This window comes from Larimichthys crocea, chromosome XII, assembly GCF_000972845.2.
Source record: "Larimichthys crocea isolate SSNF chromosome XII, L_crocea_2.0, whole genome shotgun sequence".
Taxonomy (NCBI): Eukaryota; Metazoa; Chordata; class Actinopteri; family Sciaenidae; genus Larimichthys; species Larimichthys crocea.
The window spans coordinates 1,776,343-1,901,831 of NC_040022.1; the positions used below are offsets into that span (position 1 = coordinate 1,776,343).

At 41.5% G+C, this 125,489-nt stretch overlaps 1 protein-coding gene across 3 annotated transcripts; it reads right to left on the minus strand.

Moving 5' to 3' along the window:
* Nucleotides 1-842: 842 nt before the first annotated feature.
* On the minus strand, nucleotides 843-88,639 carry LOC104922922 (protein shisa-8). Of its 3 annotated transcripts, XM_010735884.3 has the most exons (6): nucleotides 87,815-88,639; nucleotides 85,490-86,095; nucleotides 53,651-53,766; nucleotides 16,111-16,227; nucleotides 6,424-6,969; nucleotides 843-6,268 (listed from the first exon to the last, which is right to left on the minus strand). In XM_010735884.3, the coding sequence occupies exons 1-5, from the start codon at nucleotides 87,823-87,825 to the stop codon at nucleotides 6,473-6,475; spliced, it is 1,347 nt and encodes a 448-aa protein (XP_010734186.2). In that variant the 5' UTR covers nucleotides 87,826-88,639; the 3' UTR covers nucleotides 843-6,268; nucleotides 6,424-6,472. The 3 variants fall into 3 exon arrangements, with proteins under 3 accessions (XP_010734186.2, XP_019121560.1, XP_019121561.1); XM_019266015.2 differs by having other exon boundaries at nucleotides 843-6,969; XM_019266016.2 differs by lacking the exon at nucleotides 87,815-88,639 and adding an exon at nucleotides 86,494-87,775 and having other exon boundaries at nucleotides 843-6,969.
* Between the last annotated feature and the right edge of the window lie 36,850 nt (nucleotides 88,640-125,489).

The window sequence follows — 125,489 nt, forward strand, 5'->3', positions numbered from 1 at the left end:
ATTACTAGCACTGCCATGAGTGTGGGGGAAACTTTCATTCTTGGAATTATCCTGTGGTTAATAGTTACTTGTAGTTCTTCTATCTATGGCATCCAAGTCTATCTAGGACTTTGAGGGTACAACAACATATTTAATATATTGTATATATTTGAAAGAAATCTCAGAATTGCCTTTACATGGACTTTAACTGTTTTTTTCAGTTTGTTTCCTTAGTGAATAATCAATATTAAGCATAAATAAGCATAAAGACTGGAAACAGCTAGCCCGGCTCTGTCATAAGGTAGAAAAATCTGCCTCCCAGCAGTTAACACATTATACTGTATCTGTTTAACCCACACACACACAAAAAAAACAAAGAGTGACAACAACAGATTATGTTTTTACAGGAGGTTTGGGACTGTTTCTTGATTGAGCACAATGACTTCCTGGAGTATGAGCTACTTGTCTGGTAACCTCACAATGAGTTTTGGGGCTTCATAATGGGTAATCCCCAGGGCAAGTCTCCAGGAATTTACTGCACTCAAGCACACAACCTCTGTAAAACCACAAAATGTTCTTTTTAGACTTTAAGACTTGTTTGTGTTTAAACAAATCACATATAACATCAAATTAGAGTGCTTGTTGGTATAACTGGTTACCTTTAGTTACCTCTTTGTGCTAACTCTCTTCATTAAAGTGAAAAAGTGTATTTGTCAAAAAATTTCAAACTATTCCTTTAATTTTCTGAGTTAGATATTTGATATTTCTTGAACAGAAATAACCACTACACACATGTGCAATTAACAAATGAATGTTACATTTCTTGAAAGATTTATTCAAACAGGACACATGGGCCAACGTCATATGAGTGCCTATAGACATTTCAGTTAGTCAAAACTTTATTTATATAGTATTTTGTATGCATGAAAATTCTGTTCATAACCCTTCATCCCTAAAAAAAAAAAACCTCTAGAGAAATTTGTCTTAAGTTACAGAGAATGACGTCAGATTGCCCTGTCTGCTTTTATATCTATAAAAAGCCCTTATATAAGCTGAGTAGTCAACAAATTTCACAGCAGACAAGTGGTACAGCATACATATATACACAAGTAGTACATAGCAATCCAAGGCAGCCTATTGCTGCCTATTACAAATTATCATGAAACAACGCATGATTTTTTTTTGTGTGTTTTCATTTTTTTGCAGATGCAAAAGCTGTACAAGTAATCATGGATCTTCCTTTCTTCTTTCAGCTAATGTGTTGGCAAAGCACTTGGATACAATGCAATATCTTTTAACATTAAATACATGAGTGCATGTATACCATACAATGTAACTGAAAAGATCACAAGCTTCAAACATTTGACATCCTGTGGTGGTAAAGAAGGGAGGTGAGTTGGGGGTGTGGGAGGGCGGGGCAGCCATGAGTCTAAAATCTGGAAGCACTTTCCATCGGTCAAATCAACTTTTTTTTTTTTTTTTTTTGACAGGAGTTTAATTCTTTGAAAAAACACAGTACAAAAACAAACTGACAGAAAACAAAGAAACAGTTGAACCATACACCACATTCTATATATTGCTAGGGATCATGGAGCTCAAGTATGTCTACCAGGTTGCATTCAGATAACCTGCGGTAGAATACTTGCATTGTTTCTTCTATAGTGAGGAAGTTTTACAAACAACAGTCAGTTAGCTCGGAGATGAGCAAGTGACGCCATAGTCTGTCATCAATCAGGAGAGATTGAGTAAATTCACTCTAAGCTGATGATCCAAAACAGACTCAGCATTTTCACTGTTTTGGATGTTTAAATCATCAGTTAGGTGTACTCAGTTTCTCCTGATTCGAGGCTTTTGGTCCTGTTTCGTACCACAAACTTGTGGACATTGTATGGAAGATATAATTAGTGTTACTTCTCTGTGGCTCTCGTGTCTATGTGAGTGTATGTTTGTGCATGTGTTCAAGTATTTACATTGTCCACAAAACTGTGGTTCACCAGAGTCTAATTTATCCAGCTTAACTACCTCTTGTTCAGACAGTCCTTTGCCTAAGGGGAGTCACAGAAGTCCATCCATTATCGAAGAAAAAAATCCTGATGCCTGACCACAGGGAAATTAACATTAAAAGGTATTTTCCAGCACATCACCATGATTGTATCTTGTGGCACATTTGATGCAGATCTCCCAAAGAGCAAGAGGATATTCAACAATCATTCGCAGTGCGTGCTTCAGCTCTGTGAGCTAATCATTGGGAATCAGGCCAGCCAACCGAATTTGGGGAAAGTTGACAAGTTGTTGTTGCTGTTCTCTGTAAGTTTGCTGGTAGCCTGTCTTCAGGCTCTGTTTGTCCTGAATGACTTCCTGTATACTCCACTCTTTAACTGTAAATCCTGGAGCCAGTGTTGCTGTTCTGTTAAATGTCCAGCGTTTGTTAAATCAGCCGGTGTTGTAAGAGTGTGAATGAGTCCTGTTCCTTCAAGACCCAACCACAACAATGTTGAAATTGTGAGATCCAGAGTAAAGACCATCTTCGCCTTTCAGCTACAGTCATATAATGCATTTAAAAGCTGGTTGTTTGAGTAGAACAGAAAGATAAAACCCAGAATTTATGTTTTTAGACAAATCTGAATGAAAAATAACCATCATCATATCAGCCATGCAACCCCATTTCTCTTTTCTGTCGCATCTCCTTCATCTGCTCCCAAGCCCTCTGCAGTGCCAATTCTTTAGCTCGGCTCTCCTTTTGGTTTCAACACCCTCAACCTCATTAGCACCCACCCCTAAACTCCGAGAAGGGCTCCAGATAGACGGGCAGACAGAAAGATAAGGATAGGGGGTGGACGGTTGGGCGCTTATTGCTTTACTGACGCATATTGCTTGTTTACTGGCTGTCATTCCTCATTTGTTCTCAACCTCTAATGCATTCCGAGTGATTAAGGACAGACCCCACAGAATATTTTGGTAGGGCTTTTAGAGGCCAGAAAACTTTTCATATGAAGTGACCCACTTAAAGTGTGGCACCTCGTGGGAATAAAAGTCAAAGAGACAGTGAAGCCAAGAAGAAGAACCCTGCTCTAACATGGTACATTACACACTGTGCAGAGTTGGCGAGAGCCTAGGCGCAGATGTGTTTGATGCATATTCACACCATGCATATCCCATTGATGCTTTTGTATTCATGATCCCCATTCTCTGCTGATCCCTTATTATAAAAGCATGCCAGCAGCTCCGAGCGTCGCTCCAACAGCTTGCCTTACAGGTTTTTCACATCTTGGAGAGGTAAAGTAGAGAAACCATCGCAGCGTTACAAACAAGCATTATATTGCTAATTTATTCTCTCTTGTTAAAGTTTTATTCCGTCGCTCATTTTATTTGCTTGTGTACACTCACAGCTCCATAAAATTGAGATGCAAATTGGGGAATTTAGCTGACTGACATTTCTGCACAGAAAAAAAATCAATGGATTTAAAAATTTGAATGGCGTTTACGTAAAAAATCCACTTGGTTTAAGTTTTAAGGTAGCAGGTTATCACCAGCAAATCTCAAGATGTGAATTATATATTGCAAAGCATCTGGTCACTCATGTCCCAGCCTCTGTTTATGGATGGGGGGGGCATAATCACGCTTAAATTTGCTTGCATGATGGTGTATTATGGAGTAAGTCTGGAGTCTGCCATGCTGCAACTAACTCTGTCATTAACTCCGCACACTCACACACAAACATGCTAAGAGGACCAAGTGAGAATATCATGGTTTACAACAGCTTGGAGCAATGGGTACCAAACACCAGACAAGTGCTCGGTACCCATCGCTCAATCCCCCATGGAAATGGATGCACAGAAGGAGGTCGGGGGAGGTAGGAGACAGTCTGCTAGGGAGCACAAAAAGGGAGAGAGAGACACAGGAAGAGAGAGGGAGTGAGAGAAAGTGCTAAATAGTGTGTGACTCTGGTAAGCGCCGCTGTTTGATTAGGTTCCACCACCTGCCTGATTTGCTATAGCATGTGCCAGGCATATGTGCCAGGCATATGCACTACGGCTTAGCTGGTGTCCTCATGATAACAAATGAAGGTGAATTCAATCAGTGACTCAGACTGGCTGTGGGACTGTTCCTTACGGTGGAGGAGGAGGTGAAAATACGTGGTGTGGGGATTTTGAAGACTGAAAGCAATACTGAATTCGTATACTAAATCCATAAATAAGCAGTGTTGGACAAGTTACTTACTTACTTACTTGAAAAATTTAATGAAAATTATTTTGCTAATGTTTTTGTGGAGAGTTCTGGGGACATTGGGGCAAACTGTGTGAGCCTCCAACAGCCAACGTGCCACATGGAACAGCCATTAGTCTGTAGTGAGACCAAATCAGGTGTTGGGGCTCTCACTCTCATTCACTGTCTATGTCTCTTGACCAATGCTCGGATGTCAGATTTGGTCTGAATCGGGCCTCGTGCCTAACTGCATAAGGACCTACATCCAGTGCTTTCCATCTAATCATGCTGGATATTTATTTATGTGCCAGGTTGAACCACACTTTATTAATATGGTCTGAAACTCAAAATGCTAAATTCAGTGGCAAATTATCCTGTGGACTATTAGTTAATTTGATGGTTGAGCTAAATAAAAATAGGAGAGGGGAGACAAAAAAATGAAGGCAGAGCCACTGCTCCCCTGAGAAATATGGTTAAATAAAACTGTTGGCTTACATTAGCAAGCCACAAAATTTAAATATGACAATTTAGAGTTGAAGTTATCGGGAGGTGCGTTTCTTCTTTTGGTAGAGGCCTCACAGCTAACACTGCTTCATGAGTCTGTGAAGTCACTGAATGCTATAAACCCTCCATCAAACTCGCGAGTCTCTAAATTGCCAAAGTAATGACGCTTTACTGGGATTAGTAACTGTTATGTACTTACTTAATTGACCATTTGCGTGCCAAATAAAGTAGATGTGTTTAACTGCATTCAAAGATTACGTGGCCCACGTGGTTTTTTGTTTAGGTGCATTCATTTGTGGATGTAAAGTACTGCATTTACAGGGAGCGAAGTAAATTGCAAAGCACTGGCAAAGCAGGTGGTTTCATCCTGTTAGATTATGTTAGCATTGCAGCAGTAAACACATGCATCAAACCGCTGCGTTTAGCAATAGCCATGCTGGAGAAAAGCTGCTCCTTCGAAAGCATAAATACTTTTTCTTCCGTTGTCCAGACTATACCCAACACTTCATAATGTTAATCATTAGTTTTAGTTTATGAAATCATGTATTTGCAAATGTATGGATCTGTCGCCTGAATACAGTAAAGTGGACCTTGCAGGATGTACATATATATATTCATATATTCAGACACCATTATTTCACTTCCTAGTACAGCCAAGTGCCTGTAAGAATATGCATTGGCCGATACTTCTCTGACATAAACCCAGTCTCATTTGTAAAAACCAGTGTGGAGAAGAGAGTAGGAGAGAATACAATGACTTTGTAATGACCTTTCTGAGTACATGGACTCTTTTTTCTCAGCATTGTGACAAATTCTGGGTTTTCGTTAGAGGTAAACATCCACAGCAACACAAGAGACGGTGACTGAAATGAGCAGCTCAACAAACTGTTACAAATAACAAACAAGAGAGCTCGCTTATTCGCTTCGTCCCGGCTTCTGTGAATCAGTGTGTGGAGAGAAAAGTGTGTATCTGTTTGTGTGTCAGTAGGGGGGTGCCTGTGGTCTCTGACACTGCTGGGAACCTTCTGTAGTTTTTGACAAGCGTGCAGTGTGTGGGTATGTGGGTGTGTACGTGGTTCAGATCCTTCTCATCTCATTTGCCCCTGGAATGAGATGAATAACCAACCCCCCTCTCCCCCCACCCCTGCCCTCCTCTCTGGTATGAATTGCGAGGCTGATATCTCACTCTGCGGAGGGGCTGGAGGGCAACGGGAGCTGACAACACAATGGCATTGTCTCTGCTGACGGGGAGCCAAAGTCTTAGGGGAAACACTCCCCGTACCAGCCTCTCTGGCAGTCTCCGAAATAGTCGGCTGAGTGCGTCTGGGCTAGTTTGTGGTGTGAATAGTGTCTGCGTGTGGGATTTGAACATTTGTGCCTGGTGGAGTGGTGCTACAGAGCAGTGCATAGTGTCATTGAGGTGTGAGGGGGCTGAGAGGAGAAAGAGAACAGAGCTGTGCCAACACACTGAGAGACCACTCAATTATTTAGAAGAGCCGCCGGGTTCAAAGAGTCACAGCCAACACCTGCCAATCCACCACCGTCACAGCTTATCTGCTGCTGTTTTGATCCAGTGGCCCTAAAAATACACAAATATCACCTCACATTATTCATATTTTTGTCAACAATGATGAGGAGAATGCAGAGTTAATACACGATATTTGCTTGTTTCCGTCTCGCCATTACGGCTGTGGATATAAAAGATATCAGAGCATTTCTTTTAAAGTTGCTTACAACTCCACTTGGTTTCCTCTTCTGTCTATTCACCCACTCATCCCCATGTTCAGACAGTGACCTCTGTCTTGCTGTTGGTGGGCAGTCCCTTGTGCTTAGGGTGCATGTGAGGCGAGTGGCCGTAGCCCAGTGGCTGCGAGAAGAGCTCGGGCAGCGTCTCGATGCTGAACTGCCTCTTGTTGGAGTAGATCTGGCGCCGGCTGTTCTGCTGGTGCAGCGTGTGGTGGTGCTGCTGCTGGATGGTGTGGTGCTGCTGCCCCTGGAGGCTTAAGTGGGTGGCCACCGGATGCTGGATGTGGCTCTTACTGGGGTCCCATGCTTTGAAGGCTGAGCTGGAGGTGAGCGGATGGGTGTTGGTTTTGGAGATCTTAGGTTTGGGGATCTGGGAAGCGTTGATGGTGATGGCCAATGGCGCATGGATGTCGGGTGGCGGGAGGAAAGGCTTGTCCTTGGGGTGAAAGTTAATTGGCTGGAAAGTTGGAGGGGACTGGCGGTGGGTGTAATCTATCATTGGGTAGCTCTTGTAGTAGTCCCTTGCAGTTGTGTCTGGATGATGGAGGAGACAAAAGGAAGGGGAGTCAAGGCAGACACATTAAATGATTACATTGGTGATGAAAAGTTAAGACAGTGATAAAAGCATAATTATTCAGTACAATACAGCAGGTTTACATTTGCGAATCACACTGTTGTTGAGGTTCCCCTCACACTTATAATTCAATTCTGACCATTAGGCCCTACACAGACCAAATCAGATATTGTGGCAAATCGTGTGTAACTGCTACTAAACAATCAGAAAATAACTTTTTATTTTGCTGATTCGCAGCTTTCCTCAATACCAGTGCTCCCTCACTCTCATTTACTGCCTATGTTGCTCAACCACTGCTCTCTGTCTTTCTCTCTCTCAAACTGTCGGATGCAAACCAAAGGAAACTTCTTTATGTCACTATTTTGCAGACACAGACATGGTGCATAAACTAAATCAAGCCAGAAAACATAGAGTATCATAATTTAGTTCATAAATCCACCTGGATAGCCGCCCAGTTTCAGGCTGACTGTGGAGGGTTTGACCGATCTGATCGTAGATTGGCCACCACAGCATGACATCTGGTTGCATTTCTCCAAAAGTTGAATCTGGCCCAACTTCTCCACCACAAGTCACTGCGTTTTTTTTTCTGGCACTCCTTGTGGCCTGTACCACCACAACCAAAATGCAGTAGCTCCAATAAAATGAAATGTTGAATGAATGTTTTTGCTACAGTATCAGATTTGGTCTAGACACTTCTTCTATATAATATATATATATATATATATAGACATTCCATTCCATGGCAAATTTGCACATAAAACAAAAGCCAAGGCTAAATCCTGCAGTGTGTGTGTGTGTGTCCATGAAGATGTGAATGTGTGTACCATATTTATGTATTTGAGCTTTGAACTGTCTACACTCTGACCATGGAGTTAAAAATACCAACGCCACCAGAGAGAAACAAGCAGACGGAGACAGACTGAGAGTAAAGAAAATAACCCACAGAATATGGGGAAAAGCAGCGTGAGTTAGTGTCGGGCAAACCGGGAGATTTGTATGATATAAAAATAGAGCGGCTTCAGTGTGTCGAGTCAGATTAGCGCAAGCTCCCTGAGTGGAACTCGACTCTGCTGTTCGGTCATCATCACTACCCCCGACCTCCCCTTTCCCCATCACACACACTCTGCCCTGAAGACACTAACAACCTTGTTTGCTTAGCCCCATTTTATTAGTCCTTTTTTTTCCCCCTGGAGAGAAATAAGAAGCTTTATTGTCTTTTTCCTTCATGCTGGTGCAATCATTGCTTTAAATTAATCTTCCTCTTAGATTTCTCTTAATATCTTAACATCTGTCTTCCTCATAACATAACAAGACACAGCTGCTATCAGCTTGTTGTACACGTTTGTGACAATACACATTTGTCTTGTCATATTTGTTTTTTTTTTATCTGTTTGTGCACCTACATGTCTGATCTCATTATTATTACACTCCAAACAGGACCATAATAATAACAACAATGTCAATATTATGGTTGGATGATGTATGACCAGTTGAGTTTAATTTGTCGTAATGAATGTCAATGAATGTTTCTGGCCATTAGTGGGTGTTAATGCATGTATGTGTGACAGAGAGAATTGTACGCTGTGCTCGCAGGGATTTCAAGGTCCTCTGAAACATTAATGAAGCTCAAAAATGAATCATCTGAAAGCAATGTTTGGGGAGCTGTAAATTTGTAATATTGGACTGCCGAGGCTTTGTGCTTGCTGTTCGGGGAGCCTTGTGTCTTTGGACAATATTCAGATAAACACTGCAAACAGAAGTCCTCCATTGGCTGTCTGAAAACAGACTGCAGATTTATGGCTTTATCTACTGTGTTTGTTAGTAATACAGAGTTTAGCAGAGGCCTGTTTTTCCACTCTGGATACAGCTGAAGATTAATTTTTAATTATTATTCTAGCCAAGACGAGAAAATGTTCTTACATTCGCTTCATATTTGTATTTTTGGGGAAGACACCTTGAGGAGTAGCCTCACGTTCACACATGTCAGGAAACTGTCCGGTGCCATCAGAGTGTGGTAATTACTTATTGAACACTTCAAATGTGGGGCCACTGTGTAACTCCCAGGCACTTCAACAGCAGCTGCTGCTGAGGACGGAGAAAGAGTCACTGGCAATCATTCGGTCCCTCAGTAAAATTCTCTGAGCATCTCCAAAGATTTGAATACTACTCTGCCTTTTTAGACACCCAGTGTCACTACAAGCATTTCAATTGTTGCTTATCTTAAAAGTCAGCTGGATATTTTCTCTCGTAACATGACAAAGCAGCCTAAATTTAAATAACAATGTTTTAAACAATTTTCACTAGCAAGACCAACAAATCCATTTTTCTAGACAAAGAGTATGTCATCCTTTTTTGCATGTCATTCCTTCTCTCTCTCTCCCCACTTTCCTTTCTGCCTTCAGCTGCACTACCCAAATATATATATATACATAAAAGAAATAGTAATTCAGTACAAGAGAGCAGTTGAAAAAATATATTTGAGATTATAATCTTTAAGGTGGACGGATAAAATCAAACCCTACTACGACTGGTGATGTCATGTTTGATACACTTTGGTTAGTGTATTTATATTTGGTAGTTATATGTCTATACAATAATTGTTATGGTGGTGGTGGCATGTGCCATCCCTGTGCTTGATTCAAATGCTGGAGGCGAAAAGCAAACCTCAAAGCAATTTAACCAACTGGACTTGGAAATTAAGGGTTACAAAGAGAGCTGAAAAAATTCTTCCTGTGGTTTAACTTCTCACCTTGTTGCTGTGATGTTGTTAGCTGATACAAACTTTCCACCAGAGAGGGCAGTACGCTGCTTTACAGCCTGGTGATCAGTTTCTCTTTCAACTCTTTAAACACTAACAAGTAATTAACCAGGCAGACAGTTTGTTCTGCATACTTGTGGGGAGAAAGAACAATACATCAGTTTAATTGTTGAAATAACAAAGATTTGTTCCTTTTTCATATTGTGTCACAATATTGATGACTAAGAATAAGGAGAATGACGAGAAAAACTGCTTTGCTTTCATTTAAATCCTGATGATAGGGACGAACGTGTGCATCCGCACTTGTGCCAACAAAGAACACATTTACATACATTTTTCGCCTGTTGAAAAGGGAATACGCTGCTTGATTTGTATGCATCTGTGCAGTAAAGTGCCTCACATGGTTTTGGCAGCTTTTAGCAGTTTGTCACAATGAGATGAAGACACTCGTTGGACGTCAGCAGTATTGCTACAGACCGGTTTAATATGCATGAGTGCTGTGCAAGCCTTGGATTGTAAGAGCATGTCAGCTTTCTGAAAAATGTGTACCTAGATATGTTTTGTGCACTTCATATACTGTGTCTTTCTTTTTGGTGTAACATGCTGCACTTGAGGGTACGGAGGTAGAATATGAAAAAAAAATGATTCAAATCTCTGGACAGGGTGGGAAAATCTGGGACGACACAGAAACAATGAATTAAACACACTCGTCCTTCCCACAAACAACTGCTGTTGCTGTCCGTTCGAGTGTTTCCACACATGTTGCCAGCAGGGGCACCTGACAGCGGGGTCCTCTGTGACAGTATTATGTGCTTTCCTCTCCATTTCACAGACTCTCCATCTGCTCATACTCTTTCTCTCTCTTGTTTTTTCATTTTTTCCGTCTGTATTTCATTTATTTCAACAGCCTCAGCTTCTGCTCTCTATCCAACAGCAGCCTAAAGCAAGGCCTGTGGGCCCAATCTGGGCTACTGCATTATAACTGTATAATTTGGACTCTCCAAAGGGTAACAGAGTTTGACAACATACTGTATTCTATTTGCAGTTATTCTAAGACAACCTGCTCAGTACAATGTCGAATTACACACATTGTAATGACATACTTAAACACAATTATTTAGATGTCAGGTGATTAATACTCGATGCAGCACATACCTGTAGCACTCTGGTGTACACATTGTTTATATTTTCTCATCCCTAGCTTATATTTCTCTTCTTTAGGTGCAGTTTTCACCAGTTATAATTGCATAAGCATTTTCAAGGGGCTTTCAAGGACAGGTGTGGACAACATACAGGCATCATCAAACACTAGATTTTACCCTTATATTTCCTCTTTTTCCAAGTTTTCCAAGTGTGTTCTGTAGCTGCTCCATCGACACTTCTTTGCAGCTATATGATGTCTTACACTGAATTAAATATTTAAACCCCAGATGTCATGTCCTCAGGGCTACACCATTACCTTAAACACATTCAGAAGTAATGCATACTGACATTATTGATACTAAACTTTGAGATCTCCATCGGTCTGTGGGTTCTGAGCAATGCTTGGCCGCACATTAGACATCTTTTAAGTATGAACTAAAGGAAGGTCCTGCAGAGTTTAGAAGGTTAAAATTTCCTGCTAGCAGAACATCACATCCTGCAAGACAACCAAGAAACACGATGAGTTACTTTCCCTCTTTCCCCAAAGCAGAAGATTTCCGCCTTGTCAAAAGACTAGTGAAGAAAATTTCAAGAACAACTTCCTCATTAGTCTTCACAGGTACTCCACTGATCATTGCTTGGAAAGGAACTCCATCCTGAAGTGCCAAACATAAAAAAAACTTTGATCCTGATCTTCAAAGCCATCTTTGGGGAATTTGAGATCACTCCAAATAATGTAGCCATAAAGAAAATAGTAAAACTTACTTCACCAATTATGTGACGTGAAGCACTATTTCAAAAATGCAGCAACCGCACTAATGATTTAATCTTGTACTGAGTCGTACAGTGCTTTTTTCCACATCACCCCCAACAAACAGCAGTCATTTCAATGTGCTTGTTGATATGTTGTTCACTTTAACTTCACAGGTTGCCTTGCATTGTAGAATATCAAAATATGTACTTAAATTGCCATTTTTTTCTACAGTATCTTTAAATATTGCTCAGGCTCTTGAATCATTAGATTTTAATTAAAGACCTCAGGCAGTCTTGGCCCCGAATATGGAGTCCTAACGTCCTGGCAAACAGTCTTTCATGCTCTCTTCAAGAACATCCTCCCACCTTCTGTCTCATGTCTTTTCTCTTTCCTGAAGACCTGACACTCACTGGAGACTAACCTGGACTGAGCTCTATGCATCACACATGAAGTAGTGGTTAATATTTATCATCACTGCTTCCTCAGGCCCAACCAAAGCCATTGAAATTCTGCTTTTCAAGTGCATCTCCTCCTCCTCTCGACATTCTGCTTGTCCGTTCTATCTCTGTCCTCTTAACTTCTCACTCTCTAACCTTTTGCATCTTTATCCCCCATTTTCTCCCCGCCTATCCACCTGTCCTCCTTTAATTAAGATAGATCTATCAGAGCTGCTCGTGCCAGAGTCCCGCTGCTACACCTGGCACAGGTTGGCTGTCACAAAGTCCTAACCTCTTTGACCTGTTATGCCCTTCTTCCGTTCTATCCTTTTCTCCTTTGTGCTCACCGCTTCATTTACCCCGTTTCACCTCCCGTGTGTTGCTTTGTTTGAGATAATTCAGAAAACAAATGTGAGTCGTTAACAGCTGCATTTAGTCTCATTGTGTCTAGAAAGATTTCAAAGCAGCTTGGTCCAGATACCTGCTGTTTCACCTGGCAAATGGTCAGCCGTCCGGTCCAAACTGTTGTGAGTCCTAGCCATGACTTTGTCCACACAGCCAGGATCTCTGGACCCGGTGGCTTGTTTATTGCCCAGCAAGAGAACTGATAAGCATGTGTGAAAAGATGATTGGATTCTATGTTTTTCTCTCCTTGTGAGTGCATATTAGGTACACAATATGTACAAATAATAAAAAAAACAGACAAAAAATGACTTAGTGCTTTAGATTATATCATGTTTAGTGTTCTTGGTACTTCATAATAGTTAATGCTGCATTTGGACTGTGCTAGCACTGTGTTTTACTGATTTGCTGCCGTCTTTTAGGAGATAGAGGACGGCTGGAGCTGATATCAGCTGACATTGGGTGAAAGGATGCAAGTTCTTCACAGAGCCGACACAAAGAGACAAACAACCATTCATGCTCACATTCACAGACTATTTATAGTCACCTATTAACCTGCATGTCTTTGGATTGTAGGAGTACCTGGAGAGGACCCACGCAGACATGAGGAGAACATGCAAACTCCAACCCAGAAAGGCCCCAGTCAGGGTTAGAACTAGAAACCAAATTATTATTATTTTTATTTGAAGTAATGCAAATGAAGAAGCAGCGCTTATTTGAGTCCTAAGTAGTGAGTATGTAAGCCTGTGAGGTAACATTCAGGGCCAAGTAGCCCTGTTTCTTGTTGTAGGTGCTTGCTTGTTGCTGTGAGCACACAGTGACTCAGATGATGAGTGTATCAACATGTCAATCTGCTATTTTTTTTTCCCACTTAGAGGCTGTTAGAGGCCTGTATTTGTTTCCCTGTCATTATTTTGAATCTAATACGGTGCCAACATCTACGTCGTATGTGCATGTGGGTGTGCGACAAAGAGAATAAAGGCACAAGAGGCATGCTGATCAGTGTGTGGAAATGCTGGATTTAGGTGTGTTGTACGTGTGCTGTGTTAGCTTTTAGGTGCATCATTAGGAGCATGTGGAGCCACAGTGTCAGAACTGTACTGGAAGAGACGAGTAAATACAGCAGAGTGCATATATATGTATATATGGGTGAGACAAAAACAGTAGATACCTAACAGTAGGGCACAAAGAGGAGCAGTTCATTGTCTGTGTGTCATCACACAGAGACAGAAGTGAACACCTAGACGTCGAGAGAGGGGATCTGGAGGTGTTATTTTGAGCTGGGTTTCAGTGAAATGTGGATGACGTCTGAGGCTCATCATTGAGTGGTTGGGGGGGCCTTTGTTTCTCACTCAGTGAGCAGAATAATGAGATGAGATTTTCTGTTTCCTGCGCTTCTTCTATTCAGTTACTTTCCACACTCATTTTGCTGGCCTTTCCCTTATTACTGTTGCAGCATATCTGTTCTATTATACTCTCTTCTATGACGCCATTTGCTTCCAACTTTTTCATACATTTCCAAAAACTTTTAAAAGCACTGAAAAAGCCTCTATTGTGAGTTAAAAATACATTTCTTTCTCGTCATTTTTAAAAGGTAACTACACCCTCAGATTGTGCTGGAAGCCTCTCTCCGGGCGTATTTAAAAAATGAGTAGGGAGAGCAACGACTGTACGACTATACTTAGACCTGCTATTTTGGGTACATGAGTGCGTTATCACTGTCAATGATGTCAAAATGCAGCGTACTGGGAGTACCCGGATGGTGCATGGTCAAAAAGTTGAGTGTGGAATGCTAAACCCTCGTCGCCCTCAGTGGTCACCATGTTGGCACCATTTGACTACCTCCATTGTGAAAATGGTGGCTGAGGAAGTTGACGGAGATGCTGTGGGTAATACCGCAACATACAAATATAAGTTGTGCATGTGTTTATTCATATTTATTCTCTCACAGTCAAGCGTTGGCGTTAATGCTCTTTGCAGTTGCAATTTGGCGAAGAAGGAGGTGTGAAATGTTTCCGGTAAGTGCACAACGGCCATACTCGAATTGACACGACCCTGCTGAAATTAGCACACTACTCCACCAGCAGAAAACGTTTTCCAACGTTTCATTCAGCTTGATTATTATTACTAGTGAACTAACTGATTAAATCGATGGAAATTAAAGCAAGATCGATGGCTGGTAATCTTTTGTCTCTCTGAATTTCTCCCAGTAAATCTTCCACCATTATCACTGTACGCTGCATTATGTGCCATGTGAGAAGCCTGACAGATGTAACAAAAGTAGCTCAAGCTGGCCGGGCTTAGCGAGCACTCATTACAGCTTTGTCCTGAAAAACTTACTCTTCGGTTTCTGTCTGAAATCGTGCAGCTCTGATGGGTGGTCGTGTCTCTCTTTGCATACTGTGTCAATGAACGGTACATGTACATGTGTCAAACTGTCGCTCCTCATCATCGTCACTGTGTCCTTGTCTGTCTGCCGTGATCAGATGATAGATGGGGTGTGTGTGTCTTTGTACATGTTTACGCCCGTGCTCCTTGTGTGTGTCTATGCAGAAGGAACAAGTATAATGTGTGTGTGTGTGTGTTGGATATGTTTATGTGAGTATTTTTTACTGTGTGAGAGTGAAAGAGAGAGAGCGGCCAGAGGACAAGCTTGAGGCCTGAACCAGCGGCTTCAAACTGCTGTTATCCAGACTACTGTCACTCACAACACACAAACGCCTAACTACTATGTGCGTGTGCGTGTGTGTGTGTGTGTTTTATCCTTTCGTTTTAATTGTAACCCAGTTGAGTTACCAGTCTGTTATGAGTTATGTCATCATCAGCGGTGAATTCATGCCATCATTGTACCTTTCTTTCCGACAGCTGATGGATGGTTACTATTAACAGAGAGGCAAGCTGTCAATAACTGTCTGCATCATATTGTGACAGAGCTTTGGGCAGATGACTAACCCGGCCCATAACAAAGAGTACACTGTGTTTTTTCATGGTGGTGAGGCAACCATGATCCTAATATCGGCTTTGTTCAACACGGGTCTTCCCCGGTTTTATAAAGCTAACACACTTATTATGTAACAGCATTTTTTATATCATAAGAGGAAGTTATTTATGATTCTAAGGTTAAAAAAACAACAACACGATATCAAGTCCTTCTCCAGTTTCCTTCTCACCTACCTGATTTCTTCCCCACCTGCCACCATCCCATCAACCTATGCTGCATAAAACCCTGAGTCGCCACCAGATTGTTCAATCTCCCTTGTGCTACAGCTAACTCTGCGTTTTTGACTTCATGACTAATCGTGATCTCCCTGTGCTTCAGGAAAATCCCCCCTTTTCCATCCTGTCTATGTCCAGCTCTGTTTATCTCCACGTCTGCACTCTGGGATTCCTGTCACCGCCATAACCTCACCACCCCGGACACCCCGCCACATGCACATTCCCTCTGTGTTAACGAGATTCGGTCTCTGGTTTGTTTTTGCAATTTAGTCTGCTAGCGTTCTCCTTAACACACAAAGTTGGTCTCTAGTTACTGTGTTTTGACCTCTGTATATTAAGCCTGTGTTGTGCATCTAGTTAGTATGTGTGAGTGTGCGTGTGTAATACTCACCCACGGCCTTGAGCGAGGTGTATTTGTTGAAGCCAATTCCCAGGTTGTTGTGAGGGTGAGACAAAGCCATGGCCGGACCAAGGGGAGACAAGGCTGCGTTGTTCAAATGGTTATGATCTGAGGGAGAAACGGATACCATCAGTTTCCATGTTTCCATTTGAATGAGGTGTCAGACAAAGAAAATGCAAAGCACTGTGTGTTTTCATGAACTGGTATTATGAGAATATTCTCAAGAGGGAGTAAAAATATCACAAAATCAAAAGTCCTCTGTAACTCATGACACTTTAGGACTGACTCCAACTTTTTCCCCTTTAAACACAATGTTTGTTCACAGTATCCAGAATGTGACGTAAAATGCTAGTTAAGCTCTTTTTTGGAAGTAATGATTAACTGACGTTCATTAACCATCTGCACATTTCTGTCAGGCGTCGGTACATAATGTTTCTGCTTAAAATAGAAAATATATTCAGAGAGCTTTTAGATATGCAGGTTGCCCAGCACACTTAATGTAGGCCTAATATAGGAGGTGACAAGCAAAGTCTATTACGTAAACATATTATCAAGGTATTTGTTCTTCCAGCAGGTTCCTCGTGGCTCAGATCCTTTGAGAGCTTCTTCTGTCAAAGGGATGAAACCATATGCTATAAGTGCTCCGTTTCTTCATATAAGCGCCTCTGACTGAATTAATCAATACAGCAATTATAATAGTTTGTTCCAGTGATTGAAGCTAATATCTGTATGCTTTGGTGCACGATGTGTCTGCAGTTGGTAATCTGTCAATATCCTGGTAAATTCTAGTAATTGTCCTATTGATCATGTGCTCCCATGTGTGTTTGTGGATGGCGCTTATGATGTATTGGCAATTTAATGATAAAAATCTGAGGAAGTTGACAGCACAAAGTCATTTGCTTTCAACGTTGATGTGACCTGCGCTGTGGAAACACCCTACGGGAAAGACACTCGGCTTTAGCAGGTGAGCTCTTCATGCTAAGAAGTGGGTGGTGTTTGTTCTTCATAAAGGAGCTTAAAGCTGCACTAATCAATATTATCAATATTCTTCTGTATACACAGATAAATATCTCTTGACTTCAGTTGCCCTCAGTTGTATTAAAGCTTTTTTTAGTTGGTTTTACAACTTCATCTGCTGAGATACTGATGCAGACATTGCATGACACGGTAGCCTCACATCCCCACAGTTAGAGCACGTCCATGATAACAAACTGAAGCTGCTACATGGACCATGGAGGCCATGCACATCCATGTGGGACTCGCACAGTGTAATGAAATGTTCAGTCAGTGTATTGTAGTAGTTTAGTCACTCGCCTGAGAACAGGGATCAGCCAATCAGCGGTACACAGCCAATCAGTAATCAGTTTGCTACACACGAGCCATCCATGCACGTATGCGTTCAGAAACATGTACGCAGTGATAATGTGTGACCTTTATATTCTCCATGCCTCGAGTTTTATATTGGTGCAGTCTAAATATGATCAGTTGTGAAATAGCTCTATTAGTATGAAGCCTGTTCACAAAACCTGCCTGCTAACACATAAAACAGTAACGTGTTTATATTTGTGCTCTGAACATCATTCTGTACATGTTAGGCTATAATATCATAGCTATTACTGAAGATGCCATCACAGTCACATACTTCCATCTACATCTACAGTTTTTACACACTGCTTATCTCTTACCTCCAACAGGTACAATCTGTTTACAAATGAGTAAAAATCAATACCTCATTTAACCAGAGGCAATGTGATACACCAGAGCAACCTGGCTGTTTTTACAATTTCACATCAAAATAAATCAATGTGTATCTATGGTCCTGCATTAAAACAATCCAGTTAATTCATCCAGTACTAGTTAATATAGTCTATGCTTCCAAACCCTGCATAACCAACTGCATTATCACATAGCAAAGTTAATGAAGATGGCACGCCACCCCATATGACCTTACAAAGATGCAGTACTGTATATCAGGTATAAACCCCGCTCCACTTTGCCTAGATGACATGTTCCTGTCCTTTCTCACCAAGCTTGTTTCTAACAATAATTCGTGCACAGCACCATATAACAGACCGGCCAGATAGCCAGGAATACACTTAGGAAATAGCACAGACCAAAACAAAGCTAAAAGTTGAGTAAAAGTTACATTTGCAGGGCAAAGAAGAGACAGTTTCACATGAGAAACAAAAAGAAAATGAAGTTATGGTTTTAGGAAACGCAAATAACGGTTATAAACAAGTCTAATTTTGTTAAAGAAACAAGCGAGAAAATGACACAATGTGTAAAAATATTCCACAAAGCATCTTTATCTGTAAAACCCTCCTGAAGAAACAAAAATGTCACCACAAGTCAGAACCAGAAGTCTTAAACTTAAATTATTCCCACAGGGTTAGAACCACACACACACACACACACACACACACACACTTTCTCTCTTGCAGACACATACACACACACACACTCTCACGCGCACACACACACACATGCATAAACAAACACACAAACCTGACACCCGCGTCCACCAGCCACATGATGACTGAGACGCATGGGTGAGAATGAAGTGAGGGGGAAAGAGGAGAGAGAGCGGGAGAGGCAGGGAGAAAGTCAGAGAGCGAGGGATGTGACACCAGCGCTGACTGATTGAATTAGAAATAGATCTTCACTTCCCCGTGTAATTGATATGCAGTGATGACACGCTGTGTGCGCCGCGGAGTGCGTTCAGGCACAACTGTGTGTTGCGATTTTATCCGTGTGCGGCCGCGTCTGTGTGTAAAATTGTGGGTTGTTATTGTCTTATGTGAAGTGCTGGTACCACCTGCTCTCTTCAGTCACTCATTCATCCAAGGTTTCAAAAGCGAGGTGCACAACCTTCAATCAAACAAACAAATCAACAAAAACATTAAAAGTTGTGCACAAGTGCTTCATAAAGTTTTTAGGATCTTTTGAGTAATTACTTAGCTTTTGCTGCTTGAGTGTGAGCCAACAACAGTGGAAATAATTAGACAGACACACAGAGAGAGAGAGATGGAGTGAAGAGTCGAAGGCAGAAATAGACGAGGGGTGGGGGAGGTTCAACTAATTGATGGAAAGATCCTTGGCTGGTCTCCAGTTTGACCACAGGGCTGTTCCTGGCCACCAGAAAGCACACACACACACACACACACACACACACACACACACACACACACACACAAAATACTTGTATGTTCACATTTGTTGTTATTTTTTCTCCTGTCTTTTATTAGAAATACGTATGTACAACCTGCTTTGGCAACACTGTACTTCAGAACAGTCTTGCTAATGAGGCATGGGATGAACGATGCAAGACACGGTTTCGGTTATTTCTTTCCTCCATCTCAAACACTTCTTCTATTTTTATCGAAAGTGAATAACTCCTAAAAAGTTTTATGAACATGACTTTCAGTGAAAAGTAAAAAGGTAATTTCTCTATTAAAGAGTTCAGAAAAAAAATAGCAGTGTGGCAATTAGGTCTGAAATGAAGAGAATTCTGCAGATTTTTCTGACACGGTATGATACAACAAGGATTTTTCTTTAAGGCACAACAATAAAGTCACAGTAGAAGTGTACATAATCTCTTTTATGGTTAATATATCAAATTTACTATAGGAAACAAATTAATATATTAAGGTAAAGCTGCATTAATAGATCTTTGGTACTTGATACCTTGAAGGTATCGACAAAAATAACCCAGTACCAATTAGTATTGAAACTTGAAACTCCAGTCAAAGGATACCTACATACATTCCATCGGTTTTGCACCCACATCTAGTAGAAAATTGCAATTTGGTTGCAGCCGCAAGCATTCTTATCCCATACACAGTCTGTAATGATGAAGTCAGACATGTGTATTTGATGGAGTTGGCAGCCCAGGGATTTGAAAGGTTATTTGAGGAAAAACTGTAAATGCAGGTAACATGATAAAAACGTGGAGCATGGAGAAAACTTGGTGGATAGCTGCTCCACGTTTGCAGGGCCGATAGTTTCCTCGACACAAGGTATCAACTGAAGTGATCTATCGGTATCACTGTAAAGGTACTGCTATTGTCATTTTTTAAACAATCCCCGTCTTTAACATACAGATAGAAGTGTTGTAACTTTATACTATAAAAAACTTGACATGGCTAATGTATTAGTAAGCAGTGGCTTATTTGCACATTGAGCAGATACGGAACAATATCATCTATTTAAAGTCATCTTTCGTTTGATATTTGTCCTCTTTTAGCTTTGTTTTGGTCTCCACCCACCCCTTAGCGACTCTTTAGCTGCTACACTAAAGTGTTAGCTGTCTGGTGCTAAGCAAGTAGTGAACAGTGGGGTTTTTAGAGCTTTCTCTCCGGAAACAGCTGACTGCTGCTGCCAAATGTGACTTTAACAGCCGATACTGAGCGATAGTAAACCAAAGAGTAAAGTTGTGGGCCAAAAAATGTAAACAATGAGCTAAAAGAAGCTAAAAAGCTGATGGGATCTTTAGAATTAGGTGATGATTACATAATAATAAATTACACATTATTTATTGTTACACAGTATTTCAATATTTCATTCATTCTGTTCATGAAAATATTGACTACTGCAGCTTTAATGTTTTTTTTTTCTATGAATATGATACTCACTCACTCAGGGCCATAAAATGTTTTTCTGATATTGATGGGAGCTGAACTCTGGATATCCGAGTTAAAACTTTTTTTATTTTGCAGTGTATATTTCCATTTTAAGACATCATGTTCATTTTATGAAATGTCATTTTGCAGCCTGTTTTTATGGCTAATTCAGTAGGCTTCCTGCCTAAGTCACTTTAGTCTCTATTCACACGGCCATATTGTATGAGCGAAAGAGAGCACATTGAAAGGGAATAAATTCTTCCCTCTGTTCTGTATTCTTGAATAAATTCTCTCTGAATGTCCTACATTTTCCCTGCGTGCGTGTGTGTTATGAATGTGTGCGTGCTCTTTGATGTACTATAGTATAGAGGCCTCCGAGGAGAAGCACTCATAAGAATTCAAATTTTATGTTTATTAAAGAGAAGCGGAGAAAGAAATGAGGACTTTCAGTATATGAGTGTAATTCACAATGTGTGTGTGAGATGGAAACTGTGAGAGTAGGAAATGTTTGGGCATTTAAGGTACTGTGGGAATTGTGTTTGTGCACCCAGGTTGTATACTTGTTGTGTATGCTTTGCATGCTTTCCAACCAGCATGCATTTGTTTTTGTTTGTATGTGTGTGCTCGCAAACGTACTGTGCATATGTGTGACTAGTGTAGGCAGGCAGCAGAGCACCACTGGGTGATGGCCTAATTCAGCAGGGCTCAACATCAAAGAGGCAGACTGCTGCAAGTGCTTCAGCCAGCCTTACTCTGACATGACTACTGTCACACACAGAAAAAAGTAAAAAAAGTAAAAAAGAAAAATAGATGCAAGGAGGAAGAGGAGGAGGAGGAGGAGGAGGAGGAGGAGGCGTGGGCAGCGAGGAGGAAGAAAGACAGGATAGTCCTGTGTTGTTTAATGCATTAAACTAGCAGGGATGAGAGTTTGAGTCCTGCTAGCCTCACAGGCTAAAATGAGTGCACATGGAACTGTAGGGCACATTGGATGAACAGCCAAGTGGCATATATGTCACATCATTTCATGTGAGTGTATGGGAGAAGGGGAGGGAAAGAGGAAACAAGGGCCAAGAGGAGAGGACAGGCCAGAGGAGGATATGAAGGAGAAGTTTACTTCATGACACAATGCTCGAAAACTGTCTTTTCATTGTGCTGGGGAAAACATATTTTTATATATGTATGTAACAAAGAAGCTTAATAAGCTTTCTTGCTGTCAGTACGTCGGCATGTCGGTGCACTAAAAACAAAGAGGCTACAGCGAGCAGTGGGTTGAATTGTGAACTTCAGAGCAGAAATAAAACACGTTTACACCCTGGTACAAAAAAACGTCTTGTCTCTATAGTTAATTTCCCCGTCTATGAGTCTGAATTTCTATATAACTCACATGTTCAAATGATATTAGAGCTTAAATTTATGCATAATAAACAGCATGCTCACTTTGACTGACAGGTGGATACCGTTACAGATGGCTTGTTTATGCAACCAGGCCTCATTCAACAAATACAGACAACAACGGGGTGAAGGGATCTTTCAGTTCCTTGAAAAGTAGTTCCTGGTTTTGGATGGAAAAGCACAAAACTGATGAAGGCACTGGCATTTATAATATGTATACATTTTATGTATACTATAATATTGAATATATTACTTGTTTTTTAGCTGTTGTCACTACAAAATGTAAACAGATTGCAGCTTGAACCAGGAATGTGTTAGATAACTGCACACTTGCATGTTAACGCTTCAAGTGGCTGACATGTGCGTAACATATGGGTCTCCTTCATTAATATCTGTGCTGGATAAAATACACGACAACTTTCGTTTGAGGTGTTGTGTCATGTTCCGGTCCCGTGAAATCACGCAAACACATCCGTAGAAAATGAGCAGATGCTGCTTTGCCGAGCTCTCTTCCTGTCCTCTCACCATGGGTCTTCTTATCTTCATCTCAGTCTCCTGCTCTCTGTATCATCTAGTTTCTCACCGTTACATTTCTTGTCATGTGCTTCTTCCTGCTCATGTTAACTCTCTTTCCCTCTCTCTGTCCTCTTTCCTGTCTCAGTCACCTGCTTCTTTCCTGTGACTCTTCTTGTCTAACTCTTTTGTTCTCTCTCAGTGAGAGTGAGGCAAGCCATCTGTTGTCTTTCGATGAAAGAAGCCATGTACGACAACTTACTTTTTAAATTTCCCACATCTTTCTCTCTACCTTAAAGTCTGTATGAAGGTAATTCTGAGATTTCTTTCATAATACATTAAATGTGTTGGAAAATAGTTGCTGAAAACATGTGAAAAGACTTTGAACGATATATTACTGAAATGTGGAGCCAATCTGGGCATACCCCTGCCCATTTCATAAACTTGTTGATATTTTTAATCATTTAAATTTGACTGAGTGCTGAAAAACTCTTTGGTCTGACAAACTCAGAACACATTCATTCTTACTTTACACAGATTTTAACTCATATTGTAGTGCATGAGCATGAAAGGTGTCACAGCTACAGTATCTTTTTGCTGTGGTGTGTTTTCACTGTAGAAGAAACGAGAGAGTTTTGACGTCTGGATTGTCATGTCATATTTTTTTGCCTTGTTGGTTGTCTTAGTGGAAAAAATGGTAATGTTAACCAGCACTTAAAGAGGCTGATGAAATGACTAGAAAGAGTAGCTGCTCTCCACAGCTTGCCAACTCATTCAATGCTTGTCTCTTACTTTCTTTCTTCAGCCTCGCTCTTGTTTGTGTGTGTTAAATGGAGTAGATGGAGTCATTTCAGTACACTGATTCCAACGAGGAAGTCTCTCTGCCCCCTCCTCTTCCCTTTTCCCCTCTAACACACTCTATTTGCAGGGTAAACGAGGGCTTATCCCAGGATAACACCACTATTCTCTGCCTTTAGCCCACACATTGGATGCATTGAACTTTGACTGCCTGTCTGCTCAGCACTTTACATAACGCAGTGGACTGCTATACATCCACACACACACACACACATACACATACACATACACATACACACACACACACACGTATGCACTGGACTGGAAATAAACATAGGGGATGCAAGATGACACACTGCACTGGTAATACACATGGGATGGACATTGCCTTTTACTTTTAAGACTCTCACACTGTAGAGATAGTTGGGGGAAGGCCTAAAAACACACTAGTACAGGGAGGTAGCAAAGTAAAAATAAAGGAAGGACAAAAGAAATAAAAGAATAAAGGTGGTGGCATCTGCATTATTCTATGCAGTCGTCTGCTGGGGAGGAGGAAGCATGGAAAGAGAACCGGAAAAGACTCAACAAACAGTTCAAGAGGTCCAGCTCTGTCCTGTTTTGTCCCCGAGACTCCACAGAGGAAGTGAGGGAGAGGAGGATGTTAGCAAAGCTGACATCCATCATGAACAACTCCTCTCACCTCCTGCATGAGACTGTGGAGGCCTTAAACAGCTCCTCCAGCAACAGACTGCGACTCCCACCATGTAAAGAGGAGCACTACCAGACTCTCAGACTCTTTAACACCACTTAACGAGTTTATTCTATATATTTCTTATTTATGAATAATTTCTTTTAAACTCTGTCTTGTCTTAAAAATTCAATATAGCTTCAACACATGTTGATTTGAGTTGATTAAACTGTATGTTGTATGCATTATTTAAATTTATAATAAAAAAAGTTTTCAAACTCAACAGTTAATAGTATTACAATTCATCCCACTTTAACACAACACTCTCTCTTATAAACAACATTTATCGATGACCTCAACACTAACACACACAGTATTAATGTATTCACAGCCACACTTGCAGACACAGAGCAATATTAGTATTTATTTGGAATCATATTACCTGGACGCCTGATGAATGTATGTACAATATTCAGTCTCTCTACCAAGTCCTGAGGGAAATATGCACCTATTGAGCTGCTAAACTCTGTGCCATGTTCACCAGCTAGTCATTAATGTTGTCTGTCTGCTGTTTGGTGCTGGAGAGGTACTGTAAAGTGGATTTATCTGAGTGTTTTGCTGAAAGCACCTAGAAATTAGTATAATAAGAGAGAGAGAGAGAGACGAGACTGAGCCAGAGCAGTAAAACTGCAGGCCCTAAAACAATGAGTTGAAAAATGCTAATATGCTCCGCAGAGCTGAGACGAGTTTGTTGATAATTTTCTGTGGGCTTTCACAGAGTCATTTGATCCATTTTTAATATAAAAATATTGATTAGCGCAGCTTGAAGTGCATTCATCTCTGTCCGAAGAAGAATAAAGTCAGACAAACACGGACGACTGTATTCAGTGTAAATGTTCTTAATGAAATGTCACAAAAAAAAAATGGGAATGGAAGATGCGAGGAGTAAAAGGCCGATGAAGACGAATGACAGTGGAGAGGCGGTGACAGAAGAACAGATGGGAGACAGATAAACGAGAGCGAAAGAGGAGGGAAACGAGCTGAGAGTGTCTCTCTTGGTTTTCATCTTTCATCTTCAACAGAATATAGATCAGCTGTTTTCAGCACCACGGACAGAGACACTGACATTGCGTGTATATTTTCAGCACCACGGACAGAGACACTGACATTGCGTGTATATTTTCAGCACCACAGACAGAGACACTGACATTGCGTGTATATTTTCAGCACCACGGACAGAGACACTGACATTGCATGTATATTTTCAGCATCACGGACAGAGACACTGACATTATGTGTATATTTTCAGCACCACGGACAGAGACACTGACATTGCGTGTATATTTTCAGCACCACGGACAGAGATACTGACATAGTGTGTATATTTTCAGCACCATGGATAGTGGCATGAGCCATACAATATGTTACCCATCATCCCTTTGACTTACATACATGCATGTAAAGAGACTCTAATTTCATTGTAATCTGGAATCTTTATTATCCTAATTTGATTCCTCCTCCTCCCTCTCTCTCTCACTCCTTTGTTAATCTTCCACCTTTTTAAAAAAAACTTTCCTTCAGTCCCTCACCTCTTTCCTGTTTCTCTACATAATAAACAGTCCTATAACGGCACATTAGATCATTGTTCATCACTGTAGTGATGGGAGAATGTAGGAAGATATTATGTTTGTTTATGCACACAGGCACAAATATTTAGAGACATTGTGCAGTTTATAGTCTGCCTGCTTGGGATAATTAGTGCTTCCATGTGTGTGTTATGTAACATCGAAGCAAACAGTTTGAGGGAATCTCTTTATTCTATTATTTCTTTTTTTATTATCTACAAAGAGCGTCTTTTACTCTGACAGGCTTCTGAAGTCCCACCGGTCGCCCCTCAAAGTCACCATGACTCATTCACACCCCCCTCTCTCTCTCTGTAATTGCTCTTCGAGGAACAACAAAGCAAACCCCTGGCCACCGCTTCTTAACTTCTGAGAATTCAATTATTCAAACGAGGCAATCGTACAGCACAGTCATCTAAAACTCACTTGCTAACTTAGATTTACTGATGTTTTTGCGTATTTGGCCCTTTTCGTAAGTCTATGTTTGTGAGCCATCTTGCAGCTTTGTGTATGTATTGATACATGTGCAATTTGTGTGTGAATTCGAGTGTGTATGTGCGTTACATAATCATCATCTCCTGCTCCCTCTAACAGCTGCAGAAATTTGGAGAGGTGAAGAAACAGTTGTTACGCAACAAGACTCAATCTGGGTCTCATACATTAAAGCTAATTTGCTGGAATTAATCTTTCATGAAAGATTTTCACAACAGTTATTCAGGTCGCTTCAGGCTCCAGATCAGGTTTTGGTGCAGGACAGAGGTCAAGTGAGGGTTATTTGTATCTCATGGCTAATTGATGATTGATATAAAACAATCAGTAACCTGTTTATGCCAGCCCCAGTATGGATACATTTACAAATTTCACAACAGTTTGCACTAATTTAACTGACATTAGGTATTGACAAATTGCATTAAGGTATAAAGGATCCTTAACAATTCTCAGTAGAGGAGTGTATTCCTTCTACATATGCACAACATGCAGTTATACTCTATCTCTAAACTACTACTACTTTATGCTGTAAATAAAAGGTAAAACCCATCGGGGTCATTTTGAGCCCAGAGGACAAAAGATGTATGGCATCTGGTATTTGCAGTACCTTTTTTTTAATCTCTGTGAAAGGTAAAGATATTCAGTCATGCATGCTTCCTATTTGCTCTACCTGCAAGACTACTGAATTAATAATAACCAATCTGGTAGATCTGTGTTTGTGTGCTTTAGTTTAGTCTGTGTGAGTAACAGTAGGAGCGTACAGGTATACACCTCTGCCCCCTGTACTTAGAGAACTAGTGAATTATTGACCTATTCTAAGTGTTGAACATGCCCTTTCATCACAGAGGCCAAGCAGCCCCTGAGGCTTCACTTTACACTCGCAAATCTCTGAAACTCCGCTCAAAGGCTCGCCACTACAGGGGCCAGATCATTTTAAATCACACATGCTGTTCCTTATTTAAATCGAAGTGGATTTACATTTCACAGAAGTTGCCGTCTTCACGTGACTGCTGCACTGCCCACAGCATGAGCAGGTGTTGATTTGCATAAATATAAACAAATATGTCATAATATCATCTGATGGCATGTCATCGCTGCAAAAGCACCATTAGAATATTTTTGTTTTTCATCACGTTTACTAATGATCTACATTTTCACTTACAATTGTTCACTTACACTCATGTTCTGCTTAAATCTTTTGTATTTCAGTTTTTCTGCTTGCTTTTCTGTTTGAGATTCCCTGTTCAGTTCTCTTTGGGGAGGAGCTCACTTGGGTTTCTCTCCTGTCCTGCAGAGATGAATTATTTTCTATCTTTGTTTTGGAACTGTTTTGTTCATATTCAGCCCAACTCCAAGCAGTAATCTCCATGGCTGTGAAGGGAAGCCAATACAGAAGTGCCAAAAACTGCAGTTCCTCAAATGTCCATTTGAGGCTGTCAGTCTCCATAAGTCCCCATATTAAAAACCCAACTTCACAGCAGAAATTAACATGTTAACAGCCTTTTACAAATTATATTAAGGCTCTTTATTATGCAGATCGTGATTACCAAGACTTTTTTCAGCCTACCTCAGGTCACCGATGATCCACATCTTTTAGATTAGCTAAGAGGAGGCAGAGGCAAGACAGCCAAGATGGCGTGGCTAGAGCCGCCACACTCTGAGTTTCACAACGGCTCTTACCTATGGAAGATGTCACAGATACGATGTCCCTGCTATATACTATGTATGGTTATGTCAGGTGATATACCTGGATATGTCAGGTGTATACCTGCTCTAAGGTTGAGTGTATTCTTTTAATAACTTTTAATATGTGTTTATCAGTCATTAAATCGATCAGTCGAAAGATGAATTTGGTTTTAGTTGATTTAATTCTGTTACATCGGAGTGACATGTATCTTTAATTCCCATAAAACACACTCATTTTTCTCTTGTACCATACAACACAATCTGTTCTATTTATTGCTCTGTGATTTTTTGTCCAAGTGTATAAATCACCACCAATGTTAAGTCTGGCACGAGAGATTTACAGCCTATTCTTCCTCATCCATAAACCCATTTAAGTTGTAGCCAAAGGCCGATGTTGTACCCATAAAAGAGGTGAGGAAAAAATTAATTGATACATATTGTCCATTAAATCTAATTTCTTACACCTTTCTGTCACCGTGGGGGTCATGTCTTTTTTTCATTGATTTAAGGGCCGTAAAAATAGTTGGACCCATTTCATTAGCCGCCGGTAGCGAATCAACATGAGATATGACCAGTTTGCTTAAAAATGAAATATCCAGTAGGTGAGAAGAATAAAAACTGACTATAATTAGTGTCTATATTAGTGTCATTATGAATACTGCACTTTATTTCATGGTTGTCTCTTATTGTTTAAGAAATAATGAATTATAAATGTCAGCAGGAAGATGCTGCTGTGTGTGTTCGAAACCAGCATGCAGCTTTTAATTGTAAATGAAGGTTGACACAGACAGTCAAGGTCATAATATGAAACACGGACACACACTCTCACCTTCAAGTCATTGCCAGGTCGTGTGAAAGAAGAGTATCATGCATTGACTTAATTATTTATGTATGCATCCAGACAGGAAGAAAGGGCATGAGGTATGCATATTAGTTTCTCTATGAAATATTACTGAATAGACCTTTGATGTAGCCAAAGGAATGCAATAAAGGATAAAAGAAAGAAGAGAAGAGATATAGAAGAAGTGTGTGTGTGAGAGAGAGAGAGAGAGAGAGAAAGAGAGAGAGAAAGAGAGAGAGCGAGAACGGAGGAGGGATGAGGCGGGAGGGAGACGAGAGTGACGACAGGATGAGAGAGAGAGAGAGGACTGTAAGAAAAGAGACGGAGAGAAAAGGATTTGATAAAGTGTCCTAATAAATTTGCTGTTCACTCAGAGAAGGAAATAATTAAGATACAGAGCAGTGAGGGAGGCAAAGACTAAGTGAAAAAGAAAGAAATAGAGAGGTTAAAATAATTGGTGACTTCAACAGTTGGTTGTAAGAAATCAGAGCTGGAGAGAAAGTGATGTATGCGTGTGGATATGGATGTAGTATGTGCTAAGTCCACTCTACCTCATTGTTACTGAAGTGGGTCCGATCTCTAGTGATGTAATTTGATGTATAATAGTTGCTGACAGTGATACACACAGTTGTGTGTGGCATTCCTCTACTTGTAAGCGGGATACTCCTCATGTACTGGACGGCCATCAAGTAGGTTACAAATACACACACACACACACACACACCTCAGCTCAATCAGTGTAGCATCAAAATGATTTCAGTGTTGCTTTAATCAGTTTGTTGATGAGTTAAAACATCTGCTTAAACACTTGAAGACGTCCATTTTGGCTCTCTAAGTGCATTAACCTTTGTATCTCATGCACCTGGCTGGTGCAGTTGTGTGTACATATATATATATATATACATATGCCTCCCCCCAGCTCTGCACTGTGCTGGTGCTCCCTGACTAATTGTGGCCAGCCTATAATGTGATTGTAGAGACGATATGCCTTACTACTCCCTCTAACCACAGAGGCGCATACTTCATCATGTTAATTCCCCTGTGTGCTGTCTGTGTGTGTGTGTGTGTGCATGTGGATGTGATACACACATTTATATACAGGTGTATCTCAGCTCTTTTGTTCTGTGTGTGCATGTACAGGAATGATCTCATCCATATTCTCCAGGCAGCAGCAGCAGCGGTGGAATCGCTCAGCTCGCTGCCTTCACGCAGCACCATAAAAACCCAGCAGTGAGCCGGTGCTGCCCATCACTCGGCAGCTTCCTACACTTGGCAAGGGACGACTGATCGAGAATATTAACTGCGAACCTATAAAGAAGAAAGAAGCTTGTACAGCCTCTTAGAATTATACCCATGTAGGGAACAAAAGAAAAAAAGAAAGGCCTGTTTTTCATCTCTTCACGTAGACCTTTCAGTGCTAAATTATGTGAATAGCTTTTTAAATTGTCCACAGAGGAAACCATCAGAGTCGATCCACGATCCCAGCATTTATCCTGCATCTGTTCTGCATGTTTCTCCAGCATTTCCACTTGGACGTGCAGGGAAAATGAAACAGGAAGCATGTTACCTTGATATATTTAAGCTATGTTGGACCACACATTGATTGAGGGATTGATTTTGACTTATAATATTTGCTGCTGTGAGTGGTTGTGCAGACATTTGCTGAGGTAAAAGCAGTTTTTCAAAGATGTTTTCTTTGACAGTTTGTATCAGTAGATGGTGACGTGGATTGATTGAAGTGAGGGTGAGTAATTACAGCCGCTCAGACACAAAAACCCAAATCACAAAAGCAGTTTTTGCTCTATTCATTTTAACTCTCGGGGCGGCACAACTATCCAAGGTTATTTTTAACACATAACAGAGAAACAAACTTTAGATTGAAGATGTTTAACATTACAAGTGCAAGCTGAATGAGCAGACCAATATTAATAATAAATCAATGAGTACTGTGCACTTTAATCTCGATATTTCCAATTATTCTCTGGGTCGCTTCTCCAAAAGATGTTTGTATCAAAGATTTCTGCCTCCACTTCAGTAAAAGATTGTGAAAATCTGATGAGAAGAGGCTCAAATGTAGTTTGCAGAAGTTCTCAGCATACCTGGATGACACAGCATTATTTATTGAAGCTCGATCAAGGAGAATGAAGATCGGCAGTACAAAAGGAGTCCAATCCCAATTCTGAAGGTTTCTTCCTGTCATGGAGTATTTATCTTCAGGTTCAATACGTGTTCACATAAGGTCATTCTTCACCTCTCTATATAGGTGTGAGGATTCTATTGGGTATTTGATCAAAACAAGGACATGAGCTAAATCACACTGTATGTTACTTGAGGTCACACCTTTTACAGAGAGCCAGTCAGTCTTTATGTCTGAAAGAAAAGTAATCTTGACCTTGGCTTTTGCCTTTGAGAAAGACTATAGAGTTCAAGGAGGCTGTGTCAGTCTAGTCACCTGTAGACCTGTGGCCCCCTTTAGATTTGCCACAAAGTAGCACGGGCAGCACTGCACCATTTCAAGTCAACTGTGAAGGAGGCGAGTTCCTTCACAGTGCTGTTCAGCTCATTTATACTGAGTTCGGAGGCGTAACTTTAAGGTTCTATTGCAAACTGTTTCCACTCTTTACGCTCAGCTAACAGTCTACTGGTTCCAGCTTCATATTTCATTTCCTGCCGTACAGGCTTCAGGGTGGTATTGATGGTCTGATTTAAATCAACTACTGTAACTAATCATTTCAATAATTGATCACGGTTTGACAACACTACATGATGTTTAACTGCTTGTAATTACTTGTAATGACACGGGACAGGGGAACAGACGCAGACCACCTGACATGAATGATGGAAAACACACAGACTAAGTACAAGAGAACTAATTAAGTAATTAAACATGTGACACAGTTTTTTATACTCGCATCAACACCTCAAATGTTAAAGTCTCATGTGTCATTTGTAAAAACAAATCAAACACATTGTATTTACTACGTGCAAAGCCACGTCATCTTTATGAGAATAAAAACAAACTATGGGTTTCTATGGGTCACATATAGTCCACAAATATATGAGTGTATAATAACTGAGTTGTCAAAGAATCTGTGTGTGACAGGAATTATATGTAAGGAAGTGAAGGGTTTGTATGTGTTATGAGTAAAACAGAACTGAAACCTTCTCACTGTTGTGAGAAATGCTTTGCGCTTCAATGAGCTCCTTCTCATGCGGTGGGTTTTACTCCTCATCCTTTTAAAAGCAACACACAAAAACACCTCCGTCACGTGTACCGCATACAAACACACACTAGTTGTACTCGACCACACAAACACACACACACACACACACACACACACACAGCAACTGCTTTGTCGTGTCGGATCAGGAGCCAGCTCTTCTCCGTGTTTCCTAAAGCGTGAATCTCTTGCTGGTGTGCCCACCCACCATGTCTAACAGTGATTGATGCTCCTCAGACACACTCTCTGACAGACTCTGTGGGTGTGTGCATGTGTACGTGCATGCCTATGTTTGACCTTCAAATCACCTTCAATGCCAACAACCCCCCACGCCACCACCACCACCTCTAAACCTCCCTATCCGTGCTCTCATCTTGGTATGTTCTGACTGATACCTGATTAACCGGAGGACTGGGTTAGTGCCGCAAAGGCCACCTGAAAGGGAGGGAGGGAGTTAGGAGTGGGGTGGGCGGGTGAGGGGGTGTTAGCATGTCCTGTGCAGACTGCTAATTGGCTGCTATATACCCTGCGGAGGGGGGAGGAACAAAGGGAGGAAAGGATGGAGGAAGAAGTGGGAGGAAATTGATGGAGAGGATAGCAAAGAGAAGACGAAAGGGGAAGACGGTGTTGCAGAGGTGCGATGGCATGAGTGAGGCAGAAAGATGAGGAGAGAGAGAAGAAAAGCCTGGAGAACCAGAGGGAGCAGATGGCTTTGAAAGAGAATGACATGAGGGTGACAAAGGAGGAGAAAAATTACATCACCGCATCCAGCAGCCGTCTCGTCTCGCAGAGAAACAATCTGCCCTTTTTTTTATGTTGTCTGCATGTTTTCAGAATCTACTCCTCCTCTTATCACTTTAGAAAGTTCACAATCACTCCGGCCTAACTTTTATTAACTGCTCTGATGTCCAGTTATATTCCATTTTCATATATATATGTAAAAGGAACACTCTGCCTTATTACTCAGTCAAATGCCCATACAGCTCTACGTAGCCCATCACTTTCTCTTCCTCCTCCCCCCCTGCTGCCTCTACCCCACTTTTTGCTCCCCCTAGGCAGTGATTTGTGGATTCTGTCACACTGTGGCAGCTGGATCCTCTCTCTGTACCCCTTAGAGAGAGAGAGGGAGAGAGGAAAAGGAGACAGAGACAGAGAGAAGGGGAAAGAGGGAGAGAGAGCAAAGAGGGGGAAGAGGATGAGAGGACTTGAGGGTCTAGCCACCTCCGAATAATTACACGTCCCTTCTCTCCATGCGCCGTCATCCTTTAGGTAGTGTGAAATGTAGGCCACCAGCCTAAATATAATCCAGACTGCTGAGATGGGTCGCTCTCATTTTTATGAATGACTCCCCCATTCTTAAAAAGAGCAGGTTCCTCTGCACTTATGACTCAATTCATTATTTACAGGCTCTGAAGGCAAACACAGGTGTTTTCAATCACTCTTGCTGATTAGACCTCTCGCTGACGGTCGACGGGGTTTCGTACAGTGTTGTCGTGTTGGGGGTTTGGGATCCAGAAGCTGATAGATTGATTAGGCTGATGTAGGATAGATGGAAATCTGGACTAACATGCCACTTTCCAGATGTTCGACTGCAGCTCCAAACAGGGGTGTCACAAAATACTGGTATTCATGTTAACCGTGATATTTTCAAAATTGAATATGGAATAAAGCTCCTATATACAGTATATATATTAACTCCACATTTCAGTAATATATCGTTCAGGGTCTTTTCACGTGTTTTCAGGAACTATTTTCCAACATATTTAATGTATTTTGAAAGAAATCTCAGAATCGCTTTTACACAATCTTTCCGTTGTCTGTTTGTGGTTCACACTCAATATAATTGTTTGTTTTGTTTTCTTTTGTACAGTTTCAGATTCTCAGATTCTCTCTCGCCTCCTCCTTCTCCAAAACACACAATAAATGCTTTAAAAGATTACAAGAGAGAGACCACAAGACAGCCCTAGTTCCAAATTTACAAACTGTATAAAAATGAGTCATAGTTCCTGTTTTTAATATAATGATCATTGCGGCTACAGTCTAAACTAGAAATAAAACTCATGTAGGTTCACAATGCCAAACTCATATGTACACAGGTCTTTCCAAGAGAAGATAAAAGGGAAAGCACTGGTGTAAATAAATCATTTCATGATGGATGAATTCCATTTAGTGGCTTCAGTATCAGGTTCTTGTTATTGTGCATGCTTGCTCACTGTCACACTGTCATGGTTTAAGGTTTCTCTACACTGCGTGATTTCTGGCTGTCTGAGACAAAAGTTGACAGTTGTGATAGAAACTGCTGGTCTGAGATCGCACCGTGAAACACGTCCACCAACGGCTGATTTGGAGCTTTGGCGAGACAAAGACAGCTCAATACAAAATACTGAGTGTCAGAAATTTTCACAATGTGACTGCCGCTATGACGCATGTCTACAACCCAACCTATATGAACTAACGCAGAATACATTGGCTGACATTTCGAAGGCGCTATTTCTGAATTTGAAGTTCCAGGGATAAAAAAAAAAATGCAAAAACGGATGACATACCTGTGCTCTCATTTACTTATTTCCTCACTCTATGATTCACTGCCCAGTCATTGCATAACCTGAAATACCTTAAAATTGATATCGCACAGTTTGAAACCAAGATTTTTATTAGACCCATCTCCCACAGTGTGACATTTAAGAAACTTACATGACTGCAAGCACAGTCTAAAGGTGCCTTTACTGGGACAACTGAAGAGAGCTGTCATGAATGCATTAGTACTATATGTACGACCATATGACCATAAACAATATGAAGAAAGGATGTTGTACTTGTGATGTTACCCACAGGTTTCTGAAGCGTTGTTGTGAAGCTCAGATTGTGGTGGCTCTCGTTGTCGCCATCTTGGTAGTCCTGCACCTGCCACCTCTCGGACTGATCTAAAAATGGGTACCAGGCTCTAAACATGTTTATTTCAGCTGTAAAGCTGGACGTTTTAACATAGGGACTTATGGAGATTGAGTTGTTCTGTAGCCAGCCCAAGTGACCGTTTGAGGAACTGCAGTTTTTGCCACTTTGGCGCATAGGCTCCACAAAGCAACCTCCATGGCTGTGATGAGTCAAAAATGACTGCCGTGAAGACATGGCTAATTGTTTATATACCTTTTTGAACAAACAAGAGACAAAGAAAAGCACAGGTGCATCTAATTACAATAACAATGAGACTTTTTCAATGAAACAATTCACCCATCGTAAAGTTATTAATTACACCTGCGTCAAAATGCCCATCATCCTGCCAGCTAAAATTGGACTTGTCAGTGCTCTTTGTTAAAAAAATAATTAACCTTCGTAATTAATTTTCTCTGGTCTTCATACCAAAAGGCATCAGTTCAGTTTGCTCTTTGTTTCATTTTGTCAAGCCCCATTTTTCAGACAACTTTAAATTACTGCATGGCTGTCAGATGCCAACACTTATCTTTGTCATTCTTGCTTTAATGGTTTGCCATTGTAGTTGTTGACGTTCTCACTTCTGCTGAACCGCAACACATTTTGTTTGAAATGCGGTTAATAAGTTTGTCCACAAAAAAACATTATCTTAATGGCCATGTTTTTATTGTCTACCACAACATATTTGTTGTATTGACTACATTTTATTTAAGCTAAGTCGTACTTATTTGAGGTATTAATAGACCTTCTTAGACTGCAGTCCTAAAAACACAGGTGTAATTAACAACATGAACTTTGTTCCACTCCATTGATGCAGCATATACACAAGAGAAGAAAAAGGTCTAGGTAAACAAATGTATTGTGTTAGCTTAATTGTCAAACACAATCCGACCAGCAGTTGACACAAACTGAGCTCAGTGACCTGTGCTTGACAGCGTTGACCTTTCTGTAACCTTTATTGTCCCGGGGAGGGATGTAACCATGTTGTCCAGCATTCAGCTCATTTTAATTCAAAACCTTTCATTACAGACGCTCCTGAGAGAGCTGCCCGGCACAAAACAGTGTGGTCAGCTCCGCTGGAACAAGTGGAGGTTAAGTGACTTGAGTTTCTCCACTATGACTACCCCTCCCCTTTATTGTGTTTTTCGAGTTTTACCACAAGGAGTTGTGACTTCATATGGCAATGTCACAACTTTGACATTTGTAACATGACTCATCATGTTATTGATGGAGACGTGCTGGGTGACGTGTACCACCTCGGGGTATGTTGCGCTGGGCCACACGGCTGCGATATTCTCAAGAATTTATATACAAACACTGGAATTTTTTATCCTTAGGTAACACAAGGTCACGTGTGGGCCTTGAGGTGCTCAGCAGTATCAGTTGTTTGGCTTTGGTTGAGAACAGTAGGTGCCAGTCTATCTTATCGCTGTGCTGGCCAGGGTCGAAGAGACCTGTTGCTGCCTTCTTAGACATAATAGATAGCTTGCTGTTGACTATCCAATCTGCGTAAACAGACATCTGTGTCTCCAGACTAGAATATACTGACAATAACACCTGCATGGGTAAAGATATTCTCTTTGACTAATTCTGGGCGTATAGCATTTGTGGTGTTATCTTGGGGTTTAAAGTTTATCCACCAGGATGAGTTGGGGCAGAATGTGAGACCGACTCAGGCACTTCTGATGAACTTTGAGAGTGTCTCTAATTCTCCTTGATCAAGCATCAATAAATAATACAGCATAAGACATCAGAGGCTCCTGAACACTTTCTTCCCTCCTGACCTCACCATTGACCTTTGACTTTAGTCATTTCTCCACAACAAACACAAAAATTATGCATTTAAACGATGAATCTACAGACTGCACACATTCCAACCCCAAGCCCTAATGCTAACCCTAAATGCTAACACAATATTCTGGAGCAACCTTCATCAGCATGAGAGACAGACAGCACAAATTAAAAAGCACAATTAAAGATAACATGAAGGCCGTATGTCACTGTTATGATACTACTTGTTCACACGCATGCCGCATGTTAATGCGCCTCGAGTCGTGCTGCAGCATGACTTATATACTGACTAATATAGCACACTTACACACTCACACGTAGTGAGATACGTCAGCGCTTTTGCCATGCTTGACATTTCTCTCACTCTGCAGCAGGCGCATGTAAGCCGTCCACTGACATTTCACACATTGTGAGGACGGGTAGACAGAGACAGAGGACAAAATAAAGGCAGAGAGCGGGAAATAAACGAGAGCAGCGAGAGGAAGAGGTGTGTTTTGTAGAGGTTTAAACAGATTTTACTGCCACACACACACACACACACACACACACACACACACACACATGCTATTTTCATCTAATCGGATCCACCTGCAGTCTTTCCAGCGTCTCTGCATCCTTCTCACTTTCTCTTTCAAGTCCCACCATGTTTCTCACCTCATCGTCACCCTATTACCTCCATCTGTCACGCACACATAAGAACACATTCGCCACGCGCACACTTCTGCCACATTGCACTCTCTCTCTTCAATGTCTCTTTATTTTTAAAGATATAAGTGATGACTCTTTAGTTTACTTTACTTTCTCGTGCTCCGATTGTCTTTCCCTGCTCACGTTTTTCACCCTCGCCTTTCTCCTCTCCACCTCTAATCCTCCTTCGTCTCTCCTGTGCGATGGTCAGCGTTTGAGATGCCACAGCCAATGACAGGCCGTGATTGAAAATCCTGTTTCCCTTCCTCCTCTGTTTCCTCCTCTATCCCTTTCTCTCCATTCGTCTCTCCTCCCTTCTTTTCCACTCTCTCCTTGCTCCCAAAGGCATCAGCTCCTGCACGGTGGCTAACACTGGCCTCTCTTTGATCCCCCATAATGCATTGTGATGGCTGTGTCAGCGTTCAGCCTGATCTCAGAGAAACTATCTCTAAGCAACAAGCTAAGATCAATAGCGCAGTGTCACCGGGGAACTGTTTTCCCCTGTTGGTCTTTCTCCTCTCTCTCTGTCTGTCTGATTATCTCATTCTTTCACGATTCCTCACCATCCCTTTTCTTTTTTCTCAACCTCTGCGTTATCTCGCTGTCACTTTTTGCAACCTTGTCCACCCCGCGCTGTGCCTTCTCTCGCTATCTTGTCATCTGTCTTTTTGTGATTTATTTATCGTCTTTTTCTTTCCTGCTTCCCACCCCTTCCTGCCATGCACGTACAAGAGGGAGCGCCTCAATGAACATTAAAAATGGTTGTGTTATAAAAAGTTAACAAATTCGCTCTCAGGGTTCCCGCAGCAACAACTGTTTTCTTTTGTGTGACGGTAGTAGGTCAGTGCAGCAATTACTGAATTTAATTTGTTTCTCGGCGCCTTTCTTTCCCCCTAAACGTCACCATCTTTGTTTAATACAAAAATAAACAGCATCTCACCACAAAGGTGCATCAGAATATGAACACTGCACATGGTAATTTCTTGGCAATGGAGCACTTCCAAAAATTGATTTTGTGACCACAATAAAAAGGGTCAGACTGACAAGAACCATTTTCTGCAACCAGCCAATTGACACTGGGCTTCCCATTTCCAAGCAAACACAGAGAAAGTGCAACTAAAGAATTGCCCATTGTAGTGGCAGCAGCAATGTGTAATCAACTATTGTATTGCCTCTTCTCTTCAAAACAAGACTAAGAGTCTGGAGCAAGTGGCAACCTCTGTGGTTGTGAAGTAAAGCCAATGCTGAAGTGCTCAAAATTAGTCAATCTTCATAAGCCTCCATGTTAAAATGACTCTGAGCTGCACAACGGCTGTGGGTGACGTCATGGATACAACACTGATGTCTATATTGCCTATGTTAACATGCTAACATTTACTAATGTACACTACACACAAAGTACAGCAGTGGCTGTGGGGAATGTTATGAGATTAACTCATAACTCTGAACATGTGAATCAAATTTCATGCCAAACCATAATGGATGTTAAAATATTTTACCTGGATAAGTGAAAAATCTGAGCTGGTGATGGTGTTAGAGGAGATGTCAGTGGTTACCAAAGTCACCTGGCTTTATCAACTTGGGGCAATAACATACAACATTTTATGGTAATCAATTCAGTGGTTGTTGAGATTTTCCGGGCCAAGCCAAAGAGGCGCCCGAACCTCTTGGGAGTTAAAGATAGATATTGCCATCCATTACAGCATGCTGGTAGCATACAAATAAAAACTGAAACAACAAGCACTGGTATCCGGTTTGGATAAAACTATTTAAACAGTTAAAGTATTGTAACACTGACTACGAAGAGATTTAGTCATATTTAAATCTTGTAACTGAATCTTAGTCAGTCAGTCATATAGCTAAAGTTGGCCTACAGTACATCCAGATACTGTGCATGAAGGATGCACACACAGCACATATGCACACTATGAAAGACAATGTGACAATGTCCATTTAATCTGTCCAACATACACTTTCACAAATCACCTTGACAAGGACAGAAAACATTAAAAATGAATTTTTATTGGCCTTTCAATACGTGATGTGATTAATGCCCATCTATTCTAAGAGTTTTATGAAACATTACCACAGGTAGAAGCATTACTCTGCTCAGCATTCCTGTCCCTGGAGGTAACAAGAAACCAGATGATTGATGACAGTGTGCGGGATAAGAGTGACAGTCAGACAGTTTTACAGAAAAAAAAAACATTACGCTGTGTTTCTGAGCAGATGGTGGAGCAGCAATAGGCGAGAAGATAAAGCAATGACATCACCTCTACCACGTTGGCTTGTATTAAAGGACCTGCCACTTCCCCATCGAGTCATCTGGTTCAAGAGTAATTATAAAGAATGACAATCAGTCACAACATGGACTAAATGGACTGGCAATGATACAATACATATGCCCACAGTTTCCAGGTGTGAACACAAGGACACTGTTAAACTGATAACTATCCAGATAGCATCCAGATGCAGATCACAGTTTAATGCGAGGTATAAATGATGTGTTGATTCGTCCTTGTGTCATAGATTGTAATTGGCAGCAGAAATTGCGGCAGTGTGTTTCGACATATGGCGAGGGTGTTGGGATGAGGATGAGCGGTGTGAAAAAGTGGCAGTCTGTGAGTAAAAAGGGGGAGTTTGAACAAAATCCAATGTGGGATTACGTTAATGTGAGAGGATTAATGATTCAATTAAAAGAGATATTTGTTTTTAATGATAAGAATATGGACTCTGTGTGTGTGTGTGTGTGTGTGTGTGTGTGTGTGTGTGTGTGTGTGTGTGTGTGTGTGTGAGCACTTCTCTCATACTGCTGCTGTTAGATAAATGATGTCTGTCACTTGCACAGCAGCATACTGGCAGTGGTATATGGCTTCACTTTGTTATATGACAATTTCACCTTGTCATACACATAAACGCACACACACACTGTGAAGGTCTGTTTCTGTAAGTTCCCGTGATTGATGTAACTATTGTAGTATCTATGACACTAATGAACCCAACTGGTCAATACTGCTTTATAAAGGTAGAGAGCAGTAAGTACAGACACAGTGAAGATGAGGAAAAAGGCTTTGGAGCTCGGAGGCTTTTAACCAAACTGATATTGTAAAACTTTAATTTCATGACTTTTTTATGCTGGTCATTAATAATTGTCCTTGAATACCTTGAATAAGATCTAGAAACACTGCAGCCTGTGAAGGGAAAATGCAGTATCTACAAATAAAACGTGTTAAGCTTCTTAGATAAACTAATCTTTAAGATATAATATAATATTTGTTATGTTACGGTAAGATGTCAAGTCAGATTCTGGTTTCACTTCAATCACTCATTTTAATCAAATATGCAATAACAGCATTGTTTTGTACAGCAGAATAAATCAGCCTTAATGTTACTGTCAGAATCTGTTTTCAGGTAGTTACACAGATAACAATATTCATTCTCAACATGGCAAATATGACTCTCCTGCTCATGCATTAGGTTCCCATCTCACTGTTATCTCCCTACAGGTAAACGCTGAATCACAGGAACCACTGAAACTACAAACCAAACATTTCCCTGTGAGGTTTCAGTGGACATATCCGATCGGACGTAGGCTCGCAGGTTGGAGATATGAAAATGAACCACACAATTAGTCACTCATTCTGCCTTGCAGTCTTGTCTCGTTGGCTTCCTTTCTTGTCTGTCCAAATGTCTGCCTCTCCTGTCGTCCTGCACAGGTCTTTGTCATGTGTATTTCGAGCCAATGTGTGTGTGTGTGTGTGTGTGTGTGTGTGTGTGTGTGTGTGTGTATTAAAAGCAGGCTGCTGGTCGGTGCTCTCTAAAGCCTGTGGCCGTCACACAGCACATCGACTGTCATAACAGACCTGACTCCCCCTCTGAGAATCACGCATGGTTGAGTGTGATTAGGTTAAACACGCTCCCTGAAATGATGTGATATGATGTGGCATTGTGTGTGTGTGCGTGTGTGTGTATGTGTGTGTGTCTGCCATTTACGTGTGTTGTCATTTTTATGTGCGGTGCTCACATGTGCATGCAGGGGGTTTGTGTGTTTTTATATTCTGAAAGTGTGTGTTGCCTGTTGTGGTTACTTGTTCCTCTGTGTGTGTGTCTTTGTCTGTGTGTGTCTGTGTGTGTGTGTGTGTGTGCCAAAGACTCCTGTGCTGCTTTCCAAGAGCTCTGGCTTTCTGATGTGAGACTGATTTCAATCAGATAAGTTACAGCATCGTACGGCTTGGCTTAGCGACACTGACACAAACACACGTACACAAACACACACCTACACGTACACACACACACACTCCCAGCTAAGCCACTGTTTCTTCAGCGATAACTACATCAATTTAAGCTCACAGCAGGAGAAACCTTCACGGACAGAAGGAGACATCGTTATTAAAGGCACATCCTCCTCCTCCTCCTCCTCCTCCTCTGTTACTTATTATCGGTTTCACTTGTAAAGGTGTTCTTATTAATCAGTCATGTCCCGTAAAAACCTTTAATCTTCAGTTTATTGTCCAGCCGCTGACAAAAGTCGCTTCATGGCTGCGGGATTGAGCCAAATGACATACGGTTTCCTGCAGACGCTTTCCTTTCATCTGATATCATCTCTAAGCTTGTAATTGTAGGATTGAGCTCGTACAAGATTACTGGTTTGATTATGGAAAATGAACATGGCAGAACACATGTACAGATCCTCAGAGGGTGTCGAGTTAGGAAAATTAACCAGCTGGATGGCACACGGGTAGATCATAGTAAAGAAACCTGCATCACCGTCCTATGATTATCACAATAAAGCATGCTTTATTAATTCTTGCCCTCAAGCCTGACCAGCAAAGGATAAACACCCTGAGTTCAGTAGCATGTAAGATTACTCTCACATATTTAGTTCACCCAAAAATGCATGAGTAGTATTTACGAATTGTTGCTTAACTTCTGCTGTGTGACTTTAAGGAGTAAGGATCATTATGAAATCAACGTTAGCCACAGAAGAGATGCAGATTTTCTTACAGGTACTGACCCACACACGGGTGAGACAACTACATCCTAGGAAAGAAAATTAAATTTTCAGGACAATAACCATTTTAGATTGGGAAAATGACATTCTTCTAATCCAGAATAGTCTGTTTTTATCCTGTAAATGTTCTTTCTTAGTGGCCCTCCATGCTCTCTTTCAAACACTCCCCCCTTTCCATCATCCCCCTCCCTGGTAGTCAGCACAAGTGCTACCGTTGGCCTGATGTATTAACCAGGAAACCGTTGAGTCCTCTATGAAAGGGGTTATGCCTCATTATGACAGAATAACAGAGCCAAAATGGAGCCCGATCCCTCCCAGTCGCTCCATAACAGTAATACTATCAGTGAGCCCCCAGCAGTCGAGGCTAATCCCGGCTATTTAATGTATAGCCATGCACTGCACCTCACTCAGGGGCTCAGCAGCAGCTCATATCAGCATCCAACAGACACATGCAGGATTGCTCACATACACACATTTACACGCTCTTCACATCCATGGAAATCCTCATTCTCCCTTTGAACTGCCTCTCTGCTCATTGCTCCTTACATATGAAAATGCCACCCTCTGCACATACAGGAGTGCTAAGAGCTTTGGCATGCACGCAAAGTAAAAAAAACCTTTTGCCTTTTCTCATCACCTCTTTAATCTCATATTAAAAAAAAAAAAAAACATCCAAACAATCATAATAAAAAAGATTTTAAAATAACAGTGCTTTTCTGCAAAACTTTAATTACAATTTTCAGTAATTTTTATAGTTTTTGACATTTATTTGAATTGTGATAATTTTACAGTTTACAATCATTCGACCGTTTTTCGATTTATTCATTTATTTTTACAGTGAAGTCAATTCATTGTATAACATACAAAGAGGAATTACAGACTGGTGACTCACTGGAAAAAAAACAAAAAAAAAAACTAAATGTGATCACATGCTTTCACACACACACACACACACACACACACACACACACACACACACACACACACACACACACACACACACACACACAGAAACACACACAAGCAACTATTTATTTTTAAGGTCAAATGGGTAAAAATGTGTCAATCCATAATGGTTGACCCTCAGGATTAGCTGGAGGCAGATGAGGTGACAGACACAACAAAGCCTCCCTCAGCCTCTCTTGACATCTCCAATACACACATATAAACACACACACACACACACACACAGCGTAAGTCACAACCCCCGCGCATTAAGACTGTTCCCAATGACAAGGTCTTGCCAGTGTGTGCCGTCATTTGTCTCTATTGAGCTGTAATTCATGAATCGTCTGTCCACACTATCCTCAATAGCTGTCATTTCTCCTTTTTGTGTGTGTGTGGCTGTCATGATGGCTTGGCGCGTGGGGCTTCAGAGCGAGGTCTAGTGTCCTTCAAATGACTTAGAGAAAATACCCCCCCCGACACCACACCACTGGATCAATGCATGCACACACACAAGCATGCAAACACACTCACATAAAAGCCTCTTCACTCTTCATGCATGCGTGTAAACAACAGCACGGCTAAGCCTGAAGGTACTCCACTGTACCTTATGCATGCTGTATACATTATGAACACATGTCCTCTATAGCAGCTGCAAGGATCTAAGCGTATTAACTTCACCCTAACAAGAGCACAGAGATCCACGTGAGATGATCCCGGAGAAAAAAGAACTAAATCCACTAAAGCAATGCAGACTTTTGTATATTTGTGAATTTAACTTCAAATTTTTCTGTGTACTCCAAGTGTTAGATGAATCAAATAAATTTAAAAAAGCACAGGGTTGCTTTGCAGGACACAGCAGGATACTGAACAAGCCGGATTAAGGCCATAGCCAGGAATTTAGAAATACTGAGGTTGTGAGTACAAACACCCTCCAAGCCCATCACAGCCTTCTCCACACTGCCAGGAATATAAATAGATACTGAATGCTTTTCTTCTTTTTGATGAAAAAGTAAGAAGAGTACTGGAATAAGCCTTTAAAATGTCCACCATGTGTATGTTTTTAGCCTGGCTGGAGGTGTGGATCTGCGCTAATGGTAATGTTGCTCTATTGGCCGGTCAGCCACTGAAATATCTCAACAACTACTTGATGGATTGCCATGAAATTCATGGTCATCAGATGATGAATCATGATGACGATGGTGATCATCAGGTTTGCAGAGACCTATCCTAACAACTGCTGGATCAATACAGTAGCTATGTAGTTAAATAGTTTTCCTGCACAGGGTGTTTTATTTTGAAAATTGAGGGTTCTCTGTGTCTGACTTCGAACCAGCTCAATCTGCTGCTTCTGGGAGGCTTCTGAAACGCATCACTGCTCTTCTGGTGCTATAACAAAGAATTGTCTAGCATGGGGGTGCCATGTCACAGCGTCGCTCGGTATAATTTAGGCGTAAGCGAACATTATATACACTGAATGACTTGCTAACATGCTGACTTTTGTTGACAATCATCAACTTTCCAAACTGAGAAAAATACAAAATGGTTTAAAGGTGAAAAGGTGCAGCAGATGGTAGGTAAAAAGAAGCAATAGCATAAAAATCAAAAACACAAACTCCAGAAAGAACATAAGTGGGTATGACCGAAAAACTGTTTTAGAAGATGGTGATGTTTCAACACACTGTAAATGATTCAGTTTGTTCTGCTTCCTGTCAGTATTTCAATGTGCTGACATGGAAGTTTGCATTCATGAGTATACTGATGAACAGCAGATATTCCCTATCCAATCACCGACCCTCAGCCTTTGGTTTCTGCCTGTCTGACTGTGTCTCTTGTTTGTGGGTCTTGGCCATTGTTTTGGCAGATCACTAAAGCTGTAATCTGCGGCTGCTGCGCCGACTTATTAATAAGCCTATTGTGAATATTTCTCCTCTGTGAGTTGGTTGACTTTCAGCAGTGGAGACAGATCTTCACAGAAGCAGCATGAATAGAGCAGCACCATTCTTGTCAAAGCTCTTACATCTTCATTTTATATTCTGAATTTGTGCTTTATTCTTTTTTAACTGGTTTGGTTTCTTGTACAATATGATGTTATATTTTTATTTTACATACAGAATCCAATTTAAATAGTTTAGTTTTCTTTACTCGTGAGGTGAAATATCAGCTAACTAACTCATTATCTTTACTTTTTGTGCTTTTATCTTAGTTTCCCTCTGGTTTGCATTTTCATCACATTGCCTCCAGGTTTTGTCCCTGTAACCCCAAAAGTTTGCTTTTAACTCAATTCAACTCTTGAACTCCTAAAAACACCGAAAGGAACATTGAGTCTATTTGTTGTAGCTCTGTGATCATTTCTGGGTGACTTTGGAGTTCAGTCAGAAAATAAGGGATCAGACAGCTGAGTCTGTAGATACTCCGGCTATGATTTAGTGAGTGAAAGAAAGAGAGGACAAGCGATAGAAGAGGAGGGGACAGAGAGACAACAGAACAAGTGGAGATAGAGAGAGAGAGAGAGAGAGAGAGAGAGAAAGAGACCTCGAGGGCAGAGGATGAGAGAAGATCGGCGGCTAATGAGAGGGAACTGGAAAAGGGAAGACTAAGACAGAAAAAGAGATAGTGGGAGAGTAAAGCTAGTGATGCACAAGAGGATTAACAGCCTGACTTACACCTGATTTAGCCAGCCTAAAGATCAGTATGGATATCTCAATCCGACTGTAAATCTGGCAGTGTGACGGCTTCTTGAATTTAATCCCTATGTGCCTTAATGAGAATAAATATCACTTTTGAGAGATGTGTATCACAGACTCATCCAAATAGAAGAGACAGTCAGCAAAAACTGTTTCAGAGGAGTGAAAATCATCAAAAGAAGTAAAAGAAAATATCTGCAACTCACATTAATATATAAATCGTACTCTATTATGGATGTTTTCGGTGTTCAGTGGTTTTGCTGTCAGTGTAGTTAGGGTGAAGGGTGAGCTACAGATAGTTTGGCCTGAGGGGGAAGAAAGAGAGAGACAGACAGATAGACAGAAGTTCAGAAGTTGATGTGAGAAGGAAAATGCAGAGTCACATTTCTCTTCTCCAAGTCAGACGATAATAGATTATTGCTCGGCTCATATGAAGGTCGAGAGAAACAAAACAAAGGAAAGGAAAGCAGGAAAGGAGACACAAAGATGTAAACATACAAAATGATGCAATAAGAGGGGGAAGATGGAAGGAGGAGAGCGACCGAGATGGGGAGAAGATTAAGCAAACAGGATATTAAAAGAGAAATACGGGAATGTCTGACATGCTGGAGTCTGTCTAAAGGCTAATATAGCCAGAAATACACAGAAGATTTGCACGTCCTTGTGATGCAGCCCTTTTTTTTTGGTCAAAGAATCAGCCAGTGTGTCGCTTCTCAGAGTCAGATATTGAATTCTTAGTTTTAATGAAAAACATCTATTGTTGTCTATCCTTGAATCAAAACTCAAAACACTATTTATCCAAAGCTATCCTCCTGTTATCTATCCTACATACATGATGCAGCAAAACACTTAATTTAGCATGTCAGCATCTGTATACGCTGCAGATTTCCCTATCAGTTTGTGTGCAGCAAATACAACAACTGTTCCCCTGAACTGGCTTTAACACTCAGCTGTTGTGGTTGCTACCTGTTTGCAGCTACATAAGAGCCTACAAGCAACCGTGGCATCTGTGTTGATATATTACAGCTGCCAAGTCTGGTTAAACACATTCCTGTGATCCCATAAAAATCTGTACTGTTCTGCAATATTAAATCCGGTTGTATGAGGCCAGCACAGTTGAGGGTCGGTCAAAGGCCACATTAGCCATCTCAGGGCCAGCGGGGTCAGGATCGGTCATTTCTGGTTCACAAAGCACATCATGTCAGACGTTAATTAGAATAAAAAGTCCCATAAAGCAGCAAATAGATTGGTAGACCTGAGGTCCTGCCAGTCATTTAGAGATAATAGTAAGACCATAACTGGATTAGAAGACATGTTGGCCACCTGATGTACAAACTGTACAGTACGTTCATGCATGAGCGCACGTTTTCATGCTTGTATGAACATACACACACATATATATTCACGTATTCTTAAATCATGTTTGCTCTGCTTCACTCCCTTCCCTCTCCCGTCTCTCTCTGGTGTGTCGTTGACGAGCTCAGTGCGGATATAATTGGCACTGGCCCCATGTGGCATCGTAGTGACGATCCACAGAAACCAAGGACACACACAGATGTAAACAAACACTCTCTCTCTCACACAGATGCTAACACACCCCTGCACACACACACACACACACACACGCCGCCTATAGTACGTTTTTTCACTTAGCGCCCATCCTGCAGGCTCCCACGATACTCATTTCCTTGTTTTGATTTCAATGTCACACTGATCCTATCTCCCTCCTCCTCCACGGTCTCCCCCCCTCTATCTGCATCAAACACCCTCCTCTTCTCTTTTACCATCTCAACGTCCCTTCCTCCCACTCTCACTCCGATGTTTATACTCCGTCTCTGCCTCTCTCGCGGGCCGACAACATGCAAATTATGCCCCACAAATGCAAATCCTTTCCTATCTCAGAAGAGACCTCCAATGGAGAAGCAGAGTCCGCCTTGCTCAGATACACCCCCATGAAGTCTTTTCCTTCAGTAACCGTCATTGGTTTAAAGGTTACCTCTGAGAACTGCTGAATAAAGCATTACATGTGTGCACGTGCATTATTGAGATAGTCCAATGCATCATAACTCAAAGTGTTTTAAATGAAGGTTTCAGTAACAACTGCTGCACAGGCTCGATTGGTTTAATCACTGGTGCAATAATTAAACCTCATGTAGGATGTTATCAATGTAATGGTTTGTGTGTAACAATATATTTATGTCAGCATGCTAACATGCAGATGTTTAAAGCAACATTATATCAACAAATAACTGGTTTAATATTATTTTGATGTTACAGTGATGTGTAATCAGGTAAATGTAATGGTGTCCATTCCCACTCTCCGCCCCGTACAGCTAAGTCACACAACACAGACTATTTCACTGTTTCTGGTGAAACTGGATCATATTTTATGGAGAAAAGGAGAAAAGAGTTTCCTGATGGACAGTAAAGTAAACGCCTCTGAACTGTAGCCGCTGTTAGCTCAGTTTGTTAGCCAGGCTACCCAGATGTTGAGCTCAGAGGATCGGGTGAGTGTTTTATGATAATGATGGGGAGTGGAGCCGATGTCGTGCCAGAACAGGAGCTGGGCGAATGGGCAATGTGATCGAGCTCAGCAGCCTCTATGGACATAATGACAGAGGTAAAAACACCAAAGGGGACACTGATGGAGGAAGTTAAGAAGTGAAAAGGAGAGAGTCTTGTCAACAACTTAGATTGACATTTCACCCTTTAATAATGAATTAAAGGGAAGTTGTTACAAAGACAATTAAGGGAAAAAAGCCTCAACTAACGTGCTGCCGTCTTTGTTGCTGACTGTTATTCGATTAAATAAAGAAGGAAGAATCTCCGCTCCACTCTGTGCTGCAGTCAGTGCTATGATTGTGTCTGCATGCCCGATGTAAGCTATAAGTGATCTGGGAACGCTCTCGCATTCCCGGCTTTCCATCTTCTTTCCCTCCTTTCCCGCTCTCCTTCCCTGCCATCTGTTCTCCGCTCACTCCTCTCCTCCTGCCACATATTTTAATTTACATCCCATCGCCTGATATCCTCTCACTCACTTTTATATAATCGCTCACTGTCTCATTTATTTGCATCTTTTTTCCTTTCCTTTCGTGCCTTTTCTTCCATTATCCTTTAGATTTTTTTCACTTCGTCTCACCCATAATTTATTTACTTCCTTTCACACTTCCTTTACCATCCCGTCAAAACTCCACTAACCTCTCCCCTCTCTCTGTACAGTAACAAAATGTGTGTTAAGAGTGTGTATCATGGTTTATGTTATGTGTGATTTGTTTGGATGTATGCATGCAACCTTCTGCATATTTGGCTGTGGATATACATGAATTAGCAGGTTTTTGTGCGTGTGTGTGTGCAGAGCAGAGTGGCTGTCCTCGGGGCAGCTCTCCACACCAGAACCGAGCAGAGCAGCAGCTGACCAGCTGTCCCCCTCGCAGCTAGCAGCATGTTGTCTCTTCTATCTATTCTCTCTATTTCTATTCACCCTGTAGTCTCTTTAACTCTCTCACACGTTGTCCTCGCTCTTGCCGTGCTTCTCTTTTGATCTAGTTCCCCCCTCTTTTTCTCGTTGCAGACCGGACATACTGTTACACCACCCACCCACTCATTGCCGTCGTCAGCCCCATTTCATCTCCTTTTTTGTTACCTTCACCGTCACTCCCCCTCTTGTGCCCTCCTTCACTTCCCGTTTCTCCCATTCCACGCCTCAGTAATGTCATTGTTAAGGTTTGTCTCTTTTAACCTCATCTAAGTTTCCTCTCCTCCCTCCTGTCTCTCTCCACTGCCCCCCTTTGACTTTGTTCAATAACTTCTCGCTGTCAAACCTCTTTTCTCTCCATCTTATCAGCTGCGTTTTGTAACCACACCGTTCCACTGATTCAGTGTAGCGTAACTGTCGCATGACCTCAATATTTTCCCTCCCTGTTTTTCCCCTTCCTCTCGTCTCTTTCTGTCAAATATGCCGGCCTTAGAGTTAACATCTCACCACCTTTTATCCCTCAGTTCATCTTTTACATTCTGTTAAATATATATACACCTCAGAAATGGGCGCAGGAGAACAGGAGAGGAGTGAGAAGCGGATAAAGAGATCATTCGTTTGTTAGAGAGGAAACATGAGGATTTGGCTACTGTCTTCATTGGACAGAGGGCTCAGATCTTGTTCGATGTATTTTCATCCTAATCAGCTGCGTTCATGTTTCCCACTCTAACTCAGCTACAGCACGCCCATGCACATACTACATCTTTAACATGCATGTATAGCGATGAGTAACGCCAACGGAAGTTGAAAACTCTAGAGAAATTGCATGGAAAGGCAATAAAGTGATCATAATCTGGTGTACACATTTTGCATTCTGTGCATTTATATCTGCACTCGAGCAAAGTTGAGGTTCCGCTGTTCTATGAACCTTCAGTTCAGAATAAATCATTACTTATTATTGTACAGTTTTACCTTCCACAGTAAAGAGAAAAGAGCTTAACGTGCAACAACGAGGGCGCATTCAGACAGGATTTGCCGCAGGGTTGTCTGGCGGTGTGTGGGGGTGGCGTTTACTTGTGCTGAACGTAACCGCTGTGAAACAATCAAGAAATAGCTTTATTTTTTGCTCATTGACTGGCTCCCTCACTCTCAATCACTGTCTGTGTCACTCAACCAGTACTCGCTCTCTGTCAAACCTTCAGACGTCAACCTTACTTTTGGATCGGCAAAGTCAGCAAGATTGATCCAGCTGAGATCCTGAATGTCTACCAAGTTTCAATGACAATATATTAAACTGTTGCCAAGCTGTTCAGTCTGGTGGTTTGACCCACCGACAGATCAACAGTGCCAGAACTCTAGTGTGGTTAAAAACTGCTACAGAATCAGCTTTTTCAGTTGAAAGGCAGTAATGTTGTTAATAGTATCATTTTCTTTGTCCAGAGTTTGAATCTCAACATAATAATAATAACAGACAAAGTGGTGAAACATCATTTTTCATACTTGGATGAGCCCTAAAATTGAAATCATGGAGAGGGAGGAGAGTTTCATACAACCATCAAACAGCCTCCTCTGGAGGAGTCCTTTAACGCCAACCTGCTGAAGATTTCATCGACATTTATTCGTCTGCTGTCCTCTCTTTTCCTCCCTGACTCTTTCACTGAATCTCTCTGTTTTTTTCTCTCTCCCTCTGTCTAAGTGGCCTGGAGGATTAAATGTGTTTAATTAAGAGGTGATTATCTGTAGACGGCTGACGCAGCAGGATCAGGATGGGTTCATCCCATCGCCCCGACTGTCATCGCCCTGTATCCCCATTCAGCCCCTGCAACCCACACTCACACACATACACTCGCTCCTCCATATGTCCGCCCTGTTTATCCTTCCTTTCACACCTCTCACACCCTTCCTTTTGTTACTTCCTCTTTTTTATTATCTTTTTAACTACAGGATTAATTCTCCCTATTTCTTCTTCGGCTTTTCTCGCAACCCCAAGTGGTAAAATACTCGCAAATAATTCTTCTTCCTCTTTGTGCCGGAACTTTACAGCCTGTAAATGTCACTGCATCTAATCACATAGTTAAAGTTTGCAGAAAGAAGAGAGAGCGAAGTATTGTGTGAGAGCAACCGTTAAGATTATCTGTAGTTATGAGATGAAACACTCTCTGGTCCTCCTGATCTATCAGAACTAAAAAGCAATAATACATGACAGTAAATCACACAGAGAGTAGAGAGAGAGAGACTTCAGTCAACTTTGTGAACTTAAATTTTGTGTGCTTGTTGCCAATATTTGCCCTCCCTGTGCTCCAGGATATCCCCTTGTCTTCCACCTGCCACACTCAGCGCCGTCTTGTCTCAGTTTACGTTCTGGGCCTTGCAGGTGAGAGCAGGATTCCCTCTTACCTGGATATACACCACTGACAGTGTAAAGAATGGACAGCATCACCCATATGAACTAAAAATCAGCAAAGACGTCGAGTGGATATCTAAATGACGCTTGGGTCCTCAAACAAGCCATCTTTAACAGCACTCACCTGTCAATCAATGTGGCCACGCTGTTAATTCTGCATAACTTTAAGCCTTAGTATAATTTGAACAGGTGAGTTCTATATAAATTCACCCTCAGTACAGTTGTCATAAACAGGAAAATTAGCTATAGAGACCAAAACTGTGTTTTGTGCCAGGCTGTAAACATGTTTATTTCTGGTGTGAAGTTGGACATTTTAACATGGGGACTTATGGAGACTGACTCCTTCTGCAGTCAGCCTCAAGTGGACGTTCAAGGAACTGCAGTTTTGCACTTCGGCATAGGCTTCATTTCTTGGCCACTGGGGTTGTTGCTTGATCTACACCCACTTCTGAATTTAATAGGCGGGGAATAAAGAAATGAAAGGACCGAAAGAACAAGACAGAAAAAAAGCAGAGAGATAATAGATGCAGTACGGGGTGAAAAAGAGGCCAAAAACATGTTCATTGTAATTGCAGGAAGATAAAAGTAAAGGGAGAAGTGTGAGTGGATAAATACTGCATGTTTAAGTGTGCGTATGTGCGACAGTGTGAAATGAGAACACTATAATCATTTATGTATGAACCAGATCATATGAAACATGTAGCATCTTTGTTTATAGATTGTACGTTCAATAAAGTATCTCTCTTTAGCGAGTCATGTTTACTGATCACATGGCTTTATACCTGCCTCGGAGAGCAACCAGATATCAGCTGAAGTGGGTTACAATAAAGACATTTACTCACAGTACCACAAGTAATATAAGTCCGTCTGGATGACTCTCGTTTTTCCAGCTGCGACTGGCGACGACCAAATTGTGAGGCAACGGGGACCTTTGTCTTTTAAAGCATGCAATCACTCTTGTCACAAATGAGCCCTTAGGAAATATGCAGACTAATTTGGGTCTCAATCCGCTGAAGAAGCATGGGGGTTATACCGAGCATGTATGTGTGTGTGGTCAAAAACCTCGAGATCTAGCGAGAAAAGAGGGAGACAGATGGGTCACACAGCGTAGCCTCTGTGGGTTTGGAGCTGGAACGCAATTAATTACGTCTTAATTAAATATGACCTGTCTATCCCCGCGCCTCCTTGCCCATGGATAACATGTGTGCTCGTGTTTAAGACAGAGAGACAGCAACAGAGAGTGAGACCTATGTGTGTAAAAGTGTGTCACAAGAAGTGTGTACATGGTGTAGAAAATTCATATATAACATATATCTCGTATATAACTGAAGGCCTCACTGTCCCATGTGCTTGGCATTTATGTGCTATGCGTGTTGTTGTTTGTTTAGAGTGCTGTGGATGTCCCAGTGGACACTATGGCGTTCTCCCAGTCCTCTCAATTAATCCACGTCTGCCCTGGATTTCTCTGGACTTGGAGAGTGAAACCCGAGCAGAAGTACTTGTACCCTTGGGAGTACTTCTGCAGTTGCCAGGGAGCTTGTGGAAAAATTGTGCAGCTGTTCAATTAGCCTCATCTTAAAACACAGAAATGATGTAATACCTGAACACCACAGGTTGGAAGTGTGAATGCCCACGCATACCCACACAGATGCACACACACACACACACACACACACACACACACACAGACAGACAGACAAAGACACACACACACACACATGGAGGACTTACCATTGTTGGAGCGTAGCGCTCTGGCCGAGATGCCATTGGTCCCTATAGGATGATGAACCCCAGTTCCATCCACCATTCCTGCCTCCCCTGGCTGCTTCAAAAGCTCCGTCAGAGTCCTGGTGGCAGGAAGAAATACACACATTTACACACCTCATTAAAGCATCTTGCATACACACTGGGGGAAAAAAAAACTTGACTCCAGCAATCACAAGGGAAACAAAGAGGACTGAAGGAAGACTGTTAAAAAAAGCTGGGACAGATTGAGATAAAGGAAAAGCGCACATTAATGTGGACATTCCATTATTAAAAATATCCAAACATCCTTTATCTCAATAGCTCCATAAAAACAAACCCAAACAAAAAATGCTCAGAGTTAAACTCATGGCAGAGGAATGGAGCATGAAAAAGGATGAGTCTCTGCACGTTTGTCTACTGGGAACATCAATCATTTATAAAATATAAACCAACTTCCCCTCTTGCCATCTTTCATTGTTTGATGCCTTTGAACAAGTTTTGATGCCTCCTCAAAACTGGAGCGCTGGCAGGAAAAGGCCTTCCAAACAGACAGGCTTAACTCTTTCTGCGCCGTAAACAAAGACTTGAACTGTACAAAAGAAAACTGCTGTATACAACTGCTCAGATGAAAAGTTTCATTGTATTTCCAAAGTTCGACCTCAAAGACTAATTGATTTTATACATTTTCCAGTAGCTGCTCACATTAACAAGGACTAAAAACAAGAGAAAGCTCGCCGTCGACATGTTGCCAGTGACAAGGAAATTATAGCGACATAGTCAACAAATCAGCTGTGACCTCAGAGACCAATGAATATTTCCTCACAGTTAATCTCACTGTTGAAACCCTCTAAAAATGGAGTACAGCAATTGTCTTTTTATTAGCCTGCTGTGAAATTATTGCCTGTGGTCGCGGGAGCAGTAAGCATGAAAACATGAACACATGTACAATATAATGAAATTCAATGGTACTATTGTGAAGATTATAATGTCCTTTTTTTGTATGTTTGTGCAATTTATTCCTAAACAAAGGGACAAAATAGCCACTAAATGTAAAGTTGTATACTTGTATACTGCTATGCTGCCTTGTGACTACTGCATGACTCCATCATAGGAATGACATTATATCAAGGTGTAACTGTTAGGTTGTATTTGTGTTAAGATGTATGTGGCAAATGTTTTATGGTCCAGAAGATCCTTCCTATCAAACACGTAATTTTTTCAAAGGGGAACTTCATTAATTTAACGTTTAATGTGAAAATGAGTTTGCTGGTCATGAGAAGTTCAACTCAACCCATGAGAACAGCTGTATAATGGTCTAGAGGAGCTTTGTGAAGTTTGAGAAAATGACCTTGGTGATGCCATCATGGCTATAAATTCATAACAAAATGCTTGTGTTAAAAACTGGAAGTGAGTTTCTACTAAAAGATACCGTTAAGTTGCTTTAAGGGAAATGTAGGTTAGAGTGTTTCTAAATAGGCCATGGAGAACAAAACAAACTGAACAAAAATCCAGAACAGGGAAAAACCAGATACAGAAGCACAGGACAGAACAAGGGACTGAGGATCGTACACAGATCAAGGGAACAGAGAAATAAAAAACTGAACAATACTCACAACGGACACAGCACAACCTGACAAATACTCAAAGGAACACAGGTGAGGCCTAAGGAGGGACAGGTGAAACCAATCAGGGTGGAGCAAGCAATCAAAACTGGCGGGAAAACACAACAAAGGCAGGAAGTAAAGATACAAGGCACAAAGAATTACAAAATAAAACAGGAAATACAAAACAACAAACTCAAAATCATGACAGTAATCAAATCTGTGTAAAAATCAATATATGAGCTTTTGAGACATCCACTGACAGACAGAAGCAAACTGACAATTTAACTTTCTGTGGGGAAATTAGCACATTGAGAGACATTCAAGAACAATAAATACTCATATTTTATACATATATAAATATATAAATATGTCCTCAAACTGGACAGTATGGAAACTTACAGTATATTGTACCCACACATGCATCTCAATTGCCCTTTAAATTTTGTGCTTCCTCGCCAATCCATATATCTCTCTCATCTCATCAATATCTGTCCACTTCCATTCCATTACTTCATTTATCTTCCTCTCTTGCCCCCACCCCTCTCTCATTCCCACTGGTAATAAAGCGAGCTGAAGCTGTATCTCCGTCACTCTCCCGTCTCTCCTCCCACTCGCCCTTCCCTTCATCCCCTCCGGAATACTCAGGAACGCTATTGTTGAGTACTTGTTGTTGTCGACACCCTCTATCTCACTCTAAACATGTTCTCTTTCTTTCTCTCCTCTTCTAATCCCGTCCGTCTTATCTCCTCAACTTTCCGCGTCTGACTCTATTCCCCCTCTTCTGTTATCTCCTCGTCACCACGAGCCTTTTATCTCTCCCTGTATCTCCTCTCATTCCTCGCCGCACTCCCTCTCGACGTTGTCGTCGTGTCTGGTCTGTCTCAAGCCTCTTACCCTTTGGCCTAATTTCTATTTTCTCCTTCTTGTTTTTTTCTTCTTCTTTCGTTCTCCCCCCTTCAGTATTCTCAGCCATCCCTCCGTCGTTTCTCTTTCCCTCCCTGAGGAAACTGTCACATAAACTATTCCAACTTGCAATATTGGCACTCTTGAATTAATCCAAAGTGATATAAAGACATCAGAGCCCGTTATCACCACACATACTAACACACAGGGCTCAAAATGTTTTTCAAATCTGGAAATTTTAATCGTTCTACCTTAAATGTGGAAGCAAATCTGTGCCACTTAAGTATCGGTTCAAATAATGTGTAAACCCAAGATCAGAATAGCATCCACCCAGTCTATATGCCGAGGGATATCTGGCTCTTGATGATAAGGGTGGAAGCAGTAAGTGTTGATATACAGCACTTCAAACAACACACACTTCTAGCACAGATATGAGGGAGGATAGACGATGCGGTATGCTGCAGGCCTACACACAACAATCCATATAGCACATACTACCTTCCTGTGATTGTTGTTATACAATCTACTTGGCAGTAAACCTGATGCTGATGACTTATTAATAATGGAGGAATATATTTTTAAATTCTGCCTTTTTTCCAAAAGCTGGCTGTGCTGTAAAATGTTGACAGGTTAAACCAATCGTCTCTGGGTTTAAGCTGAGGCGATGTCACTGAGCTACATCCTCATCACTCTCTCAAGACGGATGTAAAATAGCTTAGGGATCCTCCATGTGACATACAATACAATCTAAGTGGCATATTTCACTACCAATATTTAAAATGATTACTAACTTACTTTTAAGAGATCTTGAGCTACCAAGCCAGTCAGTAAAAATACTGACATTATTTGAATTGTATAATCTCCTCTGTTGCTCCGGAGACTGGGTAAACTTGAGATGTGGAGTTTGTAAGACATGGGCGTTTACCAGGCAAGATGGATCAAAGGAAAATACACCATTGGTTGCATTATGGGAAATGTAGGATCTATTATTTTTTGGAGCTTGACCGATACTAGGGAATAGAAGTTAGGCGTGGTGACAACATGTATCCATTCCAAGCTTTAACTGAACAGCTGTGACTTGCTACAAGTGTCTACAGACACAAAGAGTTGAGTAGCAACCATCTCTTTGTCAGACTCTGAGCCACCTTGTGCGTGTGAGGATCTTTCAGCTGAAATACTTATAACTTCTCTTTATAGTATTCTTTGTAATGGCGTTCTTACATTTTACAGCTGTATGCTCAGATTGTCTTCTTAACTTCATTTTAGTCTTACTCTGCTGAATAAATCAAAGCTAAAGACAATTTTTGAGTAGCTTTCTATATTCATCCATCTCTCTCAGCGGAGATTTCCTCCACATTTGGATATTTCTGTCTCAGTTGCTTTAGTTTCATCAAATAGATTTGTCTAAATGTGTCTCTTGTGAGTCCCCGAACTTGAAGGTTGGTGCAAAGGGATTCTGCTGCATTAATGTACAGTACAAAAGCTTTAGGCTAGTGGTTTCAGTGTACAGTGTTATAGTATCTTACTTTGCCATGTCCATATCTGTTTTTGTTTCAAAGTCATTGTGCCTCAATCATCTAAATTAAGGAAAACATATCTAGGGAGTTCCTCATCTTGTGCACAGTGCATGCTGCCAACCATGTAACTTGACACTGCAAAGTCAAACTAATTTGATCTTTATATGAGTCAGTCATGTCTCATTTGATTGTTTCAATGCAAAGTCCAATTCTCTTTATTTCTGTCCATATTGCATCACAGGACTCCACTGTATTTAAACATTTCTTTCTCATTTTGCTTTTTTCTTAAGCCTGTGTCAACTTTGCACTTCCCATTGGTACATTTTAGGTTGTATTGGTTTTTGTATTGTCAGTTAATTTCATGATTTCATGAGATTTACATCCACACAAGGCCCGATGAGCCTCATTTCCAATTACATTACTGAAGGATGGATTTTGCCTGTAATTCAAGACAGGATATTAATTAAATAATGATGCACAGAGACTATACAAGACTACAAGAATAAATACAAATGATTCAGCAGAAGGCTGTAAATACCCGCCAGAGAGGGTTTTAATCCCGTGAGGTTTGGTAGAACTTCTGGCACAGGCTTAAAGCGCCACATGTTCAGCTTTGCTCTGACTGAGACTTTGCAGAGTAAGAAAACGCAAAACACTACTTAAGATATGCCCCAAAATTTGATGTGAGAAATAAAGAATAAACTTCAAAGACCCAACAGCCACAGAGCCATTCAAACTGATAACAGTGACAAATTAAAAGTCCTCATGGGCCCACTGACTGAGCATGAGCGTGTTTTCCAGTGAAGCAGTTTAATATGTGTGCTAATTGCTTCAAATGGAGTCAGCCATCTACCATCGTGGAATCTTCTCAGTCGGGCGCAATTAGTGATCATTCAGACGTTTATAGGAAAAACGATTAGCCTCTGAAAACTGCACTGATATTCATGCAGCGTGAACCTTCTCAGGGTTCAAACATGTGGCCCTTGATTAGACTGTGACAACTCAGCACTGTGTTCATGAAGTTCTGCCCTCTGATTCGAAACGGAGTAAAACAGAGGAGAGAGATGAAGCTGCTAAAACTGGCTTTTTAAAAACGTTTCTAGAAGAATATTTGACAGGAGATTTCACATAAAAGAGCTGAACTGTTCCTCTGACATTGAGTTTAACATATGTTGTTCAAAGGTGTTAATGTAGGCCAAAAGAATCAAATGGGCTGTTGGTCATTAGCCCTCGTTTTGGCACTAGATTCAAAGTCAGGGAATCACCAAAATTATTGCAACTCAAGCTCAGGGGAACATGGATGTCAATAAATTGAATAGCGATTAAAACTTTTAACTGAAAACCAACCAATTCAAAGTCACGGTGGGCTCAGTGAAATCAGATGAATCCTCGGGCATCAATGTCTGTACAAAATCTCATTCAAATCTGGACAAATCATGCCAGTTTATCGGTTACTGTACATTAAAACTAATGCAGTCCACAGCATTTGGGTGTTAATCACGTGGTCATTAATGTTGGTGTTAGACTGTTTCATTAGAAACTTGCAAGAAAAACTCGGTGGAATAAATAATGTGACGCATTTTTATCGACTCACGGAAAAATTCTCCTCCATGCTCTTAGCTGTGGCTGCCAATGCGCCCTTCAACTCTGTTCTGCCACAGTAGAGCAGCTCAGCCAAAGGCTGACTTTATGAGCTCATGTAAGCACTTATTGTTTGGTTGTTGTGACATGACAGAAAACTCAAAAGGGAGATTAAGAGCCCAGCATGATTAAGTCATTCCCTCACTTGCTCGCTTGTTTGCTCACTCACTCAGCTGCATAAAAATCTGCAATAAAAATCTGCAACGTCAACTGAGCGAGGAGTGGATCATGAGTGGATTTCATTTGCAAGTATTAAAGAAAAACGCTTTTTTTGTGTGTGTTTGTGTGTGTTATTCGGCCACTTTGCAATCCCGCACAGCTCCCAAGGAGAGAAGAGGGGAGAGCAAATATTTATTTCATGGTCAAATTGCATATCAATGTGGTCAAACACCGTGAAACCAAATCACTGCATCCATACAGTTTACAGTGTGTATTAGTGTATCACAACCTTGCAGTGGCCTGGTCTTGATTGTATAAGATAATGTGTGCTATTGTTTTCAATTGTCAGAGAGTGTTTTGTGCTAAAAATACAGTGAGAAAAACACCCCACAGTCCTGTAATAAGACATTCAGTACTGTTCTGCACACACACATATATTTACTCCCCTGGGTCTATAACACAGCATTCTGTAGCTGAATCACTCTTCGCTGTCACAGCAGGTTAGTTTATATTACAAGGCCCCCCACAGATGATTCCAGGGGCCTGTAACCTAGCATGGGATTGAGCATAGAGATACAACCCTGCTGTTTTAAAACAGTGCTGCTGTATAATTGTGTGTGATGCTGCTTGCCACCTACAGTTGAGCAACCCGAACGACCTACACGGACATAAAAACACAGATTGTGGACTGCCCAGTGTCCCAACAGCACTGTGTGTGTCTCCAGGGGGAGATGAATGATACCACACAGGAGTGACTCACCCTTTAATTCTCTTAAGTGGTAATTTAAAGAGGTTTACAGTGGGCGGGAATTGCATGTCTGTCTGTGTGTGTGGTGGTTACCAATGATTTTGTGAAACATCCTCTGAGGAAAAGGGGAATTTTGAATTAGTGAACGTGGCAGGCAGGAGTGTGAGTTTATGACCATGCGGGGGATGTTTTCTCTTTGTGTTTCACTATTAATTAGAAATGTGAGACCCCAAAACAAAACACAAAACAAATAAACCAAAAAAAAAGCGCTCTTCATTACGGCCTTTTGACCAAATAATTAGATTTTCCACCTACTTATTTAATATTACATGCTGTGCTTGAGTGTTTTGTTTTCATGTGCAGGAAAATACTTCAACTACTAGTAATACAATTAAGTTGGATTTTCATATTTAATGTTAGATGCACTGAGCAGCTCTTTAGCTTTTTTGAAAATTATGAATGTTACACAGGTTTAGTTAAAGAACACGTAAAGGCAATTCTGGGATTTCTTTCAAAATACATTAAATATGATGCAAAGTAGTTGCTGAAAACATGTGAAAAGACTTTGAATGATTTATTACTGAAATGTTGAGTTAGAGGTTAAAACAGTTTTTCACCAGTTTTCAGTCCAGGATTTTGTGGGCGGTCCTAAAGGGTGGCTCGATGACACGCTGAGGCCACCCTGAGCATACCCCTGCACCCCTAGCAGAGAGACAGAGATGAATTCATCTCGCTCAGAGTGTTTCAAAGTTAGCCATGTAATCTTCTGAACTCATCTGACACGTTTCAGTCTCTTCAAAATGGCTGCTTTGCTGCTCCCGCAAGTGGGCGTGGCTTCAGCACATTTAGCGGACACGCCCCCACAGTCCTGGAGTTGAGAATACTGCTCATTCTTACCTGAATTTGACACTTAATTTCATAACTTCTAAATATTTCTAATTATTCAAATTTGGCTGGGTGGTTAACAACACTTTCTTCTTTGGTCTAACAAGCTCAGAACACATATTTATTCTTACTTTACACTGACTTTAAAGTTCAAAACTGTTCGCTCTAAATGCGCAGGGTAAACCAAAACATGAAGCTTTTGTAAATACGATGGAAAAAGATATTCATATGTAGCATATGAATGTGGATGTGTCTTGTAGTTGAGAGGCAACCTCTGTGACTGTGAATTGTCAAAAACTGCAGTTCCTCTAACGTCCACTGGCTTTTCACAGCAGAAATAAACATGTTTACAGCCTGGTACAGGCTCCCCTTTTCCTCAGAGGATGTTTCACAAAACAGTTTTGGTCTCTATAGCTAATTTGCACGTTCATTCAACTGTACTGAGTCTGATTTAGTTTTTGTTTTTTTTCATTCAGCCACATCCTTGGCAGTATTTAGATTAGCCGGGAGGCAGAAGACACAGGACTGCCAATATGACAGCAGCCAGCGCCACAGCTTTAAAACGTCTCTTCAGAAACCAGTGGGTGACGTCACGCATACGTCCATCATCCATTCTTTATACTGTCAGTGGCTGTAGTTTATCTGTGTGTGGTGTTATGGAATGACAGAGCCAACCCTTGAAGTCTCTCTTCATCAGTAATTCACTGCACTTCATCCTACCACTGCTGTCAGAAGGAAGCAACACATACACACATAAACAAACACACACACACACACAAGGCCAGATAGATAGTAGGCTAAATGGACACTGTAGTGGCACAAGTGGTAGCATGCATTATCTCAGAGGGGGTCTGATACACCAAGTCCCTCTGACACACAAACTCAGCAGACATGCAGATATGCTGTAGCTGCCAGATAGTGCACCCTTGTAAGCTTGGTACAGAGCCTGGATCTGTCTCCCACCCTGCTATACTCCTATTAGAGCTGACAGCTGCCAAATAATGTCCCTTGGCATGGCTGAGTGAATGCAGTGCCAGAGCCTGTTCGTGTTCATGCATAGTTTCTCATTCACTTACATGAGCGTGCGTTTACATGTGTGTAACCTCACATAGAAAGAGTTTTAATTCCAACAGTGTGTCCCCTGAGAATAAATGCAGACGTAATATTCACAGACAAGGATATAGCACCTCAAATATGTGTTACACAGCATTTAGAGATTAACTTTTTGACAAGCTCGCCGCGTTCGTCAGATTCCTCCAATCCATTATAGCAGCTGCAAAGTGTCCATTTCAATCAGAAGACAAAAAGACGGGAAGGAAGACCTACAATCCCGGTGGATTGACAGGAGATTTCATATAAAAGAGGCCAGTGAAAAATCATAAACAAACCAATAACGTGAAGGAAGATCAGTCTATAAATATAACTGTTTAAAGCAAGGACTTATTCAGTGACCTGCATGAATCTGTAGAACCACCTGATGAGCAGAAGAGGTTTATTTTTTTCAAATAAAGCACTCCAGATTGTAAAAAACATTTACCTGCAAAGCCTTACTCAAGACAGAAGCACATAACTCAGAGTGGAAATAACCAAATCTGAGCAAGGTATCAAAGTCTGGCAGGCAAGTCGCTCTGCTGGTGGTGTATGAAACCATGTGTGGAGAACGGACCAAAACAGCATCGCAAATGTAATGGAGCCGCTCCTGGGGTAATGACGACATTATAGTTGGCTGGGAACACAAATACAACGCCTTTTCTACAACTATCGCCATAGATGAGAATGACACCTGTATCCCTGGTGGCTGTACACAACAAAAATGAGACTAAAAAAACTCTATATAAAAGTTGTTTTTACCATAATGTCCGATAAAGAGATGTTACATTAACATCACTTTATACTGTCAGCTGTTGCTCCTCTCATCTCCATTTCAGTGTCCCCGAAAATGTCACAGTAATGACGATGAAGATTCTGGGTGAGTTTGATTCACAAGTTTTAGCTGCGTCACTTTAATGCATCAGTGTGCCCGGACAGAGCAGCAAAATGAGAATAAAAGGAACAAATTCAAAGCCAGCATGCTGGGAGCCGCGTGAACCAGTTTCTGGCAGCGTTTTCTCAGTGCTGGGGCCGTGCGTTGCTAAACATGATGTCACAGAAAATACCATATGTCAACCTCTGAGTCACAGCACTGCACTCATTATTTTTGAGCCGTCTTTATTTTAGAAACAACAAAACACACACACACACACATGCACACACACACACAAAGATTTATTCTCCTCAAGGGATTTGTTCTGAAACATTCATCAGTGTGACGCACACATAACCCACGCATGAATACACACACAGACACACATGCGCACACATTGTCAGCAGAATATTCATCATCCCGTGAAGCCATTGACACTATTGATAATATACAGCTACTGAGTAGGCTATGATCTCAGCATCATCCATCATTACACAGAGATAGACAGAGCAATATTGATCTGTTTTATCAGATACCTGTCAGTGTCTAAACAGCCACTCATTGGGAAAACCTCATCATATGTCTCCATCAAACAGAATAGAAAACAGTAGCTCTATCAGAGAAGAAGTATGCAGCTGTTTTGATTTATTTTGACTGTGCTAAAGCTTCTTTTATTTTATTTTTTGAAAAGACTTTTCCAATATTTCATAGTGGGAGTGTGGAAAGTTTTGCAGTTTCTGACATTTAAGCCAGTGGGGTCAACATCCCTTTGATGCGGACAAAGAGATCAATTCATCCCTTTTATGGATGTAACTACACACAACCTGTAAATGTCACGTACAGTAAATATGTCACGGTCAGGGCAGTGTTGATGAATTAGCAATAGCACAGCACTCCATCATCGCTGCGCTGTGACAGGCTCTAGTAAATGTTCGCCGTGAGTGAACTGTGGTGTTAAGTGACCTTGGATTACGACCGCAGGCTCGGACACATGGACGCTATGATGGTCAATCGCCCTGGGAGCTGTTTGCACACTTCAGGAAGGTGGGACACACACAACAACAACAACAAAAACAACAACAACAGGATGCATGGATGAGTGGCCATCCATGTCCATCCAATCTTAACTCATTTAAGATGGAGTTTACATGAGCACCGGGATGTGGCAGCTCTGCGTCTTTCAGATGGGTGCTATTTGTGGCTAAGGAGATGCAGCTGGTCAGCCGGCAATGTGAACTATCAATGGACATGCAAACAGCTTGATTAGACACATGAGAACACATACGGATCCCCGTCTTTAAAGGTTTTTCAGAACTGCTTACTTTAAGAATGGATACATCCTAATCAACATGTGAGCCTAAAATACTCTCTCAAACTCCATAAAGCAGTCCAACCTTTCAATCACTGAACAGGAATCTGAGGTTACCAGGCAACCAATGGAAATGCTGCAAAGTGACTGCCCAAGAAATAGTCCAGCTCATAACCTGCCATAAAACCACAACTTTGGTTTTTCTAGCTTTAGAGGTGCTGGTGCTTGGATTTTTTGTTATATTTATCAGACAGACATGATCAATCTTGTCATCCAACTGATGACAAGCAAATTACTTTATTGTCCAAATTGTTATTTGACATTTTTAGGCACTTAGGGGCAGCAAAAACTAGAAGTGAACACAACACTGACATATTATCACCATTATGTTGTCTGTTTACATCCAACAGACCGGTAGCAACATTATAATTTATTTGGAGTCATGCTTTGGGACGGCATAATGAATAATAAGTTCAATATTCAGTCTCCTTTTTAGCGCTGTTTTGGTCTCCACCAACTCAGAACTCTTTAGCTGCTAATTTCACTAGCTAGTCACTAACTTTGTTTATCTGCCATTTGGTGCTAAGCAGGTGGCATGCAGCTGTTGTTGTTTTAGAGCTTTTCCCTAAAAACAGCTGCCTAATGTGGCGTAAAATGACATTACGACAACAGTGAGAATCAACCAAAACAGTGAAGTTGGATTATGGAAAATCAAAAAAAGATCAAACTGCAAAAACATATGAATTATAGACTCTTTGTAACAGTTGTGTACAGTTTTACTAATTTCTGATGGCGCTCTACTGCACAACCCACAGCACCTATACATATTACCTTTTATCTCTTGCTGCCTTTAATCTCCAAAGATTAAACTCATTCTATCTGATCACTGTAGCTGTGCTAATTTGTTTGATGCAGTACAATACATTTGATGCAATGCAACAGAAAGCAACACTATGGAAAAGCTTTGCAATGCAGCGCAGCAGAAGCAGGAGGTGGGAGTCAACCTGTGTTTAGCTCATGACACACACCCACTCATGCACAGATACTGCCTTCACGCTGCATTCGACTCAAAGTTAAGGCTCGTGCGAAGACGTCAAAGTTGTGAGCAATATGTAGTTTGTCACAGGGTTTACAGGCACACACATACACAGAGTGCAAGGACAATGCGGTGCAATATACTAATGGATAAGCAAGTCTCACAGCCAATTCTTGTTCCTCATTTGTCATAGAATCAAACACACACATGCACTTAACACACACACGTGTACAAGAAGTCCGATCTTGGCTTCACATGAGTGAGTGCGTACCTACAGGGTGGGTCACATCAATGACTCTAATCTATCAACCTGTCCACCTTGACTACTTCTAATTCCATCCACACACACTCTCTCTCTTTCCTTTTCTCTCCATCTCTACCTCCAATCTATCCATTCTCCCCACCTCCGTGTCCGTCCGCTTCATCTTTTATGCATCAACTGAGTTGAAGTGGTCCATTTCACTTTTGATGTGATCTGTCTGCGTTCATCTTTCCAAAACTATTCTTTCCCTTGTCATATTTTGTAGGCTCCCCTCTCCCCAAAGTGTCTTATTCTGAAAGATCTTCAACATTTGAACAAACTCACTTATCCAGAAAAGAGTTCTGCTTTTTTTACAGTCACTTGTCCCATTTTAAAAAAACGTTATTCCCGAGGGAACACAGGAAGGGAAAAAAAAATCTATTTTAAATAGGTGCCTGCTGAACATTTTGTAGTCTCACTTTTCTTCCCGTATTTGTTATAGCAACACGTCTTTTTACTGCTGCCTCTGTTCTATATCTACAGAGATTCACTTTGATTTTAATGTTCTTAAATGATGTGTCTTGTAAAAAAAAAAAATGCTGATAAAATATAAATAATCATCTCAAACATTTAATCAATTCCCGTGTCCACATGCTGACAACCAGCCAGCCCAGAAGGAAGTGGAGAAGAAAGGAGAGAGCATGAAAAGAAGGAGGGGGAGGAAAGGAAAGGGAGGGAGGGAAGGGTAGATTAATGGAGTGATGGGATGAAAAATTAACTTGCACAGTTCACTCTTTCGATAAAATGCCAATTAACCAATCTCTTTCACTATTTAATCTCAATTCCTTCTTTTCCCAAGCTTTCCATTTTGCTCAAATTCACCCTCTCTCTCTCTCTCTCTCTCTCTTTTACTCCCCGTCGTGCTTCTCTTTGTTTATCTCTCTCGTCTGCCTGTTTCTCTTTTTAATGGCTCTCTAACTCTGGCAACTATCTCCCCATCCCTCCATTTCTCACACTTATTTTATATCCATCCCCCCTTCCTCATCGCTCTCTTTTTTCTGTCTCCCAGTCTCCCCCTTATCTCCGCTGCCTCCTTACTGCCTCTCTCTCCCTCTCTCTCTCTCTCTCTCTGTCTCTCTCTCTCTCTCTCTCTCTCCCGTCCTCTCTCTTACGTGTACTGTTTAGCTGCGCTTAGCTTCACCTGTCAGCTTGGATCAGGGCTGTGGAGCAGCAACATGACAAACTGCCCTCTGATTCACTTACACACACACACACACACACACACACACACACACACACACACACACACACACACACACACACATGTAAGTGCACACACTTGTAGCATCTTCTCAGAAATCCCCCTGCACCACCCCTCTTTTTTCTCTCTCTCAGTCTTCCATCGGCTTGTTGCTTTGTGTTGAGGTTTTAGCTCGCTGTACAAACATTTTAAAGAAAAATTACTGGTCGACATCTTACATACGATAAGACATGATTGTTCCTGGATTGTGTACACACAGTGTGGGTAACAGTGGGTCACTAGAATCATCAAAAAGATTGTAGCTTAACAGGGAATTATCTCAGATGATATTTTTTTTTTATCTTTCTTCATACTTGCATAGTGTCAAAAACTGCAGTTTTTTTAAATGTCCACTTGAGGCTGGCTAGAGAAGGAGTCAGTCTGCATAAGTCCCTAAAATGTCCAACTTCACAGCAGAAATAAACATGTTTACAGCCTGGTACAAAAAACAGTTTTGGTCTCTAGCTAATTGTACTGAGGGTGAATTTTTATAAATAATATTACTTGGATTGACAGGTAGGTTACCTTACAGGGGCTTGTTTGAGCACTGAGGAGGCCCTCCTGAGCTCCACAGATGATCCACATTCAGAAATAGATGACATCCTTCTCCTAAATCCATCTCTATCATGATCTACAGTACTGTCAAAGTTTGAAAAAATAATCCAGATGATGACACAAAATGTGCATAGTTTGAAAGTTGTGGAAGTTCGCCAGATTTATCGAAGATTAGTTAGATTATAGTTGCATTATGAGAAATGTAGTGTCCAGTCTTGTCACATTATGGAAGTTCTAAATCGCTGGAGTAGCCCTTTTTTGTAAGTTGTAAGCATAATGAATGAATATAGATATGTTGGCACAACAAAGAGTGTGAGTGCTAGTGTACAGACCATAACAAAGACCATTAATAACGAGGTTAATATGTGTGAATGTGTTTTGATGTAAATATGCCACCACGCGGTGCCCTATAAACCCTCGGAGGCATAGTAGTCATTCTCTGCTGTATTTATGAAAACTGTCCGTGCATATATAAGCAGTGGTTTGGAACCACACACAGACCACACTTTTACTCAGATAAAAATAGTTTGTTTTCAGTGCACGTGCAGCGGAGCTGGTTTGTGTGTTTTGCGGTCGCACACAGATGGCTTCAGAAAAAAAAAATGTAATTAAAGAATCACTCAATTTTCTTCTTTCCTGTGCCTCCCTCATTATCTCATCTGTTCTTTTCCACAGTTGACGTTGAAGACTATAAAATGTTTCTCAAGTCTTTAAAATCCAATCTAATCCAAATTCAATTATTACGTTGAGATTATTTTTTACTCAATATTCAAATGTGTGAAACGTTGCTGGCGTAAACAAGCGACTAATCTCTCTCTCATTAAACCGGGCTAGGCAGACACTACAGTGTATATGTAGAGAGAAAGAACATTGATTTGGAGTCTTAAAAAGGTTCCTATAGCTCTCACAGAAAAACAGGACCATAAATCCACTTAATGGCTGGAGATATTAGCATGAGCTAAGCTGCCGGGATAGTCATCACTTAGAGGAAAGAGGAAGGTAAAGATGGATGATGGGAGGGAGACAGACAGACAAAGAGGGAAGTGGTTAATCATGTGCTGAGTGGTTATATGTGTAAATGAATGCCTGTACACATACTGGAGCAGTACGCACCTACACACACAGTAATACACACAGCAGCACACAACTATAGGGTGAGATATACTGGAGTAATGGCATACTGAGCAGGGCATGACGTCACATTATGTCTGCCTGTGTTGTTATCCCAGCCTCTCTGTGCTTTGTTTATACAGTGTATATTTATGTGCAAGGTAAAATTTGTGTTTTTGTCAATGGAGTCGGGCATTTTGATTTGAGAGACGGGTGCTCTAGTACGACATCTAGTGGCAGCTAATAAACAATAATCATGGGTAAATATACTATAAGTGTATAAGGGCATCAATGATATAAGGTCTTTGACAAAGGAATAAACATGCATACAAACATAAATGCATGTGGTCCCTGTTGAGTGCATATGGACTCCATAATCCATATGAAGCAGGTACAAGGATGATGTCACTGAGTTAGATGGTTATATAGATTATTACTCTACTGTAACTCAAGGAATGAGTTGAATGACAATGAATGAGATCAAAGTACAGCTGGGTGTAGAGGTGTACTACATTCAAAAGTAAAAAAAAAAGCACAACATAATGCTGAATAAAGTGTGATGAAAACTACAAATCCCAGTGTCATCCAACTCAGTTTTAAGTGTGATTCAAGCTCTCTAAAGTGACTGTCACAACATGGGAGAAGTGCCCTTTAAAACATCCACTGCCATCCACACTGAGATGGAAAAGAGACGATGGTAAGAGAGCGAGAGAGATGACAGTTAGTACTATAACCTAAAAAGACAATTCAGTTTGCCATGGGAATAATGTTCAACAAGAGACTTACTAGGCTTGCTTAAACAACATCTTTTTTTCTACATTTCATTGCAGAGTGTCTATTGATTTCCACTGTAACTGAATAAGACGTTAGCATCTAACTAAACCAAAAGTTGCAGTGCATCTTTTTCAGTCAGACTGTGTGATTTTTCTACTTTGACATTTCTGACATTTCTGACATTTCCCCCCAATGCCTCTTGACGATATTCAAAATTTATATCAATTTATCAAATATCATCTCTGGTTTTTCACATGGAGGGAGGAAGAGGGTAAAAAAACAAAATGCATTTTAGCTGTGATGGCATTTAAACAGCTATGGAGGACCTGTATGGCTACAGTGTTTGAATCATTGTTGCGTGTCATTCACCTATGTCTCTCCAATTTTTCTGCTGCTGTCAGCTGTCAAATATCTTAAATATCCCACAGGGCTGTTTTTGTCATGACATAATATTAAACTCTTGTCACTATATGTTACAGGTGCATTGAGGTGTTTACCATTGTTGTCCAGTTGAAAACAAAGACCATCAGGCTTGCTTGTCTATTCCTTTTTCTTTCACAATATGTATGCAGCATACAGAGGCATCCTCCTCTCTCTAAAGATTTATCACACTCATTTGTACAAAAAGTAAGGAGGAGAGGAAGCATGTGGCTGGAATGTAGATGTCCCCCGTACATTTCACAGTGGCTCACACTAATAAACACACCAAATGGAGGAGAGAAAAGTAGATTGATGAATGAAGGGACAAGGGAATAAACGGAGGAGGTACAACAGAAGTGAGCAAAGGAGAAAAAAATGTTAGGGAGGAAAACAGTAAAGAAGAAACAGAAGCTATGAAGAAATAGCATGAATATAAAGACAAATGACGATAATATAACTTTAGCATGCAAATCTCTTTTTAGTACAATAAAACAAAACCTGAAGCCACATTTTATCCAAGTACCTGTAAATTCCGATAAAGCCCTCTGGTTTTCTCATTGTTTCCAATGCAGATACTCTGAAGAATACATATTGTGTACCCACAGCTTTGTGTTTGTGATAAATTAAAGAATTCTGGGGTGAGTGCATCTTTCATTTTCTTCCTGTGTTTGCATCTAAACAGAAAGAAAATAATAGCGAGATCCCGCTGATAGAAAATTGATCCGGCTTGAGCACAACAGAGGATATGCCACTGGAGCGCACACTCAAGTAATCCCACCTTTGCACCGTTATCCATTATTTGACAGTTTACATGAAGTCTCACCGGGCAGACGTGCAATTAATAGTTAATTTGCATTTAAATTGGCCCTCAACTTTAAAGAGGCCCATATGGCCCCTGAAAGAAGGAGAAACTCATTAGCCATAGGTGAGAAAGAAGTACTCTAAAGTGCATTCCTAAATTATAATATGCTGTATAGCTAATACACACAAACGAAAGTAGAAGAAGAAAATAATGTTGCTACTTTAAAAGAATGTCAATAATGCACTGTAAAACCATTACTGTGAAATTCACAATAACTAACTGGCAGCCATTGACAACAATTTACTATAAACTGCATGACCTTTGATTCACCAAGTAGTTTTCGTTGCCAAACGTTTACAGTGGTGGAAGCAGATCAGAAAACATTCAGCAGGGAGACTGTGAAATTGGTCATTTGTCAGACAAGGATACTTCATATCTGAGAGAGACACCAGATCAGAAAACACGCTCACATGGGTCACTTTGAAAAGCAAATGACCTATTTTGTAGTTTAGACCAGAGGATTTCTTGGCAAATTCCAACAAATGTGCGTCTCCTCATCAGTTTGCTTTCTAATGCTTCGACTTTATTAATTATGCAGTCAATTCACAATCTGACTGAATGCACATTTAGCTTAATTAAAGGTCCAGAGTGTAACTTTTAGAGCGCTCTGTTTATAAAATATGGAACAAATTGAGTGCAATATGCATAACTACGGTTGTGAAAATAAGAATAGTTCTGTTTTGTTAACTTAGAATGAGACTTTTAAATCTACAGATGCTCGTCCCATATCTTTTTGTGTTATCTTTGTTCTCCATGTTTTCCATCTGAAGCTTTCCGTTTGTTTTCCCCAAACTCACTCTTGTCCTGTGTTGTGTAACTGTGTTTCTGTGCCTCCGTGCTCCACTTTCATAAGGAGTGTAAGGACACTGGTATGGTTAAACAGTGAAGCTTACCACTGGGAGGGAGACTGAGCTGGGTTGATTGGTTATGGGGACTGACGGTAACCAGTGTTTTTATTTCTTCACTGATTTCAAAGCAGGAGTGAACAATGTACATGAAGTGACTTTGTTTCCCGGAGCAATAGCTGAACTCTAGTGACTGAACAGTCTGAACATTAATGCCTCTTTTTTTTAGCCATTGTACCTGAGTGGATAATCTTTATGTTACCACTGCAAACATCCCCATAATCACAGCAGAGAGTGTCTTCAGCTGTAAACAGGCTTCTAACACAGTGGTGCTTTGTATTTTACTTGTAGTAAATGGAAATAAAGAAAAAGGAAAGCTAAGATTGCTACTAGGTCCTTAGTTATCACAAAAGTATGCTCGTCATAATAATTAAACTTGCTTTAATGGATTTATTGGCCACTTGAGGGCAGCACAGCGAACTGTACAGACAACACACTGTCCAACAAACACTGAGCAACATTGTTTGTTTGTCAACAAAGTTGTCTTGTCTTTTTACTCGGTTCTGAAACCAAAGGAGTAAATCTGCATAAAACCGTAAAACCAAAACAGTGAGCTGAAAGACGCTAAAACTTTAAAAACACTAAAGTGAAGTCATGTTTTTATGCTTTTCATGATATTGCACTCAAAAGTACAATGAAGATAATGAAGCATCTACTGTTGACTTGTGCTTTAAATATCTTAGAATCACCACATAATTTGAACTTGAAGATCAATACTCCATTCCTGATCCTCTATGCCTGATATAATATCATATAATAGTTTGGTCCACTGACCAGAGGCAAGCACTTTTAACCATTGTCACCAAAATGTCACTCCTCTGAGTGACAGTAACTCAGTCAAATCTAAACACCTAGACATAATCCACACATTTTTATAATCAGTGGGACTTACACTTTCCGTTGATGCCATTACCTCTCTGTCCATTGCAAATAAACGTCCACAAATCCACCAAGGAATTTCAAAAATAACTTCAGAACTTGTCTGACAATCATTACATTGTTACAGTTTCTTCAGTGTCAGCAATTATAGCCAAAAGCATAACTTGTGGAATTGATTTACATCCCCCCAAAGCATCATGGTAACTGTTGTTTCAAAACACTACAACATTATTGTGTTGCACTATTAATATTTTCAACATAACTGGGAGGTAACAATCAAATCATCATGTCTCTACAGGGGTAGGGTATTTGCAAACATTGAAATGTGGTGTTATGGTAGTTCATAATGTACATAGAGTTCAAGATTGAAAAAAACTCAGAATATAGATTAATACAACGTGTAATATGAAGACCTTTTAACTATAACAACGCTTCAATGCTGCAAATATACTAGAAACAGCATCGCTCTGAGAAACATTTCTATTTTCACTTGCCAATTTTTTTCAAAAGGTTTAACACACTACTGCAGTCCTCCAGTGTTGGCTTTTTTGGATGTTAGCAAGCCAGGATCCGCAGTACAAACAGCATTTAATATCACTGTTTGTGAATCTCAGAGCGGCCTGCCAGAGAGCCCGAGGGCAACAGTCTCTGTCAGTAATCTGTTAAAGTGTGGTCTCTTTAATCAGTTTAGTTAGCTATATACAGCCGGTTTCATTTTGGCACGACTGCTGTATGTGGTCACCGACGTGTCCACATTTGCAATTTCATTTAAATATTACAGAACACAGCTTTTTAGTGTTGACATATTAATGAATAACGTGTGGTAAGAAACCAGAGGGGACAGGCAAGCTGAGGGGTTTATGGGAACGATAACAGAGGAGAAAAAAAAGGAAGCAGGGGAAGAAAAGTAAAATGCGGATGAAGGTGATGGATGGAAAAAGAGATGACTGGAGAGAGGAAGGAGTGTACGGATAAGGTGAGTTGTAGTTTGACCATCATGGCTGTCATGTAGAGATGAGAAATCTCGGTCCCCCTGTCATTTTCCATTGACTCTGTGTTATTTCACAGCAGCCCATGGGGAGTATTACATTGTTTTCTCCAGCTCAAGGGTAAGACATCAAAATCTCTTTCCCTCGCTCATTCTTCTCTTGCTCCCTTGACCTTCTGTCTTTCTTTCTGCAGTGACAGGATTCCCTCAGCCAGCGTCGGCGTTGCGTCAGGCTGATATTTATAAAGTAGATGCAGCATCAGTATAATTAGAACTCATCGACTGTTTGACTGCTGCCAAATGTGTTTTGTGCATGCGTGCAGTACAATTAGATTTTGAGACTAATTGCACTTTTGACCGTGAGAGCGATCTCGATTCCAAAAATCTTAACTTTAAACTGGTTAAACATTAAATCTGTCGCAGTATTTGCTGTCACCTTTATTCTGTCACAGCTTCTATTTGGTGCAATTGCTGCATTAATTGGCAACATAAGAGCATGATTCACTTGTTTACAAAAGCAATAATTGGAGATGGCACTTGACACGGCGTTGGCATCATTATGACCAGCTGAACAACAATAAACATAAATATTGGAAAGAGCTGACAGTGACAGTGTTAGAAAACCGGGCATGTCTCCAGTGACGATGGGACGCTTCCAAAGTTCTTCGAAAGACGCAGGTAAAATGATCGAATCTAATACGTGCTGTTGGCTCCTGCAGCAGAGTAGTCCTTGTGTACTATCATAGTGTCATCATGCGTTGTAACTGCAGGCCTGAATCCAGATTGATTTTCATTATAGCTCAGACACTGAGTGCAAAGAACAAACGCAATCCTATCCTAGTACGCAGAGAGCAGAGATACACTCTGCTGCTAAAGCAGAAGTGAAGTGTTTTGATATCATGAAATACTTAAACTGACACGTCTGACATGTCACCCTCTGCCCTAGATGAAAATGCAAATAAAGTAAATTTAAACTGCCAGTGGAACAGTTCGGTAGCTTGCAAACTGCGGAGGGAGACAACATTAAAAAAATTGCATATTTTAGAAGTAGATGGATGAAGATAGATTATTACAGCGAAAAACAAAACCGAGTAGAAACAAATTAATTATGCATATTTCTATGTTTGGAAGAGGGCGAGTATGTGTTAATCAGATACATGTTTGTTATTTTGCAAAAGCATCTATTCCCTGAGCACGCCGTGTATCTGAACTCGCTGCTGCCTTTTTGTAAAACAGAAAACTTTTCATAGTAAACGTGCAAATGTCAAGCACAGTTCTGCTACTGCTGTTGTTGTGAATACTGAATGTGTATTTGTTATAGTATTTCTGTATGAGTGTGCGTGTGTGTGTGTGTGTGTGTGTGGATGGGATTGGTAGGAGGCTAAAGGGAGGCGAGCAGAAGACAAAATGATATAGTGGTGCTATCGACTGTAGACCATGAACCCCTGCAGTCTCATCAATCATATTACATGTTACGCCACTAACATACAGAGTAAAGCCACAATTAGCTGCTGTGAAACACCAACTACACGCTGTCTGAAGGAAATCTGGCCCAGAATAGACCCACGTGGAACAATAATCCACATTTCGATGATCGATTTTGCCAGTTTAATGTATCACTGCATTGTTACGGAGCAGAGCGTTAACCTCGGCTGAGAATACCAAAAGGCATTTTGGATAAACAGTATGTTGTTTGCTTTTTATATTTTAGCAATTTCATCTCACCAGGGAGTTTAGTCAGAAATAAGACGAGGCTTCTAGCACAAACATCGGGAAATGGAACAAAACAAATCTGTCATGTAAACGAGATAAAGACACAGGCTGAAACTGGCCATTAACTTAATTAATTATGTTTTGCATTCTGGGCTGTTTCTGGCTGATTTCAGCAGCTACAGCTCAGTGTTTTGTTTCTGAGTGCAACAACACAGTGATCTGAATTTGGTACGACGCTCATTTATGCGCCTGGCTGTGTTTTTCTTCTCCTTATTCTTGGTCGCTGAGGATCATGACTACCGATTTAGACAACCTGAGTGAATTAGAGCAAATATTTCTCTGAAACAAAGTCAGATTATTCATAGCAAACAATGGCACACTGTTGGAACAGTGCAGACAAAAAGTTCTGCATTTGAAAATGTTTGCAAGTAGAAAGGTCATAATTCTACCTTATGTTTATTAATGATGTCTCAGTGTGTGCTGTTGTTGTACAGGAGAGGTGAGGAGAGTTTACCACAAACTACAACCTCAATAATAAACATAATAGTTAAATTAACACCTCTCTGACAGCGCTGTTGTATTGAATTACATTGGACTGTTCAAGTGGCCAGTGTACATTGTTTTAATATATATATGTTTTATATGAATGACTTTCTATACTGCTGGGTATCTTGTGAATTTCCCCCTATGATTAGTAAGGTCCTATTGACATATCAGTATCATAATTTATTTGTTAATTATATGAATATTTGAAGTAACTAGTAACTAAAATGATCAAATAAATGTAGTAAAGTAAAAAAAAAAAGGAAGTACTCAAGTAAAGAACGTAGTATAAATTGTATTTAGTTACCATCCTCCTTCTTTACTTTGTATTAAGTCTTTGCGCTGAAGTAAAAATAACAGCTGGAAATTCAGTACTCTCTCTCTCTCTCTGTCTTCTCTGTCTTTCGGCTGGTATGAGAGGAAGATGAATAACCCAGCTTTTCCACCCGAAAGGTGAGAAACTGCTAGTGAGATCGGCGTATTGGCACTGCACTCGAGTTTTTGTGTGTTTGTGTGCGTATAGGTGAACATGTATATTCCTTAATTTTAATATTAGATTATGGCTGCATTAATGTCATCATACCTCGCTGGCTACATACCTTACAGTGTGTGTACAGTTCCCCAAAACTTTGGGAAAACAATCAGGGCTCATTTGGAGAGACAGTAGCGTGACAGAAGAAAGGATCAAGAGAGAAAGGAACACGGTAGAGACAAAGAGAGACCAACAGGGAATGGAAACAAGCATGAGCATACAAAGATGGAAAGAAAAAACAGAACCTGAACAAAGATGACGGTAAGAGATGAAAGCAGAGAGGAAAATGAAGAAGTGAATTTGCTCCTTGCTCCTCTTCTGACTTTCCCCTTCATCCACACTCTTGTTTCATCTCTGTTCCTGCACAATGAAGAGGATGTTTGACGGTTTTAACGATGCAAGCCAGCAGATAATTATTTTCTGGATTGTAAAAGAAAACGAATGGGGAGTGATGAAAGGATAGGGAAGGATGGTGGAGTCTAGAGGGAGGTAGGGGGGGGATGAATGGCAAAAGGGGATGGATGTCTTTCTCTTGTTTAATCTGGTGTTATGTTTAAGCTTTCCTGTAGACGCGATGGAGTTTAGAGATAAGAGCTGAGAGGATGAGAGGGGAAGGAGAGAGAAGTCCTGCCTATGTGCAGCATTACATACTGGTTGGGGTCTGTTATCTATTGGAAATTGTTATGTACACGTTTGGACTACATTTCCCATTGTTCCTCATTAGCAACGGTGTTGTCATGATCTGCAGATACGATGATGAGGACCGTGATTAGAAGTGATAATTACCATGGAGAGCAGTTAGGGAGGCATGATATAGATAGAGTACGGCGAGCTTTAAATAATCACTGTAGTCACTTGCTTTCTATATTTATCAGACTGACTGGGTCTTAATTTTTAAAATCATTCATAAATTATTTACACACCTACATGAACTCTCATTTATGACCTCGCTGACTGAGTAAATTAGTAAAAAAATCCATTTCGTATACATTGTCACACACGATCACATATAGGAATTGTGAGCAAATCATCTATAAATGATTACAGACATATACTCATGAGCTAATTAAACACTAGCACTTTGTACTTTACTTGCTTCATGTGGCAACAATCGTTCCAGAGTCGAATGTTTCAGTATTCTTCCCTCCTCTGACAGAAGATATTAAAAGATGGAAAGGAAACAGAAGGTAAGAAATTAGAATAGATAGATAGATAGATAGATAGATAGATAGATAGATAGATGTTAAAGTTTAAGGCAGTTGTCGGAGGAGCAGGAGACTGACCAGCTACAGTACACACAGAGTGATACTGCTTGCTACTGTGCTCGCTCCAGCAAACAGCTACATGTAAGCAGTTGATTTTCTGTCAGGGCGACTTGGAGCCAGAGTCAATCTACTGGGACAAGACCATTACCAGGATCACTGGAGTGAAAATGGAGCCCACACTGGACGGCCTGTTCCCAAACTCCACGTAGACGATACACACAAACACACTGACTGACACACAGTCTCCAGTTCTGAGGAGTTGGCACAACACTGTTAGACTGAACGCAGAGAAGGAATATATATTAACACACTTTAACAACGGAGCCTCCCACAAAACCCTCCCACAGTGCCTCTGATTTACAGAGCCGAAAGTGACACAGGTCCTTGTTAACAGCCCACGGCCCTGCTCAAAAATAAACCTCTCATTATGAAGTAATCACTCTTCATTTATCTATATGTGTAATAAAGATGCCGCTTGAGCTACTTATCTTATGTTAAACGTCCTGTGATGATCTCGTAATCTGGGCGTGTGGGCTGTGAAGAAAAACTGATATAAATATAATTTACAGAAGAAGTAGGATGATGATGAGGAGGAGGCATTGGATGCTTTGGCATGTAACTATAAATTAAAGACAAAGCAGAGAGAAAAGAAGAAGAGGCAACTGCAAGATGAGCTGTTGCAATGTTGACATTTAATCTACAGTAAGTGAGAGCTGTGAAAGGTTAAAGAATCTGTTGCTTTTGCTGGGTGAAACATTTTTTCTCTTGACGCCAACACTATGCTGTTTTTCTTTAAATGTAATATGAATACTATGCAATGAAAAACGCCCGTTTGCTTAATTCACAGTTTTTAGGCAGCACCAATGACAGTATGAAGCACGGACGGCACATGATTGACGTCACCCACAGGTTTCCAAAGAGCTGTTTTGCCCCTGAAAATATGCAGACTGACTGTTCCACCTCCTAGGTAAACAAAAAATTGGTGGACCTGAAGTGAGCCAAATCACGCCTGGCTGCTCTGTAACGGCACCTACCTGTCAATCAAAGCACCCATGCTGTTAATTATGCATAACTTTAAGCCTTAATTAAAATTTGACGGGGTGAGTTACAAAAAAATTAATTCTCAGTACAGTTGTCATGAAAGGTGAAATTAGCTATAGAGACCAAAACTGTTTTTTGTACCAGGCTGTAAACATGTTTATTTCTGCTGTGAAGTCGGATGTTTTAACATAGAGACTTATGGAGGTTGAAATGTTCTGTAGCCAGCCTCAAGTGGCCGTTCGAGGAACTGCAGTTTTGAACTCTCCCTCACTGGCTTAATTTCCCAGCGTTGGAAGCCGCCGCCAATCAGATTGCTTGGTCAGAACTACTCGTTGTTATTGGAGCACAGAGAAAAAAAGGGGTGGGGCTTAGCAAAGGTCAACTGATAAAGTGCACACATTCTGTACAAAGATTAGTATTTGATTATTTTTATTGCAATGTATGTTTTTGTTGTATCTTTTCGTCTTCTTGCTTTTACGTCTGCTGACTTGCCTTGTTACTGAGAGGTGCTACAATAAATTCACCTTGCTGTCTCAATTTTAAATGTGTCTGTTTTCCCTTTAATAATGTGCATAAAAAGATCATATTCTATGAATATGCTAAATCTCATATCATTTTGTTTTTAAATCTGATCATCTGTCATGAACCACTTTCTCCCTCATATCCAGCACCTGGAATGTTTTATACATGAGGCCCCAGAAGCGAGAGCGAGAACGAGAAAAAGGAGATGAGGTGATGAAACCGCAGGAGAAATGGTCGGATACCGTATTAGAGATGGAGAAAGACGGAGAAAGTAGTGTGTTGTGGAGCCACTGCAGCAACAGATGAGCCGAGGAAGTTCAGGGCTCTGCAGCAATCTGTCTCACTGAGCTCTGCTGCACTGAGGTGTGGTGTGGAGTTACAATCATAACACTGATACAGCTGCCTCTATGGGACATGCATGTGAAAAGACACTGTCTATAGACAGATATACGAAGCATGCATACATCCAGTGGTGGCAGAGATCTTTTAATTAAGTAAGAGTTGCAATACTTCATTGCAAAAATACTCAATTAAACGTAGAAGTCTTGCATTCATAATTGCATAAACGTACAGTCGTATTAGCAGCAACAACAAGAAGTGCCTCCTGACTCTACTTTAGTACAGTACTTGAGTAAATGCACGTTCCACTGCTGCCGACAATATTAAATATATCTGCATAACATTCATTTAAAAGGTTTTTAATTTGTTTTTTTCTTCACCATCTGCTCCTGACATGCTTCCATTTTCAAACTGGCTCTGTGGAATATTTCCTCAAATATTGATTAGCTGCGTGTAGATCTGCAGTCAAGACGACAGCTACAAATCATATTTCTCTCACAGCACACAACCAGGAGAGTAGTGGTTGGGCCAGATATGTATTGCTTGGATTCAAGAAAGTATTTCAAAACATACTGACCTGGCATCCTGCAGTGCAGTGCTGCCTCTCAGAGCTCTATAAAATCTTACATGAAAGCCAGTAGTCAGCTAAGAGCTGAGAGTCCAGTGAGTCCAGCGAGTGTTTTAAAGATCCAGTGTTTAAGATTTGGGGGTCAGAATATGGCAGACATGGAATATAATATGCAGAACTATGTTTTCATTGTGTATAATCACCTGAAAATAAGAACTTGAAATGCCCAGACATGATAAACGCTGGCTCTAGATGGGGCTACTGGATGGGTCGTTTCTGATTCATCACCCAGGAAGGGTGAGGTGAGGAGATTGCAATACTGTTATTACAATCCTGCACACTGGTCCTTTAAAAACCAACGGTGAAGTGGAGCGAAAATGTTTGTCCAAAGTTGAATATACTCACGATCATCACCGCTTCCCTAAATGTGCACAGAGGCAACAATGGTTCCTTGTTGATTCGAGTTAACTGAGCACTTTGGGAGGGTCAAAGTCTATTTTTCAAACCGCTGCAGCATCAAAGAGTTTATTTTGGGTCCAGATTAAGCACGGAGGAGGAGGAGGAGGAGGAGGAGGAGGAGGAAGATGATAGCTTAACAAGCCTCGCTGCTCTTGATAATGCAGAAGAGCTTCTAACAATGGAGTTGAAATCAGCGCCGAAGCCTGAAGACACACGTTTACATCGATGAAGAGTTTCTTCGTTAATTGTGAAGAATTGTTTGATCTCGCGCATCTGCTGCATTTCTTATTGGATATTTTAATTATGTCTCATTTTTACTTACCTAAAGAAAATTCTTCTTAATGAAAAAGCAGCAAAAAACCCCTCATCATCAGTTTATTCCACCTCACAGGCCTCCACACACACACACACAAGCACAAAACTTCATTTGGATCACACGGCTCATATATAATATTGGATTCACCTGTTCGCTGCTGTGGCCGTTTCATGGAAAGCAGCGGAGTCGTGCGATCGTGTTTATCGCTGCCCTCTAAATATCTGTCATAGGTGGTGATGAAAAGCACCAATGTGGCTGAACAATAAAGGAAATAGAAAGCAGTGTTGATGAAACACAATACAGTGAAGGAACAGAACGGCCAATGGAAACGGTCGTTTGGATCCCCGGTGGGTCATTCAATCGCCCGTGCCCTTGAGCACATGGCTCTTCAGCAGAATAACTTATGATAAGTGGTATGTTGCTGTTAAAGGGAGTGAAATGGATATCATGCTGTGTGTGTGTGCATGTGTGTGTGTCTAGGCTAAATATTTCTATATATCTATAGGTTAAGGTCTGAAGTGGGTACTTTTTGCATGTTTATAGTAAAGTCTGTCCGCATTAATGACAGCCAGGCACCACCATGACGTCGCTGTCTAATGTATGTCCAGAGCTGATCTCTGACCTTTCTAGATAATGTCACGGCTGTTCTAGTTTTGTCGAATTTTCAAAATAGAACACTGATTGTAAAAACAACCAAAATGGAAACTACTTACTCATGGTGGAAGCACATAAACCAAGAAAAAAAAAACAAATCTGAAGTTTAAAAAAGTCTGCATGGGCAAAATGCTAGCGGTGTGGTATGAAGAGAGCCAACACATCATCACGGCCATGATGTCACGGAGCCGCACTGGTTGGATCCAGAGGTAAAGAGGCACATTTAGCACCAGATAATGAACGTTTGTGTCATCGGTCATCGGTAGATTTACATCGACGTGTCGATGTTTCCGAGCCTAATGGTCTTCCAACTTTGACTGTCATTCTCTGCTCTTCTTTCAGTGAAGAAATACACTTCCCACACACATCGAGACACACACCCAGTGTTAAGAGCCAGTAGTGCCTCAAAGGACTCTGATTGGTCCAAACCACTTTGGTTTGGTAAGATGGATTCTCACCAGATCTCAAAATTTTATGATTTTGCAAGTCCAGCTGCCTCGACTGATTAATTTATTCATGTTATGTGTGTTTGATACTTACCCTGCTAACACTGGCATTAATTCATGCCTGGCACTGAGATTATTTATGCTGCTGGCTGGGAAGTATTGTTTTATTGTCTTTAAATTGCTTAATGCACCAGTAGCTGCTGTGCTGTGAGTAATGCTGCACAAACATCTTTTTTTATAGTGATATCGATGTACCAAATATGTATTCCCAACACCTTAATTGCTGATTATTACAGCCACAGTGTGCACGGTGGTCTTATGACAGGGCTTTTAGGCACCTTGTCGACATATTGGCTATAGATTTAAACATTTGCAGGAATATTTACTGCACAGCAAATACTCTCACTTTTCCCTCCCTCTGAATCTCCTCTTCACCTTCAACAGGCGAGCTGTTGTTAATCGAAAAAAACTTGATTTGGCATATTAATTCCCGCCGCTGAATCACATGTGAAAGGATATAATTCATTTTTCATTTTGCTCAGCAGAAGTTTGCACATGAGAGACGCAGCGGAAGACAGAGCAAAACTGTTATAATGACAGGTTTGAGTAGGCGTGTGTGTGTGTGTGTGTGTGGTGTGTGTGCATGCATGTTTTGTGCTATACATCATCGCACCGGTGCCTGTTGTGATTGCCTGACCCAAGGTTTCAACGCATTACCACCCTAACAGCTTTGTGGCTGGATTTATTCATTGAGTGCACACACACACACACACACACACACACACACACACACACACACACACACACACACACACACACACACACACACGCACACATTTATACACAAAGCCACCTCACTTTCTCGCTCACAGCTGGGTTAAAGTGTCTCTGCCGTCAGACGTATGCAGGTTGAGAATGAATTTTAAAATCCGATGACCATGAATAGATGTGGTGGTTCCAGGATTCTAGTTTCTGATCATAATGAATATAATGATAATAAAAATAAAGTCTCTATTTTAATGTTTGGCACGACCTCCTTGTCAAAAACAAAAGGTGAGAATGAAAGAGGATGTACGAACGCTGCCAGCAGTTTAAACAACACCACCCCATCCTAAAAGAAAGAGTAAGAGCATAAGCACGTTGTCAAACTGCAGTCCAGAGGTGTTAAACAAGCCCTCAAGAGTAAAAATGTCTTTTTAGCAACTTCTGAAAGACAATCGTTTTCTGTGTGGCCGGGCCACAAAAGCAAAGCAGTCATCCACAACTCTCAGTGGCAAATCAGCAGAATTACAACAGCTTAGTCCTTCACTCATCAGCACCTCCTTCTCTCCTGTGTAACTTTCTCTCTTCCTCCATCCATCCCTAACTCCCTCACACTCCAGTGGACTGTCCTCTCCTTTATCACTGGGCCCTCGTCGCATCACAACTCCCGCCGTCTTCACATAAACTAGATTTAGCAGGTATAAAGTAAACGCCCGTGCCGTGATCGGCAAGATGGCAGTAAAACGACCTCTGCATCAACACTCGCTCTCTTTTCCCCCGACATAGTTTGTCGAGTTCTGTTCTCTCCTTTTATTTCTTTTTCTTCTTTGTTCTGTTGTGTTGTTCTCACTGACCCTTTCCCCGTCCTTTCCTATGAGTTAAGAGACACTTCCAGGGGACTGCACCGTGGCAGTGCAAGGAAGGGCACGTTCACAACAATTCAGCTTTTGTCACAGTGCCTGTGCCTCTTTTGTATTCAACGCCACCAAGTAGACAGAACAAAGCTTTGAAGAAATGCAAAAATACAATTCTCTGACAATGCTTTTAGTCTTATAGACAAAAGGTCCTTGTAATAAAATGTAGTGACATTTTATGGATCCTTTCCTGCTTTATTTACTTCCTTTGGGGGGGAATAAAACAAGTTTTTTTTATCCATGAAGGTCAAAGTGAGCGGTCAAGCCAGTGGAGTTTCAGTGTCTTGCTCCAGGACACTTCAGCAGATGTTGGCAAGCATCTGTCCTGCTTATCGGAGGCATATACATGTCAACTCTATGAAACTTGAAGACATTTCTTTTGACAGTATGACCTGCATGTGGTTAAAACAGCCAACCAGATGCCAGAAATATCTCTGAAACGATCCCTCGACTCAAGAATTAAAATAACTGTTTGAATCAGGGGATAAAATGTACCAAGAGCTGCCAGCTTTCATTGTGTTAAATAGTGGCTCAGCGCAGTGTAACACTAATGAGCAAGGATGTCCACTGTTGTCCTCCTCTTCCTCTTCCTCTTCCTCCTTCACTGGAAGAGGAGATCCGGTAATGACAGGATTGTAAAAGAGCCCCTGTGGCACGACTCTTATCACCCGATAGGCTGGCCAGTCACACCCAGCACACACACACACACACACACACACACACACAGTCTCTCCCTCTTCCTCTCTCTCTCTTTCCCACCCTCACACACACACGCACACACAGTCAGACACACACCCCTGTTCTCTGCACTAGAATTAGCCGTTGGCTGCACTCCAGTCGGATCCGCTCAATATTCCACCCTTCCAAAAAATCACCCCTCTCTCTCTTCTCATTGTTCACTGAAGGCCGCACATTGCCACAGTCATAGTCGTGTCACAGCAATCAATCACCTGTCAATGCGAAATGGCTACACTAATACAGAGAAAACACAACACGACCGCACTGTAATTTCCCCTGAACTCCTGCCTTACTATCACCTGACATCTGTCCTTACGAACATCCATCTACTGCTTGACCTCCATCTGGTCCCCTCTCTCTCTCTCTGCTTCTCCATCACTATGTCCTCACGGTTGCATACAGACATCACAGCACTTATCACCTCGCTGTGATTCAGACGCTTGATACATTATCCAGTTGGTGACCCTCTCACACATAATGCAGAGACACGCACAAAGAGACAAACATGAGAGAATTTTTTTACAGGCATGCACGTAAACCATCATAAACCATCCTGTGCTTTAGCGTCGACTATGTAGATCAAATATAGTATTTCTCTTATTTCAGGTTTTTCCTCAATGCATGCTGAATGACAGTGTTGGGCAATTCAGAAATTTGCCTCCAGGGACGGAGGCTCTGAGGGACTGACACCCTCTATTCTTAGACCTGTGAGTCAGATAAGGAAAAAGTCCCCTCAAAAATGCCACAACACCTCGTACTGCTGACTTTTTCAAAGAACCAGATATTTTCTGAAGTTGTTTATCTTTTGTAAAAATCCTATTGGGATGCTTCTCCTGCTCCTTATTTTATCTCCTTGTCCTGATAATTTATAAGTGCATTTGAAAAAAAACTGGGAAATATTAAGAAAACACAGTAGATAACCTATAGTTCAGAAAATTGGAATTGCAGAAATAGAAAAAGGTATATTGTCTTGAATAAATATGAACATTTAGATGATAATTGGATTTTTTTTTCTTGAACAAATCAGGCAACAATTATCCATCCAGCAATTAAGCAGATCCATTGAAACTCAATCCATCAGATTCATGATAATTCATGGTGACATGATTATCATCATCACCATCTATTTCTCTGCTCATCATTCAATCAACCACCCGTGAATCATCACTCCCTCCTGTGCACAATCATCATTCATCCATCTCTCTCTTCATACCTGGAGTTGGTCATGTCCGTCTGTCCTCCCTGACTCTTCTCCAGCCCGAGCTTGGTGAAAATCCCGACCAACACCATGATGGCCACCACTCCACAGATAATATACACGATCATGTGGGTCCGATCCCGGTCTGGTTCCTCGTGGGCTTCTGTGACGGGTGCTGCCGGTCGCCCGGTGTTTGCCCAAACGGGTGTGTCATAGTTGGAACAGGAAGTCTGGTCCAAACTGTGGACTTTGAACTGGCAGCAGAAGCGGTAGAAGCAGGAACCACAACAGAACAGGTAGATACCTGCGTTACAGTTGAAGGGCGGGTCCCACTGGCCCATGACATCGTAGTAACCCCAGCAACGGTTACCGACAGTCGGGACCGCTTTGTCGTCTGGTGTCGGCGTTGCCAGGGCAGCCTCCGGTACCACAGTGGGCTCTGTTGACTGGTTGTTGGTAGGGACCTGGGCCAAAGCCTGACCTGAAGGCCTCGAGGTCAGTCCACCCAGAGAGGTCAAACCCAGGAGAACAGCCAGAGAGAAGCTTACCAAGAGTGGATGCACAGAGGTGGCCATCTTGGACTGATGTGTAATTAGTAATGATAGGCCCAAACTAAAGCTCCTAGGTTCAAAAACAAACAAAACAAAGACAAAGAAAGTTAAATATCCTTCCTGTCCATAGCTTTAAATTATAGTCATTGAATGAATCTCTGAGCCTTTCAGGTATTAGAAATCATTGAGGAGGTTTAACCTACATTTAAAAGAAAGCATTCAATTAGCACTCTGGGAGTTATTACTGCACACAGTTACAGAAAGCTAAATTGTCGTCAAGGGGCAGAGGAACAAGCGAGTGAAAGAAATCAATCCCCCATCTCAACATGCTTCTAACGGGAGTGAATGAGTCCCCTGTGAGAAGGCACTCACATGCGCAGACACATCACAGTCCCTGTACAGTATGTATAGAGGTGTGTGTGTGTTCGTTAAAGCACATCAAATATTCCAGAATTCAGGAAATGTCACCTTTCACAAAGCCATATGTCAACAGCAGACAGCAGAGGCGGTTGTAGACAAATCCAAATCCTGTGGCTTGGAGTGAATCCAGTTTAGGAGGGTGTGTTACGTACCAATGAACTTGCCTCGGGCATTTCCAGCAATACTACGCTCCCCACTCCTCCTCCCCCCCGCGCTGAGCGGATGAATAATCCGTGAAAAGTGAGAACTTTTGGGTCCAGGGCGCTCAGAATAAAAAAAAAAGAAGAAGAAGAAGAAGAAGAAGGATCCTCTAAAAGTCTAAGATAGTCACAGGCTCCCACATGAAAGGCTTTTTCCACTCCGGAGACGGATTCATATTCCTGAGTGGATCTAATGCTCGACACTGGAGTCAAATCACTTCTGATGTTCTGGAAAAAAGAGTGAAGTTTCAGTCTCCTCCGCTTCTCAGAACTTAACTTGCATGCATCATCCTCTTACTCTCAGTGTCACCGTTCAAAAGAAGCTTTTTTTATTCTCAGCATCTTTTCTTCGCCGCCACCTTAGTCCACTCTGGTGAATGTTACTCCCTCCTTGAGATCCAGTCTTTGTTCAGTCCCTTAAGTCTTTATGAGTGATATTAAACACTGAGCTTTTATTTTGTAAAGACTGTGTAGGATATCTCCTTCCTATTTCCAGCCCAAACAGGTAACAACAGCTGTCTTTAAAACATTACTCCAGGTTGAAATCCTGTGATGATTACAGTCCAAAAGCGTCCCTCTTGCACCTGAGGCATGTTTTCTATCACACACTCTCACTCACACACACACACACACACTTTCATAAACAGCTCAAATCCCCCCTGGTGACAGTGCTCTGTCAGTGTCAGCTTGTAGCTTTTAAACAACACACAAGGAGTCCAATGGCTTTTTGTTCCTCGGCTCCTGTTGCTGCTGCTGATGCTGCTGCTCCTCCACGGACACCCCTCCTCTCCGTGGATCCCAGGGTCTGTAAGAGACCCAGGGACACCAGCTGGGTGCTCTGTCTGTCTGTCAGCCCGCTCTGTCCTGTCCTACAAGTGCTAAGACTAAAGGGAGAGGAGGAGAAAGCGAGAGGGGAGGGCTGATGTTGTGATACCGATTGCCTGTTCTTAATGTCTTAGCGTCGCTGCACCCGAGACTCAAGAGAAGCTGTAAAAAGAGATGCTGGATTTACTTGACCAGAGTGGAGTGTCCCACATGACGGATCTGGTGGCTTGTTCTTGGTTTGCTTTTTTTTATGATCTATGTCTCTTTGTTTACACTCTGATCCTAATCTTCCTCTGTCCTCTCTTTGATATTGCCTCTTTCTCTCTCTCTGTTCCACAACTTACCTCACCCTCATCCTCTCAGCCCGAGCTGGGCTGTGCAGGTTTTTGCAGATTGCTGAGGAATTATCAGCGTGGGGTCAGGGAGCCCGTGGACTGCCCTCTGCACTTTCAGCGGCTTGCTGGAATAACGCTCTCCAAAGCCCATTCGGACGACGGAGACAAGTGGAGATGCGACAGACAGCCAAATAGGCGCGTGACACCGAGGGCAGATGACAAAAAAAAAAACAGTAAAAATCCTGTTTTCAAAAGAAGCCCCTCTTGGAAGTAAAGGACTGTCTGCAGCAGAAGCTCTTTGTTGTTGTTGCTGTTGCTGCCTCAACAACTCAGTTGCCAGTTTTCCAAATTTCCCATTTGCATCAATGGTATTTTTTTGTCTTTTTTTTCTCCCACTGAGCAAAAAAATGGACAAAAAAATCTCAAAGCATTAATGTGCGACAGTTTTTAAGGCAAATGCTGCCAGATTTTTCATGTATTTCTTTTTTTGTTTGTTTGTTTTGCTGTCAATTCAGTCCTTGTCCGGCTGCAGCTTCTTTGAAAACAGGCATAATTTGATATATATGTATAGGAATTTTATATATATATCATATGTATGTGTTTTCACTGGTGCTCTGCTTGTGGGATGCTCCAACCAGAAGTGGGAAAAGCAACAAAATGCTTTCTTTTCTTTTCTTTTTTTATTCCATCCTTCCCTCCTTTTGTTGTTGCTTCTTCATCAGTGTATATTCCCGTAATTTCCTGGCTGCCTCAGTGCGTCTGTATCCCGTCGGCTGGTGATGCTCGCTGCTGCTGCTGCTGCTGCTGCTGCTCTCTGGCAGGACTGGATAACAATGTCTCACACACACACATGCACTCCCTCTCTCTCTTTTTCTCTCTCTTTCACTCACTCCTCCCTCTCCAACTCACTCCTCCCTCTCTCGCACGCTCACTCCTCCCTCTCTCTCTCTCTCTCTCTCTCTCTCTCACACACACACACATGCACACTTCTCAATCTTTTGTGGATAAATGAGTGCAGCTTTTGCTTGCGGACTCTCCCTTTCGCTCTCCTCCTCTCTCTCATTATGTGTCACTGACACTCTCATCTCACTTTTGTGCCACGTTTTTCCTTCTTCTCCATCAAAACTCCTTGTCTTTTTCTTTCCCATCATGTTCCCTCCATTCCTCACCTCCTCTTCTTTTTATATATCCATTTATCTCCATTTACCTCCTGTCTGCCTAACCTTTTCACTTTGCTTCCCCCCCCCCTCATGCTACTTTCCTTCCACGAAATGCCTGTCAGTCCTACAAATGGGAGCACCGTTGCTGACTGAGCGTCAGGTTGCAGCGTGAAGGCATGCTTGCGTGTGCATGCATGTTTTTGCGCCCGTGCCTGTAATCACTGCGCTAACACCTCTCTCGCACATCCTCAGGTCTTTTGTTGTGTGCGAGCGCGTCTGGAACACGTGTGTGCGGTTGCTGCAGTCCACAGGGGGCTGATTTAGGGAAAGAGAGGAAGAAGGGAGGGGGGGTGGGAGAAAAAGGGGAAGGAGGAAGCCAGAGGGAGATAAACAGAGAGGAAGAGAGGGAGGGAGAGGAGAGGAGAGGAGAGGACAGCAGAGCGGCTGCCAAATAGAGAAAGAGGATAGAGAGAGAGAGAGAGAGAAGGGGCTTGACGGAGAGAGAAGCATGGGAGGGAAAGAGGAGAGGAATTATCTCAGGGAACGGAAGGGAGGGGGATTAGGAAACATGGAATAGGAACTGACAGAGTGATAGTGAGAGGGAGAGGAGGAGAGAGATAGATAGGAAGGGAGGTGAAGACAGGTAGGAGGAATAAAAAAGAAGAAGTGTCTCATGGGAAAGTGACACATTAGACCTACAGAGGAAGAGAGAGAGGGAATGGAACAGATTGAAGTCAGAGAATAGTATTCACAAGGGCCCAGAACATTTCCAGGAAATAGATGGAAGAGCGAGATGAAGAATTTTGAATAATCCCAGATATAATGTTGAATGTGGGAAAAAAAAAAAAAAAGATTTTGAAGAAGAAGAAGAAGTGCCTTTGGGTCCAACCATGAACCGGGCATCATGTGAGAGGGGGGAAGAAGAAGTAAAGGAAATTCTGCTTAATATTTTATTCTGTTTGTAAGTGCCGAACATTATATTCATCTTAAATATTCATTTTCAACTTCTTACTTAAAAGGTCTTCTTTAATTTCCCTGTCACCCTCTCCTGTTTTATCTTTTTCTTCACACACACACACACACACACACACACACACACACACACACACACACACTACATACTCATGCATTTGAGCACCACTGTCTTCTTTTGTTGTTGTTTTTTTACCCGGAGCTCATCTTCGCTCGCTGTTTGTACTCTGTCCAACCCTCTCGGCCTAAATTCGCTTCCAATCTTTGGCAAAGTGCATCAGGAGTTACACACAGGCACAACAACAAAGTGCACACGAACACGCATGCCGGTACACACTCTGCATGGCTTCACACTACGATTACGTGATGTGCCACAAATCAGCTACCCCTCCTCCATCCTGCGCTCTGACATTAAAGTGTCCTCAGCACATTTTCTCTAATGGAAAGCAGGTCATTAATTTTCGGAAAAGGATTTAAAGTTTAGGTGAATTAAGATTGGTTTACTACCAGTAGATGCACAAGACACTGACTCCCAGCGCTCAGAGAGGCAGTGAGACATTGGAGCAGAGGGTGTTGGCTGAAAACAAGAGGGGAAGGAAAGAGGGATGAGATGGATGGAGAGTCGGAAAGATGGAACGAGAGGATGAATCCTCTGGAGAGATGGAGGACGGAGAGAGTGAATGGGAGATCTGTGCATCGGTCTTGGTGGTGGTCTTAGAGTACTCAATTCCCAGTCTGTTTCTGTGTTACCTTTCTCCTGCTTATACATACAATAGTAGTCTCATATATAAGTATTAAGGTTGTATATTAAAGCTACTATCTGGGTAGAAATGGGAAGTTTCATGCTCCATACTCATACGTACGTATATCTTTAAGGTTAGACACTAAAAGTATAGGAATGGGGCACCCATTATGTCTGAGCTACACGTGAAAAGACAATTCGACTGGCACCCAGTGCTTTAAAAGCTACCGTATGGAAGCATTTTGGCTTTCATAAAATTGAAGTATTGTATTATTTTGGCAACACAACCAACATGAGAAACCATCTCTTGTGTTTCCGCCAGGAGTTGAAGGAAAAGAACAACTGTTCAACAGGCGGTAGCAAAGTTTCCACCCAACTCAGAAAGGACGAAGCAAATTGTAAATGCTATTGCAACTTTTATTGCCAAGGATTTGTGTCCCTATTCAGTCTGGGAAAACCGGGACTTCAACGCTACATTGCACACTCCGGCGCCAATACACAACATATAATCTCATTGTTTTTGTTGCATCAAGATGCATCGATACTCTTATTGGAGCCCTTTGAATCGAATCGAATCGAACTGTGAGATGCCACCCCTGAAAGTTAAGTTGGACTGAACTGTCTAAGACGAGAAAAATAAGAAACTTTCGACATGGTCCATAACCTTGAGCTTGTCAGTTTTCTCGTCTGCTGTCATGTCACCAAGGCCACATGAGTCAAGAGTTGACAAATCTGGTGAAACCTAATGAAAAGTTACTGAGCGCGAACCTCGCCGAATATCTGAATATTGAATGTATTTCCAGGGTAGAGGCTGAATTATGCTGATTGTAGCAGTGTACGTATCTGTGAATGTGGCAGGTCAGTCAGAGGGAGAGGAGGAGCAGCGGAAATTCTGCTGCTGGTTATATTCGTAAAAAACGTATCCTCATCCATTTACATCCCGACTAAGTATTATTTATCTTGACACCTTTCACTGTATTCCATCTAAAAGCAGGTGCTGGATTTTTATGAGACATCTTTCTGTCACATCTTAGCAAAGCCAATAAAATGGATATTTCTCTCTCTCTGCTCTAATTCTCTTTCACCATTTCCTTTTCCTTCTCTTGCACTTGTCACCTCCCTCGTCCTCCGCTCCTTCCTTTTTCTCCCATGTCCTTCTTTTCTCCTCTACTTTCTTCTCATCTTCCACCGCTCTTCTTCACTTCCTCTCCCGCTTGCCCTTCATTAAATTTTATAGAAAACTCAAGGAGGGTAAACATGTTAAGTTTCCTCAAAGCCAACCTAAATCTTTCTCTTCATCTCAGTCGGCTGACACCTCCGCAGCCACTTCAAACCGCATCCCCTCTTTTTACCTTCGCTCTGTCCTCAGCCCGTCTCTGTCTCTCCATCCTCTCATCAAACTGTCTCTCAAATTCTAGTATATATATATATATATATGTATGTCATGCCACGCCTGTCACTCCCACTTCTTTCTTACCTCGCTCTGTGTCACTCATGCATTTCACGCGCTATAGCTGCTCATCATTCCTGTAGTCTCCGACTGTCGCTCAGCCTAGATTAGTTCTGGGTGGAGATGAACAACTTTTTAGATAGAGGGGGATAGGAGGAAAATAAGGGACAGGCCTTGGAAACAAGCTGAAGTCATGTAGGAGAAAGTCTGAAAGTGTTGAAATAATCACAAACTGAAGAGAGCCGATGAATAGCTGAGAAGACGAAGTAAAAAAGGACACAGATGAAGCGATTAAGTTATAATAAAATAAAATAAGAGTTTGATGACATCTTGATGGATGTTTGCGGTTGTAGGAGTGTTTCGCACTGTTTGGCTCCACGCTTCATCCCGGTGCCCTCCCACAACCTCGTCCTTGACTGCCAGGGGCCAGACATCGTATACCTGCCATTGATTCAGAGCCGGCACACAAACACACACACGCGTACGTAAATTAATACTTTCATGCACACCTGAGCTCACACACTCATATACACACAAACAAAGATATCATGTTCCTTAGAGGAGGATCCCGGCAGAGTTTAACCGGATGGAATTAAATGTTTATGCTCTACGCTGTAATTAGGAGTGTGTGTGTGTGTGTGTGTGTGTGTGTGTGTGTGTGTGTGTGTGCTCCTTTGTTTTACTGGTTTTATCTCTCTGACCATGACACTGGTAAATTTCACAGCAAAGACCAAAACACTACAGTAAAATTAACAACGGGCAAAGAGTATGGATTAAACTTGACCCCTGCGATAATAACCCCACAATAATTTTAAGATCGAGACAGACAATTTGCCAGGATATTCTTTGGTGCAGTGACTTCCTTGAGTCTTGTCTTCACTGTGAAGTTACAAGACAACCAGCAGAGACTACAAAAGATTACTGTGTAATAATTTTAGTCTTGTTTTCTATCTTCATGTGGCTGTTGAGTCTCTCTGTCTCTTTACACCACTTCAAGACTTGTGTTATATCTTTTTGACTCTTTGTGGTCATTCTGAGGCACCTTGCAGAACTTTTTTTATCCTTTATTGTCACTTTACCTTATCGTAATTATTCTGAGTCTTGTTTTCAATGTGATGCTTATGCTCTACACTGTAATTAGGAGTGTTTATGTGTGTTTGTTGCTTTATTTTATTGATATTTTCTCTCTGACCATAAGGATACATTCAGGGTTGTGCAGCCGTGTGTGTGTGTGCGCTTAACACTGCAAAACATTTAGGAAATAACATTTTATTTCGCTTTCCCTCACTCTCATTCACTGCATTTGTCTCCAAACCAGTGTTCTCTCTATCTCTTAAACCTCTTTGTGTTGACAGATCCAGTCTAGTGGTTTCCCCCTGTTTGCACTCTTCATGCTAAGCTACACTAATTGGCTCCTGGCTTCATATTTATCAGACAGTTATGAGGGTGGAATTGATCTTCTCGTCTAATTCTCAACAAGAAAGTGAATAAATGTGTTTCCCCAAATAAGTATTCCTTGAAAACTTGTACATCTATCTCTATACATCCTGGGTAAGAATTAGCAGTGTAGAATTCCAGGCAGCATAAGTACAGAGTTGTGTCCAATAATATCTCAAAGGTTAGAGATAAAAATAAAAAGTTCTTGAAAGTAACACTGCCTCACTGGAGGTTTTAAGATGTTCCTGGACTCTCATCATTGCAGCTCTCTTTAAATAAAAGTTTAATTTGCAGATGAATTCGCCCCATGCGGGGCCAGCTGGGTCTAATTCCCAGCTCTGGCACTTTTTGTACTGCGATCCCTCTTTGTCTGTAACCCTCTCATCTTTCCCTCGTCTTCAATCAAAAGAAAGCACACAAAGAGCTCACCCGTCTGTTCCTCGTGTCGGAGGGGGGAAAAAAAGAGAAGGCCTGTTGTGAAAGGAGAGCCCTGCTCTAACCTCTCTGTAAGGCAATGGGTCAGTTTGATATAAAAAGAAATAAATCCATTGGGCGTCTTGAATTTCCTGTTGTAGGTTTTACAGTTTATTATTGGAATACATAACTTTGGAGTGGTGTTATATTCTGTATGTGTATCTGTATAGTGTATCTTCGTTTTCCATATCATGTCTCTCTTTTCTCTCTGTTCCTTTGTATTTTACTCCACTAAGAAAGTCTACCCCAATTGTCTTTCCACAGACAAATCAATCACTCCTGCTAATGCATTTGAGTATTGATGACTCTTTTTAGCCATTTGTGTACCAGCCTATCGAGTCTTGTCTGTCAGCTATCCAAACAGTCATTTAGTTTGATGATGGCCGACAACACACTCAATCTATGAGCCAAAGTTTCAACGTAACCAATCCTATTTGCATGCCAACTGGTAGGGTAGAAAACCACCTTACATTTGGACCTTACAAGGGCGTGAGAGGATATAAGACCATGTACTGTAAAATGATTTGTTGCTTGGCAGAGGGGGATTTCATTACAGATAATCCTTATAGCTGTACCAGCTACTAAGAGGCCATAACATAATGCTGCAGGCCAGAACTTAATGCCCACAACAAGAAAGAATGCAAGCAGCATCTCTCACCCCAAGATGCCAGCCCTCTCCGGTCCTCTTCTTAAATCACTAGCAGTGCACAGCGCTGCTTTACATCTAGGTTGACAAATAGATGCAGCACGCTGCTTAAGCAATCATATTTCCACTCTGCTCACTTCTTGTTCTTCTTTTCTGGTGTCTTGTGAACTGCAACGTCCCCAGTGTTGACAATTCGAAGAGGTGTGTAATAAGCCGACAGAACCACAAAGTCACACATCACTCAAATACAGACACAGTATAAACATGGACATTGTATCCGTGACATCATCCATAGGTTTCTGAAGAGCCATCTTGGCAGTTCTTCCTTTGCATGGCACCTCCCGACTAATCCAGAAATGGGTAAAGATGTGGATCATGGGTGGACCTAAAGGCAGGCTCGATGATGGTAAATGGACTGTACTCATCGATGGCGCAGCCTTTGGGAGCAATTTGGGGTTCCAAGGACACTGCAAGATGCAGACTGGAGGATAGAGGAGCCGGGGATCGAACCGCCAATTATCTAATTAGTGAACGACCCGCTGAGCCACAGCTGCCCCAATGATGATGATTTTTTTGTTGCCAGACTCAAGTGGACGTTTAAACTGCAGTTTTTCAGGGGTTTTTTAGACTTGTGCTTTGGTTTCACTTTGCAGCCATGGAGGTAGCTGCTTGATAATGAACAAGGTAACACATGTTATTGACATTTTTGGAAAACCCAAAAGAATCCAAAAGAAAATGGAAGGTTGGGTGGGAGATGGAAACATTAATTGACTTAACCAGTACCCACAACATGAAGTAATGATGATGCAACTTTCAGCAGTGGCTTTATGCTAAGAACTTGTAATATGTGTGCAAGTGCCTGCCAATACCTGCATAGTGCAATGAATGTCCAGATGATTACACACTCTCACTGAGAAATGTGCTTAGTGGTATAACTACAGAAATACAGGTGGCAGATACTGCTGTAGGGAATGAGAACCGGTTCTTGTTGAGAACCGGTTCCGTGTGTTTCAGTTTCATGGAATCGTTTGGCAGTTTATCTAACGATTCTCTTATCAATTCCAGAAAGCACGAATCACGTCACGTAACTTCAGCAAGAAGTTACGCACGCTTGATTCCAGCAAGCACGACTAATTACGCCAAGTAACTTACGCAAGTTTCACACGTGCAGTGCAATCAGTAGTAAACAATGGCATCCACTCGGTTCAAACACACCAAAGTTTGGCTGCATTTCACCAAAAAAGACGGCAACAGGGTGACTTGCAATCATTGCAAAGTGGAGATAACAGCGTCGGGAGGGAACACGACGAACATGCAGAAACATTTGCGCACACAGCATGCAATATATTTAAATGAATGTTGTGTTTTTGACACGCTTCGGACTGGAGATGAATTTCAACCTAGCAGCAGCGGCAGCAGCCAGGCTATGATCATCTCTGCGGTTACTACGGAAGGTAACTCTGGTAAGTAACACACTGCCTTACCATGTTAGCGTGATGTGCTTCTTTGTAAAACATGCTCTAACAGTTAACATTAGACGAATGCCTTCTGCATTACATTTAGAAGATGAGAATCGATGAGAAAGAAGAAGAATCGATAATGGAATGGGAATTGTAAAAATCTTATGAATTCCCATCCCTAATCCCAATAGGTCACATTCCCTGTACTATCACCTGATGGCACAAGGGTCTCCAGCTGACCGGCACCTTTCTATGTGGAGTTTGAAACTTCTCCCTGTGCCTTTGCGGCTTTCCCCTTGGTGCTACCCTTTAAACAAACTAGCTGTCCATGGTGTGCTGGGATATGCTTCATCCTCATGTGACCGTGCACAGGATAGATAACGGATGGCTGGATGAAAATCAGTCAGAGATCAGCAAGAGTCAGCGGAGAGCTACCAATCAGCTAACCAGAGCATCAAACACCCAAGGAGCCACCGGGTTAGATAACTAGTCAGCAAGTAGTCGTCAATAGAGGATTATCCAACTGCGTCTCAGTGGGAGGTGTGTGTCATTATTAGCTGTATGTCTCTGTTACATCCTGATGCCGTTTCAGTCCCCTGCAAAGCCATCGACTGTGTGTATCAGTATGCCTGTGTGTGTGTGTGTGTGTGTGTGTGTGTGTGTGTGTGTGTCAACAGGGACAGCCACAGTAACTCAATCAGCCGGTCAGAGATGAGATCTGTCCTCACTTGTTCCTTTCGAAAGAGGGACAGAGTGAAGAGGGATGTAGAAAGAGAGAGTTTGTGAGAGAGACAGACAGAAAGGTCATCCAAAGGTGTAGGCGGTGTGGGTGATATGGGTAAACAATGAGGGAGGAAAGGAGCTGAAAAAAGGAGAGATAAAAAAAAAATGAGGTGCACAAATGTCAGGAATGGACGGATTATGAGACAAGGGCACTCCACCTTTCCTCCATATGCACAAGGAATATGTCATTACTGACGCTGTCGTCATCTTTAAGCATTGTTCTGTGTCTTTCTGTAGTCATCTTGTGTCTCCCTGTACTGTAGTTGATTTGTGTATCCTTGTAGTTGTTTTGTGTCTCTTTGTAATCGTTCTGTGTCTCCTTGTAGTCGTTTTTCGTCTCTTTGCAGTCCTTTTGTTTGTCTTTGTAGTTGTTTTTGTGTCATGGTCAGTGTTTATTCCTTTATTGTCACTTTACGTGTCTTTGTAATCATTTCAAGTCTTATTTTGTATCCCTTTCTTGTTGTTTTGTTTGTATTTGTATTCGCTTTGCGTCTCTCATTTGATTGACTTTCGAAACAGAAATATTAACAGTCACTTCAGGCTTTCTAACACAGGCGCCCCCGACCACTCAAACCTCTGGACCTGTGCTCGGTCGGCCCGTTCAGTAATCCATCCATGATGTCAGGACATGCTGGGGAGAAATAAATGGAGAGACTGCTAAAAGACAAAAAGAAAAGCTGAGTTGGAGAGAGTTGTCAGGGGACATTGATGATGCAGAGACATTCACTAACTCGCCCTCACTTTTCTGATCTGCTAAAGTTTGGTGACACAAAGCCGATTTGTAAAATCCAGTCGACTGTTATTGCAGCTCAGTGATCTGTGCACTCACACACGGGGGTGTAAAGCGCTTACATTAACATGTTCGATAAGCTATACAGCGCAAGGCCTATAATTCACACATGTAGTATTCCATAATTAATCTCTTGTTAATTTTAAATGATCTATGCAGGCACCACTTCGGTTTAAGTATGTGTGTGCTTCTGTATGTGCTCGCACAATTTGTGGATTCCAGTGGATTAGCCTAGTTTAGGGCTGATGTTTTCATCACAGAGGCTCCTAAACTTGTGGATGACTCATATTTGGTCCAGTACTGCTGATGACATCACTGCACATCTCACAGAGCTTCTCCCTCGAGCTGTTTATCCAACTCTATATTTATCATCTTATCACACTTACAGAAACACATTCCAACTTGTGCTGTCGATTACCTACACGCCATGAAGAGCCCAGGAGCACCTTTAAGCCTTCACGAAGGGCCGTAAACTGGAGAAAATCCCCAGTATTTTTATAGCGTGTAAATACGTGACATATATCGGAAGGCAAATTGCCTCTGGGGGCATTTTTTCCTGATTTAATCTAAAATGTTCGTGCTGAGATGGCTGTATCAAAGTCAGGGCTTCCTCTTTAATTTGATTCTTTAAACTTCTTCAAAGGGAAAGTCGAGTCGAGGAGGCTTATGGCGATGCCGGAGTTACTGAATCCTCTTTTTTATTGAGACGAGAGAAACCATGAGAATGTTTAATGGTTAATTTGAAGACTGAAATATTAAAAAAATTAGCCAAAATAATTTAGTGCATCCATTCAAATAATCATTTAGAGACATCTGACATTCATTATTCAGTCAGGCAGTCCTGATTTAGTCACCATGTGTGAGTAATTATCAATTTTGTGCTACAAACTTTGCATTCATCTGGAGTCAGTGAGCAGTGGAGGCTGAAGCGTGTCTGTTTCTCTTGTCTAGAAATGATAAAGACCCTCTTGTTGTCTCTGACAAAGTGCTATGAAAGCACAACTATAAATCTTCCAGTCAAATTCAGCCACTCAACTAAGAGATTTCTCCTTTTTTATTAGCTTAAAAGGATCACTTACTCACGGCACACTGTATGCATCAGAGATTTAGTGGACCCACAGGTGATTTTGTAGTCCTGGTAAATCCCTGATGTTGACAGCAAACTGCTCCTTTTTCCCCTCTTTGCCCACAGATTGTAAGCTTTGAAGTCTTTGTACAGTTAAACCACCTTGGGTCGTCAAACAAAATAAAACTCCTACACGGTATCCTTTTCTCCTTTATATTCCGGAGTTGTAAGCCTTTAGAGTTCACTTAGCACAGAGGCCGGGAACAACGACAGACATGTTTCGTTCGCCATCATCAAAGCCCGCTGCAGTGACCTCATTATCCCTTTCGAATTTCAAAGCTCCTCCGAAATTGGTTCATCACAAAATCCATCTCCACCAATCACAAACAATCTAAGTCAAAATGAGATTCTCCAGAGCTACAGAGAATATCCTTGTTGCTGAAATAGGAAAATAGATGATCATGTTCAATCATCCTGCATGGATGTAAATTAATGTGACACAAGTTTGTTATTTCTTCAAATGACACAATTAAAATGATCATATCAAATATGATCTTTGCCATTAAGAAAATATAATATACAATTAAAACAACAAACTAAGACGGACTGTACGGACAGTGACACATTGTTCAGTGTGTTGCTATGATACTGAACCGTCACTGAGCATCTGTAATTGACCTGCTCTATAATACACCTGCACCAAGATATTTCAATCTGATCCCAGACCTGTGTTTGGATAAGGTTACATATGCGACTCTGTTTACCCGGCACGAGGACAAAAACATGTCAGGTTCAATTACTGTAGCAGTATTTGTATCAAAGCTCCTGATCAGAACAGGATGTGTGCAGGTAGGATGGCAACATGCTCACAATGCTAACACGCTAATATTCGGCAGGTGTAATGTCACCATCTTATGCTGCGTCTTGAGTCTCCATAAGTCTCCATGTTCAAATGTCCAACTTCACATCAGAAATAAACATGACAACTGTACTGAGGGTAAAATTTCTATATAACCTACCCGCTTAAATGATATTAAGGCTTAAAGTTATGCATAATTAACATTCTGGCCACTTTGATTAACCGTTACAGTTGGCTTGTTTGAGCAACCAGGTTTCAATACTGTCTATAGAATTAACATTACAAAACATAACAAACAAAAACATATGTCCCAAATGTATGTTGCACAATGTGATATTGCTCTACCACCAGCTAGATTTGTAATATTGTTTGCATATAATTGCACACGTTTGATTTTTGAAAACTTATATTTCGAGTTTCTGTTATATTACTATTATAATACTACTATAACTACACTGTAAACGTTTTTGTAAATGAAAACAGCCGCTCCTTTAAGGAGACATACATCAGCTGTGGTATAGTCTTACACACACATAGCTGTAAAGATGACGTAACCACTGCAAGTACCAATTACACTTAAACTCTCTAATTTACTTAATCTTGTTGTCCCTTGTGGGACATGAGGCGACAATGAGCCCCTATCATTCCCTTTCCTTGGCAACATGTCGAATCTCCCCCCCAAGTCAAGTTATTCTTGGCTAGCTCGTCTGTCACAGTTCTGCGCCAGGTTATTTTTGGGGATTCTTTTTGTCATGAGGAGTGGAAACTACAAAGGATATCTCTAAAGAGTTAACTAGAATATTTCATGTGATTGCCACTGAGGCCTCCCTAAAGGTATCCTGTGTTGAAAATGAGGACAGTGACAAACAATAGTCCACGGGTCACATCTGTCCTGAAACAGATGTTTCACAGGCACAGACATCTTCAGTCCCAGTGGATTTCAGTGCAGACACATCACAAAGAGAGCAAAGACTGAAATGTAATTTCTGCCAGGGCAGTCATTAGAAATTCATTGCATTCAAGATGTGGAAGAAAGGTGTGTGTGTGTCTGTGTTTGGATGGTTTGTCTAAGAATATTACAAGATCTGAAAAGGTGTGCCGAATGAAGAGGCGTCACTTCGTACCAAGAAAACAGATTACAACGATAAAATATTTTGCAATAAAACAATTGAAATGTCCTAAACAAGATGGCGTTTGATTTGAAAAGATATACTCGGCACATCTTTAAATACCGGATCTCATTATCTGCTCACACATATCTTCTGTCAGTTTTCACGCTCACACACACACAGAGACACTCACACCATACGACGTTCTTATGTCAACTATATGAAGGTGTTTTGATGCTGTGAATGTTTATGCTGCTCTTACTGAGTGTTGCTCACGAGAAATTCAAAGGCAAACAGTCACAGTGAACACAATCACACACAGAAACTCTCTCTCTGTATCTAGTTAACCCCTCCAGCCATGGAATCATTAATGACCCTTACAAGGTCATCGTGCTGTCTGTAATGATACTTGACACACAGGCTAAAACACACACACACACACACACACACACACACACACACACACTTTCTCTTTCCTAAAGATTGAGGCTTTAAATTTTACACCGCCACCGTAAAGGTTTATTTCGGCGGTAATCAATAGTGTATGACTTTCATTATCTTTGTCGTTAGTAATATAATCACATCATAGCCCGAGAGAACTGTAGCACGATCCTTTATCATCATAATCATCATCGTAATTGTTATTGATGTAAGTGGATGGATATTTAAAGCACAGGGAAGCACTACGCTCATCTGCAGGAAGATCATTTACTTTGAAGTTCTGTTGCAAGGACGGTAATACTGTTCCAATTACATGGGTGAACAAACTATGGCAGTGTTAAGTGTTATGTGTCTATTCAATGAGTCAAAGAGAGGTTAAACATGTTACTTTATTCATTTGGTGTTTTTTTACAACCCTGGTTCCAAAAAAAGTTGGTACACTTTCTCATCGACTTATTATCGGTTGTTGGTCACTGTATCTATGAATTTAAGACTAACGCGCCTGAGAGTTTGAAGTTCACTTGCATTCAGTGATGTTTTTTTTCGCCTTGCTCCTTATGTGCAGAGACTTGTCTGGATTCTCTGAATCTTTTATTGATACTAGAGGTTGTAGATGGTGAAATCCCTAAATTTATTTGCAATCGTTGGACTATTGCCCTCATGAAAGTGGTGAAACTCTTGCCATCTTTGCTTGTGAAACAACCGAGTCTTTCGAAGATGCTCCTTTCATAATTTTCACTGTCATGTGTTGACAGTAGAGATTGATCAATAAAGTTTTGAGAAGATACACATTTTATTCCAACTTTATGGGCAACAAATTCAGGATGCGCGTATTCACGGACTTACAAAAAATACAAACAACGGGACATTGTTTAATTTAAATTACATTTTTTATTTTAATTTCTGAGAGGCCGTCTTTTAGATCATGGTGTATGTTTTATCAGTATTTCAATGCCCCCTGAAAATGTATCTTTTATTGCTTTCAGAAGAGCTCAGGTGTCTTTAGGGGAGCTTAGCCCATTCCCCTGAGTGTATATGAAGTATAAAGTACCTAAAAGCACTGCTCAAGCACTTTAGGTGCAGCTATTGAGTCAGTGTACTTACAATCCAAAGCTGTATAAAATTCTGTCTGCAGAGCCTCTGGAACCTCGAGCCAGGTTGGAAAAAAAGTGCAATTTTTTTTAAACTTAATTATTAATTAAGTTCACTTTCCCACAACACAAGAGGACGAGGTATTTGATTAGGTTACATCAGGACAACTGAACATTTCGAAACAATGACCAGTTTGCTGTGTGAAATAGATCATGGGATGCTTCACTAAAATGAATCATGACCCTTGATGACAGAGGTTAATGTCTGTATATATAAAAAAAATCCTTGCGTACCCGTTAAGTCAGGCTTAAGATGACCTCGGGCTCTGTAGATGTCTGCTGTGTGAAAAACTCCACGGCTGCTCATTATGTATCAATAAGCAGACTAAATTGCAGATATAATGAGGTCATTTCCATTACTATAATTGATAGTAACTCGTAATTGCACACCATGAAATCCATGTTATACCGCATGACTTATCATAAATTATTTGAAAAGCTGTCCATTCAGTGGGTGTGAGTTCATGTGAGCTCACATGAGAGTGAACTGTCATGCACTGCTATGCACATTAGCCACCGTATGGACGCGGGGGGTCAAATTGACATGCAATACATTTCCATGACCGAGTTATGAGGAAGGGGTCATGAAGCCGGCGTGTGCACACGCACACACGGGGGACTGAACTCATACGGAGCTCATCCGAGCGGGGCCAGAATCACACAGCATCGCCATGCATCCGCCTTCTGACTCATCAGTCAGCGTATGGCACAACAACAAATCAGCAGCGGCGCGTCAAGGTTCATGTGTGAGGACCTTTCTTTGTTTTTCTTTCATACAGTTCAGCCTCAGTGCACGGCCTCATGTATTTTAAAACAAGACATCCCCGGCAAAGTCTTTTCTGGCATGGAAGTAAAGCACATTACAGATTGCCATGAAAGTCATGAGTCATCAGAGGACGTTTTTCTTGTGAAAACAGCTGTTTTTTAACGCTCGAGATTAGCAGATTTTTTCTTCATTAAGGAAAAATAATACAAGTATTGCATAATCTGTGGGACCCGTTTGCAGCTTCTGATTGTCTGCGTGGGAGACGTGAGGTTGAATCCTATCAGCTGAGCGTGGTGTTGGGATTTAGATAGTGATTATATTTGACATCCTGCTAACAATCCCCCTGTTGGTGAGAGCATTTAAAGGTACAAATAGCAAGATGTTTCACTTTTAGCTGGGGGCATATAACACAATAATAGCATCAGCTGTCAGCCGTGAAGACACTGCGGGGAAAGCGAGCGTTCGGCTCCTTGGATGAGCTGTTGAATCGAGGGAGGCTGAAACACAAAGATGGAAACGCTGTAAAGAAGCGAGGAGCAAAGGGACAGAGAAGGCTGGGTGAAAAGAAGAAGGTGCCTTTCAGTTTAATTAGCGGTGGCAAAATAATTAGCAGCAGGATGTGAATTAATTAGTGTTCCAAAGGCAGTTTAAAGGCAACGCCATAAGGAGCCACCATAGAGGTCCCATAAGGCTTTACAGTTTACTGCAGCCCAAACATTATCCTATTAATTAGCAATTAAATGCTTCTTGAATCCAACTTTCTATCAATCTCCCTCTTGCTGTTTTTCTTACTATTCATTCTTTTTGTCTCTGTATTATCTCTGCCACACCTTCAAGAGACAGCAGTGTAACCCCCCCGCTGATACTGACAGAAGAAGCCCTCCTTGCACTTGCAGCTGCATGACACATTTGTGTGACTCACTAATTTTGTTTCTGTTTCCACGCAGCATTGAAAACTCTTAGCCTGAGGCTCCTTTTCTCTCCGCCAATAACAAAAAAAGCCAGACACGCTTTAGGAGATTCAAAAGTTGTTTAATATGTCTTTCTAAAGGTTTGAAGTTGAAGCGCCGAACGGAGAACTATTTGATATTCTCATCGATTTCTAAAAGCCATCTCATTTCCAGTACGTTCTGCTGGGTGCTTTACAGCCAACATAACCAGCATGGTGTGTGTGTGTGTGTGTGTTTGAATGGGTCAGTGCACAGGAGACCGGCTGGTTTAAAGAGTTAACCCCGGCTTTGGTTTTCACACAAATGATTAAGGACCCCGCTGCTGAAGGTATTGATGCGGCGGACTCAATTCAATCACTTCAGTTTATGTGATCTAAAACTGAAGGAGCATCATGGGGCTCTTCATGCTGACGGGTGCGTCTCGTAGAGACACTGAGGGTAAAATTTGTGGCTTTTCTATCACACATCTCCGTCCCTTTCTCTTTCTTCTGCAGTATTAAACAAGGTGGAAACGGTTTGATGAAGAAAAGTTTAATTTAATGAATAAAGCCGCTAAATCATAAAAATACTAATTTCTACATAGTGTGGCTTTAACGGGGCATGATGTTTAATATGTTCGTCATTTTAACTTGGCCTGTAAGCGTGTTTCATATTTTAGCATTAAGCATGCAAAACACAGCGAATGTGGGTTTGACATTATGATGGTTTGAGTTTTTAGGATTCATCCTGCAGCAAACATCTGACGGACTGCCATGACTTTTAGTTCAAACATTTCAATGTCTTAAATGGATATCTGGTGGAGGTAGAGGAACAGTCCACCACCAGAGTTGTTAGGATTGTTCATCTTTGGCTCATGACTCTACAGTTTGGTGGCAATCTATCCAATAGATGGCCATGACACTGCTTACCTTGAGGAATAAAGAAAGATCGTTGGACATTTATGGTTGATGTTTTTCACTGAACACATTTTAACTACAGCCATACATTTTTATGTCAAAACAAACAAACAAAAAAAATATCCATCAAACTTAGTCCAGCTCATTTAATGCGAGCTCAGCGATACTGTCACACTTAAATTAATTTCTCTTTTCTCCTAAAGAGTCAGCGCAGGTTTCACACTTCATGGTTGGAAATCGATTTTCTGTCATCAGTCAGAAAGTACCGAGGACGTGCAAGAGTCTGAGAAACTTACCTACATCTCAGCCTGACACAATGCTACATGATCTATTGATTTACTCTCCAATGCAATTATGATAATATAGAGTGATTTTGAGTTTGTTATAACAAATGTAGGAGGGGGAAAAAAAGTCATGACGGCCTCTAACGGAGCAGCAGTTAGTGTTCCAGCACTTGTAGGTCATTCCAAGGTCCACTTACTGTACAAGTCATTACCCTTCAGTCTTTCGCCTTAAGCTCTTCTTGCTGTCTCATCCATGCAAACATTTTTTTCTTTTGTATTTGTCTTGATGATTATTCTCTTTGGCCCCGCTCTCCCCCCCGTAGAAGGAAAAGCGGCTCATCATCCACGCCGAGGTCGGAGAGTTGAATCTGTTGTCATGGTTTGTTTTCTTCTTCTTCTTCTCCTCTTTTTGGCTCGGTGCACCCTCTGCCCTTCATGCTGAGACATGATTGGTGGCCCTCAAGTAATGGTAAAGTCGTCTCCATGGAAACCAAGACAGTGTAAAGAGGAGCCCAGCTTTCTGAGATCAACTAGAACCACTTTGGCGTCCCGCTTGTGTTTATATGATTGTATATGTTAAGTGAAATATTTCATACCTTACTTTGAATCTTCTTTTGTTTTATTTATGTATCCATATAAATAAAATAGGAGCTAATTTGACAAGCCACTGGTGTTCAAACTATAATTGTTTTTTTTTTTCATTTTAAATTCGCCCACAGCTTCTCCGCATGCAGCTTAAACCAGCCTCAGGCTACATGCTGTTTGCAGGTAGACAGCTCATAAAGATGAGAGACGAGTGTCGGGTTGTGAACTAACCGAACTGAGTCAGGACTAACAATACACTTCCTGCCTTCAGGCATGAAGTTGCAGTATTATAGCTTTTAATTCTCATTGTCGCATCTCTCTGCTGAATTCTGGAGAAAGTGAAACGCAAGCAGTTTCTGTTTAGATTCCCTCTCTCTGGATCAGAGTCGGTTTGTAAAAAAAAAAAAAAACTCAACAGGCTTCATCCCGTATATTCATGCAACATGTCAGCAAGGTGGTGTAATGGCTGACAGTGCTCCCTCTCTCTCTAAATACAGCACAGTTAATGAGGTTCACTTGTCACTCACTGCCTCATCAGCCAACTCAGGGGTGCTACTTTAAGACCCGACATTGATGCAGTAAAAACCTCCTGTGGCAACACTGAGGACTTTCTTCTGGTCATCTCTCCTGTTATGTAACACCAGGCTGGGGCTGACCATTGATTCTTCTGACTGTGTGGAGTCATGGGTGGTGCTCGTCCTCAACCAGAAGGTTGACTACGGCGAACCCTAATCGATGCTGATCACACCGCATGTAGAACACCGTTACAACTTTTACACAACTTTTTGCTCATTCAGCGTTAACACACCTCAGGGAGGAAACTCCATTGATCTAAGATGCTGGTTCCTAATCCAGGGATGCTGCTAAACTGTTACAGCACTCGAAGCTTTTGAGATGGCACACAGGCTAATATCTGTAAATACTACTCGTGTCAGGATGAACTACATTCAGTAGCAAACGACTGCTGCTTTAGCGGTCACTACGGCAAACACTGAAAGAAACATAAAGCAGCTTTGACAGCGTTACAGTTCAGCTTCCAGCTTCTTTAGCTTTAATCTGCGTCTTTTATATTTCAGCTTCCGGGTTTTTCCAGCAGTACAGTGTACATTTCATTCTTAAGTACATGTTTGCACGGTGTAATGGCAATAATGAAAGCCTCACTTTCACTATGCATTGTTCTGTCTGCCCTCTTTCCTGGAAGAGGGAATGATCGATTTATGAGACTAAATGAACGAATAAACTAACCAGAAGTGCCAAAAACTGCAGTTCCTCAAATGTCTACTCCAGGCTGACTCCAGAAGTGAGTCAGTCTCCATAAGTCCCTATGTTGAAATGTCCCTCTCCTGATCTCACAGTGTTCTGATAAACCGAACCACATACAGGATTCCGGTTTCTGTTTTACACCCATAAACCACCATGACCCCTTCCCTATTAAGACTGTCATCTCTCATTTTGGTTAATGCCTGTGACAAAGACGTGTAGGGTCCTCAAGAGTAGTCCACATAGGACAGATGTTGGGTCAGAAGGATCAGCAAAATGTTGGATAGACCGTTGTTTGCATCAGCACTGGTTTCTTTTAACAGTGACTACAGATGTTTCCTACATTTAATCAGGTAGTTATTTAGAGATAAAGATTGGCATCACAAAAATATCTAGAATTAGGTCTTCTACCGTTTTAATTGGTCGATTCATCTTCTGTAAGATGTTAGAACCAAACTCCCCGGAATGAGGATGGCAGTGTTGGTCAGTCCAGACTGAAATAGCTCAACAACTATTAGATGGATGTCATGAAATTCATGAACTTTTGGACTGACATTCATGATCCCCAGATGATGAATCCTAATGACTTAAGTGATCCCTTGACTGTTTCCTTAAGCTCAACCAGTGGGTTGACTATCATGGCGTTGAGCGAATTGCCTCGGCATGAAGTTTGTTTAAGACGCTCACGTGCCCCTCAGGACAGTTGCCTCCGACAGCACACGTGCCAAACATGCTTGCATGTAACATAATGTGTGAATGTTTACAGATAAAAACACACACGCACTCTCCTGCAATCCTCTTCTATAACATTGTTTATCTGCAGTCTCCGAATCGCCATTAAATAACGCTGAAAAGATACAGAGGTGCCAGGCCACCAAATCTGAGAGCGAGATCGGAGCGGGATGATGATGATACTGTACTGGAGTCAGCGATAAATCACAGACTGATAAGGTCAGCTCCTGAATAATGATCATAATAATGTGATGAGTTCCAGCCATGAGACGGTGGACTTGTCTTGGGAATAAAATGGTGAGGCGCATCGCGCACGTACTGCAGGATATATACACGTGTTTGTGTGTGTGTATGTTAGAGGGGATCTTGTGCATCTGTATGTGGATTTGCATGTGCATGAAGGAGCAATTGTGCACTTTGGTTTACTCAGAAAGCTCAGTTTGGCAAGCCATTCGCCTTTCTCATTTCCCCCCAGCCAGGAAACAATAGCTCCTCTGCTAAATATAGAATGTCTGCATTTTACCTCACCCTTTTTCTCAGTCTGTCCCACCTCTCTCTCACACGCAACACACACTCCCCTGTCTCTCCAACATATTACAATTCTCCCTCAGTCTTTTTTTCCTAAGCGATGACAGGGGCTTGGCTCATGTCGATAGATTAAGTGTGTGGAATCAACACTTTGGACTCCTTCGCTCATGAATTGGCATGAGGTTTACCTTTATGGCCACCAGAGGATAAATCTCACTGACTTTTGTGATTCACTGACTTATCTTCTGACTTCTCCGTCGTTTTAATTAATGACGAGATTCCTCCAGAACTGCTACTTAGCAAACGCTAATGTCAGCCTCGGTGCTGAACCAGCAGTGTTAAATATTATTACATTTCCAAGAAAAGATGCCAAACATTCGCTGGTTCCAAATATTCAAGTGAGGCTGCGTTTTGATTTTTGTAATGTCACTGTAAAGTGAGCAGCTTTGAGTTGTGGATTGACATTTGATGGAATCAATATTTGCTTACCCCACATATCACAACTTCTCATGCACCGTACATAAGCATGAGTTTGTTAATGTGTTGACCCTGAGAAGGATGCAGTAGCTATGGTAATGGTTTCTTGTTTAGTATTTCCTGTCTTTGTCTATTTTCCGCCTGTTTTCTGTGTCACCTCTGTTTAATTAGTCAATTAGCTCTTGTATTTAGTCCATGTGTTTTCCCTCTGTCACTTGTCAGGTCGTCTACATCTGTTCCCCAGTCAGGCGTTGTTTTGGCTCAGTACTTCTCCCCATGTTCCTGCTCCCTGCATCTCAGTGCTGTATTCTTTTAGACTTTGGACTTCTGCTGATGGGATTTAATGGGGTTTGTTTTCCTAGACTCCTCAGCTGCTTTTTGTTATGTTGTGTCCAAACTCCCACCACCAAGTGCACAGGTAAGAATGAGGTGTAACCACAACCAAACCCCCCTTTGTGCCAATTACCGGAAGTAAAGGTGACCTCATCTGTGATGGTTTTATTCAAACAGAACAGTGTGAAAGCATGTGTTTTCATAAATTGATTTTGTCCTTTTGCTGATGTCCTTGGCTTATTTGTTGTATGCTTTGTTGACATTGTTTTATATATACTGTAATCAGGGCGTCCTTGTAATAGAGAGCTTGCTCTGTTGCTCCCTCCCTGTTGAAATAAAGGTTATAAGGTGACAATGACTAGGGAAAAATATGCAGCGAAACTAACAATGAATATGATTCATGTAGAGTGGTTTGCTGATGTTATCATGCTCACCTTCATTTCACCAAAATTGAATTTGGATCTGTTTTTTTTTATTTATTTATTTGCTTCCTATCTATCATTATGATAAAAAAAAAAAATTGTGGTGTTCACTGGTTGTAATCACACACGGCTGTTTCATCCATGCTGTCGCAGAGCTGCGATCAGTGCAAGCTCAGCTTGTTGTCATAGCAGCCAATAGGGTCGTGCTGATGCTAATAGCTGTAATGAGTGTTTTCTCGTTGCTCTACACTCGGCCCTCACTGTCCCATTACTCCCCCCCCCACCACCACCACCACCTCTACCACACTGTGTCAGCATTTTCTCAGCCGGGATTCAGTTTGACTGCTTGGGCGTCTGTCGATGTGCATTGATTTAGCGGAATACCATTTGCATATTTGCTTCATGTCTGTTGTGTGGAAATATTAGTCAGAGCGTTGAATGCATGACATGAAACACATGCAGAAATGAAAAACCAATTAAAAATAGTTGTAAGTAGGACAGACTCGCTCAACACTGAATGAGCACAAGAATATGCTGATGGGGCGGATCGTCAGTTTTTTCCTTGAATCCATTCCCGTTACAATTTTCCTCGTGTTCCAGTTAAAGGTTAGAAAACAGGATAAATGAAACATTTAGTGTGAATTTCCTCCACAGCCAAGGTTACGATCTCAACACTGCAATCATTAAGCATCTCCTCTTACAGAGATCCAGTAATGTGGACCTAAATGAAGACACCGTGGTACCAGATATTATTTGAAAGATTAATTGTCTCTTGTAATACAAAAATAAATGTTGCTGTAAGAAATGCACTTTATCTTCCTGCAAGGTCATTGTATCAAATAAACACATCTATTCCAATATTGTCTTTAATTTATTTCAACACAGTAAGAATAAAACGAGTGTACAACTGTAAAACATAAGATCATCTGCTTTTTGCAGTGGTTCTGTTGCCTTCAGACCGTGACCTTCAGCACGCACTGTGTGGTGTGAAGCGGTCGAGATGAGAGTCAGCACCTTCAAGTATGAGGCCATTGTTCTCCGCCAGACAATGGTGGAATGCTCCCTCTGGATTGCGAGCAAGTTGATGCTCCATGGAGTCCAAGTATCTCAAGGTCTTGTTCACAAGTAATAGGAAAATGGAGCAAGAGAGGGGCCCGGCGGATCGGTGCAATGTTTGCAGTATTGCAGATATTGTACTGGACCATTTCATCGCAGGAAGAGGGAGCTGATGCGGAAGGCAAAGCTCTTGATTTTCCAGTCCATCTACGTTCTAACCCTCACTATGGTCATGTGCTCTGGGTAGTGACCCTGGATAAGCAGAAGTAAATGGAAAATCCTTACAAAAGAATTCCAAGGTACAAGTATTTTAGCAGGTCAGAGATCCTCACACACAAGGTCTGACAAAGAGTAATACAAGTACCACACATTCATACGGTTCCTGATGTGAATCTGACGTAATCAGAAACATCCACTTGATTACGAGAAGCTGAAGTCACCGTGACAAATCTGACCCTCATCTTTAGCCTTGAAAGTTATGAAAAGAACAGCTGTGAGAAAAGAAGCTGCAAACTGTAGTCACATTCCTCAAAATACACAGAGCATAGAGCAACAGAGCAACATAGAAAATACAAAATAATGTAAAATACAGTTTCAGGTTAACAATGTAAGGGATAAATCTACCCCAACAAGTACCAGTGAGCTGCAGTTGTCCACTAAAGCACAGCTTTACAGTCTAATATGACCCAATGCAACAGTTCTGCGATAAAGTCTACTTTTATGATGCCTATAATGTTCAGTCATAGAGGTGTTAATTCAAATAAATGGTTCAGCATTGAGCTCATAGTTAGTGACGGTGTTGGGCTTGACTGTATTGTGTGTTGTTTTTTTTTCTAATATTCTACCCTCCTCATGTATCTAAAAGGTAAGGACCAAAAATGATAAACCAGGCAACATACACCGATCAGTGATGATATGATGACCACTGACAGGTGAAGTGAATAACACAGATTATCTCATGTCAAATAGGCAAGCATCAAGATTTGATTGACTTTGACAAGGGTCAAATTGTGATGGCTAGATGACTGGGTCAGAGCATCTCCAAAACTGCAGCTCTTGTGGGGTGTTCCTGATCTGCAGTCAGTCAGTACCTATCAGAAGTAGTCCAAGGGAAATGTGATGAACCAGCGACAGGGTCATGGGCAGCCAAGGCTTATGGATGGACACTGGAAGGAAAGGCTGTCCCAATTGCTGAAAAGGTTCATGCTGGTTCTGATGGAAAGGTGTCAGAACAAACAGTGCACCATGGTCTGAAGGTAATGGGCTACATGATGTCACTTTCACACGTACCCCCACCTAAGCATTGTTGCAGACCATGAAACCACCCTTTGAAACTGTATTGGCAATAGCCAGATACTACAGCACAACTTTAGTGGTCTAGTAGAGTCCATGCCTCGATGGGTCAAGGCTGTTTTGGCGGCAAAACGGGGACCTTCGCAATATTAGTCAGGTGGTCATAATGTCATGGCTGAATGGTGCATAACGCAGTCACCTTTATGACCCCAGTAATAAGCAAAAAAGGACAGATGAACTTTTGACTTTCTAGACCCTTAAAACACTGCTGAATGAGAAAAAGAACATGTCAGAGGAGGAGAAGGTCTGTGAAAGTGCTGAATGTGCCAGGCAGGAGGGCGGGGGAAGAGGCATCAAAGAAAGACGATTTGAAAAAGGAGAAAATACACGAAGCAGGGCGAGACACGCCAGTCACACTCTGAGGCATTTCTGAATTCTCATTATCCACACTTTTTCAACACGTGGAGGATGGATGTCATCATCCCATCACCGATTTACCTACTTAACAGAGATTCTTCAAGAATAACACCATCGCTGTCTACAAGCTAATTGCCGCCTGTCAGTAAACAGCCTTAAAAACATCATGTTTTATTAAAAAAGGAACACCGCACCGGAGGAGCGTGCTCTATGAAACGAGGCAAAATGGCACTTTGACAGGCCCCATTAAAATGTGATATTTTGTTAGGAATACAAACAAGTGAGTATAGAGGGGTGGTCATTTACTTTCCGGACAGATTTTAAATGTGATTGTTGACATCGCAGCTTAACAGAAATTCAGGATACTCTGTGAACATTCAGCCATCTGTCAATAACAACTTCCTTCTGCAAACACAACATACATACAACATTTGTAACACATATCTCTTCATGCATTCATGGCAATCTGTCACATCTATTAACCAGACACTGTAATACTCTGGTTTGCTGACAGATCCTGTTTATTCATCGCTTTCCTTGTAGGCACAGACCTCTCTAATTTGTAACATGACAGCAGCAGTTTTCAGGCGAGCATTTGCGATATTTTGATGCTGTGGTTGTAATCAGGATAACAAGCCCGAGGATCGGAGAGAGAGGGAAGTGCATTTGAGGCAAAACTGTTGGTTAATTCGAGCAACAAGGCACCGCGGAGGCAGGAAATAGCATCTTAGAAAATATTTGTCTCGCTGCAGCAACGAACGCTGTGACAGCTGATGGGGTGGTGACTGGAGAATGACCTGCAAATAATCTTCTGTTGTCAGAAGATTAAAAAAAAAAAAAAAACCCACAGAGAAGCTACATTTCTCCACAGAATTCAAAACACACATGCTAATTTGCAGCATAAGTGCTCTGTATTCCCATGCTCTGCTGTAGGTGTATTCAGTCGGCCTGACACTGTGTTTGCACAAATCTTCCTCTCTGCTGACACATGTATTGGAAATCAATTCTGTGCAGTGAAAACTATACAGGCAGCACTGCACTGGGGCTTCCTAATGTTCCTATTGTGTCTCACTGTGTATGCTGAAGAGGTAAACACTGCTCCTGTACTAGAGTCCAATTATCCCAATCATTACTGTGATTAAAATTTATATTTTAATTAACAGTCCTGTATTAATCAACATATATTCTATAGATATATTTATACTGAGTTGTGGAGGATGTTGCTTTCTCGCCACAAAATTGGATCCCCTCTTTTGCTCTGTTGTAAACGTTGCAATATGCGTTTAAATTCTGTAATAGCCATCGGTGGATACCCTGAATTTGGCTTTTCAGTAATGAAGCCATCAAGAAGAAGCCAGAATGGCAAAACACAGATTGGGGCTAAAGCATCTGAACAACAATATAGCAGTAATTAGTTTTTATGGTCAGTTTTGCAGCTTTCTACAGCACATTTTGTATTCAAGGATAATGCAGCGGGGAATTCTACAGTTTTGTTACTGCCAACAAATCTCATGACAAGACCAAAACCAACAATGCATTAATCCGTCTCTTGCTATTTTCTGACTTTCCCCAGTCTGTCTGTGGCACGCAGCAAGCCCATTGGTGTGTGGCATCAACCCAGTCTCCTCTGTCTGTATACAAACAACACGACTTTGCACTTTCGAATTGCATGCAGTGCACTTTCATGTGCAAGTAATACACCAATTCTTCTAATTAATTAACTTCTGTTGACAGGAGATATAGCACGTGTCACCTTGAATATGCGGAAGTAAGGCTCAGTTCACCCAGTTCCCTTGATGTGCGGATGTCGCCAAGCAGAAAAGCGAGGCAAACATCTGTTTTTGTAATGAAACCATGATATTAACTGTAGTATTTTAGTTATTTCAGTGTTTTTATGTGCCAAAATGACAGTGTGTGCATGCAAATGATATGATATTTTAATAATAAAATCGTTTGAATCATGTTGTGACATGAGTCACAAGGCTGACAGCAGCACCACAAACAAACAGACCTAATTAGTGTTGACTACTCTCCTTTTACTCCCTCTAAATCATGTCTATGTTAATGCAACATCTGTCAATGTTACATGCAACTCTGTGGACCACTGTGTCGTCAGTTTGACCCCGGACCTCAGATGCTCATGACCCCCTCAAGAGACTGCTGGCCCTGTAATACAGGTCACACTTTTAATTGGTTCAGTATTTTGGTTTATGATCAAATACCTGCCAAACTGCCCAGCAGTAAGCTGTTTAACATTTAGCTCAGACTGCAGCCTCAGAGTCACGAGTCACATTTTACTGATATGTTCAGTATTAACATATCTGAGGCTTGTCAGATATGTTAATTAACAAGATTTCCTTATTAGGTTAATGTAAAAAAGTAATTAAGTTTCCATCAAAACATTCTTGCTGTTGTAGATTAGTTGTGTATAAACTTAATTTCTAGGAGCCGGGGTCGGAACAGGGGTGCCATGTTCTGTGAACAAAGTAAATAAGAATAAGAACTCTATTCTAAGTGAGTCTCAGTGCACATTCAGCCTCTGTGTCCTAGAACTACATCACAGCGATACATACAGCACTCACGCAGCTGACTATTCATTATTAGGACTTAAGCACAGACATGCATCATGTTTGAAAAAAGGTGGCAAAGCACAAAAAGGTTAATTACTGTGTATGTGTGTACAAAAGGTCTCTGTACGCGGAGAATAACCTCAGATTTCCCCAGTTTCTTAATTAGATGATTCGCACTCTCTCTCTGTTCCGTCTCTCAACAATACCTCAATTTCCTGATAAGTGATTTCACCGCGTTGAACAAGGCGCCAATTCTCAATCCCTCCTCAAACCGACTGCTCTTTCCCAGCACTGACTGTGTTCAGTCTTATCTCCGACAAAAAGGATTTAAATACGCTACAGTGGCCGAGACCTTTGACGACACCATATCTGTTGACATCAGCCCATGATCGTCTATAATTGTGCAAAAAGAGAAAAAAGCTGCGGGAAAAGAAAGGAATAATTTGTAGTCTTGACAGTTCTATAACTGGTGCAGACATTAAAGAAGAAGCAAAACTCTGCAAGCTGTCATCCGGATCCAGTGTAATGAGAACAAGTAGCATCTCATGCAAAACCATGCTGTTTTATTTGGAGCTTTAATGTAAACGTCTTTGAATCATGACATGACAAGAGAAAAAGATGCTGCCTTAAAAAAGACTTGTGCATGATAACATCATCCTTCTCTCATTACTGCAGCTTATATCGAGTTCCTTATTTATATTATACTATATTTATTCAGAAAATCCTCTGTGTGTTGTTGTGGAAGTGTTGGACTCTGCAGGTGTTAGCTGTGAACTTGTGAGAAAGAGGTGTTTTTAGAAAAAAGAATTAGAAAATAGCTGCTGGGTGTGGAGAGGAGAATGAACAGAGGGGAAATGAGACAGAGGTTGTGATCAGGAATTAGGGCAGAGAATGAGCGACTATAAAAGATAAAGAAATTAATAATGACTGAGATATAAATGAAGGTGAATGAGGCAGAAATGTATTTTTAGAATCATGAAGTCGTGTGGTGGCGTTTTGGTCCTGGAGAGGAAAATGTTATATTTTTTACTCTACAATGATCTGACAGCTACAGTTTCATGCCTCCATGAGGGTTGTGGGTTGGGAAACAAGAGCAGGGGAAGAGACTTTTTGTTCTTTGAGGTTATCCTCAACAAAACAGCATTCAGGCCTGGTGTCTCCTGAGGAGGATCCAACAGATTTTACACATCAAAGTTACAGGGGGAAAAAAAAGTGGTGCCCAAATTCTGATAAAGTGCCTCAAGTGATGTCTTAAATCTGTGGAGTTTGAAAGAAGACCTCTGCAGCCAAAACAAATCTGCTTGAGTGTAGCAGCTCAAGGATACATTAGCTGCTTCAAGCATAACACAAGACTCTGTCCGAACTCTCAGCAGTCCAGATGCATTTTGGGTAATTAGGTGGGCAAGGACAAAGAATGCATGTAATAAATAATAGGATATCTCTGGTTCTGCTGCATTGGTGGAGTGATGTACTGCTGGAGTGCTTCTATGAAGCAACTTTTTGGCATTATTGGGACGCTACATTGACGTGTAATCAGTCATCCCAACTCTGCAACCTGAATGCCTGTTTGTTCGCAATCACCCACGAGAAGCACGTAATGCTCCATGGCACAAAGTCACACAGCACAGGTGCTTTGGACAGGAAGCAGAGCCGGTGTTGTGCCAGAACAGGAGCTAGTGAGAGCTTGGTGCATTAAAAGGCTGAAAGACAGACGCCGAGCTAGACTTGTTGGTGTTGGACTATAGTCAGTAATATCAGCTGGCTGCTATGTCTTGTGTCGTTGACCTTGCTTGATGTTTGGATGTTAGTAAAGTTGTCAACTTGCTATATTTTAATAATCATAACACGTATACAGCCGTCCATATTTAACACAGTGGTACTGCCAGGAGGTGTGTATGCACCTGTGCACATGCACAGCTCTGTAATCATCCGTTTCACTGTAAAACTGTGTTTGCTCATACATGTTAGTTGCTTTCACTTCACAGCAAAATAAGTGAGCAGAGAGGCTGAGCTGAGAACAAGCAGCAGAGAGGTGTTTCAGTCACAGCTTCATCTTTAAGCAACACTTCCTGTAACAGAATCCTCCAGGGCCTATATGTGTGTGTGTGTGTGTGTGTGTGTGTGTGTGTGTGTGTGTGTGTGTGTGTGTGTGTGTGTGTGTGTGTGTGTGAGTGTGTGTTTGCAACAGGTTTAAATGAGAAGTCAGGATGAGAAAGAGTGAGAAACAGAGGTAGTGTAGAGGATGTGACAAGTGGATGAAGAGTGATGAAATGAGAGAACAAGTGAGGGATGAGAGAGACAGATAAGTGTCGGTTTTATGAGGTTTGTGTGTGTTCTGGCTGCAGGGGCACCCCCAGGAATATTGGGCCCCCTTTGCGCAGCTGTTGTCCCCACATCTCATCAAAAGCTTTACATAACTCTAATTAAAGGCTTGCAACTGTTTTGCGTCTTGTAGTTCAATACTAGTACTAGCAACTGGAAATATATATACTCAATGATGATGGTTTAATCATTTTATATTGGTGTTTACCTATTTTTTGGGGGCCCCTGTCAGTCGTGGGCCCTTGGAATTTGTTCTAACTTTCCCCCCCTATACCGCGCCCCTCTCTGGGTGTGTACTTTTGTGTAAAGGTGACCCCATTTCCTAAGCCTCAAACAGGTGTTGTGGCAAATCGCTTCATAACTGCTATGAAAACAACTTGTAGTAACTATTTTGCAGCGTAACTTGTGAGCCAGAAGCTGCGTACATGAAATAAACACAGCCACAGGTATCAGGTTGTATTCACCACCAAAGCCTCAAACAACACAGCAACAGACCAAAGAAGTACAAGAGTTCACAAACGTCTCTTTTGTTAATAAATCATTCATGAGTACCTTGTTGATTGTGTGGTCCTTGCTGTTGAACTGTAGCATTGAGTGTGTGGGCGTCTGGAAGGGCCATAAAGGGAAAGGTTAGATTTACGACCCATACTGTGTGTGCTGTCTTTACATTTACCTGACACAGGAGCAGATATCTCCATCAGTGAGAGCAACAACAGCCACAGTGGTTAAACAGCTGCTGTACCGTCGATGGGATACGAAACTTTGGAGAAAAAAAAAAAAGAGATCAGAGAGAGAATAATAAGATTTAAACTCTAGCTTCTACTGGCTGTCATGGGAAATGTGTGGTTGCTGAACAGGAGGTGGATAAGCTCTCTGCCTTGATCTTCAGTCTTTGGGAATATCACAAATGTCTCCTAATGTGCTTGACTGAGAGTACGAGAGAAAAAATAACTGACTCATTGATCGTGCTGGAAGGTTTTCAGAGAGAGAGAGGGCAGACGGAGGGTAAAGCATCTCTGTTCTGACTTCTGTGTTAATATAAGATGCTGTGCTCTGTGGTGTTTTGCTGTAGGAGACAGTGAGGCAGCAGAGTAAGGCTTGGGGATATACAAAATAGTAGAGTATCCCCTCTTGCTTGTTGTAATTTTGGGGGCCAACATGTTCTAGTTAAACGAAGGCAGGTCAGGTAACACCTGCATTAGAGTCATACATCTTACAACTCCAACCTGTCGTCACATGACGTATAGCTGGAGAGAATACAGAGGGCGAGGAATGCAGATCTGCATAATGAAAGTTTGGGGTTGTACTGTGCCTATTTTATGAAAAACTTTCAACGCAAAACTACTCTACGCAGGATTTGTGGATACAAATGCACATTGCTTGTCATCATAAATCCCAGAGTGGGGCTCGCACAAAGAAGAACATCCCACACTGTAATGTGTATAATTTGCATATTACTGTATTACCTCATTTGAGGTATGGTTGCCATACCTCAAATGAGGTATGTGCCAAAAACTGCAGTTCCTCAAATGTCCACTTGAGGCTGGCTGCAGAAGTGATTCAGTCTCCATAAGTCCCCATGTTCAAATGTCCAACTTCACAGCAGAAATAAACATGTTTACAGCCTGGTACAAAAAACAGTTTTGGTCTCTATAGATAATTTCCCCGTTCATGACAACTGTAGTGAGGGTAAATTTATATACAACTCACCTGTTCATATTATATTAAGGCTTAAAGTCATGCAGGATTAACAACACTGATGCTTTGATTGACAGGTAGGTGCCGTTACAGATGGTTTGTCCACAGATCCACATCTTTGCCAATTTTCATTTTTAGCCAGTCGGAAGAGGTAGAACTACTAACATGGGTCTCCTAAAGATTTACGTGACAAAACTACAAAAAGCTGAAATAAATTCTGATTTCATATCATTAAACGGGAGATGACGCCAGTGACTTTACTAATACTAACAGAGAAGCTAGTGGAAAAACTCATTTTCTGCATCTCTGAAGTATCAGAATTATGTAAATCTGCTCTCTGATCGAATCAGGACATCAGGAAACAATCTCAAGCAGTGCAGATAAAAATCAGAGAGAGAGAGGACGAGGATACCAGATTAGAATATTAATAATGCGATTTATAGGATTAAGTGCTGCCTCTTCGAACTGTTTGCGCTCGTGCATTTGGTGTGAAACTATCAAGTAGACAGCACAAGACAGGTATATATTTAAACTGCACTTGTGCTTTTAAAGCTGAAGCTGTCGGTAATAAAAAAAAACCAAACAATGTTATTACGACTACTCGAATGCTGTCTCAGCAACTCAGCAACTTGATTTTGTTGTTTAGGATGTATCAACCGCCAGAGGAAACTTTTACCAAGCAGCTTTATAGAATCAGTGAGAGGACGGCATATCAACATAGGTACAGTAGATACAGAGACACAGAGCCAATGGAGAGATGGACACACACACTTATGAGATCAGGCATGTGAACCTGACAGCATCACCATAAACAGATGGGAACGCTGGATGCAGAGCTGTCTGTCTCTCTCTCTCTCCTCTCGTTCTTTCTCTCTCTCTCTGGCAAAGGTTCAGCAGTTTTGCTGAGCAGAGGGAGAAAGTATGGAAGCTGTCAGGGTCCATATGATGCTGCCTCTGCAGTTTACGCACAGAGACAGAAGGAGAGATTGATGGCAAGGACACGGAGACGACTCAAAGGACAATCCCATATGGTTGGAGGTAGACGTAAAAAAGACGCACACAAATGAATATTCTAACCCTCCGTGTGTTTCTTCATCATACCTGTGGATTTTGTCAGGTAATGTGTGTGTATGTGTGTGTGCCCTGCACGGTAAAGGTCAGTCCTGTCTCAACTGTTTGGCTGACCTAGATTCAAAAGGCCCTTCATGTGGTGGTCTGCACATTTGTGTGTGTGTGTGTGTGTGAGTGTGTGATGGGTGGCTTGCCACTGTCTCTGTATAATCCCCCTGGTAGCATTTGGTTTCAAGCATAAGTCAGAGAACAGTCAGCGACTCAGTTTGCAACACGCCTGACCTACATCGGCTGCTCACGCTTAAGATGACACATGAAGTCACACTTACTCTATCCTCCTGCAAAATGCCTGCTTTCAAGCATGCCTGTGTGTGTGTATGTGTGTGTATTGTCTGCTTAAAAAGTCACACACACACATAGACACACACGCGCGCACACTGAGGCTCAACAGTTTAGTAATGATGGTAGTTTCACAGAAAATGCTGCTGTCACATTAAGGCAAGGATTAAAGTCTCCTTAAGCTTCTCTCACCAGGCTGCCTCTCTCCAGGTGGTTAACAGGAGAGGTATAATCTCCACACACACACACACACACACACACACACACACACACACTGAAACATAGCGACTCAATGTGCAGAAAACGTCTCGTAAAAGGCACAAAAAAAACGCAGGAAACATGAATCCATACGCCGCGAGCAAACACATCTGCACGCACACACACGCTCTCCCTTCATTGTGTGCTATTCGGAGCAATGTGGCAGCAGTAATTAGAGGTGAGACAGCCAGACAGGTAGAGGTGATGATAATGGGCCGCAGCTATTTCTGTTCTCCGCTCTCTCTTGCTCTTCACCTCTCCATCTTCTCTCTCTCCCTCTCTCTCTTTTAGCACCGTCAAACAAAAATCTGCTCAGGGTGGGCCTAAAACGTTCCTACACACACACACACACACACACACACACACACACACACAAACATGTGCTCCCCCGTCACTTTATCTCTCATTTCTTTTTTCCCCCAAACTGCATTTTCTTTGTTCCCTTTGTGCGTTGAATTGACGTGACGTCAGCGTTTCCTCCAGCTACGTAACATTCTTCAGTCAGTTCTTCTGTGTTGCAGGCGGCTGGGTGGTGGAGGGGGGAGCTTAAAAGAGGTGGAGGGGGTTACACCATAGTTTTATTGTTGTTTTGTTTCTGTCTTCATCTTCCCTGGAGCCTACACCTGACACGCTGCCGAGCAGGAAATAAGTGATTCTTTGTCCTGCTGACAAATACATACGTGTTTGTGTTCAATACTTTTCAGCTCAGTGTTGGGTCTCCACCAACTCCTGAAGGGGGAATGTCCAGTTGTTCAGCTGCTAAATATTTCACTGTGTTCTCCAGCGAGTCGTTAATTGCGTGTCTGTCTGCTGACCGGTGATGGATGAGTTGTGTCTAGTGGCTTTAATGGGACTTTCCCAGTGAAAACAGCTTCGGGCTGCTGACAGAGACAATACTGAGAGCAGTGAGGATGAATCAGAACAATAAAGTTACAGTTAAAAGATGTTAAAACGCTGCAGAGGACTGAAGGAACGGCTCTGGTCTTTGGATTTGTTCTAGATGACGGCTTAATGACTGAAAACTACTAATAAAGTTGAACTAAATGGAATGGGATCCTGCATTTGTCTGCTTCCTTTTGTCGTTTCAGCCACGCTGTGGTCAAATGAAGCCTGCAGCTCCATGTGATGTTCGAGCTAATTAGCTAATTAAGAAACAACCAGGAACTAATTGTAAGGGATGCACCTGAACCTCATACTGATATGGATGAGAGGTGCGGACACATCAGCAGTCGCTCATTAAAAATTTGATTTAGTTTTATGTATTTTTTATTACCTCTGCAGTGCAGGAGGGGAGTCAGCAGATCCACATGTTGCCAGTTGAGTCGAGCGGAGGTTTCACATGCATGCTGATTATATCCTTGTAGCTCCACAGAGCTAAGGTGAGACAGGTGGTCCGTGGGTGAAAACCAGACTCGCTGAAATACGATGAGTCAGCGATTCGTCTTTATGACTACAGTGCATTGCTTCTGCCCTTTATTACAGCACGCTGCGCTAAAACGCAGCATCGCTGCAGGATCTCATCAGCAATGGAACAACAAGAAAAAAAAAAGAATACACCTTTGCGTTTGTGCGTCTCATTTTGTCTGTGTGTGTTTGTCCATGCGCTCGCAGCCATGTTCCACTGATTCACATGTGCATCTGACAGGCGCTGTCAGCATTTTTTGTGTGAACACGCAGCTGGAGCTGAAATCTGCCACTTCGGTGTGTGCATGTGTGTGTCGGTATGAACATTTCATCACAGCAGGTTTCCATAAGAGCCGCCCAGATTTAGCGTATTGTCTGTCATCTTTGACCTTGAGGATCTTGCTAAGAATACACGTCGTGCTATATTCTACATTACGCTCTCTTCCTTTCATCCTGACGTTTCTCTGTCAATACCTCTTTTTTTCTGCTTCCATGAAAGGATGTTGCTTTAGTAGATATTTTTCAGATCCGCCCATGCCAACCACAAATTCATTTTCACTCTCTCATCCACCATGGAAGGTGTCATGTGGTCTGCTCTGAAATAACCTGAGCTTTCAAAAGATGTCACTTCTAATCAAGAACAACAGAAGCTCCACACTGATCTCATAGTGTTTTACTTTGTGACTGTGGGAGGCTTTCACATCAGTAGTTTGGTTGACTTAGTGATCACCAAAGATGGAAAATTCAGCTGTTGTGTTTTCAGATGGACTTTTTGGTTGAGTGTAAATGAATTGGGTTCATTTGTTGAAGCAATGGTTAGCACTGGAAGAAGGTTCCTGGTTCGAGTTTGCATGTTTCCCTATGTCGTGTGAATGGTTGTTTGTGGGTGTACCCCGCCTCTCGCCCAAAGTCAGCTGGGATAGGTTCCAGCCCCCCCGTGACCCTGATGGACCCTAAGTGGTTACAGATAATAATGGATGTTTAAACAAGTTCCAGTCAGTGTACTTAAGACATTATGTAAGTTTTCTACCATCATTTTGATGATACACTGACTCCGACACAACTCAACATTTCTTGAAAAACAGTACAGTAAACTCTGGGGTGTTGGTGTTTATACTGGTACCACAGGAGCTTTGGATGCTGGGAAGAGGAGTTTTAGACTTTAGGACTGGAAAATGCTGATGGGAAGCAAAGCTGGTGTTGTGCCAGAACCGGAGCTGGGCAAGCAGAAAATGTAACGGGGCTGTTTCCATGAATATCAACAGCTGCTATAACAAGTTTAACGTAAAGGATTTCATAATTGTGAAGGGCGGTGCCATGGGTGTTTCCTACGAGCTGTAAATTCCCAGAGGGAAAAATAGCGGTTTATTTTCTAAGCTTCAGAACAGAACACACGGCAATCCAAGAATACAGGGGAAACACTGGAGATGGGCTTGACACACGCTGCAGCAAACAACAAACTAAACACACAGGTGAAAACTGATGAGGGCGAAACAGACAAATCAAAACTGGCGGGAATCACAACAAAGGCAGGAAGTGAAGTTACAGACACAAGAAGAGGTGAAAACTACAAAATAAAACAGGAAATGAAAACAACTCCTGTTCGTCGGGAGAGATTTCCGTAGAGGTACAAAGTTCATAGAGGTCGGAGTTCAGAGTCTTTTTACTGTGACTGTGGTACATTTGTAACTGTAAGTGACGAAGGTCCTCTAATCTTAACCGAGCTTCTAATCTTTAAAGCTTGCAATGTCGTAAATAAATTAGAATAATTTATCTATTTTAAAAAGTAATGATTCCTTAACCGTACACAGCATGCGCCTCATCCATAAAATCTTACCAGTTTTCCCCTGTAGGTGTAACCACGTGTGTGTGTTTGTACATCCCGTCTTTAAGGATAAATCCCTGTTTACTTTGCGTGTACATTTGTGCACGCATGTGTTTCTCTGCGTGCGCTTGCGAACACCAACATACTTCCACTTCACAAGCCGAGCCCCCCTGCGGTGATGCTGAGATGATCAAAGCATCTGCAAAGTCACTCCAGGCTGCCTGACGGCAAAAACTCCCTCTAAGCCCAGCCCAACAACATAGCGTTGGATTTAAGGGGTTGCATGTTGGTGAAAGCGGGAGAACAGGACGTGGCTGAGCAGAAGGATCCTCTGGTAAACATCTGGAGAAGAGGAGCTTGTTTTTTGCTGGAGAAGCACAAGCTGTTTGATTACGCTGACATCAATCAAAAGGGATTAAAAAATGAACCAAGACTTAACACCACTCTGCCTGGAGTGCAGCCACTTAAACCGCAGAGGTTTATAAGCACCAAAGTAACAGTAAAATGATTTCTATTTCACTGCAGTGGGAGGTGACATTAAGATGCATTAAGAGGGCTCAATAACCATTTTTCTGAAGAACACAGAGAGCCGAACTCCTACCCCGCTCCGGCACTAGCTTCGGTTGGAGAAGCTTGAGTGTGGATCAAAAGAAGGAGCAACCGAGGTGAAGAACGACCGGCATGACTGGCAATTTTCCGTAAAAAAAAAAAAAATCAAACTATTTGGGGCTTTCAGATTTATACAGCAAAAACAATAACATCTGCGGTTGTGCATGATTGTGCAAAATGTAGATTTGGGAGCAGACACACACACACACACAGTCTATTGTTATGGGCTTCAGTGGGAGGCCTGGGATGCCCACTGTGGAATAGATGTTAGCCTGGCATCCTCTGCTCCCCTCCATTAGTAGCTAGAGAGTTGTTATCAGCCAATCATTCGCCTCCCTCACATGCCCACCCATATCCTGGTCTGGCAAGGATGTGTGTGTGTTTGCATATGTGGAAACGTGTGTGTTTATTTTGTGTGTGTGTGTGTGTTCCCTCTCCCAAAAACAGAGCTGTTGCCGTGCAGTCAACCAGTTTTCCGCCCTCTTCTGACTCACTTTTTTTACAACACTAGTTTTGTCATCCTCCTGCTCACTTTGTGTGTGCGCGCGTGTGTGTGTGTGATGAAGGCGTATGTAGCGACAGGATGTGCATGAAGACACTGCTGCATGGCTTGCTCTCACACAGGCTTATAGGTGGTGTGAGTTTGATTGTTTCTGATGCATCTTCAGAGATGAACAGCAGGTTTGTGGGTGTGAAGAGAAACAAGATTACTGCACATACAAGCATGCAATTATGTTCCATGTCATTAGCTTTTGCAATATCACAGAATGTCAGGGATCATCAAACAAACTAAATCTTCATGGACAAATTAGCTTTTGCTATAGTTAGAGAATAATTATCGTTTACAATATTTGTGGTCAGATTTGCGAGTGCTACCTGATACAAAGACAGAAGAGCAAGACAGAACTTACCACCCCAGACTTAATTATATTTTCTTTTATTATGTCTTATGTATTTTATCCTTTTTGTTTTTTAAAAAAGAAATACAATTAAAGTACACAAAAAGTATTCCCCCAAAATAATCACAAGAATTGACATGAGGCGACTCA

Excerpts from the sequence above, each read along its gene's own strand:
- LOC104922922 (XM_010735884.3), bottom strand. Across the intron at positions 53,767-85,489 it reads ACGGACATGACCAACTCCAG|GACTCTGACGGAGCTTTTGA; the intron begins GTATGAAGAGAG and ends TCCTGCCACCAG. Across the intron at positions 6,970-16,110 it reads CACCTCGCTCAAGGCCGTGG|ACACAACTGCAAGGGACTAC; the intron begins GTGAGTATTACA and ends TCCATCATCCAG.